The sequence below is a fragment of the Hemitrygon akajei genome, chromosome 27, assembly GCF_048418815.1.
Source record: "Hemitrygon akajei chromosome 27, sHemAka1.3, whole genome shotgun sequence".
In the NCBI taxonomy this organism is placed as follows: Eukaryota; Metazoa; Chordata; class Chondrichthyes; order Myliobatiformes; family Dasyatidae; genus Hemitrygon; species Hemitrygon akajei.
This window is the reverse complement of record NC_133150.1, coordinates 19,965,702-20,109,880: the sequence shown is the minus strand read 5'-3', so window position 1 is coordinate 20,109,880 and position 144,179 is coordinate 19,965,702. Positions and strand designations below refer to the sequence as shown.

At 40.7% G+C, this 144,179-nt stretch overlaps 1 protein-coding gene across 6 annotated transcripts; it reads left to right on the top strand.

Moving 5' to 3' along the window:
• The first annotated feature begins 58,197 nt into the window (after window positions 1–58,197).
• LOC140717162 (high mobility group protein HMG-I/HMG-Y-like) lies at window positions 58,198–131,130 on the top strand. 6 transcript variants are annotated; one of them, XM_073030451.1, is made up of 6 exons: window positions 58,198–58,237; window positions 58,836–58,947; window positions 60,736–60,822; window positions 85,878–85,931; window positions 94,653–94,703; window positions 125,516–131,130. In XM_073030451.1, exons 2-6 carry the CDS (start codon window positions 58,846–58,848, stop codon window positions 125,570–125,572), a joined length of 351 nt encoding a protein of 116 aa, XP_072886552.1. In that variant the 5' UTR covers window positions 58,198–58,237; window positions 58,836–58,845; the 3' UTR covers window positions 125,573–131,130. The 6 variants fall into 6 exon arrangements, with proteins under 6 accessions (XP_072886552.1, XP_072886551.1, XP_072886550.1 ...); XM_073030450.1 differs by lacking the exon at window positions 58,198–58,237 and adding an exon at window positions 58,298–58,534; XM_073030449.1 differs by lacking the exon at window positions 58,198–58,237 and adding an exon at window positions 58,298–58,534 and having other exon boundaries at window positions 58,817–58,947.
• The last annotated feature ends 13,049 nt before the right edge of the window (window positions 131,131–144,179 follow it).

The following is a 144,179-nucleotide window of genomic DNA, read 5'->3' as shown; positions in this document are numbered from 1 at the left end:
CTTTTATTGACTGGAAGAAGGAACAAGCAGTGGTTGACCACCATACTACATCCTGGAGACAGAGAGGCCGGGCTCAGACCTCAAACACCTTTATACCGGGGTCTGTGGGAGGAGCCACAGGAGCAGTCAGCAGGGGGCGTGTCCAGACAGGTATATGTAGTTCACCACAACTCCCTTTTCCCTTTCTCTTCCCACTAATGCTCCCTCGCCCCTTTACACTAAATCACCCCCTCTCATCTCCCTTCTCACACTCTCCCTCTCCCCTCTCTCTCCCCACTTCCTGTTCCTAACCCCCACACAAGGACTCTTAAGAATTGCAGGAGACTAGGGAGGAGTCTTTAACTAGGCTCTTGAACTCAATCCCACAGTTGATGAAAGCCAACATGCTGTAGACCTTCTTAACAACACTGTCAACCTGCGCAGCAGCTTTGAGTGTCCTATCGACATGCCCCAAGATCCCTGATCCACATTTCCAAGAGTCTTACCATTAATATTATATTCTGGCTTCAAATCTGACCTACTGAAGTGAACCACTTCACACATATCTGGGTTGAACTCCATCTGCCACTTCTCAGCCCAGTTCTGCATCCTATCAATGTCACACTGTGACCTCTGACAGCTCTCCACACTATCCAAAAGGGGGAGGCGGTCCCAAAACAGATCCCTGCGGAACACCACTGCCCCCCTACCTCCATGTAGAGTACAAGCCTTCCACACCCACTCTTTGCCTTCTGTGGTCAAGCAAATTCTGGATCCACAAAGCAAGATCTCCTTGGTTCCCATGCCTCATTACCTTCTGAATAAGCCTCGTATGGGGAACCTTATCAAATGCCTTACTGAAATCCATATCCACTACATCCACTGCTCTACCTTCATCAATGTGTTTTGTTACATCCTCAAAACATTCAATCAGGTTCGTAAGGCATGACCTGCCCTTGACAAAGCCATGTTGAATATCCCTAAACAGATTATGTCTCCAAATGCTCATAAACCCTACCTCTCAGGATCTTCTCTAACATCTTGCCCACTACTGAAGTAAGACTCACTGGTCTATAATTTCCTGGGTTATCTTTATTCCCTTTCTTGAACAAGGGAACAATGTCTGCAATCCTCCAATCCTCTGGTACTTCTGTATAACATTAACAGAGGTAATGTTACAGCTATGTAAGACCTTAGATAGACCCCACTTGGAGTACTGTGTTCAGTATCTTGTCTGCCCCTGCTGACCTATCTAACTTTAATGCCTTTCAAAAGCTCCAGCATGTCTTCTTTCTTAATGTCTATACACTCAAACATTTCAGACCAGTGTAAGTCATCCCCACAGTTACCAAGGTCCTTTTCACTTGTGAATACTGAAGCAAAGTATTCATTAAGTTCCTCCGCTACCTCCTCTGACACCACGCACACATTTCCACTAGGAGCAGAGTTGGGCCATTCAGCCCATCGAGTCTGTTCCACCATTCCATCAAGGCTGATTCCGGATCCCACTCAACCCCATACACCTGCCTTCTTGCCATATCCTTTGAAACCCTGACTGATCAGGAAACTGTCAGTTCCGCCTTAAATGTATGCATGGACTTGGCCTCCATCGCAGTCTGTGGCAGAGTTTTCCACAGATTTACTACTCTTTGCCTAAAAAATTCCTCCTTGCCTCGATTCTAAAGGGTCACCCCTCAATTTTGGATTGAGTTCTGGATACCCCCACCATAGGAATCATCCTCTACACATCCACCCTATCTAGTCCTTTCCACATTCGGTAGGTTTCAATGAGATTCCCCCCCCCCCCTCAACATTCTTCAAAATTCCAGTGAGTACAGTCCCAAAGTTGACAAACACTTCTTATATGTTAACCCCTTCGTTCCCAGAATCATCCTCGTGAACCTCCTCTGGAGTCCTGGACTCTTTCCAATGACAACACATCCTTTCTGAGATATGGGGCCCAAAGCCCAAGTGTGGCCTGACTAGAGTCTCTCCCCCTCATGGATTTTGGATTAGGGCCAGAATTTTTATTTCTCAATTTTATTGTTGTTCAGCTGGATACATGTCCCAGGGACCATGTTGCTAAACTCCGGTACAAAATCACAGAGCATTTAAACAATATTAACATAATAATATTAACTGAAAAAACAAGTTGTACAAGTTGAAATAAAGTGTATATGCGACATGTGCTTAAATATAAAAGAGTATTACTGCTGCCGACGCTGTCATAAATAACGTACATTGCGTGGTACCAAGGTGTTCAGGAGTCTCATTGCCTGAGTACAAAAGCAATTATCTAGCTTAACAATCTTTGTTCTTATACTGTGATATTTTCTGCCTGACAGTAGGAGCTCAGTGAGAGTGAGGGATGGATGGGAGAGATGCTGAGGACACTGCAAGTGCGATGCCTCTGGTGTAGGTCCTGGGCGGGGCAGGAGAGAGATCCCCGCGATTCTCTCAGCAGCCCTCACAATCCACTGCTGGGTCTTGCGATCAGACACCTTGCAGTTCCCGTCCCAGACTGCGATACATTGGGTCAGGACACTCTTCGTGGCGCCCCGATGGAATGGCAACCTCGCTCACCTCAATCTCCTCAGGAAGCGGAGGCACTGCTGTGCTTTCCTGACTGAAGAAGTGATGTTGAGGGTCCAGATGATTCCATCGGTGATGTGCACTCCAAGAAACTTGGAGCCATTGATGTGCAATAGGACGTGGCCAGTTGGGACCTTGCTGCAGTCCACAATTATCTCTTTGGTCTTGCCCACAAGCCGCTCTACCTCCTCTCTTTATGCCTTGGTGGTAAACTATGTGTATACCTGTCTGGACACGCCCCTCTGCTGACTGCTCCTGTGGCTCCTCCCACAGACCCCTGTATAAAGGCGATTGGAGGCACTGCTCCTCCCTCAGTCTCCAAGATGTTGTGGTCAAGTTTGCAGCTAATAAAAGCCTATCTTTTGCCTCCCATCTCCGAGAGTTATTGATGGTGCATCGGCCTTGTATGTGTTTTTCCCTTTATAGATTTAACTATTTGTATGCTTGTTTATAATTACCCATTTATCTGTAAGCTTCTGGTAAACTGAAGTGCATTTATTTTGATTCTTCTTTTCTTTCTTGGTTTGCAAAGCTCAAGTGTGACTCAGTCAGTCAGTTCACAGGTTGCTTATCTAAACTAGTCCAGACCAGTTTGCCACATGAAAGGAAATCGGGTTCCTAAATTACTTGCTCGCTCTTGCTGATACAGTCTGATCCTGTCTAACCTGCACAATGATGAACATCTAACAAAGTGGTTCTACCATAAGATCTATGCCTCATTCATGATTTCAGAGGACCTTCTGCATAACATCATCTCCAGGCCTAACAACTTGATGTCACGTACAGGATGTCTGAGAGATTAAAGGATAGGAAGGCTCTCAGACAAGGAGGAGAGTTCCAGTCTGCACATACAGCAGGAGGTAAGACCTTCCTCCGTTCCTAATCGTCGAAGAAAAGAAGTCTAAGAATTAAGTTAAAACTTGACAATCCTCTTCCCTGCTATGTTTTATGTGAGGTTAAACTGTACTTTTCCATTGTGCTTGGTCTATTAACTTGAAGATTAGGCATAATCTATCAGCTGTGTGTGGTTCATTTGAATTTCCATTGCACATTTGGGCTATGGGCACCCATTAAGTAAACAATTAATCTACATCTACACATGTAGTAAGAGGAAAATCAAAGCCAATGCCAAATAAAAGAGGAAACCTACTTTAGGAAAATGAAGAATCAATCCTGCAGCAATTATGTGTGAACAGATGACTGAGGGTTTGAGTTTATATCTAAACTCAGCACATTCTCGGCTGCAGGAGTACGTGCTGAGGGACACACTCAAACTCGGTGTAGCCACCGCAAGGGCCCGGTGGGGAAGGACCACAGTCTAGGGTTCTTCTCCCGGGGGAGTTGAAGGGAAAGAACAAAGTGCCACGTGGGTGGCAAAACTTTTGAACTTTGAAAATGTAAAGACAGTAATGGTACCAACTGTAAAGAATTGAAAGTCTTTGAATGGTTATTGTATATAATTTTATTTTTGAATAAAGTATATTTTGTTTAATAAAAAAAACTCAGACTAAATGTACCATCAGTGCTGAGTCTAATGGAACTTGGCTCATTGTGCAGCTAGATCCTCCATTTCTTCACTTGCAGGCCCCAGTCAGTACGGATTGGCAACAGCTTGGTAACGTAGCACTTGGCACGACACTGTTATAGTTTAGAGTTTGTACGATCTCTCTGTGACTGCATGGATTTCCTCCAGTTTCCCACTGACGCATTGGTTGATAGGTAAATTGGTTATTGTAAATTGTCCTGTGATTAGGCTAGGGTTAAATAGGTGTGTTGCTGGGTAGTGCCTTAGGAACAATTACGAGAATATACCAGGGAAAACATAGAGTGTGTGCACTCAGTGCAGAATGACAAGGGGTGTGTGTGTGTGTGTGTGTGTGTGTGTGTGTGTGTGTGTGTGTGTGTGTGTGTGTGTGTGTGTGTGTGTGTGTGTGTGTGTGTGTGAGAGACCGTGCGTGTGTGTGTGTGTGAGAGAGAGAGAGACATGAGCGCGTGTGTGTGTGACTGTGTGTGTGTGAGAGAGAGAGACATGAGCGCGTGTGTGTGTGACTGTGTGTGTGTGACTCTGTGTGTGTGTGACTGTGCGCATGTGTGTGACTGCGCACGCATGTGTGTGTATGTGACTGTGTGTGTGTGTGTGACTGTGCGTGCGTGTGTGTGAGAGACTTGTGTGTGTGTGTGTGTGTGTGACTGCGTGTGTGTGTGACTGTGCGCGCATGTGTGTGTGTGACTGACTGTGTGTGTGTGTGACTGTGTGCATGTGTGTGACTGCGCGCGCATGTTTGTGTATGTGACTGTGTGTGTGTGTGTGTGACTGTGCGTGTGTGTGTGTGAGAGACTGTGTGTGTGTGTGTGTGACTGCGTGTGCGTGTGACTGTGCGCGCATGTGTGTGTGTGACTGTGTGTGTGTGTGACTGTGCGCGCATGTGTGTGTGTGACTGTGTGTGTGTGTGTGTGTGAGAGAGAGAGAGACATGAGCGCGTGTGTGTGTGACTGACTGTGTGTGTGACTCTGTGTGTGTGTGTGACTGTGTGTGTGTGTGACTGTGCGCGCATGTGTGTGTGTGACTGTGTGTGTGTGTGACTGCGCGCGCATGTGTGTGTGTGACTGCGTGTGTGTGACTGCATGTGTGTGTGTGACTGTGTGTGTGTGTGTGTGTGTGAGAGAGAGAGAGAGACATGAGCGCGTGTGTGTGTGACTGACTGTGTGTGTGACTCTGTGTGTGTGTGTGACTGTGCGCGCATGTGTGTGTGACTGCGTGTGTGTGACTGCATGTGTGTGTGTGTGACTTTGTGTGTGTGTGAAAGAGGCGTGTGTGTGTGAGACTGTGTGTGTGTGTGTGTGTGTGTGTGTGTGTGTGTGTGTGTGTGTGTGTGTGTGTGTGTGCGTGTTTGTGTGTGTAAGGAGTGCATTTACCGAGTGCTCTCTGTCACTGTGTGTCTGGGGGAGGGAGGGGGAGGGGGCACCACACATCAATGAGACAAATTCATTTGAAGAGCTTCTGCAGCCTCAGGACTGCTCACCTCTCCTGTAATGGGATCTCCCTGTGCATGGTTTCATCCACACCCTGGAGCAGCCTTCTCTGTCCATTGGTCACATTGACACACAATGGTTGTTGGACACTATGAAAGCAGAGCAGCCTCAACAACTTGTGGGCTCCCTCTGCTCGGCAGTGGTTGTGGGTTATTACTGCAAGATATCAAATGACTTCTGTCCAATTGGCTTCGAACTATGAGGGGCGGAATGAAATCATTACCAGAGCTAAAAAGAAAAATCTGCACAGGTTGCAAATACAATCTCCAGTCAAAGCCTTTCTCCCAAGCTGAGGAGGTGAGGTTAGTCAACGGGTCTGAAACCCTTGGTGAGATAGGAATTTGCTCATCCCAGCAGGCGAAAACTGCTTCAGTGGATCAGGCGGAGCAAACCCGGGGGTTCAACGGCTGAGATGGCTTTGCAGCAGCGCATTGTGGAGTGCTTAGGGCGCGACAGGGCACTTAAGAAGACGCGGCCATCCAATGTAGCCAAGGAAGTTGCCAGACGTAACCATTCTTCGTGCCTCTAGATCCTGAGTTCTGAGGCCGAGAGAGTGGGATCGTCTCTGTGCAAGGCTTTTCCACTTTAATATCTTTCAAGCACTGGTTACATTGTGCAAAACCCTGCTCAATGTAGTCTTTCTCAGACTCCGAGAGACAACCAAAAAAAAAGTTGAAAAGCAAGTGCAGTAACAGGAAACATCCCCTCTCACGCTGACCTCCAGTCTTTACAGTGACCTGGGGCCAAGATGAGTTAAATTCATACAGGCATCGTTGCACCATCTTCCTTCAAAGCATTCCTTTGGCCTAAATGAACAATTTCCTTGACCAGAGACACTGGTGTCATTCTTTGTAACTAGGACAAAGCTTACCCACAAATCCTCCACTAATCATTAAAGTTTGTCTGAACCAACCTTTTCTGATGCCTTTTCACGCTCATTCACCTAAGTAGGGGCACAATCCTTTGCTTGTCAGAAAAGAAACACAACATATTCCCTTCAAAGATTGATGCAAAGTGTCAGGGAATCTAGGGGAGGCCGCACCCAGAAGCTGAGCAGTGGAGACGATTTAGTAGAAAATTATATTTTACTAATACACTGCAAAATCACAAGCCATGAGAGGCCACAGCACAAGACAGAACACGACAAGATGACAAGGCAACTGAAAGTTAGGAACAATTGGCTGAGGCTGGCCAGCTCGATGGGTGAACAAGGGCTGCGGATGAGAGTCGGGTTTAAATGGGCTACAGGTGATGTGTTAGAAATGAAAGGTAGGTATCTTCTGTTTGCTGTGTGGAGACTTGAGGTGCCTGCCTGTGCCGACCGTCCCCCTGCTTGAAGGCCCAGGATGATATGGATGGTTCTGGTGGAACTCCTGGATGAGCAAAGGATCCAAGTTGAAACTGGACCCTCTCCCAGGTCGTGCCCTTCCCAGTCGGCCAGATACTACACACCCCACCCACGATGGACTGAATGCATCAGCCAGTGAACTATGTACACTAGACCACCTCCCACCACTCTTGGTTCCAGAACTGCTGACCCAGGTGGGTTGAGAGGTCCATTGGCAACGTGATTAAGGCAGGACACTTGGAAGGTAAGTGAAGTCCTGAGGGATAGTGGCAACTGGAGACGGTCAGTGACTGGATTGATGCGATGGGTGATCTTTAAGGACCAATGAACCAAGGAAAGAGCTTGAGGGAGTCGGTGCGCGGGTTAGAGTAGTCTGGCTGGATGCCAGTGGTGGTTAGCCTGTTGGCAGTAGTTGTAGCTGGGAGCCAGGATGGCCCTCTGTGCCCTCTTCCCAACATTCAGGCATTGGTGAAGTAGGGCCCTGGTGAACGGGTCCTCCACCCTCAGCTTGTCCAAGGGAGTTTGATGGCCATGAAGCACTTCAAAGGGTGACGCACCCATGGTAGAGGAGGTGCGCAGATTGGGGGATAGTATGGCTCACAGTAAGTACTTCTTCCATGTGAAAGGGTTAGAGGCAGTGAAACATCACTGAAACGTCTCCACTTGCTGGTTGGCTCTTTCTGTTTGACCATTGGTTTGTGGATGACAGCCAGAGGATAAACTCACTGAGGTGCGGAGGAGGGAGCAGAAGGCTTGTCAGAAGCGGGACCCTAACAGTAAAATTAACACAAATGCTAGAAGTCTAAACCAAGCAAAGCCATCTGACAAAGTGTTTTTGGCCTGGATTGTAACCGTTTCTCTTTCCATAAACGCTACCTGACTTGCTGAGTGTTTCCAGCATGTTTTTTGTTACAGATTCTTTTTAGATTTTTAGTACTAGTTGGCTCATGCATAGGAGTAAAAAAAAACACAGGTCAACAACTAAACACTGCAACCTTTCTCAAGATTAGCAGAGTCGAGTTATGAGTAATGCCAATAGCAATCTTCTCATTCTAAAAAAAAATCTCCAAGTGTGAGTATTGAGTTCCACATTTCCAAACTTCAGGAACACTAACCCTAAACACGCATCTCCTGAAGCATCATCAAACCTGCATATGATTTCATTTCGAAGCTATACTTTACTTTAAGATCTTGAATAGCGGATTTATTAAGTTCTGGCACCAGCAACCTCTAAATCATTTCTTGTTTGGAAAGTAGGAAATGTGTAATGTTGTTGTAGTAATCTCATGCACCGCTAAAAATTACTGTCACAGCAGATTGGATAGGAAGTGGTAACTTCGGAAAAACTATCATGATCTTTATGGATCAGGCCGGTGAAATAAAACCTTTCATTATTTTTATTAAAATTTAGTCTTATTTTTCTGCAATGTTTTCATATGATCTTATAGCATTGCTTCAAATTTTGTGTGCATATGAATCCAGCAAAATTAAAGGAATTGCTGTTCAATTGATTTTCATTTAATCTGGCTGTATTTATACATAGATAGTTAATGTTTTGGGGTTTGGGATGTCCAGGAAGGGGTAGCACTCCTGATGAGTGGGCTGGTCGGGTCCTGGGGCAGCTCACTCACCTTTGGTTCCCAGCAGGTACCTAGCTCTCACCTGTGGCTCCAAGTAGCTGTTTGCTACTACCCCAGGCAGGCTGAACTGGGTGAAGGTAGCTGGTGGCCTCCTACATCAGTGAGATAGGGACGCGCCTGCTCCAGCATGCGACATTAGCTCCGGTAGACTGGGCAGATGAGACCTACAGTGAGCAACAACGGCCAGAAAGGCGGTACTGCAACGCTCTGTAGAGAGCAAAGGGCATGACAAGGCACAGAAGATGTCATGGTCATCAGTTTGTGATGCTTGTTCAACCCACTGGACCCGGACATCTGAGATTGAGAGAGTGGCACTGCCTCCACTGCTGATCCACTTTAAAAACTCTCCCGCACAGGTTTTCTGTCATCATCGGGCTCGATGGACAACCACCATTTATTGGTGATCTTGAGGGCTTGGTTGGCATTAAAGGAAAGATTTTCAGATCCTAACTCCGTCCTGTTTCCCAATAAAAAGATGTTTGAAACACTATTAGGGTGGTTTACACTCTGGAACATGCTTCAAACCAAACCTGGATATTCCTAGACCAGAGTTTGTCCAATTTAACGGGGCTGTCTGGAGTTTACTGAATGTAATTAACCTTAAGAGGATCACTCCCCATGAAAGCCACATATCTGCAACATTAGAATCAGAATCAGGTTTATTGTTACTGTCAGAAGTCACGGAATTTGATGCTTTGTGGCATCAGGTCAGTGCAGGTATAATAAATTACTACAAGATACTCTCAATAAATAAGCCAATCAATCAATCATGCAGAAGAGGATCAGCGATGTAGTGTTCATGAGTTCATGGACCATTCAGAAATCTAATGGCAGAAGGGGAGAAACTTTCCTCAAAAGTAGAGCACGTGTCTTCCGGCACTTGTATCTCCTCCCTGATGGTATCGATGAGCGGAGGACATGTTCCAGATGGTGAGGATCCTTCCTGATGATGTCATCTTCTTGAGGCGTCGCCTTTTGAAGATGCCCTTGATGGTGGCAAGGCTTATGCCCATGGTGGAGCTGGCGGAGTGAACTTGGAAAAACGTAGGCTACTGTTGAAAAGAGAGGCTGCAAGGGAAAGTGATAGAATTCCACTTTTTTACCCAAGAAGGTGTGAATGCTTGTATATAAGGTCTGGGAACTGAGAATACTCAGTGGGTCATATTGAATGCTAGGGAGGGGGTGGCCAGCGATAGGTAGTTCAGGCCTAAGCACAATGAAGTAATTGGAAAAAAGCCATATGACCATTTTGAATTCTACATAAACATAAATACATAGAAACTGCATTTCCACGTTCTCATTTAACACAGTGAAGGGGGTGTGGTGGAGAGTGCATATTATTAATAGCACAAACTGTTCTTCAGGCACCTATCCACACCCCCTTCGTCCATAACGTTCTGTCACAACCTGTGCCTCCGAAGGGATACAAATGAAAAGCCACTACCAGAAAGGGGGATGGGGTGGGGGTTTGAGACCATACACACATGAGAGAACACTTTCAACTTCAGTAACTCACACCGATGCAGTAGACCTTCTGTCATTGATTGACCGAGGGCCACTCACTGCCAGACCATCTTCATTGTGTGTTGGCCACAGTCTCATGGGTCCATTCACTTGTTGCGATTATTACATCTCCTTTGATTTGAGCACTTTTACATGCAACAAATGCCAGTAGAATTTGTCTCCTGTTAATCAAATCAAAGACGATGCATTAATCACAGGAACAGTTAATTAGAGAATTCAACCGGAGGATTGTAAGTAGCACTTTAGTTAAGACTTGGGGTTTTGTGGCCACTTTCAGCATGACACAGATGCCGAGCAGCTGTTGAAAAAAAGATAGCTCTATCGGCAGATTGATGCGATTCATGATGTTATAGTTGTCCAAGTTGGATATTGGTCAAAAAGTGTTAAGATTATTGAGTTAAGGAATCATTCACCCATGGTGTGCTACTCAAGGCAAATAGACTTACACAGTCGGGTTTGAGGAATTAATATGTGCCACATGGGATCTTTTGCTGATTGGTGTTGAAGTATGCTGATGTTAAGGATGGTATGGACTAAAGTTTGGAAAGAGCCACTTTGTCAGGATTGGTACAATGATTTTGCAAGTTCCCCATTAAAGGTGTTTTTGGTATAATTCTACATTTGTTATTGCTTCTGAAGCCAAAGATGCTCTGCTAGGTAATGATGTTGGTGAAGGATGCTCCCAGCATTGTGCAAGGACCTGAATCAGATTGTCAAAAGGTAAAATACTTTTCTACACATGCATCTGTGTAGCGTTTGTGGTAGGACTGTGAATTAGTGTCAGAACCTGGGAAATTGTGACTGTTGCTCAGATCAATCCTTCCATGCTGGCCACAGATTTCTGGCAGTTTGCTCTTCCTGAGTGTGAGCACTTCCTGGATCTATGACCATTTGCACCGAGAGGAAATGGAAACCCTTTCTAACTTGGAAAAACGTCTGTGTGAGTAATGGGACCTATTCTGGCCATGTGTTGCAACAAATAGTTTCATGCGGTCAAGAAGGCAGTAATACTGTAATGGCAAAGCTAGCTCATTGCTCAGAATGTTAATGACTCCGCATTGAATATGAAGTCGATTTAATCACCTCAGTGCAAATACAGTGGCTGGGTGAATCTCTGATGTGGCAGTGAGCCGCAAATTGTGAGATATGACAGAGTTCTGCCATAGCTGTTTGCAACCTGGAAGCAGCAAAGTTCTGAGTTAAGATGACCACGGGGACTGCAGTCCAGGCATGTGATTGTAGCTCAAGATAATTGTGCAGTATTTTTCATATATCAATATTCACAGACTTCGAAAACTCAAGCATGCACCTTTGCCCCTTGCTTAATGTCACCATCCACTCTGTATGGCCATTACTATGCATCTAATAATATAGTTCAGCCTGGCCTTGTCACCACTGGCACCCATTGAATGAACATGTCAGCAGGTCAGTGTTTGAGAAAGCACTGCGGGGACTTCAGAAGGTGCTGAAACAGTTTGCAGTTCATTCTGTAGCTGCCCAGACAAGGCTCCCAATGTCAGTGGTCAGCCCTTTTAAATAACACTAAAAAGGAACGTGGAATTTCCAAGTCATAATGCCACTGTTTTAACAACAGCTGTAATGGCACACAAGCGATCCATTACTTTCAAAAGGAACAGAAATGAGCATTGTGCAAATAGTGATGTCATTTAGTATGCATCTAATGTAGAAGAAACATCAGATATGCCAACGTGAGTTGTGTTAGAAAAGCCTGGTCCACTTTCCCAATGCATGCTGCTTCACGTGCAACTAATCAATTAGGCGATCTTACTCTGTGTTAACACAATTTATGCACAATGAGATTAAAAGTGCTGCAAGCTCATCCAATTTTAAAGCGGCTGTGTTTCAGCTTTATAGCTAAACTTTGCGGTATTCATTTGCGTTGAGTGTCCAAGGGTCATGCGACGTGAGTTTGGTCTTTCATTTTCAACATTCATGTGGAATTTTACTACAGATGATTCTTGCTTTCCTCAGAATGTTACCTAGCTGTAAGTTATCCAGTAACTGCAACCTGTACAGGAAGTAACTACTCCAAGGAAGCCAACTACATATTACTTTAAACTTATAGTTAATTGTAATATGTAGTATATCTGCATGGGTAACATGATATTGAACAGCTTGCTATGAGTTAATGATCTGGGAAAAAACTAAGATCCACAATTTAAGACACTAATATAGTTGAAAGATGCATAAAAGAAGACACAGGAGAAATAATGGGAATGAAATTCAACTTCCTTGATTTGTTGCCAGAATTTCTTTAATCTATTCACATGCACTTTAAAGATTTCAACTAAAATGTAATAAACACTTGCAAATTAAGCGAAACACACAAAATGCTAGAGGAACTCAGCAGGCCAGGCGACATCCTGTGGGAAAGACTACAGTCGACGTTTCAGGCCGAAACCCTTCAGCGGGGCATGCAAATTAATCTTTCTTTGGAAGATAGAGGATTATGACTGGTTGGTAAACTCACTCTTATAAAAAGATAGTAACAGAAGAAATTGAGCCAGCATTCGAGACTCAAGACTGCTCTAAAAATCCAATTTGATCTAATCCTCACCTTAAAATCCACTTTTCTCCACTCTCCCTGTTCCCTTGTTTATATATGTGATGCAGACGTGAGATCTGCAAATGCCTCTGAATTAGAAACTAACTCAGGCTGAAGCAATGAAGATTTATTTTCAAACATCAATATTTCAAATTTGACAACAATTTGTACAAATGTTCATTTCATTCACAAAAATATAAATGTGGCTATTGTTGAAGATGTAAGTATTGACCTCGGAATGGGTATTTTCAATAGAAAAGGGGATTAACCATGATTTAAACATTCTCATCGGGCTTTGTCTCATTACCAGAGGATGTATAGGCTATATACATCAGGATTCATTTGAAAAAGGTACAAGCACACAGCCAATATAACAGTGCTTCTGTTTCATATGCTAACTTTCTAGTGGGAAGGTTTGCTATTGCTGCATGGGGGTGGGGGTTATAAGCGAGTTGTGGGTGGATGGGAACCGGAGCACCAGAACAGATAGTGAAGTGATTGTGGAGAAAGATGTTGTTAAACCTCCTTATAAAATCAGGAATCAAAAGGTCGAGCATGGCTCTGAACTGCATATATTTCAATGAAAGGAGTATTGTCGGAAAGGCGGATGAGCTTAGGGCCTGGATCTGCATGTGGAATTATGACATTGTAGCCATCAGTGAGACTTGGTTGCAGGAGTAACAGAACTGGCAACTCAGTGTTCCGGGGTTCCATCGTTTTAGACGTGATAGAGTGGGAGGGATTAAAGGGAGAGGGGTGGCATTGCTAGTCAGGGCAGAGCTCAGTCAGGACAGACTGGAGAACTTGTCCAGTGAGGCATCGTGACTGGAACTGAGGAATAAGAAAGGTATCACAAACAGGAGCAATTCTGTAGATGCTGGAAACCTAGAGCAACACATTCAAAATGCTGGAGGAACTCAGCAGGTCAGGCAGCATCAATGGAAAAGAGTCCTGATGAAGGGTCTCAGCCTGAAATGTTGGTTGTTTGCTCATTTCCATAGTTGCTGCTTGGCCTGCTGAGTTCTTCCAGCATTTTGTGTGGGTTAATAAGAAAGGTATGACCACATTAATGGGATTTTATTATAGACCACCCAACAGTCCACAGGATTTCCAGGAGCAAATTTGTAGAGAGATTGCAAGAAACATAAGGTTGTGATAGTAGGTGATTGTTAACTTTCCACATATTGACTGGGACTCCCATACTGTTAAGATGTCTGAATGAGAAAGAGCTTGTCAAATGTGTTCAGGAAAGTTTCCTGAATTAGTACATAGAAGTCCCAACTAGAGTGAGTGCAATACTAGATCTCCTATTAGGGAATGAGTCAGGGCAGACGGGGGAACACTTTGCATCCAGTGATCATAATGTACAGAGATTGTATGTTCCTGTCAGAATAAAAGGGAAGGATAACAGGTTTAGGGAACTTTGGTTTACAGGAGATATTGAGCCCAGGTTAAACAAAAGAAGGAGATGCCTGGCAGGTATTGGCAGGCAGGAACAAATGAGGTATATGAGGGCTATAAGAATTGCAAGAGAATACTTAAGAAGGAAATCAGGAGGGCTAAGAGAAGACATGAGGTTGCCCTAGCAGACGAGGTGAAGGACAATCCTAAGGGTTTCTACAGATATATTAAAAGCAAAAATATAGCAGGGGACTAACTTGATCCTCTGCAAGGTCAGAATATAATCTACGTGTGGAGCCAAAAGAGATGGAGGAAATCTTAAAAGGATTTTTAGCATCTGTATTTACTTGGGAGATTGACACAAAGTCTATAGTGGACAGGCACCTGGATGGTAGAGGGATGGAGGGCTATGGTCCCGGTGCAGGTCAATGGGAGCAGGCAGTTTTAACAGTTTAGCATGGACTAGATGGGCCCAAGGTCCTGTTGCTGTGCTATACTTTTCTATGACTCTATGTGAGGAAACGCAACAGTGAAGTCATGGACATAATGCAGATTACAGAGGAGGAGGTGCTTCTGTCTTGAGGCAAATTAGGGTGGATAAATCCACAGAAACTGACAATATGTTTCCTCAGACCCTGTGGGAGGTTATAGCAGAAATTGCTGGGGCCCTGATGGAGATATTTAAAACATCTTTGAGCATGGGTGAGGTGCTGGAGGATTGGAGGATAGCTGATGTTGTTCTGTTGTTTAAGAGAGGGTCTAAGAATAAGCCAGAAAATTATAGACCAGTGAGCCTGACATCAGTAGTGGGAAAGTTATTCTAAGTAAGTGGAGACATAAATACTCAAATATAAATATTTGGATAGACAGAGACTGAGTATGGATAGTCAATGTGACTTTGTGTGTGGTAAGTCATGTCTAACCATGGAGTCTTTCAAAGAAGTTATCAGGGAAGTTGATGAAAGCAAAGCAGTGGATATTGTCTACAAGGACTTTAACAAAGCCTTTGACAAGGTTTCGCGTGAGAGGTCGGTTAAGCAGGTTCAATGGCTCTGCATTCAAGATGAGGTAGTAAATTGGATTAAACATTGGCTTTGTGGAAGAAAGTAGTAGATAGTAGTCTGTGACTAGTGATGTGCCCCAGGGATCGGTGCTGGGTCCGTTGTTGTTTGTCATCTATATCAATGATCTGGATGGTAATGTGATAAACTGCATCAGCAAATTTCCAGATGACCACAAGATTGAGTATGTAGTGGACAGCGAGGAAGACGATCAAAGCTTGCACCAGGATCCGCACCAGCTGGAAAATTGGACAGAAAAATAGCAGATGGAATTTAATGCAGACAAGTGTGAGGTGTTGCACTTTGGGAGGACCAACCAGGATAGATCTCACATGGTGAATGGCAGGACACTGAGGGGTGTGGTGGAACAGAGAGATCTGGGAATATAGATCCATAATCCCTTGAAAGTTGTGTTACAGGTAGATAGGGTTGTAAAGAAAGCTTTTGGTACATTGGCCTTCATAAATCAATGTATTGATGACGGGAGTTGGGGCGTTATGTTGAAATTGTATAAAAAGTAGCGAGGCCTAATTTGGAGTTTTGTACTCAGTTTTCTTTCAGAAAAGATGTAAAAAAAGGTTGAAAGAGTACAGAGAAATTTTACAAGGATGTTACCAGGACTTGAAGACCTGAGTTAAAGGAAAAGTTTGAACAGGTTAGGGCCTTATTCTCTAGAACATGGAAGATTGAGTGGAGATTTGTCAGAGGTATATAAAAATAAGAGGGGTATAGAAAGGATAGATGCAAGCAGGCTTTTTCCAGTGAGGTTGGGTGAAGCTACAACTAGAGGTCATGGGTTAAGGGCAAAAACTGAAATGTTTAAGAGGAACATGAAGGGGAACTGATTCGCTCAAAGGGCGGTGAGAGTGTGGAATGAGCTGCCAGTGCAAGTGGCAGATGTGGGCTCGATTTCAAAATTTAAGAAAAATTTGGATAGGTACATGGGTGAGAGAGGTGTGGAGGGCTACGTGAAGGTCGATGGGACTAGGCATATCAACGGTTCGGCACAGAGAGCCTGTTTCTGCGCTTTATGACTCTAGGCAAATTCAGTTTTGTCTCTAGTGTATTTTAAGACACAAATGAGGAGGTAATGAGATAAATGTTGCTGGCTATATTGAAATGAAATCCTCTGAAGAGTTCAAAGTAATTGTGCTCAGAGCTCAAAATACATCGCAAGTATTGGTTAATGAGAGATAAAACAGCAGCTAGATGAAAAATACAGGCAGCTTGATTTCCCCACAGCCATCACATAGAGTTTCAGGAAGGGTGGAAGTAAAGGGGCCTCATTGTATGAAGGGATGATATTTATCAAATATAAGTGTGTAATTAAGTGTGGAATGTATATTTTTAGCATTTCCTGCCTGCTATGATTTTGGAATGACCATAAAATGATAATGCCTCATTAGTTCAATCTTCCAGTTGCACGTCTCACATTGCAGATCTTGCATCTGTAGAACACATGTAAAGACTAGAGAAATTAGACTATGCTCAGTCTGGAAATTGTCAATAACTTGTACTCTTTCAGTCTGCTTTATTTGTATCCTGGTGCATGTATTTGCATTGATCTGAATGATTCCTACCTGCAGGTACCAGAGAGTCCACGGAAACATGGGAAATAAGAGCAGGAGCAGGCCATCTGCCCATTGACCCTGCTCCACCATTCAGTAAGGTCATAGCTGATCTGGCCATGGACTCAATTCTACTTGCTTGTCATATTCCCCAAACCCTTAATTTCTTTACAACACAAAAAACAACCATGTCTTCAGTATATTTAATGAGGTGGCCTCTCCTGCTTCCCTGGACAAAAAATTCCACATATTCACTATTTTTGGTGAAAAGCAGTTCCTTCTCTATCATAAATCTACTCCGTTGATCTTGATGTTATGTCCACCAGTTCCAGTCTTATTGCGATAGAATTGTAGAATTATGGTATGCATTTTGTTCACCTATTTCCTGTCAACAGAAAAAGAAGTCCTGGATGCAGAGAAGGTGACAGAGTAACTTCTACTAAATATACATGTAAATATAAATATTACTGTAGTGCTATTTTTACTTGTGCTTTCTTTCTCTCCACACAAACACCGATTTTCTTGACATTAACATGTGCAAGTAATGTAAAAACAACAATTTTTTTTGTTGCAGAATCACAGAGACTTTATGTAACTTGAAACATGTGCGAGTTCAAAAGATCAATAAAATGGTAAGAAAATACACATGAAAGGGATTATTAAATTATCAATTTTATCCCAGCTGAATAATAAACTATATGCAACCTCTGATGGAATACTTACAACAAGTCATTTGCACCCTTTCTTATAATATGAAAAAATCTACAAGACTTACATTTATAAAGTACCTTTCAAAACCATGGAATGTGCCATTGGCTTACAGCCAATGATATTCAGTCAATCTTTTAAATTTAGACAAAGGGGAAGCAATTTTCACATAGTAATTTCCCACTGTAATAATGTACAAATATCTAATTTTCACTAATGAAGATGGAGAAGCAGGAGAATGGCATGGTTTGAAATCATTGCCATTGGGGTGGGGAACCTTATTAAGAGCATGTGCCCAAATTGCTGTTAATCTGCAAAAATTATTCTCTTGCAAGAAAAGGCAATTTTGGGCAGTGATTATCATTGATTAATCAATTAAATAATTATGGACTTTTTAAGGAAAAAGCATGAGGTCGGTTGCTTATTTATGCATATTCATTATTTCCTATTAATAAAAGTATAACAGAGACAGATTGAAATAAATCAAGCATTTTAAAAAAGTCTAATAATTATATAACGACAATTGAAAAATAACATCCTTTCTGAATAATGTTGTTGTTATAACCATTTACTATTGAAATGCTGATATGTACATCAGATCTGTGAGGATTTCGCAATGTATGTATCATCCAATGTCACTTGTTCACGCAACCATCTCGCTGGCGCCAAGTTGGCATGGCACATTTCCTCTGAAAACAGGAAATTGCTCTCAGGTTGTAAACAAATCATTTACTGCTTTATTTGGCAGTAAAGAGAATCATTGCGTATCTTTTAATTATGAGTGGGGTTTAAGGGATTGAGAATAGCACTGCATGCCGTGTGTCAACTGAACTTTTACTCATGCCATCTGAAGCACACATGCCACAGGTTTGCCACCCCTGCATAGATGCTGTTATGTACAGTATATCGAGGAGAGTAGGTATAACCTCTGTCAGACTATGATCCAACAAACGTAGCTGCTGACTGTGTCACTCTCCACTGAGTGCTGCATTGAAGTGTCAGCCAGGATGTTTTGCTTTGGAGTGTGATGAATTCTTAAAAATAATGCCAACTGATAAGATTCAGAATCAGGTTTAATATCACCAGCATGTGCAGTGAAATTTGCTGTCTTTGTGGCAGCAGTACAATGCAATAAATAATAGAGGGAAAAACGTGAATTACAGTAAGTATATATATAAAATAATTAAATTGAATAATTAGTGCAAAAATAGAAATAAAAAATGTAGTGAGGTAGTGTTCATAGATATCTGTGCTCTGCCTAAATGATAACTCACATCAATATAATGGGAGCATTATCTCATTTGTTTGACTGTCTTTAAGTGCCTCACATGATCATTTATTATAAGTCTCTTGTTGTATGCCTTCCCAACACATGACTTATAAAGGATATTGGTGTTTGTAAGTGTAGATCACATTTGGGTTAATGTAGTGTAGGTGTCAGGGTTTAATTGCAAACCCATCAAACAAATTAATTGGGTTACTGAAACTAACATTTCAGTGGCAAACAAAACTAAAACATTTACAAGACGTGTTGGAGCCTAAAATGTTTTCTTCTCTGTTTTCTCAGCATTGCTCTATCATGAGCTCCACCATCATGATCCATTGCTCACTGTTTGAAATTCATGACACCATAGACATTGAGGCCAACGTCAAAATGATTTGGTTATCTCGCATAAATGTATTATATGAATCGTACAGTACTAGAATTCCCAACTTCAGAATTTTAATTTCTTAAATTCTTACAATATTCAGTTTTGTGTCAACATGGGAGAAGCCCAATTTTGACAATATATTTTGATCCGGTAGCTCCACGTGCATGAAAGGTGAGGTGAGTAATGGCTATCATGCAATATATGGACGTTTCAGTGTCCACATAGCTGGACCGTTTTGTCTGCCTTAAGCACAGCCTTTAGTTATATGACACACATTGGTCATTTTTCGGAGGTAGACTATTTTGTTCCAGTTTATCCAGTTCTTTCACAATGTGATATTGTGGAGCAGTGGCTCTCAACTTTTTTCTGCTCATGGCCCACTTGCGACTTTCATTTATCTCTGTGGCCCCCACCCTCCCTAATATCCGTGAGTTGGTAAAGTATTTTTCGTCAACTGTACTAATTCTAATATACAGTCAATATTTACATTTTAACAGGTTATAGGTATTATCATTGTTAAATATAATGTTACGGGTGTAAATGAAAAATAAAATTATTTAGTAATATTATTTCTAATATCAATAATATTCTTCCAACTAGCAATGAAAAAGCATTTAATATTGTTAAAGCAAACACGAGGAAATCTGCAGATGCTGGAAATTCAAGCAACACACACAAAAATGCTGGTGGAACACAGCAGGCCAGGCAGCATCTATAAGGAGAAGCACTGTCGATGTTTCAGGCTGAGACCCTTCGTCAGGACTAACTGAAAGGAAAGATAGCAAGAGATTTGAAAGTAGTTGGGGAGGGGAAAATGCGAAATGATAGGAGAAGACCAGAGGGGGTGGGGTGAAGCTGAGAGCCGGAAAGCTGATTGGCAAAAGGGATACAGAGCTGGAGAAGGGAAAGGATCATGGGATGGGAGGCCGCGGGAGAAAGAAAGGGGGAGGGGAGCACCAGAGTGAGATGGAGAACAGGCAGAGTGATGGGCAAAAAGAGAGAGGAAAAAAAGGAGGAGGGGGGAAAAAAACTAAATATATCAGGGATGGGGTAAGAAGGGGAGGAGGGGCATTAACAGAAGTTAGAGAAGTCAATGTTCATGCCATCAGGTTGGAGGCTACCCAGCCGGTATATAAGGTGTTGTTCCTCCAACCTGAGTGTGGCTTCATCTTGACAGTAGAGGAGGCCATGGATAGACATATCAGAATGGGAATAGGACGTGGAATTAAAATGTGTGGCCACTGGGAGATCCTGCTTTCTCTGGCGTACAGAGCATAGGTGTTCAGCGAAACGGTCTTCCAGTCTACGTATTTTTAATGAGATCCTTGTGATTGATGCAAATTGTTATACCAATTCCACAATAATCCCACTATATTCTCCTTGCACTGTCACCAAATTCCTCAGTTTGCACCTACCAACTAGGGATTGTTTACAGTGCTCAATTAACCCATCGATCTGCATGTCTTTAGGATGTGGTGAGAGATGGGAACAAGCCTAAGAAAGCCCCAGAGACAGCAGCAGTAGTCAGGATTGAACCCCTGTTGCCGGAATCATGAGGCTACAACTGTACAAACTCACTGTATCATCTGAATCTTTCAATGCCTGTAATAAATTCCAAATAGTGAAATTCTTCATACTGTTGCCTTGTTACTCATCACTGAAATAATATTTTGTTGCTGTCTTAGCCTTGGCTGCAGGCTGTAAATGTGAGATATCATTACTGTCATTACAGTGACATATCATTTCTTAAGTGAGGCTTCATTTGGCAACTGTGACACTTGGCTGTTCAGAACTAACAAGAGTGTGAAGGCCAATGGGCATTTTAGTGATAAATGACTGAAATTCGTAGCTTTTGGACTTTATTGTAGGCCCCTGACTGTGGATTGCAGCTCTAGTTTCATGTATAATACATGCAGTTCTCCTGCAATCTTGGATGCCATATGCATTGACACGTAAATTTTACATGTAGGATTTTAATGTTAGATTTTAAATGTGTAATGGCTTTTACTTCAAGGAGCAACCCATACATAACCGCTCTGCATAAGGCATGATTTAAAATTATAGTGTAATGAAGTTGTTTAATAAAGTAATATACTCCACAGTGATTTGTTCTGCTTCTGGCTCTTTATCCATCATATATACTTTCCAAGATTTAGTAATAATAATTACTAATAATAGCTTTTAATAAAGGTAATTTCTGTCTATCTTTTATCAGTGAAAGAATGACATAGAAGGTTGGACATTTTCAGTAGTTTTAACAATATCTGTGGAGAGAGAAAGATTAAATGTTTCAACTTAAAGACTTTCAATCTGAATCATGTAATTTTTTTTCCCCATAAATACTCCATGACTTCTTATGTACTTTTAGCAAACTTTATATTTTTGTTTCATGTTTCCAGCATCTGCAGTTTTTGCTTTATACTCTTTAAACAAAACACCTTTCACTTTGAGTAATACCTCATTCGATGTACTGCCTTTTAACATTCATTGATAGTTCTGAGTTCTCACTGTGTAGCTTCCCTTAGACAGTTCAAAGGTCATGTCAGCTGATTTTTTTTCCTCCGAATTAGTGATGCATGTTGAGGCTGCCTGTATTTGCAGAAGAAGGGTCTCAACTGTTCATTTCCCTCCACAGATGCCGCCTGATCTGCTGAGCTCATTTTTTTTTTTGTTCCAGATTCCAGCATCTGCAGTCTCTTGTGTCTCCATGATATGGACATAGTTGTACCAAGAGACCGCTCCGTTGAGATCAATGTGTGATGAGTGATACTGAAATCATTAGATCAATGCATCCTGTTTGAGAAACATCACATACAGGTGAAAAGATCAGTATCAGCCCAGTCCATTTCCCTTGCGGATATTATCTCTCCCAAAACGATTGCTAGCAAGACTTGCCCAAGGTTAAATCAATTCTCCATCATTTGTACATGGATGGCATCCGAACCTTTTTATAGGCGCTAAAAAGTTTACAGAGCAAGAAATAAAGATTAGAAAGTGCATATAACATTAAGTTAAAAGCTAAGATATTGAAATTAATATATTTTTGAAAAGCGAGAACGTTTTTGGAGACACGTGATTTGCATATTTTGGCCTTTATTTCTCTTATAGCCAGGAGGGCGCTCTGCCTACAAGATTTTTTAACATTGTGGGGACCGTTTTTGAATTAATTTCAAAATCTTTGATTTGCTATTAAGCACAGATGTTGACTAATAATATCTTTTACTATATATTAAGGATTTTTTTCCTTTTCTTTCTTTTTTAGTGAAACAGCTGTTTTTCTTCTGGTAGTGGGTTTAGATTTTTTTGTATAATAAAATTATTTCTTTTCTATTTTATGTTTAAATTTAATTTATACAGATATGGGGTAATTACACTTCATCTGTGATTTCAATATATTGTAATCAATATATTATATATCTTACTGTACTCTGTATTCTTTTATGCAAGAAATTAATAAAAATATTGAAAAAAAGAAAAGTGACAATATAATTTTGATATTCTAATGTATTTTGAAATGTGTATCAGAGTGAGTTAAAACCCTCTTGTATTGAATTAGTTTAATCAGAGACAGAATTTGCTAAAAAGACGAGGAATGTGACAAAGAAAAAGACATCATGTGTTGCCTTTATTTACCTCATGCAACAATTTATGTATTTTACAGATATAATTTGCAATGGTTATTTTGGAACTAATTGAGCTTCTTTTTTTTCATGCAAAAAGTAAATGCAATGTTTAATAATCAAAGTTTATGCCTATAGGTCCAGCCATCTATGCCATCTATGTCATTCTGATGATTTTAAGAGACAATATATAGGTCACAGTCTGTCATGGGAATTTGATCATATTAATTAGTCTCAGATATCGTCTTTTTCTTTGTCACAGTTTTTGTCACGTTTTTCTAACTTTGTTTTATTTTCTTAGCAAAGCTTCAACTAAACTTTGAGTATTTTCATTGAACTTTTGGAAGGGTCTAAATACATTATGTTTGGGGTGTTTAATCAAAGATTATTAATGGTTTCGAGAAGAAACTGAATAGGTTCTGCTCCACAAATAAAATGTCCATGATTTTCCCCAAGTTTAAAATTTTTTGTCATAGGCATACACACACATGGTCTAAATGCCATGAAAATTAGTTTTTTTTTTTCGCAGTAGCAGCACTGTAAAGTTTTATTGAAAAAGCATGTGTGAAGGTTTTAAACTTCTCACCAAAAATATGAAAATTCCTTAGCAGCAAAGTAGGGAAAATAGATCTGGTGTGGCAATAGGAATATTGCAAATTCTGAAGGAAAATATTGAACAGGAAACCCCTGCATCAATATTTGTGTTCATTGGTTGAGAACAATTTTTCCGATGCTTTGGGTTTGCAGAAACTAAACAACAAACTCAACATGAAAGTCAAAGACTGGAGCAGCTAGAAATCTGATTATAAAAACAAAATGCTGGAAATACTCAGCAGGTTAGTCAGCATCTGTGGAAAGAGAAATGGAGTTAATGTTTAAAATTCAGTATGTGTTGCCTAGAAATTTAATTAACTATTGCCATATTTTTCAAGACACTGGAGCTTAAAATTATTGTTGTTTCTAAAATGAAATGCAGTGTTGACTATTTTCAGGTTGTTCAGCTTCACTACAAAAATTTGACCTTGTTCTTCTAATCATAAGATATCATTTTGATCCTGACACGCATGTGACTTCATTTCAAATATGATGTTCATTTGGAACATTACACAGAGCTTGAACTTTGGTGTAAAGAGATGCGTGGCATTCCTAAGACAAGCAAGCTTCCCAATGCAACAGACCTTGGAGCCACATTGGGTAAATACTTAACCACATGCCCCCACACTACCATGCCAGGAACTAACGTGACCAGCCCTCCCCCCCCGCCACTTACCTCCAGGCCACTCCCTGTTCCTAAACCCTGATTCAATGATTTTCTACTCCTTATCCCATGAATATACACAATGTTGATCCTAAACCCTTGATTTTACAGCTGCTCTCTCCCTCGCTCCACTTATGCTGTTACCTATTATCTTACCCCATCCTGACCACACACTCTTCCGTGTTAATACCTCAATCCCATCTGTATTGGGGTACATACTACCCTAAAATTACTCCATTTTAATTACATTTTTGTTGCAAACTTTCTATTGTCCTTGTGGTATTTAAGGGGCACTTTGACAGGCACATGAAATGCGTGGAACGGAAAGATATGGATCATATACATGCAGGTGGGTTTACTTTAACTTAGCATTATGCCTGGCATAGACAATGTGGGCTGAAGGGCCTATTTCAGTGCTGCACTATCCTATATTGTATGAAATACACTTTGTTAAGAAACTAGAACTGCAACAATTAAATAGAACTCATGGAGCACACTCTTGTAAAGCGGAAAAGCGTAAAATTCTTGTTAGGTATTTGTTAGGCACAAATTTCTTTTTTTGGCAGATGTTAAGCACAATTATAGGACACCAGGGGAATTGGTTTTCCTTCTCCAATATTTTAGCCCCATAAATAACATTATGGCCTATTTCTCACCTTTCCCTTTTATGTAAACCCTAAGCCATTCAAAATCACCAGAATGCAGATAATGTTAATCTGAAATAAAACAAAACGGTTTTCAGATCTTCCATTCACTCTGAACAATTACCTCTGGAGCCTCTTCAGAGACACTGCTCACTCAGCTGAACAGTTCCAGAAACTTCCGTTCGATTTCCTGATGATGGGTGAAGTTAGTAAAGAGTGCCAGTTGTTGGTATGTTTCACATCCTTGTGTTGTATCATCTGTCTCCAACGCCCCCTATAGGGTAAAGGGATGCTAAGCTTTAGGGAAACTTTCTGGAAAAATCTGACTTCAGAGGCCTCACTCATCTGGCTTGAGAAGCAGTCGCCCCAGCCCACTCTGTCTGCAGTAAGCAGGGGTTTCTCCAGCAGTCTCACTTCAAAGCTCACGCCTGACTACAATTGCACCCTGCTATTTTTCCTAACCGTGTCTCCCACACTCCCTCCTTTTTGTCCTGCAGAGGACACCTGAAATCTTACTGAATTTCGATAGCACAGAATCTCTGAGGCTCTGTGACAATTTTCACCAGGGGCGATTGGCTATTGTATCACGATGGAGATGGCTTCTGAGGGCTACATTCCACAGAGTAATCTCAGATCAAATACTAAAAGGAATATAACAACCAACACAAGTACAGCTCCCATTGCTCACTGTTCAGTGGAGCTATCCCAGTCCCTGAGTAAAGAGTGAAGCCCGACTTACTGGCGTTTGAAGCAGCAGTGAAGATTGTCTGTCTCCTTCTGCCCCTACATAGATTTAGAAGGTTTCTTCATTGCAGTTTCCATAACAATTTTTTGTTGACCAGTCAGGGTTAGCCCTGAGCTGAACCTGGAGGACAAATGGACCACTATTAGCCTGTCCTCTACCCTTTTACCGGTTTGACATGGGTGACCCTACCAAGAGCCAAATCACAAGGCCCTGACTCCAGCCAACTTAGCTCTCTGGGTCAATGAGGCACGCAAGCCTCCAAAGCCTACGACAAGGTTGTGGTCCTCTTGGAGGGAAGCCAGCTAAAAAGTCCCCGAAGTGAGAACTGAGTCTTATGCAGCTCTTTCTCAATTGTCCTAACCTCATTAGCTTCTACAGTTAAATTGGTGACGTTCTCGGCCATATCAGGGATGTACGTGCGTGAGTGCCTCCCTCTGCGGCCAGTAAAAAGTCCACTGTTAATGGACGTTGAAGGGCCACAGTGTGGTTGCCACTACTTCAGCGTCAATGACATTGCTAGCTTGACTCATCTCATATAGCGCTAAGCCAACCTCTCCAGTGCTGATGCTCTTATGAGTGAATCTGGCAGATCACCAGAACAGGATGCGATTATCCAGAGAGGCTCTGTAGTCCTCCTTTGATGGCAGCCCAGCACAGGGAGTGTGAGCAGGTGGTACATGTATGTCTTGAGTGAGTTCCTCCGGCACCTAGCACGTGTTGCTTGGATTTCCAGCATCTGCAGATTTTCTCTTGTTTGTGATTGGTACATATATGGAGCCACGGAGGCCCCCACAACAACAACCCCTCTACGTCTTTGTTTCAGGCCAAAGATCCCTTTTTTTTGGGTCCTCCCAGCAGCTGCACACCCAATAAGTGCCATTAAAAGGATTCAGAGAGTCACCAGTGGGATAACTGTTGCTTGTACCCTTACCTAAGTCTAGTGCTATCCCTTACTGGTTACAGTAACATATATCACCCCTATTCCTGAACAACCTGTTTCCTCTATAAATTTAAAGCTAAGTTACTTACTGGTTGCAAATGCCTAATTTACAGACATACGAGCTATGTTCCCTCTAAGCTGTGAGCGTGTGCGCACACACACACGTTTTTCAACCACCGCACAAAGGAAATTAAAGTGCGCACAAAAGGTTAGTTACCTAAAATAGTGTAGTGAGTCATAATTGTACTTAGTAAAAATACTGTAATCTTTTATCTAAATGTTTCTGTTAACTAGTTAGTCGGTTTTTCAAATACCACAATGCACGTCACTAATTTACGTCACCTCACCTTTCCTGTTCCGGTTTGTACAGCTGCATCACGGCGGCAGCCATCTTTGGCAGACAGTGTTCATATCGTAAAGTTTACAAAGATCTGTTTCAAATCCTGTAGATAGCTTACTAAGTTTTTAATTGAAAAAAATATTGATTCACTGTGTTGAATTCACAAGAAGCGAAGGGTGTGAAGCGCAAAAGAACTGCAAATTTGTTTAAAGTTGAATGGCTTAACAAAATTGTAGAAACTACTACACCGAAAGCTCATGAGGTCATGAACAGTCAGCTACGAGAAATATTTATGTATGATTCGGAAACTGGACTTACCTGTTTGTATTGTCATGATGCGAAAGTTGCTGGAGAATTTGCAAGTCGAAAGGAGTGGGATGGTCTTTGGAAACTTGACTTTTTGAAATGTCATTTGACACATTTGGGCAATCTACATAACTCTTTACATTCAGTTCAACACATTAATGAACATATGGAAAAGTATGTTCAACTCCCAGACAGCTGGTGAAGCTGACTTCACATTTGGCCATGATCAAGTTAATGCCTTATGTCTAAAATATCATGATTTTCTACATGAAAATGCTGTAATAGTTAGACAGTTTAATGATTTCAAATATTCAGTGCAAGAAAAAATTAAATCCAAACTGATTTCAAACTTTGCTCAAATGGTGGCATTTGTACTTCAAAATGAACAGTTTTGTGACCTTGCACAGTTGATGGACATTGGGAAAACCTTTCTTGTGTCTAGTGCGAATGAACTCAAAAACAAGCTGAGAAACTGTTTAGGTGAAGATTATTTGGATATGTTAATGAGAATCAAAAGCTATCAATTGGATTGAATTTCTATTACTCTAGATAGAGTTTACAAAGTATGGGTAAATGCCAAAGACAGGAGAGAGAAAAAATAACTGAGTGACTTAAACATGTATGTTATTTTGTTGTTATTCTGTGCAGTTTTATGTCAAGTATTCTGTAAACCTACATAAACTGTGTCATGTGTGCATTCAGTGCGCACATACCTTTGTCACAGGAAAAAATTTGCACAACATAAGATTTTTGCGCACACTGACTACTAAAAATTAGAAGTAACATTGCATACGAGCAAGTGTTTGGGAGATGGGCTGGATGGATTTGTTGGTTTAGTAACACAAGCGATTCTACAGATGCAGGAAATACAGGGTAACACACACACACACACACACACACACACACACACACACACACACACACACACACACACACACACACACACACACACACACACACACACACACACACACACACACACACACTTGACTTGTAACTTGACTTGTAACTCTGATATAAGGTTAGGAATCACAGTACACACTCAACCTGCATATAATATGAATGAAACACATCAGAGTTCAAATATTATTGACTATGGATAATTGGTTTCATATGTTAATTATATCATTACCTCTTGCAGAGAAATATGACTGGTTGGGTTAAATACCTACACATCAGTTGGCTTTTTATTAAAATTATTTAATTTTTAAAAAATAAATGTATTTAAATTTTATTTAAATTTTTATTTAATTATGTTGCCTGGTGGCTGTGTTTCTCTCTTGCGAGCTGTTTAGGTTACTATATGAATGGAATCATGTATTACCTGGGGAGGACTTGGACTAAGGTAAGTGCTCAGTAGTAAAGGAATTATTGGCTTCTCTGTTATAAATTACTTTTACCATGAACACAGAAATAAAGCATTATATTGTACAGTATGTTTCTAATTGTTTGGTTTGTTGTTAAGGAAAGAAAGTTGTAAAAAGTCCTGCAATTTAACAACGTAGGATTTCAATTACAAAATGCCTGATAATCGTATTTTTGTGAAAATTCCCTAGGCAATGTTTGCCCTGTTTTTGTTTGTATTTCCTTAGCCCATAAATTTTTTAGGTGTTTGAGTGAGTCATGCATTGCTCACAACTTCTGAATCAGCGCAGACAGCTGCCTTTTACATTCCGAGCTTCCGAAAGTTTCCTGTGAGAGGATGTGGACTACAAAAAGCTAATCATAACCTGTCAGTTAGATATGCAGGAGGGACTACTGAGTCAGAGATTTGAAAACATAACATAGACAATGACATACTTGGTTAACACAGTTATGTGCATAAGGATCCATTCTCACAGTCAGCTGAAAGGGATCATTGCCAGAAAAGATTTTGCAAATATGGAGGAGTTTGAATAGGAATTGAAAAAGCCAAGACTTCAGTCTTCAAACATAAAATGTGAAGCAAAGTGGTTGTATTACTGAAGTAAATCACCCAAAGGAAATTCCTCTGCTGGTTTTCTCAACTTAGCAGAGAAAAAAGCTACTTTACAGAAAACACACCTCCATATAGAAACAACAAGGATTTGAAATGCCTGGAACCAGAAGTATCTGTTATCATTAAAAAGTAATGTTTTGTGATGCAGTTGTCACACTGAGAAACTTTGTGCTTCCTGTTTGTGCTGAGTTATCTGATCTCAGCCTGAATGGCAGAAAATGGGTTACAATCAGTCCTGGGTGGGTGAAGTAAAACAATAGCCAAATTACTTTGTCGCTTTCAACCTTCACAACTTCACATGGGCATCAATGTCTGGGAACCTAGTTAGTATTTTGTTGTTTCTTCATACATCAGCACTCCCAGAGCTACCAAGTTGAATAGACAAAAAAAAATTTACACATGCCTGTCCTTGACTCACTTCTTCCTTTTTCCCATGGTCATGGTCTGGAATGACATATCTGCACCGATGGGAACAGAGGCCATATTCCCCGTGGATGTCATTGGAAACCGCAAGGTGTCAGAGCAGGACTGAGGCTGGTTGGAAAAAGTGGGAGCAAGTAGATGCAGAGAATGTTTGGCAAGGAGAGAAATGGAAAGGGTGTGGTGAGCTACATATACCTTTCTGGACACGCCCCCCCCCTGCTGACTGCTCCTGTGGCTCCTCCCACAGACTCCGGTATAAAGGCGATTGGAGACACAGACCCTTCCTCAGTCTCCAGGATGTTGTGTGATGGTCACTTGCTGCTTGTGCTTTCTTCCAGCCAATAGAAGCCTACCTTAACCCACGTCTCAGAGTTATTGATGGTGCATTAAAGGGGAAAGTCAAATGTTGTGACTGTGAGAGACGCTGAAGATGGTGGATGTAGAACTCTATTCAGCAAAGCAAGCAGGCATCATATTCAAGACACTCTTGGAAGAGACCTGCCTGGCCCAACATTACATGACATTTTTACATGCTTGTGATCGAAGGTAACAGCAGGACAATTCTATAGTTACAATGTGTCCACAATGCTTCCTTTGAAATGCATATAATTTTCAAACAGCTCCATCTTCACACCACCGCTCCAACACACAAAATGGATGTTTAAACCCATCATCTCTCTAGCTACATTCATGCATATGCTGACATCTCAGGTGACCCACCCCAGTCTGTATCTCCAGGAAGACCATTGTTCAGAGCTGCATTTTAAATTCAATCTGCAATCCACATTCAAATCTGAAGGCTGGCTGTTGTTGAAATTAATACTTGCTATATACCCTAACTCCAGAAAATGCCCCAAAAGTTGGAACAATTGAGAGCAACTAGGTTCCACTTCAATGCAGAAAATGTTTGGCAAGGGGAGACAACAGAGAGGGAAAAGAGACAAGACTAGAATAATTATTTATTGGACTAGCAATTGAAAGACATAGTCAAATGCTCCAGAAATAAAAGCTGTTAGGTTATGCTTCCGTTATAATAGGTGCAGATGAGACTGCATCAAGAGGTTTTGTGTAGGCCATGTGATGTGTGTATGCCTCGCTTAAAGTAAACTCGAAGTTAGACCCCCATTTTGGACTCCTGTGCCTTCCTTTGAATTAGTTTAGTGTTTAGAAGTTACAAAACATAACACAGCTGTTGCATGATATGCAAGCCAGGACAGCAGAGCAAGCTGTTGCCGATGTAGCAGGCTCTCCCTCTCCATGCAGCTGATGAATCCAAAAGAACAGCTGACACCGATACAGTTTAGCGCCAGCAGCGTCACAGTAGTTGGCGGTCAGCGTTGAATTCAGCATTGGACTCCAGTTCCAGAATTTTCCTCGGGATTTACTCCCAAAGCTTTCCCCATGAGTGGGTAGAGCTGCAAGTCAGGGGAGATTTGAGATCAGAGTTTTCCTTCTCCTAGATGAGCTGCCAACCACAGCTGACAAACCCTATCTGTCGGAAGCAACTCTTTTAAAGGCCCCCCAGTAACCTGTCTTTGCCTCTTCTCCCGTCAGTTGAAATGGTTCCGTCAGGCTTAGTAGCTAAGCTACATGAGAAGGCCAAGAGCTGGACTTGGGTGTCAGAGGCTATTTGAGATGCATGTCGCCAGGAGTATTTGATAGGAATTAGGAACTTACCCCCACTACTGACTGTAACAACCTTAAGGAACCTGCATCTGGAATATTATTTATTGTATTGGTCTCTTTATTTAAGGAAGGATTCTACTGCATTAGAAGCTACAGAGAGGTTGATTGGATTGGTACGTGGAACACTTAATTAAATTGGAGTTCAGGTCGCCTTACGAAGAAAGGCTGGACAGCTTAAGCATATATCTTCTGAACTTTATAAGACTGAGGGAGATGTTGATTGAAATATAAAGTGCTGAGAGACCCTGACATTAAATGTGGTGAAGATGTTTGAGGGCTAAAGGTCTCAGTATAAAAATAAGGGGGTTACCCATTTAAGACAGAAATAAGGCACCTCTTTTTCTCTCAAAGATTTGTGAGTCTTGGGAGCTTGCTTCCTGTGAAGAAGAATGAATACTGCTCACTACCAGACCGTCTTGCTGAAATCAAATTGTTAAAGGATTTGATAGACTACATGTAGGAAGGATGGTTCCCTTAACTGAGAAGACGAGGCCCAGGGAAACGGTTTGAGGGTAAGAGAAAGGATATTTGGGACTGAAATGAGGAGAAACTTCAGTCAAAGTGAGAACCTTCACCATGTTTAAATTCTCAGTGGCTGTGGAAGTTGAGCCATGATATTTATTTAAAACAGGCAGATTTCTAGGCATTAAGGGAATCAAGGATCTGGGGATAACGATGGAAAATAGCACTGCGTCAGAAGATAGGCCTTGATCTGAATGTCAAAGCAGTCCTAGTGGGAGGCATGGCCTATTCCTGTTCTTGCTCCTGCTCCTTATATTTGAGTGAAAAAATATCATTATAATATTTCCAAAGTAGCCTTACGATATCAGAACCCTTTATGGAATTTGATGTGTTTTAATCAACTTCATAAATACATCTTCAAGTAGTTTGAATGCAAGCAATATTACATATTGTTACTGAGTTAAATGTGCAAAACACAAGTGGTCACAAGAAAGACTAGCACAGCTATCAGAGGGCACGTTGTACGAAGACACTAAACTAGTTGCTGTGTTTCAGTTGAAACAATGCTAAAACACCCTCATTGGAGATGTAATTGTCCCTCTGAACACTGGAGTAAAATCTCCAGGGAACAGTACTGATTAAATCAGCAGATTAGTAATCCTGAGGTTTGAGCGAGTAATGAATGAATTCAGATCAGATCATATAAAGAAGGAAGGTGTACATGGGGGGGTCAGTCCCTCTGGTGAGTCTATCCTGTCAGTGCAACATCTACAGATAGTGATAGGTGTACTTAGCTGTCAGTGTGGCTTCCACAAACAATATCATCATTGACCAAACTTCGGCCGGTGCAGCCATATAAACTCCATGAGTGCAAATGTAAGTCAGGAGATGAACATTCCATACCGGATGCACTTGCCTCTCGTCTCTTGTCTGCCCACCCACGTCATTGAATTTTCCATTCAGGACTTGCTTGGCTTTCCATTCTGTGGCTCCGGGAGGCTGTCTGAAATCAGCTGACTCTGCACGGGGGAGATAGGTATTTTCACCCCCTTTCCCACACCCTTCCTCTAGCGCTACCATCACTCATTTTTGACCCGCTGGCCCTCCCAATTCCATCCACCTCCTATGCGCGCGTTTTATTTTGCTGGCTCTACCAGCCCCAGCAAAAGCTACTGTGAGCCACTACAGTAATGAATCCGTATAAATTCAACAGACAAAGCAGAGAAATTGCCTGTATGTAGTCGACCTTTGCCATTGGTTTTGGGGGGGGGGGGGTACAATTCATTGTTTTTCTTTGCAGAATTACACTTCTCATAGGTCGTGTTTGATTTGAAACCATTAAAATGCTGGGTCATTGTGGCCTGTTGGAATTTGCAAAAATAAATGTCTGGGTTCCTTTCTCCCTTTCACCTCTCCCCTAATGGCACCAGTTACGTTATTTTACTTCAGAGGCCAGCAGTGATAGCCTTCGCATTCCTGTTTATGCCCCTCCAGCAGGTTCACCAGCTTCACCTACCCCTACCCCTTCTGCCACCATCTTACTTACTCGTTTGGTCTGCCCCTATCTAACATGTCTCCCAGTGCTACCCCCTCCCTCCCTTACCTGGCTCATTTTACATCGTCCTTCAACACCCACTCCTCCCCTTCGTCCATTAATCACCTCTGGCCCCTGTCTCACCTGTCCTGCCTGGGTGGGCGAGCGGTTTGGGATGTTACACATGTATTCTGCTGTTTGTGCATAGTCTCCTGATGTTTGAGGTCCTCAGTGACTTTCAAGGTGCTCTTCTTCACTTTGAGCGGTCACAGGTGAGAGATTCCCATGGAGGCACAGGAGACAGCAGACAATGAAACTGTAACCAAGCATCTGCTGGAGGAACTCAGCAGGACAAGCATGAAAGAGTTAATGAGGATGTTGCAAGTTTTCAAGGTAACTTTCAGAATATTCTTAAAACTTTTTCTATGTCATCTTAAAAATCATTTACTTTGACGGAAGTGTACTGGTTTATGGATAGCTTTTGGACAATGTAGACCATCCACTAGAGCTGGTTTAGTGTGACTGAGGTTGAGGATTAAAACAGAAAATGCCGGAAATACTTTGCTAGTCCATCAGTATGCACAGGAAGAGAAACAGAATTAATGTTTCAGCTCCAAGACTCCTCATTGGAAGCTTGACCTGAAATAAAGAGACACAAGGAGCTTGTTAAAACTGCGAGGAGGGTGGTGGAGGGGGATGTATCTGATAAGAATAACACCTGAACATGGAGTTAAGCTGTGGACAAGACATATGACCTTCATAGAGCATAGTGCTAAGCCATATAGTGGTAGTGTCCTCAAACTGTAGCCTGAGAGCAACATTAAATGCAGGAATGTGTTCTTCTTGGGCGGAGTTAAAATGGCGCCAATTGGCTTCCAACTCATCTGCGGAAATAGCCTAAATTCCTCTGTTTAATGTCTTTTTCCCTTTTCAAGGTGGCTGGGTTCTATCAAGGTCCTGATCTGCAACAGCACTCAAACTGGGTTTTATTTTATGGCGGATGAGTTCCCGCTCCTGGAGCTCACCGGCTGACCACTTCCCAATATCCTCCAGGCTTTGCTTGGAAAATGGCATCTCCAGGGTGCAGCCCTATGGGCGCCTGATTCCAGACGTTTATTGCCGATTGATGCACTGCGGGAGAAGAACCTGAGGCTTTCACTGCGGTGGATGTACAGATGGAGGTAGTCTGTAGTCGAGTAATCGCACTCTCTCTCTCTCTCTCTCTCCTCCTCTTGATGTGGGGAGAGTTTGCTGCCAGTTCTCGAGTCAGAGAATCTCTGAGAAAAAAAGTGACGCAGTAGACTGTAATATTGGAACAGTGACTGTCAGCCTCCCCTTTTGCTGTGAAAATGGGTGACATCTCTCTGTGCCTTGTTAGTGAGAGAGAGAGCCAGTGGCATGTCGAAATGTTGGGTAAACAATGGTTTTTGTTGACTGCAGATCATGGTCTCTCTTTGGGGGCTTTGCTGTTGCTTGATCGGTAGAGGGTGCTGACGTTTTTTTGCCGAAACGGGGGGAGCGGGGAGGTTGATACGTTGATTCTTGCTGCTTGCATGGGGTGGGGGGGACGAGGGGGCTTCGGGACTCTAACATTTTTTTGTCGTTCATTCTTTCCGGGTTCTGTTTCTCATGGATGTCTGTGAAGACAAGTATTTCAGGTTGTATACTGTATACATTCACTGATAATAAACGGAGCCATTTGGAGAGCTTCTGGTTGATGGCAATCACTGTAGGCAAGTAACGTAGGTGTGATGAACTTGTGAACACCTTGGTCACCTCTGGGAGATCACTGAATTTATCTGTCAATAAACCCAGCTCTTGGTATTGACATTAGGATATCTCTGTTTTTTCCTCCAAGATCTCCAATAATCAAGAATCAAGGATTGACTTTAATTATCATATACACTTACATGTATTGGCAATTTGCTGTGGTACGTCGGCATGGCATGCAACAAAAATGACAACGCTTGACAATTATAAAGAATAAACTATATAAAATAAAAATAGTGAATCTCCAAGTCCTTGGTACCCACTTTCTTCTACAATGCACAATTTTGCATGATCAGATTTGCCCATGTATGTCACAGCTTGATGCTGCTTCAGTATAGCTCCCTTTAAGTACCATAGGCTAATTTTCATTAACACTACCAAGTTTCAGTATTTAGAATCAGAATCAGGATCAGGATCAGGTTTATTATCACCGGCATGTGTAGTGAAAATTGTAAACTTAGCAGCAACAATTCAATGCAATACATAATATAGAATAAGAAGAAAAAAAGATAAATAATAATAACATTAAATTCAATAGGTAGTGTTCATTGGTTCAATGTTCATTTAGCAAGCAGATGGCAGAGGGGAAGAAGCTGTTACTGAATTGCTGAGTGTGTGTGCCTTCAGGGTTCTGTACCTCCTATGAGAAAAGGGCATGCCCTGGGTGCTGGAGGTCCTTAATAATGGACGCTGCCTTTCTGAGACACCGCTCCTTGAAGATGTCCTGGATACTTTGTAGGCTAGCACCAAGATGGAATCAGCTAAATTTACAACCCTCTGCAGCTTCTTTCGGTCCTGTGCAGTAGCCCTCCCATACCAGACAGTGATACGGCCCATCAGAATGCTCTCCACGGTACATCTATAGAAGTTTTTGAGTGTATTTTTTGACATACCAAATTTTTTCAAACTCCTAATGAAGTATAGTCACTGTCTTGCCTTCTTTATGACTGCATCGATATGTTGGGACCAGGTTAGATCCTCAGAGATACTGACACCCAGGAACTTGAAACTACTCACTCTCTCCACCTCTGATCCCCTTTGTGGATTGGTAAGTTTTCCTTCATCTTACCCTTCCTGAAGTCCACAATCAACTCTTTTGTCTTTCTAATGTTGAATGCAAGGTTGTAGCCGTGACACCACTCCACTAGTTGGCATATCTCGCTCCTGTACGCCCTCTCTCCATCTGAGATTCTACCAACAATGGTTGTATCATAATGAACATTGTTAGTTTGTGCTGGCTACATATATGAATGAAGCTTGCACGTTGCCTATTTTCTGATTAATGGATGGGGATTATTCCATATCACAATCCTTGAAACCAATATTAGGCGTCTCTTCAATGTTACCTTTTTCCTCAAGTAAATGAGCTGATTAGGTTTTGTGCTAAATTATTGATTTTACAATGAGTAGAGGAGATGAAACGGTGGTAGGAAAACAAAACTGAAACTTCTGTCTAAAACACAATGTTTTTGACATTGCTGAAAACCTAGAGAGTTGCTCTAGGCGAATACTGAATATCAACAAGATGTTATTGGACAAGATATTCCATAGAAAATTAGAAACATAGAAAATAGGTGCAGGAGTAGGCCATTCGGCCCTTCGAGCCTGTACCGCCATTCAGTATGATCAGGGCTGATCATCCAACCCAGAACTCTGTACCTGCTTTCTTTCCATACCCCCTGATCCCTTTAGTCACAAGGGCCATATCTAACTTACTCTTAAATATAGCCAATGAACGGGCCTCAACTGTTTCCTGTGGCAGAGAATTCCACAGATCCACAGATTCTGTGTGAAGAAGTTTTTCCTCATCTCGGTCCTAAAAGGCTTCCCCTTTATCCTTAAACTGTGACCCCTCGTTCTGGACTTCCCCAACATCGGAAACAAACTTCCTGCATCTAGCCTGTCCAATCCCTTTAGAATTTTATACGTTTCAATAAGATCCCCCCTCAATCTTCTAAGTTCCAGTGAGTATTAGCCTAATCGATCCAATCTTTCTTCATATGAAAGTCCTGCCATCCCAAGAATCAATCTGAATTCCAAGTGAAGAATAAGTTGTAACTTGTCTTTTTAAAGCGTATTGTAAGGCAATAGAATGGATGACTTTATGCATAACCAAGATAAATACATGGGGCAAAGATCAAGTACTCTTCATCAGATAATACACTCGTTGGCCACTTTATTAGATACATCTGCTTGCTAATGGAAATACCTAAGCCAATCATGTGGCAGCAACTCAATACATAAAGCATGCAGATTTAGTCAAGAGATTCGGTTGTTGTTCCGACTAAACAGAATGGGGAAGAAATGTGATCGAAGTGACTTTGACATGAAATGGTGCCAGGTGGAGTCGTCTGAGTATCTCAAAAATCGCTGATGTCCTGGGATTTTCACACAAAACGCTCTCTAGAGTTTATTCTGAATGGTGCAAGAAACAAAAAAAAACATCCAGTGAGAGCCTGTTCTGTGGGTTAATATAGGCATCCGTTAGTCTCACGAGACCATGGATTTGTGCCTCGGAAGGTTTCCAGGGCCCAGGCCTGGGCAAGGTTGTATGGGAGACCGGCAGTTGCCCAAGCTGCAGGCCTTCCCCTCTCCACGCCACCGATGTTGTCCAGGGGAAGGGCACTAGGACCCAAGCAGCTTGGCACCGGTGTCATCACAGAGCCTTAAGTTGCCTTAGCTGAGGTTTTCAGATCACTAGCGACCTTCAGATCACTAGTCCAACATCTTAACCACTTGGCCATGCGCCAAGTGGGTTAAAGCACCTTGTTAATGAGAGAGGTCATAGGCGCCATGATAGTGTGACTCTTTTACAGCTCTGGGTGTTCCCGAGTTCAGAGTTCAATTCCAGCACTGTCCTGCAAGGAGTCTCCCTCCGTATGTCCTCCCCATGGAATGCATGGGTTTTCCCCAGGTGCTCCGGTTTTGCCCCCAGTCCGAAGACGCATCGGGTAGGTTAATGGGTCATTGTAAATTGTCCCGTGGTTAGTCAGAACCGGGCAGCATGGCTCTAAGGACGGGAAGGGTCTGCTCTGCATTGTATTGCTAAGTTAAATAAATAAATAAAATGTCCAGACAGGTTTCAGTTGACAAAAAGACAACAGTATCTCAAATAACCACGCATTACAACAGAGGAGCATTTCTGAATGAACAACACATCGAATCTTATCCTGCAGCAGAAGACCACACTGGGTTCCATTCCTGTACCTAGAACATAGGCCACTGTGTGTAGATAATAATAGGTTTTATTGATAGTATTAGATAAAGAAAAGAAGACAAGGTTATTATGTAGCAAAAAAAATGGTGTGAACCAATTGTCCCAAATCATTTGTTCCAGCTTTACCAATTCTATAGAATTTTATGCACATTAGAAAGAATAAAAGGACCTGAAAATTTATATCAACTTTCTGGTACTACCTAGTCTCATATATTGAATGTTCTTTTTGTAGCTTGAATTAACAATACAGCCAGAACTTGTCAAGTGACGGGACATCATTGGGTTAAATCTTCAAAATAGCTATACGTAAATTGCATGTAAAGTATTTGCATCCTTTGTACATGTATCTGCGAGTTCTGTTTTAAGTGGTAACTTGGAGATTCAGTTTAAAATACCACAGTTAAAACCGCTTTGGAATGAGGTCAGGATTCCTGCACCAGCTGGCCTGCATTTTCAGTGCAATACTCACAGAAGAACATCTGGCTGTATTTCAAAACTGAAATATGGAAAGAGCGTTGAAAAAAAAACCCTGGTCTAGAGTAACATACATGAGGAGAGCACAATCCAAGAATAACATGCAGAGCAGAAAATGGAATCCATTATATGGTTTTGAATTTGGACTAATATGACTGAAGCGATTTCTTTTCTGTTCTGAACGTGTGTCAAAAAGGGTTGGGAAGGGCAGGGCAAGGTGAATTTAAAGAAACAATACCTCTATTGTTGCAGCATTTTAAGACCATATTAAGTGAAACCGAGCCTATATTGAAATCATTTATGTATTTGCTTCTGTTATACAAAAACAGCGCTTAGAGAATTCAGGATTCAAGATTCAAGATTGTTTAATGTCATTTCCAGTATACAAGTGTAAAGGAGAACGAAACAATGATTACACAGGATCGGATGCAGCATGAGAAGAAAACAATAAGATAAAGAACATAATAATAAAAAAACACTAAAATATAAGTACATAAGATAGCTTATATACATAGATAGATTGATAGCTTATATACATAGATTGATTGTATGCCCAAGAAATGACGCAAGGCATAGAGTGTCCTTATATAGGGTGACCCCGACGGGAAATGATAAAGTAGTGGTTGTGTGGGTGTGGAGAGGTGGGTCAGTGGGTTGCGCGATGGGAGTGGGACAAACAGTTCATGAGCAGGTTGGGTAGGATCTTTTATGATGTTACTGACCCTTTCCCAGCACCTTTGTGTATATATGTCCTTGACGGCAGGTAGGTTGATGCCGGTGATGTGTTGGACAGTTCAGACCATGTGTTGTAGAACCTTCCTGTCCGCTGCGGTGCTGTTTCCATATGTATGCTTGGTAGAAAAACATATGAAATAATTAGGTTTTGGAAGTTAAATTTGTCTTTGAATAGTAACCATCGTCTTCTGATTCACTTTGCTCACATTTTACTGTGGAAATCTCTCATTAGGAACAATCCTGTTGCAAATCAAAAACCTTTCCTTTACTCAACTGTTCCTACTTAACAAAGGCTGTTGAATGCATGGGAAGTGAGTCAGTGCCTGAGTAAGTATTTCCAGTGGCAGGGCACCCATTAGCTGGTACATACTGTTTCATGGAATATCATTACGACAAATGGTGGTGATGATAAATGAAATTGTGGCTTGAAAAATGATCACTTTAATCAAATTTAGATGACAAATTTGGTAAGAGATATTTCCGAAACTTAGGATCATGGAAGTCGCGTAGACTGTTGATTTCTGAATGGACACTCAACCCACGAACACAACCTCAATGCTTTCTTTAAAATTTCTGTTTTTTGAACTGCTTCAGTATTTAATTACTCGGCCTCGTAAAAACAAGAAGAGCTTGCTACAGAAACACTGTCATAACGGTGCCCCGATAACTCCACTGCTGAGTTAAAGGCTATTCTTCTTCTTCAATACTTAATATACAAATATGTAATTACTATGCTCCAGTTTTTTCCCCATATTTATCATGTATTGCATTGTACTGGTGTCCCAAAGATAACAAATTTCAAAACGTGTGCTGGTCATATTAAACCTGATTCTGATTAGATCCATGTATGCATAAGAAAAGCTCATTTAATTATCAAATTGTATGATATTTAACTTTAATTTTCCTTACTCACATAGGAATATTACATTATGATCGTCTAATATTATATCAAGTTTAGTTTTAATTATTTGTGTAAAAGTGGGAGATTTCTATTGCACCAAATAGAATTGAATCAGAATTGGAATCAGGTTTATTATCACTGGACGTGACGTGAAATTTGCTAACTTAGCAGCAGCAGTTCAATGCAATACATAATCTAGCAGGGAGAGAGAGAAAAAAATAATAAATAGAATAAAACATAATAATAAATAAATAGGTAAATCAATTACATATATTGAATAGATTATTAAAAATGTGCAAAAACAGAAATACTGTATATTAAAAAAAAGTGAGGTAGTGTCCAAAGCTTCAATGTCCATTTAGGAATCAGGTGGCAGAGGGGAAGAAGCCCTCTGAAATGAAAAGCCCTCACCCTGAAATGAAGGAAAAAACACATTTCTTGCTGATCGAAGTTTTGAGGAAGATTGAAACATTGAGGCAAATGCGGAGGAGGCCTGGGGTCGGGAGGCAGCTCCCTGACAGGTGAGATCCCCGTGGAAGGACTGAGTTCAAGCTGTTGCTGATGGAAGGTGTTTTTGAAATTCTGGGACATATGTGTGGACTGTAGTTTATATTGGTCTCCTTCAGTTTTTCTGCTTTTTCTTTCTTGCTGCCAGTGGGCAGGTGGGTGATAAGTTTGGTGAGGGAGGGGCTGGGGGTTTGATTGCTGTTTATTGTGTGGGAGGCTTGCGGTTTAGGGGTTTCAGCTGCCGTGTCCAGGCTGACGATCTGTTAGCTTTTCTGGAGAGGTTGGGTAGGTTTGGGGTTTGTGAGTTTTGTTCCTTTTTCTTTTTCATGCGGGAGGGGAGCTCCAACGATTTTCTGCATTTTACAGCTAACTGGAGAAGCCATATCTCAGAGTCGTATTCTTCATACATACTTTGATAATAAAGTGAACCTTTGAATGCCTTCCATGTGGTTTCCTCCAGCCCCACCAGAGTTTCTTCGAATTGCCTGTCATTGATGAACTATTTGATTTGTGGACCAACAAAAATGCCTTCCTTAATCTTGGCATCAGTCATTCTGAGAAACGTCTGTCTCAATTATCAAAATACTTCACAGAAATGTTTGTGGCTGGTGACAGCAGATTCCATCCTTGCAGTCTTCACCCAGAAACTCTGCTTTTGCTTTTGGCAAACCTAAGCCTCACTTAACTCAGATCGAGTTAGCTGATGATGCTCACTCAACATAAAGGGTTCAAAATCTCTATCAGTGTCAGTGTCATTTTCCATTCCTGGCTCACTCATCATGGTATCTTCGTCTGCCTCCTCTAGACTCCATGTCTCTGGTGGCTTTGGTACTGGATGACTATCATCATGTGGTACAGGTTTCATGGCTGAAGGGATATTGGGGTATTCAGCAGATTCCTTGTTTGTAGCAGAGAAACCAGACACACTGGTCAGACAGAGGTAGCAGTCTGTCTCTTGATCTTCCTGCTCTCACCAAACCATCGGGCCAGTGAACAGCATTGATTTCCGAGTACCTCTGAGCCAAGCTCTAAGATCGACAGTGCACGTTGCTCAACTAATGTGAGGTTTTGTCTTGGTCAACCAAAATATAGCTCATGAGATTTCTTGGTAAGAGGAGCCTTGCCCCACCTTTGAAATCTAAGCATATACTCACCACAAATATAACAGAAAGTATCGTGGCTGTTGCAATATTGGCAAAATATTTTGCTATCACAAATATTTCTGAAAATACAATTACTTTATTATAATGAGTACACACAATATGCTATGCGTGTAGAGCACGTGCATCAATGTGATCATAAAGTGATATACATGTAAAGGCAATGCATAGAATGGTGTGTGAGTGATGCTTTTACAGCCTTTCTAAAACCTGTCCTGCCATGTAGCATCTGTCCTGTCTAAGCATACCCAGACATGCCTGGACAAGAATGAAAACTTTTCAGTGTACATTGTGGGCAACATTTTAATTGAAATAACAAATATAGATAATTTAACAGAATGGTGCGTGATAGGGAAATTTCATGGTGGTTTTTGCGATCAGCAGCCCCAAATCCGTAAGATGCACCCAAAAGTATTCAGGAAGCAAAACCTTTGTTGTTCAGTGTTATTGAATCTACTGTAACCCTAACCTGCAACATTTCCATTCTGTTTATCTACCCTATAGTCTTTCTCTTTAACTTTGCGAGAATCAAGAATATTGCACTTATTAGCTGCTTCTACATATTTCTCCCTTGACTATCCCTATCTTGGTGCCTGAATGTCACTTTCTCACTTTTGCTGCTTAAAGCTGAGGGAGCAACAGCACCTGCAGAAAATTGACCAGCCATTCCTAAATCTTGCCATATTTGCTCTCCAGTCGGTACATAACCTGCTCTGGTGATGTGATTTCTAGCTTTCATTTTTTCACTTTAATTCCAGATGGTATAGATATCTGTTACAGTATCTTGATTTGACTAAGTAATCAGGTTTACCTTGATTTCTGATTAATGGTGATTTTTTTTGTTTGTTTTAGCTATGGAATCATAGTGAATGAGAGCCCTCTGATCAAGCAAGTCTGCTCCAGCTATCATTAATTCACCTAAACCAATCCTGCTCTAATCCCATTTTATTCTCACCACATTCCTTTTAAGAACCTGAGATGAAGAGTCCTTGAAAGTGAGTCCACAGGTTGTGGGTATAGTTCAGTAATAGGGTGAGAAAAGTTGATTGGGGTTATCCCCCACTGGTCCAAGAGCCCAATGGTTGAGGAGTCTTGGCCTGAAAAGTCAGTTTTTATTCCCCTCCATGGATGGTGCCTGACTTGTTGAGTTTCTCCAGCATTTTGTGTATGTTACTCAAGATTTCCAGTTTCTGAAGAATTTCCTGTTTCCCTTATCCCCTAATCTTTTCAGTGTCATGGACTGGAGTTCGGGCCTTTCAAAATGTTGATTGGAATCTGAACAGCACAACCCTTTGTCCTCCAGTGACCCATCACGTTCCCTGTATATTTGGCCAGAGTAAGAAATCCGCTTGGTCATTTCACGTATCTACACATTTGTGCATGTTGGGAAATCAATCACTGTGTGTGCAAATACCATGGTTAGTTTCCAGGATCACGTGTCAAGTGGCTGCCTGCTACATGATATCACAGCTCTGTCTTGTGATATCAAAACCAATCATGGCTTGTAAGTATCAATAGAAGATTTAGTTCTCGAGATTGTCTCTGTGGAAGAGGTTGTTCAAACTCCTCTGACTTTGTCTGCTTCCTACCAATTGGAAAATATATGAGACCTTCCACTTTGATGCTGGTAAAAGGCCATGACACAAATCGAGCCAGTTGTTCATCTCTCATTTCTACAAGTATAATAGAAGTACACCAATGTTATAATGTGATGCATCACAGAGAATGGCAAACAGCTTTAATGGATCATAATGATCAAAGGACTACAAATTCATCAACAATTGCTTTAAGTCTTGGAATGCAGATCCCTTTTCTCAAGTGCCTTTCTGTTTCTGACTTGTTGTCTTAAAGGAGGGAAGAAATGTTATGGGGTATGAAATTGAGTGGAAGAATTCCGAAGCTTGATATTTTGTGGACCGAAGGGCAAGGGCATGAACGGTGGAGCAATTACGCCTAGAGATAATTAGGAGGATGGAATTAGAGGCGCAGCGATAGAGAAAAGGATTCAGAGTGATGATCATCAGGGAGATTGGCATGAATATAAGCATGAAAGGTTTTAAATAACTAGGATGCTCATCTGAGATCTGATGTAGAGGGCTCTGAGTTGAAAAGAATCTCATGTAAGTTAGGCCACTTTTGTGTTGGCAGATTTATTCACAGCAGAAGTATGGGGGTCAGGAGTGCTTTAGAATTGAAACATCTAGAGATAACAAAGGCGTAGATTTGAATTAGAACACAAGTGTGGAGATGGGCGATGTTACACATTTAGTCACATTTATTGGTGGTGGCTATATGTGATCCAACTCTCATCTCAGTACGTTTTAGTGCTGACTAGTTCAGACAGCTGCTAAGAAGAGAGAAAAGGAGTCACATCTGAGGAAAAGAACTTCAACCTTTGTACTCATTGAGACCTGGGCTCAGATAAGCAGTCTGACAAGTTAATGATGTCATTGGAGAGATCAAGTGAGGTGGTGATGAATTAAAGTTGAGTGCAATCAGCTTACCCAATTTTATGTTTTGGATAATATTGCTGAGGAAAAGTACATGGGTGAGAAATAGGAGTGGCTTAAGAATAGATCACAGAGTGCAGACAAAGTCAAGTATTAATTACCAAAATATTGTACCTGAAATGGATGCTTGCTAGTGCTGCTTGGGGAATGGCGGAGGTGGGGGGAGGGTGAAGGGTTAAACTAGAGTTGCAAGGGGATGGGAACCAGTGTGGCAGAACAGATAGAGGAGGGGTTATGGAGAGAGATGTTGTCTGAGAGACCTCAGACAAAGTCAGGAATGAAAAGCTTGAGCATTGTGTTCTGAGCTGTGTATAGCTCAATCCAAGATGGATTGCAGGAAAGACAGATGAGCTCAGGGCAAGGATCAACACATGGAATTATGATGTGAGACTTGTTCGTGGGAGGGGCAAGACTGACAGATCAGTAAACTGGGGTTGCACTGTTTTAGATGTGACAGAGAGGGAGGGATTAAAAGGGATGGCATGGTGTTACTACTCAGGGAAAATGTCATGGCAGTGCTCAGTCAGAACTCGTCCAGTGACGCATTATGGGTGTGGATGGGGAACTAATAAAGGTGTGACCAAGTTACTGTGGTTATATTATAGACCACCCATCAGTCTGCAGGAATTAAGAGGAACAAATCAGTAGAGAGATTGCAGACTGTTACAAGAAACATAAGGTTGTTATAATGAGTGATTTTAACTTTCCACATGTTGACTGGGACTCCCATACTGTAAAAGGACTAGATGGGATAGAGTTTGTCAAAGAGAATTCCCAATGAGAGAGAATCAGAATCAGGTTTAATATCACTGGCATATGTCATGAAATTTGTTAACTTAGCGGCAGTAGCACAATGCAATACATGATAATGTAGAAAAAAACTAAGTAAATCAGCAAGTATGTGTGTGTGTGTGTGTGTGTGTGTGTGTGTGTGTGTATATATATATATATATATATATATACATAATAGTTAAATTAAAAATAGTACAAAAAATAAATAATATTTAAAAAAGTGATGTAGTGTTCATGGGTTCAATGCCCATTTTGGAATCGGATGGCAGAGGGGAAGAAGTTGTTCCTGAATCGCTGAGGCACCACTCCTTGATGTCTTGAAAACTATGGAGGCTAGTGCCCAAGATGGAGCTGATTAATTTTGCAACTTTCTTTAGTTTCCCTTGATTCTGTACTGTAGTCCCCTCCATATCAGACAGTGATGCAGCCTGTCAGAATGCTCTGTAGAAGTTTTCAAGGGTTTTAGGTGACAAAGAAAATCTCCTCAAGCTCCTAATGAAATACAGCCACTGTCTTGCCTTCTTTATATATCGATATGTTGGGACCAGGTTACATCCTCAGAGATCCTGACACTCAGGAACTTCACATTGCTCACTCTCTCCACTTCTGATCCATCTATGAGGATTGGTTCCTGTTCCCTCATCTTACCCTTCCTCAAGTCCATAATTAGCTCTTTGGTTTTACTGACTTTGAGTGCAAGGTTGTTGCTGTAACACCACTTAACTAGCTGGTATATCTCGCTCCTGTATGCCTTCTCATCTCCATCTGAGATTCTGCCAACAATGGTTGTATCATCAGCAAGTTTATAGATGGTATTTGAGCTAAACTTAGCCACTCAGTCACGGGTATAGAGAGAGTAGAGCAGTGGGCTAAGCACACATCCTGAAAGTTCCCCAGTGTTGATCATCAACGAGGAAAAGATATTATTACGGATCCGTGAAAATCGTAGTCTTATGGTTAGGAAGTCAAGGATCCAATTGCAGAGGGAGGTACAGAGGCCCAGGTTCTGTAGCTTATCAATCAAAACTGTAGGAATGATGGTGTTAAATGCTGATCTATAGTCAACAAACAGCATCCTGATATAGGTGTTTGTACTGTCCTGGTGATCTAAGGCCGTGTAAGGACCTGTTGAGATTGCATCTGCCGTAGACCTATTGTGGGTCCAGGTCCTTGCTGAGGCAGGAGTTGATTCTAGCCATGACCAACCTCTCAAAGCATTTTATCACCATAGATGAGAGCGCTACTGGATGATGGTCGTTAAGGCAGCTCACACTACTCTCCTTGGGTACTGGTATAATTGTTTCTCTTTTTGAAGCAGGTGGGAACTTCTGAGTGTAGCAGTAAGAGGTTGAAAATAAGCAGGCAGAAACAAATGAGGTACTAATGGAGTATAAGAAATACAAGAGAACATTTAAGGAAGAAATCAGGAGGGCTAAAAGAAGACTTGAGATTGCTCTAGCAGACAAGGTGAAGGAGAATCCTAAGGGATTCTACAGATATGTTAAGAGCAAAAGGATTGCAAGGGACAAAATTGGTCCTCTGGAAGATCAAAAGAGATGGAGGTGATCTTGAGTGCATTTTTTGTATTTGTATTTACCAGGGAGTGGGATACAGAGTCTATAGAAGTGAGGCAGTGAGGTCATGGACCCTATAGAGGTTACAGAGCAAGCGATGTTTGCTGTCTTCAGGCAAATTATGGTAGATAAATCCAGAGGAGCTGACAAAGCATTCCCTCAGACCCTGTGGGAGGCAAGTGCAGGAACTGCAGAGGGGCTAGCAGAGGTATTGAAATCACCTTTAGTGATAGGTGGGGTACCAGAGGATTGGAGGATAGCCAGTATTGTTCCACTGTTTAAAAAGAAACCAGAAAATTATAGTCCAGTGAAATTGACATCAGCAATGGGAAATTTATTGGAAGGTATTCTAAGGGATTGTATATATAAGCATTTGGATAGACATGGATTGATAAGCGATAGCATGGCTTTGTGCATAATTGGTTGTGTCTAACCAATCTTATAGAGTAATTTGAGCAAGTAACTAGGTATAATGTTGTAAATGAACTATAGTATGGCCATTGACAAGATTCCACATGAGAAGTTGGTCAAGAAGTGCCGCTTGGCATTTAAGATGAGGTAGTAAATTGGATTAGACATTGGCTTTGTGGGAGAAGCCAGGGAGTGGTAGTAGATGGTTGCCTCTCGGACTGAAGTTCTGTGACTAGTGCTGTGCTGCAGGGATCAGTGTTGGGCCCACTGTTGTTTGTCTTCTCTATCAATGATCTGGATAATAATGTGGTTAACTGGATTAGCAAATTTGTGGATGACTGGGGTGTAGAGGACAGCAAAGAAAACTATCAGAGCTTGCAGTGGGAAAAATGGGCTGAAAAATGGCAGATGGAGTTTAATGCAGACGACTGCAAAGTGTTGCATTTTGGTAGGACCAACCAGGGTAGGTCTTATACAGTGAACAGTAGGGACTGAGGAATGCTGCAGAACAAAGGAATCTGTGAATACAGGTCCATAATTTATGAAAAATGGCATTACAGGTTGATAGGGATGTAAAGAAAGTTTTTGGCACATTGGTCTTCATAAATCAAAGTGTTGAGTACAGGAGATGGAATGGTATGTTGAAGTTGTATAAGACACTAGTGAGGCTTAATTTGGAGTATTGGGTGCAGTTTTGGTCACCTACCTACAGGGAAGATGTAAATAAGATTGAAAGAGCTTAAGAGGACGGTGGCGCCTAACGATGACTCCTTTGCTTGCATCTTCGGAAACAGCGCTATTCCTATCTTTGATATCTCTTTTTTTTTCCTTTTCAATGTTCTTTTGAAGACCCTGATCTGGAGTTACATGCTGACTTTGGTTCTTTGCAGAAACGGGACCCGCTCTTGGGGCCTCATGAGTGGCCGCTTTTCAATATGCATGGCAAAGAGCATTGGTGCCAAACACGGCCTGGTTTCGTGCCAGTACTGAAACTAGGCAGTGTTTTGGCACCAATGCCCTTTGCTATCTTTTTCAGCACGATGCTATGGGAAACGAAAGAGACAACCTCAGACAGCATCTACATTTGGTTCCACACTGACAGAAATATTTTCAACCTCCGCCTCCTTCTCACCTGAACAAAAATCAGGCAAGAGCCCATTCTTGAGCTACTGTGTGCGGACAACCGTGCTCTTCTCACCAGGTTCAGGAACAGTTGTTACCTTTCAACCTCACTTCACTTCACTCATCTCAACACTGAACTGTTCCCCAACCATTGGACTCACTTTCAAGGGCTCTACTACTTGTGTTCTTATTATTTACTATTTATTTATATACTTATTTATTATTATTGTTATTTGTTTTCTTTGTCATTGCACAGGTTGTCTTCTTATGCAGATTGGGTGTCCATATGTGTGTGTAGTTTTTCACTGATTCTATTGTGTTTTTTGTATATACTGAAAATGTCTACAAGAAAATGGACCTCAGGTATATATGTTGATATATACATAATTTGATAAGAGACTTACTTTGAACTTTAAACTTGGTGAATACTCTTCTGGCTGACTCTAGCATTTTGGGGAGAAAGGTCTTTGGGATTATTCATTTAAAACGTTGGAATATAAGTTACTAGTCCTCAAAAACACATGAGATGAAAATGCATATTTAACTCTCATATATCAGATGATGCAGGCATCACACAACATTTATGCTGTGTTCCCTTTGTAATAATATCACAATCCAGCCAATATTTACCATGGTGCTAAGTACCTATTGCCTCACCAGGAGTTCCATTTTCTTGTACATCTTGCACCAATTAACATGAGACCACACTACTTAAAACACACCTTATTTTCTTAAAGTGAAGAGTCAGTACGTTTTCAGCAGGCAATTAATGCTATGGTTGAAGGATTTGTGACTTGGAGAAAGCTTTTTGCCCAAAAAAGAGACATAAAAAACTTATGTACACAACGTAGTTTTCTTCTGGCACACTGACAGTGGAGATGAGGACAGACGCTGTTTCCAGAGAGAGTCAGAGACCAGTCAAAAGGCACTCATAGGAGATATGTCCCCTGGATGGATAGCCACAACCTCACAGAAGAACCCAAGGTCAGTTGAAACACATCAGCATCTGACATGCAAGTGATTAATGACACCTTTGAACATCGCACATGGAAACGGTAGGTTGGTTTTTTGGCCAAGTTTGCAGATCACATAAAGACAGGTGGAACAGTAGCTAGTTTTTGAGAAAGCAGTGAGACTGCAGAAAGACTTGGACAGATTAGGAGAATGAGCAAAGAATTGACAGATAGAATACAGTGCAGGGAAGAGCATAGCCATGTACTTTGGTTGAAAGAATAAAGGCATGGACTATTTTCTAAACAGGGAAAAACGTCAGATATTGCAGGTGTAAAGGGACTTGGGAGCTCTAGTGCAGGATTCTATGAAGGTTAACTTGTAGGTAGAGTTGGTAGTGAGGAATGCAAATGCAATGTTAGCATTTTAAGCCCGATATCTAAGAAAGAATCTGCTGATATTGGAGAAGGTCCAGAGGAGGTTTACAACAATGATCTTAGGCCTGTGATTCAGTTAGAAGAATGAAGGGGGATCTCATTGAAACCTACCTAGTATTGAAAGACCTAGATAGATTGGATGTAGAGAGGATGTTTCCAGCAGTGGAGGAGTCTAGGACCAGAGTGCACAGACTCAGGATATAAGGCTGAGATGAACAGAGATGAGAATGAATTTCTTTCGCCAGAGTTTGGTGGATCTGTGGAATTGTTTGCCACAGATAGCGATGGAGGACATTTCAATTTAAAATGGAGGGTGATAGGTGCTTGATTAGTAAAAGAATCAAAAACCAGAGGGAGAAGAAGTTGAGAGGGAAAAGGAATCAGCCACGATTGAATAAGAAACCAGACTCAGTGGCCTAATTCTGGTGTGTCTTATGGAAAATAGAATGAAGAATCTGGCATGAGGCAAGATAGGGAAAACCTTCAAATGTGGTTTTCTGCTGGTGATTAAGAGAATAACTAAAGCCGTCATGATTAAACATGTGTAATGCACATTTACTTTGCTGTAGGTTTTGTTTTGAAATTTTACATTTATTTCACATGGTTACATTTATTATCAGAGAATGTATACAGTATGCAACCAGAAATACTTGTCTTTGCAGACATCGACAAAAAACTTATGATTTATAATTGGGGATTTTTCAAATACAGAAGTACTAGTGATTTTGAGAAAGTATTGCCAGTCAAATGAGTATAGATCTGCTGAAAAAAGATCTTAAACTTTAAAATAAAGCAGTAAAATAAAACTGGCAAAGCATCTTATAGCATACCCTGTTGTGTGATTTAATCCAGGTAAAACCTGCATCAACGTTGATATAAGCATTTGATCATTTATGGCTGATGTCTATAAATTGGACAGGATTTTACATGTTTTTCTTGACGTGCTTTTCATTCACTTGTACTTTGTTCTTTTGCAATTCATGTATGAAATGTTCCTAGTGAATATGTTTTTCCCCTCAGACGGTTAAATGCATTGATTTTCAGACATTAAGATCAAATAAGTGCCTTTAAATTATGAAAATCTCTTGTTTTAATCAGTTGTTTTCTTTATGATGATCTGCTGTGTCGTAAAGTTCATTTTAAAAGAATAAATCTTGTTTTTGTATCATGCCCTGACACACACACAATCAAGTGTAGTTATTCCTGTGTTGCTGGAAATTTAATGCTGAATTTGTACATAAGGTTCCTAAGCATTAAGGTGGGAAATAACACAAATACTGAACCATATCAGATTGATTGCGAGAATGTGTTGGGTGCATATGCAGCTGATTGATCCATTGAGCCTATATCCACTCCTTTTTGGTGCAGGCTTTTGTTTCAGCTGCTCGGTTCATAGCTCCCACACTGTAAGATGCCAAGTGTGTACCATTACTAACACGACTCAGTAAAAACATTTAATCATACTACTCCGTACATATTTACGCATATGTAACAAATACCTCGGAATTTTTTGGATGATAAACATTACTTTGATGTCTGAATCTCATTCACTTCTGCTGAATGCAAAATGAAAAATCATTTTAACATATTATCCAAAGAATAAAACCTCTTTGAAGAATTTCATGAGAATTACATTTTAGGACATCTCCTATGAGATCTATGGGTCACCAAGATGAAACTTAATATTCTGTATATTGAGATATCCATTAAACCACAGGACTCATTTATTGATTGTCAGTTGCATCCAGAAGATAATTACATATGGACAATTAATCAGCTGATATCCCAGTATACATCCAGCTTGTATAACCTATCTGATACAAGCTCATCCTCAATCAATATATATATTCAACTCTTTTGCCGGTGGTTGGACCAAAGCTGCATAATGATCTGGAGTCAAAACCCAGACTGGGCATTGGTGAGCAGGTGAAGAATTGGTGAAGAATTCCATTTAATAATGACACCTTCAATCACTAATGATGGAGACTAATAATTAGCCAGTTTGGATTTGTCCAATTCTGCTAATTACCTTGGTGATTTTCACATTTTGGGGTAAATGCTAGAATTGAAGCTGCATTGGAACAGGTTGGCAGGAAGCATACCTGGCTTTCGAGGACCAATTTTTATTGCAATAGCTGGTATGTTGTCTGCTCCGAGAGCCTTTGATCTATGCAAGTACTGTCAGCTGTTTCTTGACATCACATGGAGTGAATCAAATTTACCAAACACATTTTTCTGCGCAGATCTCAGGAAGAAGCGTGCTTTATTTTACAGCACAGCACACAACCTGTTTTATCATTTTCTGTTGATATAGTCTTTATGGTGAAGGTATTCCCAAAATTTCATTGAAGAAAGTGTTCTAGGATTTTGAGCCAGCAAAGAATTCATGTGTAGTGAGATACTGCTAGACTAGTCCAGGCTAGTAACTGCAGTCGAGTTTCTGGATAGTACCCATGATGAATAAGCTCTCTGATGCATGCAATAAGTTTGATATGGTGATTGGCATCAAAAATATTGTTGTTATGTCACGGGGTACATCCCACCACGATTTACATAAAGTATGAAGCTCTGGACAATGTGGATCACCTCTGCCACTTCAGCTCAATTCTTCTTAGTTTGTTTAACCTTGACAGATAATGATGCTAATATCACATTTGCCAAAGTTACTTCATATACCTACTGCAACAGATTGCTAACTCCAAATATGAAGGCATTTATTTATTAGATTTATGCCCTTAGTACAGCTCTGAATAGTGGGCCACATGTTACAAGAACGTCAGTGCCTCAAACATCTTTTGTTTATAACATATTTACATAAATATGTTATATATTTATACACAAATATGAAATTAAACATAAATATAAAATAAATCTTCCATTTATGGTGACTCAAAAGAATATCTGAAATCACCTGACAAAGAGATTCTTTGGAGGGCTGGCCTGTAGACAATGTCACCACACTGGATTCTCCAGGACTTGTGATCTGGAACATCAGGATGGCATGCCTCAAGATTGTCTGTCAAATGCTGGGTCCTATGGACAATTCTGTAACCATTCAAGGTTAATCAAGATCTCAAGAAATTCTACATTCCTACTGTCAATTATGATAATTCTACCCGTGATTACCAAACTTGGAGAAGTTGGTTAAAGGCCATTATTGTCACCATGGAGAGCCAAAATTTACCTTTACTAAAGCCCACAAAAAAGCTAAGAATCAAAATGTGCTCTAGCCTCCATCTATGGAGTGAACCAGTAGGAACTCTAGCAGTATCTCACTACGCATGAATTCTTTGCTGGCTCAAGATCCTGGAACAGTATCCTCAATGGAATGAAAATACTTGCCGTTCATCCTTCATCACGGAGCTGTCAAACGCCATTGACAGACCTTGCTGTGCCAGTTTCACTTGACAACATGGTGGACATCCTCATCAGCACGTGACTTTCTAATTGAGTTTTTGTGAAGTTAACAGTTTAAATTCTTATTTCATTCATTCAGCTAAGTTAGCTTTTTTTGGGAAAAAATAACAAGGTTCTAATGTTTCCTTTGACCATCATCTTTTATGGAAATTGCGTGCACCAGTCCAATTTAGTGCATTAGGTCGCAGTGCAATTTATTCGAGCTATGGAAAGATACTCCAATGCAAAGCAACACAACAGGAACAAAACTAAATGCTTTCTTTAATTTATTTAGGAAGCTAATTGGAAAAGTCCAATCATCTATAGCAAGTGAGTAATAAATCAGATATTTATGTTATATTTCAGTCTTAAACTTTTTTTTTTGTTAAAATCTGCTCCAAAAAGGTGTTCTGTGAATGCATGAAATTTTGAGCAACACCCACAAAAGGTTGAAGGAACTCAGTAAGTCAGGCAGCTTCTATGGAAGGGAAGAAACAGTCAGTGTTTCAGGCCAAAACCTTTCATCAGGACTGGAAAGGAAGGGTGCAGAAGGCAGAATGACAAGGTGGGGGGAGGTGAAGTAGTACAGGCTGGCAGGCGATAGGTGAGACCGGGTGAGGGGGGCCTGAAGTAAGAAGCTGGGAGGGGATAAATGGAAGAGGTAAATAGCTGAAGAAGAAGGAATCTAATAGGAGAGGACATGGAAGGAAGGAAGGAGGAAGAGAACCAGAGGGAGGTGATGAGAAGAGGAAGGTTAAGAGTGTAAACAGTCTAAAGATTCCCCTCTCGAGATGCTGCTGGATTTGCTGAATTCCTCCAGCAATCTCTGTGTATTATTAATGGCTGCTGTACAATTTGTTATATCACCCAGAATAGTAGGAATTGAACTTAAATTTATTAGGATTGGAAATAAGCTTAAATGTGAAGTCCATATTAAAGACCTTATTACAGTGAGATAAATGCTATGTTCTGTAACGTCAAAAACTTTAAACTAATTCAAAGGAAAACGAGAGAGTTGAGAAATGCGAGTGTTATGTTTGTTCTTTACTTTAAGCGAGGCATTCTCTTGGTTTTCTTCAAATTAATTTAAAGTTTTGAAATTACAAAATGGGACAGGTACATATGCTACTCAGTTATTAATTCTACATGCGCACCAACAAAACCTGGGAACGTGTGCACACGATGTGCACTTATGAAGGACCATAGATATAAAAGAAGACATTCCACATGTGTAGCCGTGAAATACTAGAGTGAAACTATGGAAATCAGCATTGAAGGAGATTTATTAAGTTGTTTGTGTTGTTCTTATAAACTTTTTATTGGCTAGATGAAGAATTCCATTGACAGAGATGAGATACTACTCATTCTCCTGTTGCTAATCATAGCTCTTACTACCCTGGTTAGACCTCACGGAGTGTTTTGTTAAGTTCTGGTCATCTCATTATAGGAAGGATGTGGAAGCTTTGGAGAGAATGAAGAGGAGATTAACTAGGATAACACCCGGATTAGAAAGCATATTTTATGAGGATAAGTTGAGTGAGCTAGAGCTTTTCTCTATGGAGAGATGGAGGGTGAAAGGTGACTTGATAGAAGTGTATGGAATGATGTGAGGCAGAGATCGAGATCGAGTGGATAGCCGAAGAGCTTTTCCAGGGCAGAAGTGGCTAATACAAGAGGGCATAACTTTAAGGAATTGGGAAGAAAGTATTAGTGGGGGAGGGGATATTAGAGGCAGTTTTTTATACAGGGTGTGGTAGGTGCATGGAACACAGGGCTGATGATAGAGGCAGATATACTAAGAAAATTTAAGAGATAAGCACAAGGATGAATGGAAAATGGAAGGCTATATGAGAAGGAAGGGTTAGATTGATCATGATGTAGGTTACATTGTAGGCACAACATCGTGAGCTGAAGGGGCTGACTGTTCTACGTTCTATGTAATTTTCTCTGGATTAATCACAGACGCGAATGGAATGGAGAAAAGAAAGTACTTTGTGCATTTCCTACTGTGGAAAATAAGCAATCATGAACACACTTGTCACATCCACACAATTAGAAGTCCTCCCCTATTAATAAATTAAACAAAGTCTGTTTTGTTTCCTATTGAACTATTACTTTAAAAAAAATTTAAATCACTGATATTCAAATGCATAATAATATTAACAGTTCTATTTTGCAAAATAACTTTAAAATAGGACAAAAAGAACACCACAGTGAAATGGTAGTATTAAACGATAGCTTTGATTTTACTTATCTAAATAATATGGAAAACATATGATTTCCTCTGAGCTGAAAACAAAGACCGATAAAGATTCCTGCTTGAGGGCCACTTTACATTTAATTGTTTACATATGTTCAGCTGTCTGCTGTGGCTGAGAAGTCTTTTCATAGTTACTTGTTTACATAAGCGTTTAGTGCTGTGAAGTAGCTTCCTGTTCTCTCTATATGTCTGAAACATTGTACTCAATGTTTCCGCTGTTTCCCTTCAAATTCTTCCCATTACTTGAAAATGAAGGCACTTGAGAGAAGAGTTTTATTACTGAACTTGCTAGATTGTCATTAACGAACACATATTTTAATCATATCCAAAGTTAAAATTCCTATGCTTCCAGTTTACCACAGGGACTTTACCAGTACAGGCATGACTCAATTATCTGACCACACTTCCTGTAGAAACAGTGGAGTAGGATTAGGAAGTCTATCCTAAACAAAATTGCAAAACTTTCTGCGTGGTGTGCTGCATAAGGCAGAGTTGCTGTTCTATTTGAGAAAAAGTGAGTTTTTTTTGGTTGGAGCAATATTTCACAAAAATCATTCATAACTGTATCTGGGGCATTGCCAATACGTTTGTATTCTCAGAGGGAACTGACTTTTATGTGTTTTTTTTGTCGTGAGCATCCCTTTAAAATAGGTTGCATTAATACCGAATAATACCATGGACAGCAGCATTCTGCAACTGTAAACTTCTTTGAAACCTTTAACTACTTATTTCTAAGAGCAGTTTAAACCCGAGTCTATTTTATCAAGGAGGTCCTAGCATCGAATTTTTTGAAAATATATGCAATGTAGGACATAGCAATTAATTAGGAGAGTATGTTCTTGAGGTTATTTTGTGGTTTTTTGGATGTAACAAAGCTCTTGCTTTGCAAGTTCCAGAGAAGTATTCATGTGAAAGAATAGTAAACAAGATGCTGCCCATGTTCCACGGTTCTTCCATCAGCTTCATGAAAATTATACTTTGCTACTTGTTTTACTGTTTACAAACTTCAAATTAGGAGAAATTGCTTATCTGATCGGTGCACATCATTTAAGCTTACTGTAAAAAGCTAACTCTTGTCACTACAAGTCCCGGTCACTTTTCACTATCTGTTAAATATTAATTATTTTCAAATATTTAAGCCACTGTTAAAGGTATGAAGTTTAATTCCTCCCATTGTTTATTGGCAACGGCCATTTTAGAAAGGTTGATTTTTTTCCCCCTTTTCTTTTGATCTATTTTTCTGTTCTATCACATAATTAACCTGCCTTTAAATTCAATATAATTTGAAATCAAGTTCACCCACGTTTCTACTTCTTTCTCTATTGCTTAAGTCTTAATATTAGAATCCCTGGATAGATTGGGATCAATACACACTAGGAGTCCCTACACATTTAGATACACATGCCTCACTTCCCTCTGCAATGTTTTCAGCGGCATGCAAGAGCAAGTGTAATTAACATTTGGTACCCCTAGATGACTTCTATAGTAAATCTGGTCATTCTAGATATGGGTTGTTACTAAGCAGCACGGAGAAATACATCTTGTTATTTCCACTCCAACATTCTAACTTATCTAATGCATTCCATTGCTCTGTTTAATTTTGTTTGTGTAATGGAACAACTGAAACCGTCTGTAGCTTATATCAAAATCTAATCTTATAAGCAATGGATATTTCATTCAAAAACTCAAATTTCAAGTCATTACTAATACTTTAGTAAACATCAACAAAATATATATATATTAAAAAACAGAATGCTGCAAAATCTGAATTAAAATAGAAATTAATAAAAAATTGAAGCAGCAGTGATATAAAGAACAACAAAGTGATTATGAATTTGTGTAAAGGTATGACTTACTAATTCCCAGTGAAAAGGCCTTTCAAGGCATTCAGTTGTGCCAAGGTATAAGATCTGACCTGGAAACCTATCAATAAATTGAAATTACTGGAATCCCCTACCAGAAGGTAACCTCCACCCACATGGTTGTAATTTTTCAAGACCCACAAGTATGTTACCAAGGGCAATAAATGTGTCTTGCCAGTGATACCAGGTCTTCTGAACTTTAAAAAATCTAGCAGAAATATTTAGTTATCACGTGAAAACAGATAGTATATTGTTTGAAGCAGCGACTTTAAATTTATCGGACTTTCAAAGCAATCTTTTCAGTAACAACACTTTAAGCATTTCTAGACAATTCAAGTCTTATTCGCTGCGTCTGTTTTGAAGATTTTATGTCCTAAGGTTATCAAAACTAGCATTTTTAATAAATATTTTATGGAATCAATGGTCCACGTTGTCATCATCTGCACATCAGATGGGATCACCTGAAATTTAAAATAGAAGCTTTATGAATGTGTTCCAATGATAAGGTGAAGTCACAATCTTAGCAAGGTGTTGTTCAGCTAGTTAATCCTCTTCAGTGGGTGTGTAGAAATTCTGTGGACTAAATCATGAAGGAAGTAACTGTCAGCCCGAGAAAGTATAGCTCAGAAAGAACATTACTCCTGCCCACTTAAGTGAAAAATATATGTGAAAAGAAATTCAGGTATTAAGAGGAAGTTAATTAAGGTATAAAGGTAATCAGATTTCCATCTTTTTATACTACAGTATATTTTAGCATAAATATATATAGTTTTTAAAAGCTCCTGACATAAAGACGTTTTGTCACCAAGCAGCAGGGGTAAACAATTAAATAATGAAATTGAGAGCGTCAGCTGAAAAATTTCACCACAGACACTTGGATGTAGTTTTTACATCTGCCTAAGAGATAGTAAAGTCAGTGTAGTTGTTGCTGATTTTGGAAGCCGGGAAAAGCCGTAGGCAGGGAGCAGATAGGTAGTGTGCGCTATCCTGATCAAAGTCTCGCCGCCTGGTGGGGAGGGAACAAAGTGAGGGCATGTGATAGTGCAAAGCACAAACCTCTGCACGTTGGCATGCGTAATAGGATCACTGCAACATGTTTTACATATTGATAATTTGTCCAAAAAAAGATCCTCCTTTGCAAACAATAACAGTGAGTGCACATATTTGAGTGGGTAGATCATCCCTTAGGAGTATTCTGTTTAATAACCTGCTGGATGGGATCCAATCAGAACTTGGTTTGCTGCTATGTAACTCTGTGCAGGCTGTGGAAAGTGCTTTGATATTGTTTAGGTTTTATTTAAATTACTTTTTATATACTGTATAAAAATATCATCACTGTGCAGAGTATTGCCCGCCTTTGGATCTGAGCCAAGAGTGTTTTTTTTTTCATTTTCATTCTCCGTTTCCTTCCACCCGCCGTATTAGAGCAGCGTGATCATCATTCAGGGTACGAATTGACTCTAGAGGCAGGCCTAGTGTGTGTTATATGTGGGCTCTGCATCTGTACCAGCTTTTGTTTTATTTTGATCAAGGAGGGAAAGAGATTTCTATTGCACATTGGACGTTGCTTTCCTGTGAGTGTTTATTTTTTAAATTTAATTTGCCTTTTGAGCACAGCAATGCAAGCTTTTATTTGCATCGATTGTACGGCAATGTTTACTGTGGGAAGTTTCAATTTCTCTTTGCTGCATTGAAGCAATTTAATCCTCTGTCCTTTTCGCTTAAATAGGCGACTTACTCTTTTGCAGAAAAATAACGATGAGTGACACAGGTGCAAAATCCAGCCAACCTTTAGCAGTAAAGCAGGAGAAGGATGTAACACCAAAGAGAGGACGCGGCAGACCCAGAAAGCAAACCCAAGTATGAAATGTGTAAATTCTAAAATACTTAATATATATGTATATATATATATATATATATTTAGAACTGGATGTGGAATAATTTCTTTCCAAATGGCAAGACACGCGTAAAGCAATTTCAGCTGAACGTCTATATTTTTTCTTATTACTTTTTATCTGACCGACTATAGAAAATAGTATTTTAATGCAAGTTTTTACTGCTTTAAATATGCAAATAGCATCTTCCGAATGCTAACACGTCTCCATAAAACACGCATGTTGGAGTCGGTTGTAGTTTTAATTCGATTTTAAGTACAGAATGCAGAAAGAATTTTTTTTGGAATAATTTATCGATTTCAAAACTACGAATTGCGCAGCACCTTCGGGCTGTAAAGGAGCAAGCAGGTGTACATTTTCTTTGCTGGATTTTTATTTGCACGACCCTCGAGGTACACTTTCGGGGTTGCAAGCAGCAGTTGCTGTGGTTTTTATTTTGCAGCACGTTGCATTCTCTCCTTTTTGCTGAGGTTTTGCCTTTGTTACAACGTTGCTTTCAGCACCAGCTCATAGCGAGACCTTTAAACCACGGTGAACCGGTAGTCCCGGCCCCTTCCCTCTGCTGATTGGTCGGGCGGCGGAGGTCGCCACGCTGCTGCTGGCTGGGAGGGCTGCCAATCAGCGGGGAATCGCCAACTGTTTGGCTGCGTTTACTTTTCACTGGGTGACGTCACCGTGTTGCTCATGGCCGCAAGCCAAACAGAACTTTGGTAGATGGTTTGCAACTAGCATGGCAGGAAGGCTTTTAATACTTTAATTGTGATTTCTGTTCCCTCTGCCTGCTGATTAAGATCATGTTATACTAATGTCATTTGGAAGTTAAATTGAAAAGTCATTTTCCTCACTGAAGGACAAAAGGTAAGATTTCAGACACACCAAACATGTACTATTTCAAAACAGGGTTGTGTGGTAATGAAATCACTTTTGCCTCCCATTCATTCCCTCGTGTGGAAATTACAGACGGTGTTTTTGAACATTTTGTAAGGAATTTGGTCCTCTGATTATTTCCTGGCAAGTTTTGTCGTTTTACTGCTGCACTGCAAGTTTATCAGTTTCCTGTGTTTTACTTGAATAGTGCTTGAAGCCCTGTAATGAGGAGTTCTGATTGGATTGGAGACAAAGGAGAAGGTTATTATTTTAATGAGCTAGAAAATGTTATTTGATAAAGTATCAACGGAAGAGTAACGCAAAATGCAGGCGGAACTCAGCAGGCCACGTAGTGTGCATGGAGGGAAATTGACAGTCGACATTTTGGATCGTGACCCTTCATCTAGACTTCATTGGATTCAGCCCCAAATGTCAATTATCCTTCTTCCCTTCATAGATGCTACCTGACCCACTGAATTCCTGCAGCATCTTGTGTGTCACTGCAGATTCCAGCATTTGCAGTCTCTTATGTATCATCGAAGAGATTGCCTTGTCTGTTTCCAAAGCAGCTCCCTTAAGTGGCCCCAAGCAGTGAATTGATAGCCTGCGATCTTAGTCCTGGATGATCTAGTTTGGTTCTTTGTATGTTTTGTGCGTAAAACCTATGAGAGCACATTTCTATTCAATATCTCTTTGTTTTTGGTAGTGGTATATGATTTCTATAAAGATGAATTTTTGTTATGTGAACTGGAGTTACATGGAGTTACATTGTACTGGGGAGAAAACAACGGTGTAAATGAGTTTAAATAGGGTCGACTTGAAGCAAATATTTTACTTTACCATGATTGAGCCAGTAATTCTGATTAAAACCTTTTTATTTTTAAAGGAACCAACAGGGGCTCCTGTTCCAAAGCGTTCACGAGGAAGACCAAGAGGAAGTAAAAATAAGGTTTCTTCTTCTAAATCTGGCAGTGTAAGTGCATGCATTTGCAAGAACACCAGGGTCTCAGTAAATGTTCGTCTTTGTTATTGAAGGTATTTGTAAGTCTTCCCCTCCCCCTTCCTTTCCATTCTGGTGTCCCCCCCCCCCACCTTCCTTTCCAGTCCTGAAGAAAGGTTTCAGCCTGAAACGTTGACTGTTTATTCATTTCCATAGATGCTGCCTAACTTGCTGAGTTCCTCCAGCATTTGATGTGCATTGCTTTGGATTTCCAGCTTCTGCAGACTTTCTCGTGTTTGTAAATCTTCATTTGATATTCCTCATCTTTTTGAGTAACTTGGGTTAAACTCATTTTCAGACATAAGTTTGCACAGAAGTGAAATGTGCAGTGGTTTGATCTTTCAGAGTTGTGTGTATGCTGGTAATTTCTGTATTTTTTTTGTGATGTATTTGTGCCCAGTGAGTAAAGATGTATTTCTTCATGATAAAGCATTTATTGATGTTAATAGTTAATTAGTGGAGACTTTTATTTGGAAAATTTTTGACTGACATGTGGAATAGTTATTTGAACTTACAGCAGAAGGTATAGCAGATCGCTTGTCAGCCTCAACCTCGACCTGTTTTTCATTGTGTCCCACTGCCAAGCATGGCCGTTGAAACACTCCATTGATAGATAAAATAGAAATTTCTATTGAATATATGTAGAAATAGTGTTCCCTTAAGAACAGAAGCAATGTTACTTAATACTAAAGTAAAAGTTGAATTTGTTATATGCACAAATACATGTAAGTACAGATCTAATGAAAAATTTACTTGCAGCAGTAGCATAGGTACATAGCTTGAAGTAAATTTATTATCCAAGTACATATATGTCACCATATACAACCCTGAGATTCATTTTCTTGTGAGCATAATCAATTGGTAATAGAATAATAACCATTATAGGATCAATGAAAGACTGCACCAATTTGGGTGTTCATCCAGTGTGCAAAAGACAACAAACGGCTTATATAAACAAAAAACAATAATAATAAATAAAGTGATAAATATGAGAAAATGAGATGAGGAGTCTTTTGGTTGTGGGAGCATTTCATCGATGGGCAAGTGAAGCCGAATGAAGTTATCCCCTTTGGTTCAAGAGCCTGATGGCTGAAGGGTAATAACTTTTCATGAACCTGGTGGTCTGAGTCATGAGGCTCTGGTATCTTCTTCCTGGTGGCAGCAGTGGGAATAGAACAGTGGAGTCCTGTTGATGAACGCTGCTTTCCTGTGACAACGTTTTCTGTAGATGTACTCAATGGTGGGGACGGCTTTACTCATGATGGACTGGTCCTTATCCTTAACTCAGCAGGCCAGGCAGCATCTATGGAAAAGAGTACAGTCGACTTTGCGGGCCAAGACTCTTCAGCAGGCCAGGGTCTGGCCTGCTGAGTTCCTCCAGATTTTGTGTATGCTGCTTGGATTTCCAGCATCTGCAGATTTTCTCTTGTCCATATACACAACTTGTAGGATTTTCCATTCAAGGGCATTGGTGTTTCCATACCAGGCTGGGATGCAACTAGTCCTCTCCTCTACAGTTTCTTTGACAGAAATTTGTCAAAGTTTTAGATGTCATTCCAAATCAAGAAGTAGAGTAGAAGCATTGCTGTGCTTTCTTCATAATTGCACTTATGTGCTGGGCCCAGGAAAATCTTGAATCAGCAAATTTGAATGTGGCATTAGAGACAGTATTCATGAGAAAAGCATAAATTATACAGGGAAAAACAGGATTAGAACAGAAAAACTGGGTCTATTGGAGTGAAATGTGGTCATGTTTGTTGCTTTAGTGAAGTAGGGCTGTGAAATTTGACTAATCTCCTTTAATAAACCTTTTATGAAATACTTCTTGTAGGTTAAACACATGAGCTTCTTATAATTACAAATGGTTCACTTTTTTAAAAAACTGTCTGCCACAGTTACTACTGTGGGAAAGGTGGGGCCACCTTTGCAAAATTTTTTTCTTATCTAGGAACATCTGTTTTTCACACTTCTGCTTTAGTGAAACCTTAATACCAACCTTTACTGTGATTTCCTCACGTTTTTAAATTGTTATGTGTAAATGGATGAACGTCCTGGCAGTTCTAGAGTGGTTGCAATGATATCTTGCATATTGCATTGAACATGATGGACTGGATCATGTGGCAGGCATTATAAAATGGATAACTACCTGAAGCACCATATTTATAATGGACCAAGAGCTGAGAAATGGGGTTAACCTAAAATCCATCTTTTGGCTAGCATGAACAATGGCTGAATGATATTTTTTGTGCTGTAAATCTCTCTGATTCTGCAGTGCATTAGTAGGTACTGAGATGCAGGATACTTGGATAATGCTTTTAACCATATCAATTAAGGGGAAAAAAGTAAAGTTTGCATGTAATTGGTGAATGATCAATTTCCCAAGTCCATAGTCTGTATTTTGTTTTAGAACAGACGAGGCTCTCCATTGGTCAGGATCGACCATGGATATTGTGTCCAAGCTGTCTACATGATACGCAAGCCAGGGTAGTACAGTATGGAGAGCAGCTGTTGCCCATGTAACGGGCTCCCCCTCTCCACATAGCTGATGAATCCAAAGGAATGAGAGAGACTGATACAGTTTGGTACCAGTGGCATCTCTGGAGCTGCCAGTCAGCATTGAGGTAAACATGGGTCTGCCTTTGCTCCAGAGTTTTCCTCAGGGCTTACTCCCGAAGCCTTCCCCGTGAGTGGGTATAGCTGCAAGGCAGCAGAGGTTTGAGATCAGAGTTTTCCTTGTACTAGATGAGCTGTCAACCATTGCTGATGGGCCCCATCTGCCCGATGCAGCTTGCTTTAAGGCTTTAAGGGGCCTTTGCCCCTTCTCCTGTCAGTGGAAATGGTTCCACTGGCCTTGGTAGCTAAGCCGTACATGAAGGCCAGGAGCTGGGCTTGGTTCTCAGAGGATATTTGAGAGGCACACCATTAGGAGTATTTAATAGGTAGGAGAGTTTATCCCACTACCTACCACAGCTATGACAACCTTAAGGAGCCAAAAGACATTGGACACTGTTTTAAAGAAATAGATGTCTTGTATGTAAAGTTATTATCTTCGTTGTACTGGTAAGAATACTTCATGATTTAATTGCTCTGATTGATGTAGTAAGAACTTGTATTTAATGTCTCCAGAGATCCCAAAGATTTTTAAATAATCCTTGGAATTGTAATTTATACTATAGGGAATGTGGCTGTCAGTTGTGTAGTGCAATGTGGCGTAACCAACAATGGTCAATACTCGCTCTGATTAGTGCCTTTTTATCTTTCATACTTAAGAGCGGATTTAAAGTGCATCCAAAAAATGTCAAGACAATATTACTCCCCTGGGCTAAAATGTCAGCCTAATTTATAAACTAACATTTTTGGAATGGAACTGTGAACCTGTGTTCTGAATTTTAAAATAACACGTGTCAGCTTGGGTTTATAGCACTGTTGCCTCTCTTGCTAGGCTACATGACCGAGAGGCAGTATAACACTTTTTCTTTGGGTGCTACCTCTGCATGATGTTAAACTGAAGCCCTGTCTACTCTCTCATGTGGACCTAAATATACTATTTCAAATAACAGTGAGGAGTTATTTATAGGTCTTGGTTAGGCGATCAACTATTACTGAATCAAAAAAAGCACTGCTGGAAGAATTCAACCAGTCAGGCAGTGCCGATGGAAGTGAGGGAGTAGCTGATGCTTTTGGCTCAAGACCTGAGAATGGAAAGGAGAGCAAGTCAATGTAATGAGAAATGAGGGAAAGAGGTGAGGCTGGAGCTGGTAAGCAATAGGTGGATCAAGGATAGCAGGGGTTGATTGGAAGATGGAGCCAGTGGGAGGAGGGATAGCTAAAGATTATGTTGGACACCACAGAGGGATAGGGTCTCGCAACTGTTGCAGAGAGGAAAAAAAACTTCTACAAAGGAACACCACTTATTCATGATGTCTTATTGTCAGGTCTCTCTGTGGGAGATTGCTGTGTGCAAATTGGCTGATGTGTTGCAAATAATAAGATCTTTTTAAAATGATAATATTTCAATAGCTGTAAAATGATAAATGCTGTGATCAAAAAGCACATTGGTTGCTATTGTTGTGCTGAAAATAGAGGGTTCATTGTGTCACGCAGATAATTAGTACTTTGCAACACAAATAGAGCTGCTGTATTTAAAATCCAATATCATTTGCTGTAATATGACTGGTATATTTTTACAAAAAGTAAACAAAACTCTAGTTACAATCATATTACTGTTGGGTGACAATGCAGGAAAGGATGTAAATAGTAGTAAATAGAATACGTATAAAGACATATTTGTTGAGTATTAAAATGTTTGTATCGACCCATTATAATTGTATACTTATTGGTTGTAGGATATTTTGAGGTACTAATGCTGAAATATTATTATTTCAGCTTGCAATTGAATTCATTTTTCACAACTTTAAATATTCAGTTGAATATTGCAAAGAAAATATTGGTTCTTTGCCTTCTATGTAGGGAAACGTGGATACAGGTGGTTTTAGTGCAGTGACCTCGCCAAAGGGTCTATTGAAGAGCTATTCAAGATAAATGCTTTTTCACAAAATGTACACAATAATTTCTAAGCTTCTGTATCTTGATGTATCTAATGTGTATTTCACAGAACAGACACAAAATGCAGGAGGAACTCAGCAGGCCAGGCAGTATCTGTGGAAAAGAGTACAGTTGATGTTTTGGGCAGATAAAGGGTTTTGGCCTGAAACATCAACTGTACTCTTTTCCATGGATGCTGCCTGGCTGCTGAGTTCCTCCAGCATTTTATGTGTGTTACTTGGATCTCCAGCATCTGCAGATTTTTTCCTGTTTGTGAGTGTATTTCACACATTTGTTTCAGTATAACTTATTTCTTAAGTGCTAAAACAATTCTATGCAATAGAAACAAGCTTAACTTCATAAAACTTTTATTAACATCAGGGCATAGCAAAAAAATTACAGCTGCTTTATAAATAAAATATTTACTTCATTAGTTTTCAGGTGAAGAAACCTGGTGCTTTCTTAATTATCTGGCAAAGGCATAGAAATGGTTCGTGCAAGTGAATCACTGTGCTGTTTTGCCTGCCACAATTTATTAAAATGCTGGCATGCTGTATAATTAGCCGGCTGTTGGTGTAGTGGCATTTGCACTGGATTTTGAGATGAGTGGTCATGGGTTCAGATCCAGCTGACTCCTTGCACACTTTCTATCCATGCTGGGTTGAGTGTTGAGCTAGTTTTTAAAAAAAAAAGACAAAAAGTGCTGAAGAGGACTTCCGGTTGGCAGCCGCATGGAGTAGTCGCAGAGAACAGGCGCTCCGTCCTACTTTTTATCTACACACTCCTCTTTCCCCCTTTCCTCACATCAAACTGTTGGACTTTTTGCTCTTCCCCCTGCCTGCGACTGTGTTTGCTTTACAATGACCTCAAAGAGTACTAAATCGGGAAAAAAGACAATTTGGTGGCTGGCTTGACAGTGGAGGCTATCTCCATGCTACTAGACCAACACCATGAGGCGTTAGCGGCCAAATTTAAATCTTCTTTCAGCCTGCTGGAAACGAAACTTGACCAAATTCAATGCAAAGTGGAGGACCATGGCCAACGTCTACACTCTCTCGAGCTCGCTACGGACAACCTGAGCCAGCGCGTCAGTGAGCTGGAAAGCATCTACTCTAGTTTACATGAAAACAATACCAAGCTAATGGCTAATGTCACTGACCGGGAGGGCCAGCCAGATGGCAGAACCTACGCATCCTGGGCCTGCCGGAATCTGTTGAAGGCGGGCGTCCTACTGAATTTTTTTCCAGTCTGCTTTGTGAGATCTTCAGGAAGGAGACGCTCCCATCTCCGCCGGAGATATGATAGAGCCCACCGTTCACTAGTAGCTGAACCAGCCCCAGGACAGAGACCGCGCCCAGTCATTCTTCGCCTACACGTGGAAATTGTTTTATCTCCCACAAAGCACAATGTCAGTTTAAGAGTGTTGAATGCTTACTGTTGCCTTTAAATAACAATAACGGAGTTGAAGATGATGCTACGAGTGACAGGAAGTTGTACTGTTGGATGATTATTGTTCTTAAGAGCTTGCTGTAGGTGCTCTGGCAGCTGTCTTGTGGGTTGGGGGGTGGGGGGGGGCGAGGGTACTCCAATGCCAGTTTTGTTTTAAGAACCCTTAGAAGTCCTTGTTATACAGGATCTGCCCTGTTTCTCTTTGTTTTACACTTTTGCCTCAGAGCGGATACCTGAAATCTGGGCACCGCTGCCTGATCTGAGTTTGTACTCTCTCAATACTAGTTGGAGACTTCAATTGTTGGTTAGGTCTAGTGTTGGATGGATCATCTCCTATTCCCAGAGTACTAAGCAAATCTGCCTCATTAATTCAGTCCTTCCTCTCCAACTATGGCATCTCTGATGTATGGTGCTTTCTCCACCCAAATAAGAGAGAAATTCTTTCTTCTGACACGTCCATCACACCTTTTCCAGAATTGACTACTTTCTAATTGGTAATCAGCTGATTCCATCAGTCCGTTCTTGTGTTTATCAGAGCATAGTGATATCAGACCATGCTCCGGTTGTCCTGTCTATAATGCTTCCTGGCATTCCTCAAATAAATAAGCATTGGCGTTTTAATTCGACCTTGCTGTCAGATAATGATTTTGTAAAATTTATGGAGGACCAGATAATCTTTTTCCTTGATACCAATACGTCACCTGAAACCTCAAGCCTGGTTGTTTGGGATGCTTTGAGAGCATACCTTGGGTCAAATAATTTCCTTCACTGTGAATTTGAAAAGAAAGACCCATAAAGAATGACTAATTCTGGCCAATCAACTTAAAGAAATAGACCAATAATATGCTCAAATTAAAAATCCGGAGCTGTACAAAAATTGAGTGGAACTCCAAACTAAATTTGACCTTATTTCCACTCACCCAATTGAACGCCAACTTTTGAAGAGCAAGAGCAGGTTCTATATCCATGGTGACAAATCTGGTAAACTTTTAGCCAACCAATTAAGGGGTCTCATAGCCAAACAACATATCACAATAATTTGAATGGAAAATGGAAGTATCACCTGGAATCACTCTGCAATCAACGACACATTCAGGAGATTTTACTCCCAACTTTACACTTCTGAATTCCCAAATGATAACATTTCGGTCGAGAATTTTTTAAACAGCTTAAATATCCCCACCCTCTCTCCTGATCTCAAAATGAGACTGAATGAGTCAATATCATTAGAGGAAATATCCTCAGCCATCCCATTACAGCAGACTGGTAAATCTCCAGGACCTGACGGGTTCCCTATGGAAATCTTTAAATCATTTTTGTCACTGATCTCACCTCAACTAACCTTGGTTCTATCTGACTCGTTTAAGCAATGTAAACTGCCAGCATCATTTAATGAGGCATGCATCATTCTGCTAGCGAAGAGAGGCAAAGATCCAACAGAGTGCTTCTCATACAGGCCAATCTGTCTGTTAAATGTCGATGTCAAAATTTTAGCTAAAGTTCTGGCTGGTAGACTGGAGAATTCCTACACGCAATTAATTCTGAAGACAAACCAGGCTTTGTTAAAAAACCGCCTCCCCTTTTTTTAACATGCTCTGTCTATTACATATTTTATACTCATCTTCAGTTGGGATTCCTGAATGTGTCATCTCCTTAGACGCAGAGAAAGTGTTCGACTGTGTGGAATGGAATTACCTCTTTGCTGTTTTAGAAAAATTTGATTTTGGACCAAGTTTTATCACGTGGATTAAACTTAGAGGCGGTGTGACGCAAATATGTTTTGACAACTCTCAGCAATCCCAACCTTTCAACCTCATGTGGAACCTGCCAAGGGTGCCCTTTAAGCCCTTTACTTTTCGATCTGGCCATAGAGCCACTGGCAATTACGTTCCGCAGTTGTACGGACCTGACAGGGATTTGGAGGGAGGGAGTTGAACACAAAGTCTCCCTTTATGCTGGTAATATTTTACTTTTTATATCAAACCCGATCACCTCATTACCCCCCATGTTCTCACTCTTTAACAAATTCAGCCAGTTTTCAGGATACAAACTTAATTTATACAAGAGCAAACTTTTTCCAATGAATGGAGAAGCACAGGCATCAGAGTTCCATAACCTCCATTTTAAGGTAGTGAATAACCAACTTACTTACCTTGGTGTCACAGTAACAAGGAAACATAAGTGTCTTTTTGGAGAAAATTTCATTAATTTGTTAAATCATACAAAACAGAGCTTAGCACAGTGGTCACCCCGTCCATGTCCCTGATGGGCCAAATTAATGTTGTCAAAATGAACATCCTTCCTAAATTCTTATACCTTTTTCAATCCATACCAACTTTCATTCCTAAAGCCTTCTTTGACTCACTAGACTCAGTCATATCATCCTACTTGTAGAAGGGCAAGCGTCCCTGACTGCATAAAGTCCATCTTCAAAAATCTAAAAGTGTTGGGGGCATGGCTCTGCCCAGTTTCTGCTTATATTACTGGGAAGCTAACGTACGCTGTCTCATCTTCTGGTCAACCAATCTGACTGCCCAATATGGGTGGCAATGGAGCTGAACTCTTAGTAAGAATTTCTCCATCTCCACACTTCTTGGATCCGCACTCCCTTTTCTTATGCCTAGACCAATTATTATCAGGCACACCCTGAGAGTATGGGCTCAGTTCAGAAAGCATAGTGGACTCTATGGCTTCTCTCTTTCAAGTCCTATTCTATATAATCATCTCTTCCAGCCTTCTATACATGATCCAACATTTCAAGACTGGTACAGAAAGGGCATCAGGCTCTTTAAAGATCTTTTTATAGACAACAGCTTTGCTTCATTTGAACAACTGTCTGCAAAGTTAACCTACCCAACACTCAGTTCTTCAGATATTTTGCAAATTAGACATTTTATCAGTACTTTGATATCAAACTTCCCTGAGGCACCCGATACAAACATCGTTGATGTGTTTCTCTGCATGAATCCATTGCGCGAAGGTCTAATATCTACTATTTGCTAGCGGTTTTGAGGCGAGAACCCTTTGACAAAATTAAAACTGCCTGGGAGCAAGATCTAAGTTTCTTACTGTCAGACAATGTATGGGATTCAGTTCTCAAGTTCGTTAACTCAACCTCTTTATGTGCCCGCCATTGCCTGTTACAGTTCAAGGTCATACACAGGGCCCATATGTCAAACTAAATTATCTCGCATTTACCCAGATGTTAATCCCTGCTGCGACAAATGCAAAAGGGGCGAGGCTTCCCTTATCCACATGTACTGGACATGCCCTAGCTTGGAAAAATACTGGAAAGATGTTTTCCAAACTCTTATCCCAAATAATTAATTACAGTTTGGAACCTTTGCTCTTTTCGGCACCTCCGGAGAGGGGGGCACGCACCTAAGTCCAGTCAAACGTCGCACACTGACTTTTGCCTCTCTTTTGGCCAGGCGTGCAGTCTTGCTCAGGTGGAGGGATGCTGCCCTGCCCACCTACGCTCAGTGGCTCAGGGACATCATGTCCAGTCTATCGCTTGAGAAGATCCATTATTCAATTCTCAACTCGGACATAAAGTTCCAAAAGGTGTGGGGACCCTTTCTTGAATATTTTCAGAATTCCCAGCCAAACTAAAGGTCCATCCTTTCTTCCTTTCCTCTGCACATAAATCCCTGACCTCCAGCATTTTCCGGTAAAATTCTACGGACGCAGATTTGTAAACACACAACAGTTTATGTATTAGAAAAATGCACCTTCTCTATACAAATGCAGCTCTGTGGGGACAAAGGTTCTGTTTAACCCTTTTTGCTAATGCAGTGATGGCTTGGAGATGGGGATTGGGAGGGGTGGGTCGGGGCAGGGAGGTAACCAAAGCATGATTGTACTATGGGTGCATCTCTTTCATAGATGTGAATTGTACATTTGATACATTTGTTATGCACTACACAAACCTCCTTTATACTATGCTGTCTTTATTTTAAAAAACAATAAAAATATTGTTGAGAAAAAAACTGCTAAAGAAATGTCAAAGTTGATACCCGATCTACCACTTGGTTATACAACAATGCTGTATAATTAATGCAAGCACATATTTAACACTGATTTTTGGGTGGATGTTATAATCCATTGTTCATATTCAGCTTTTACAGAATTAGAATCAGGTTTAATATCACTGACATATGTGTAAACTTTGTTTTGCAGTAGCAGTACAGTGCAGTACATAAAATCAAACTAAATTATAATAAGAAATGCACTATATATACATGTATTCTGTATATTTAATTTTATATAGTAAAATTAATTTAAGTAAGGAGTGCAAAATTAGTAAGGTAGTGTTCATAGTTTGTTTCATTGTCTGTTCAAAAATCTGATGGTAGAGGGGAGGGGGGAGGAAGAGGAGTGGTTTCTAAAATGTTGAGTGTACGTTTTCAGGCATCTGTACCTCCTTCCTAATGGTAGCAATGTTGAGTGTATGTCTTCAGGCTTCTGTACCTCCTTCCTAATGGTAGCAATGTTGAGTGTATGTCTTCAGGCATCTGTACCTCCTTCCTAATGGTAGCAATGTTGAGTGTATGTCTTCAGGCTCCTGTACCTCCTTCCTAATGGTAGCAATGTGGAGTGTATGTCTTCAGGCTGCTGTACCTCCTTCCTAATGGTAGCAATGTGGAGTGTATGTCTCCAGGCTCCTGTACCTCCTTCCTAATGGTAGCAATGTGGAGTGTATGTCTCCAGGCTCCTGTACCTCCTTCCTAATGGTAGCAATGTGGAGTGTATGTCTTCAGGCATCTGTACCTCCTTCCTAATGGTAGCAATGTGGAGTGTATGTCTTCAGGCATCTGTACCTCCTTCCTAATGGTAGCAATGTGGAGTGTATGTCTTCAGGCATCTGTACCTCCTTCCTAATGGTAGCAATGTGGAGTGTATGTCTTCAGGCTTCTGTACCTCCTTCCTAATGGTAGCAATGTGGAGTGTATGTCTCCAGGCTCCTGTACCTCCTTCCTAATGGTAGCAATGTGGAGTGTATGTCTCCAGGCTCCTGTACCTCCTTCCTAATGGTAGCAATGTGGAGTGTATGTCTCCAGGCTCCTGTACCTCCTTCCTAATGGTAGCAATGTGGAGTGTATGTCTCCAGGCTCCTGTACCTCCTTCCTAATGGTAGGAATGTGGAGTGTATGTCTTCAGGCATCTGTACCTCCTTCCTAATGGTAGCAATGTGGAGTGTATGTCTCCAGGCATCTGTACCTCCTTCCTAATGGTAGCAATGTGGAGTGTATGTCTTCGGGCATCTGTACCTCCTTCCTAATGGTAGCAATGTGGAGTGTATGTCTTCAGGCATCTGTACCTCCTTCCTAATGGTAGCAATGTGGAGTGTATGTCTCCAGGCTCCTGTACCTCCTTCCTAATGGTAGCAATGTGGAGTGTATGTCTCCAGGCTCCTGTACCTCCTTCCTAATGGTAGGAATGTGGAGTGTATGTCTTCGGGCATCTGTACCTCCTTCCTAATGGTAGCAATGTGGAGTGTATGTCTTCAGGCTTCTGTACCTCCTTCCTAATGGTAGCAATGTGGAGTGTATGTCTCCAGGCTCCTGTACCTCCTTCCTAATGGTAGCAATGTGGAGTGTATGTCTCCAGGCTCCTGTACCTCCTTCCTAATGGTAGCAATGTGGAGTGTATGTCTCCAGGCTCCTGTACCTCCTTCCTAATGGTAGCAATGTGGAGTGTATGTCTTCAGGCATCTGTACCTCCTTCCTAATGGTAGCAATGTGGAGTGTATGTCTTCAGGCATCTGTACCTCCTTCCTAATGGTAGCAATGTGGAGTGTATGTCTTCAGGCATCTGTACCTCCTTCCTAATGGTAGCAATGTGGAGTGTATGTCTTCAGGCTTCTGTACCTCCTTCCTAATGGTAGCAATGTGGAGTGTATGTCTCCAGGCTCCTGTACCTCCTTCCTAATGGTAGCAATGTGGAGTGTATGTCTCCAGGCTCCTGTACCTCCTTCCTAATGGTAGCAATGTGGAGTGTATGTCTTCAGGCTCCTGTACCTCCTTCCTAATGGTAGCAATGTGGAGTGTATGTCTCCAGGCTCCTGTACCTCCTTCCTAATGGTAGCAATGTGGAGTGTATGTCTTCAGGCATCTGTACCTCCTTCCTAATGGTAGCAATGTGGAGTGTATGTCTTCAGGCATCTGTACCTCCTTCCTAATGGTAGCAATGTGGAGTGTATGTCTTCAGGCATCTGTACCTCCTTCCTAATGATAGCAATGTGGAGTGTATGTCTTCAGGCATCTGTACCTCCTTCCTAATGGTAGCAATGTGGAGTGTATGTCTTCAGGCATCTGTACCTCCTTCCTAATGGTAGCAATGTGGAGTGTATGTCTTCAGGCTCCTGTACCTCCTTCCTAATGGTAGCAATGTGGAGTGTATGTCTTCAGGCATCTGTACCTCCTTCCTAATGGTAGCAATGTGGAGTGTATGTCTTCAGGCTCCTGTACCTCCTTCCTAATGGTAGCAATGTGGAGTGTATGTCTTCAGGCATCTGTACCTCCTTCCTAAGAAGAAAGACAAGTCTGGTGTAGGTGGAGAAAAAAATGCATTGAGGTGCCAAAAGCTTCTTATCTAAACGTGTAGCATTTAGAAGAAATGTTTGTGTTTGTTAGTGCAAGATTATCAGCTACTTGTTTTGCTCATTACAAGTACATTTGATTCTGCTCAAGAATCTCCACCCTCTCCTATCAATATTTGTTCAGGCAAAACAGGAGGAGGGATATACAGTATGTGGCTAAGTCTACCACCAGATAAGTGTAGCTTTTCCAAAGCAGCAGAGTAACAAAGCTGCTGTTTTCTCAATTGTTGCCTTAGTAACAAATATTATTATTGATATTCATTAATCTTTCAATTTAAAGGATAAGTTTTGAAGTAAAGAAGTTAAGAATTAATTAGCCTTCCAATAGTCCCAATACTCCTGGATCTATCTAGCCAACAGCAACATCGCAACACTACCAGGCACAAGCGTAAAAATCTGATGCTGTTTGAAAAATTATGAATCTCACTGATGCTAAGTCTTCATGTATCATGGGTAGTTATTTATTTTCTTTTGGCCAGTGAGATACCCATCATTCAAATAAGAGTAGATTTAAAAAAAAACTATTGACCACCTACATAAAATAAATTTAACTTAAATGCTTTGTGTAGGCTCACATCCTGCATGGAGCGAAGATTGCCTGCTGAGCAATATAATTCATGCCATTTGTCATTCTATTGCTCATTGATATATAAAAAACACTGGATTAAATATTATGAATAAAGCATTCAAAGTAATATTCATTCATTGATTCCAAGCCAAGAGAGGAAGTAAGAATTCTCTTTGGCAAAGAGACTTTTTTCTCTGCTCCTCTGAAATCCCACGGAAAACGAGCCTCTATACACATTTCAGATTTCACTTAATGTCCACTTCCTGTACAGAGGGAAAAAAATATTATTGTTTGTGTCATAAAACATTCAGTGTTGAAATGAAATAATTTTTGTCTGAGTGACACAATCTGAAGTCCTGTTGCATCAGTCATTAGCTTTGGAAAGTTTTGATAACCTGGATGTGGTCTTGTGCATTTAAATTTATCCAGAGGTACTTCAATAATGTGATTACAAGAGAAGTTAAAGGTGGTGTTAGATCAAACAAGTATTTTTTTGTGTTGTGAAAGAAATGGATTGAGGTTTGACATATCTGGGAAGCAAAGGATGTCCAATATATTGATAAGAAATGAGAAGCACTGATGATAGACATTAAAAAAGAAGCTTCTATGTGTATGCAGATAGAGACACTGAAATCAGTTTGAACTCTGTATATTGAGACAGGCAAAATTGTATTGGGGAATAAGGAGATGCCACAGAAATGGAACTAATTTTTTTTGTCTCTGGCTGTATTGAAGAAAGCATAAAATATCCGATGAACAATAGATTTTGTAGGAGGAGCTGTAGGAAATTGCCATTAGTACCAAAATAATATTATAGAAATGAACGACTCAAACTGCCACTAAATCCCAGAACCTGCAGAGGAGGCTTTAGGGGTAGTGACTCTATTGTCTGACTCTTTACAGAACTTTAGAGCCCAGAGAAGTTTTCGCAGATTGGAAGACAGCAAATGTAACCTCACTTTTTAAGAAAGGGGAAGAGGGAAAATTGGAAGCTACAGAATTGTGAGCTTGGCATTAACAATAGAGGAAGTACATGAGGTATTGTTGGCAGGGATCTTAATCTGTTTAGTAAGAGTCGACATGGATGTATGGAAGGGAAATCTCGTGGCAAATCCTTATTTATTTTAGGTTCTATCTGTTGGCGCGTGGCCTAGTGGGCAAGGCATCAGACTAGTAACCTGAAGGTCACTGGTTCGAGCCTCAGCTGAGGCAGCGTGTTTGTGTCCTTGAGCAAGGCACTTAACCACACATTGCTCTGCGACGTCACCGGTGCCAAGCTGCTTGGGTCCTAGTGCCCTTCCCTTGGACAACATCGGTGGCATGGAGAGGGGAAGGCCTGCAGCTTGGGCAACTGCCGGTCTCCCATACAACCCTGCCCAGGCCTGCGCCCTGGAAATTCCAGGCGCAGATCCATGGTCTCTCGAGACCGACGGATGCCACCAACCTGTACTAGAAGAGTGGGAGAACCAGCAGATGTGCTGAATTTGTACTTCCTGAGGACTTTCAAGGAGATGCTACAAAAGTGACATTAAAGAAAATTAGAGGACAAAGAATTGGGGGTACGGTGCTGGTGTGGATGGAGGATTGCCTAATGTTTAGAAAGGAGTGTAGGGATAAATGGATCACTTTGGGTTAGGAGAGTGTGACTAGGGGAATATAGGAGGCATTGGAATTGAGCCCCAGATTTTTACAATCTATATTAATAATTTGGATGATGAGACAAAATGTAATAAATCTGTACTTGCTGATGAATCGAAGCTCACTGAGAACCCAACAGACTGCTGATGCTGGAATATCGAGCAACAACCAGGACGCTTGTGTTTAGCTGTGTTGATTGGTGTGAGGCTTCCAGGGAATAATATATAGGTTATGTGAATAGGTGATGCAAATGAATGGCAATGTTGAAAAATGCCGGGATATCCACTATGGTAAAAAAAATGTAAGTGTGGAGTCCCTTTTAAATGATGGGAGATTAGTTTTGGGTGTGGTACCTGAATTGCTGAAAGTTAATGTAAGTTTATGGTAAATGATTAGAAATGCAATAAAATACTGAGGTAATAGTAAGGAGTATTGGTTGCAAGATTTAAAAACATTATCTGTATAATTTGACTTAAATTTCTCTGTGAAATTGACAGCTATCTCTGGGTGTTTGCATATTTGTAGCTTAATGCAGAAACCCTGAAGATGCTAAAGTGATTGACACTGACTTCACAGGCAACTCTTTTTCTTTACTGTATAGCCATCTCCTGTCTGATGCAATCCCAGAAATCACTCGCTACGGTGAAAGTCAAGTATTTGCAAACTAGGTCTGTTTAAAAACAGGCTGAAAATCTTCAGTTTAATTGCCTGGATTTCTCCAGTCTTTATAATATGCTAGGCCATGACTTATGCTCATCAAGCTTTATGGCTTTAAAAAGCAACTACCGTAGATGTCGGATTATAAGCCGCTACTTTTTTCCCACATTTTGAACAGCTTTGAACACTGCGGCCTTTAATACGGAGCGGCTAATACATGATTTTTTTCATGCCGCCAAAAACATTTTGCCTCGTAACAGTAGACCAATAAAATTGATGAGTAGTTCACAGAGGTCCAATGAAATTGTACGATAAATCAAGCGCACTTTCACAATTAAATTATTGTAAATCAGTCATTTGTACTCACCCTCATCAACATGGAAAACACTCGAAGAAAAGCATTGTGCTGCCTTTATGGCAGTTATTTAGTTTATAATATTTTCGCTTAGTAATTCATTTTCTAGTTAAAGTTAGAAGTGTTTTAACTATATTTGTTTTCTGTACTACATCGCGGGATGCTATGATGTCACACCCGGTTTCGCCGCGTCTTGTGGGAAAAATGCCGTTTGCGATAAACGGGACGGCGGGGGGCGAGCGCATTACGCGAGCGGCATTGGATCTGAGCGAACGCTGCTTTTAAGTTAAAGGCGATCAATAACTTTTCCTGGTAGGCTGCAGTATATATATTTTTTACCAGTCGTTAGGAGATATTGGAATGTTGTTCAGTAAAAAAGTATACGCAACGTATATTTAAAAGTAGCCGCGTTACAGGCACGGTTCGAAAAAAAGCATTTGCAATATGTATTTGTTTATGTTACCATATGGATTTAATTAAAAGTTAAAAAATCCTCATGTGTAATATCTTTCTGTGTAAATATCTCATATTACAACGTGGGACACCTGCGGCCGAAAATCCGGTGCGGCCTGTACAAGTAAAAAATTGATTTTCTTTCTAAAATTAGAGCCAGCGGCTTTTAATCAGGTGCGCTCTGTAGTCCGGAATCCTATATCTAATGTGTACAGGCAGTCCCCAGGTTACGAGCAAGTTCCGTTCCTGAGCCCGTCTTTAAGTTGGATTTGTACATGTCGGAATAGGTACATCTGGTATTATTTAGCGTCGGTTAGTCAAATGTTTGTCTTAGTATATAGTATATATTTTACCTTTCTATGCATATAAAAAAACTTAAACATATGTACTGTATTTCAATAATTAAACCACTGTGTTGCTTAGTAATAATTGTAGCTTTCATCGGGGCAGGGCCTTTCACATGCTCCGTTATTCTCTCTTTATCCTTTAAAATTGCTCTGATCGTTGACCGACTGTAGCCTAACACTTTTCCAATGACCGATGGCGTTTCACCTATTTCCACCTTATTTTCAACCGTGATCGTTTTCCTTTTCTTTGATGCATCACCAGCACTTGCATCGGATTTACGCTTTGGAGACATGGTTACAAGGGTAAATAACAGAAAAATTTAAGCCAGATACAAAGTTACGCCCTCAGCCCAGTGTTAACGGCAAATGGCGGACGGCGTTCTCCTTCCACGAGGCGATGAACCGCTGAAGCCGTGCAATGTTTTCATGAGCATCACAACGTAGTGCGTGCGTTCGTTACCATGAACCATTGTATTTAACTCAGATTTTCAATATAATAGGCCTTATGGCAGTCCGTTCGTAACTTGGGGACTGCCTGTCTGTGTTTCCATCTTCTATACATATTATCATCTTAAGGAATTTTAAACTGTTCCAGAGATTTATAAGATTCTACTGGAGGTTGGAAGAAAATGGATATGGAAAACTGTTGCATATCTAAATGCTTAAATATAGTTTAATAACAGTTTGTTCCTGGTTTCCTGTCTGTACTCTTCATCCTGCATGGTTGCTTAGCCATCTTGATGACAGCACACTGCTGTGCACCAAAAAAACACTTTGAGTTAATGCTTCAACATTGGTGAAGCACTTTCCACAGGTTGGTATATCCTTGAGACGAATGCAGTGAAAATTGCACTGATACAGGATTTTTTTCTGCGTACCTAAGACCCTTAGTTACATTCATTCCCATGTATATAATGTCCATACCAAGGTTGACATTGCTGAATTGTATTTTTTTTTGCTAATTCTGAAACAAAGTTAATGTCTTATTGTTAGGTTGCCTGCCCTCAAGGTTTTTACTAATAATAGGTGGGAGGTGATATGGAAGCTCACAAAAAATGTTACACATGTTCAACAGGTCAGAAAACGTGTGTATGTAGAGCAAATTTTAATGTTTCAGGTTGGTTTCTTTTGTCTCTAAACTGATGTCTTGTATTTCATATTGACTTGCCACGCATGTCAAGGAAGCTCGGTGGAGGATATGAGTGAGCGAAGCGTGTTGTAGTATATGTAACAAAGCAATAAGTTTGGTGGTTATAAGTAGTCTTCTGTCATTCAGGAAGAACTTAACAAGAAGGGCATTCTCATAGGGTGGCACCAATTGTTGAAGACTCTTAATTGAAGCTAGTCTTTGGAAGAACGTTGATCAGTAACAGTAGTAAGTGAATTTGTTTTTATATTGCAGGTAAAGACATTTACAACATTGTGCGCACACATACAGCTGTAATAATGAGTCATTGAATGTTCTCCAGGAAGTGCGCAAGTGTCTTAAACAGTTTCCTTTTGTGTACGATTAATTCATTTCAACTTATCTATTTTGATAATGTGAGGGCATTACGGTCCAATTTTCTCCGTAGGATATGTAGGCATATTACTACATAAAACTTTTAACAGAATAGGTTGTCACTCCTTTAATTGTTTTGGATTTTGTAAACCATTTCTCTGGGTCCAAAAGACACTTCATTTTCAGTTATTTTTATGGATTTCATGTCCACCAATGTTGATTATACTCGTACATGCTTAATAAGCAAGGACAGAACTAATTTTAGTTTAAAAAATTATAAGTAATTGTGCAGGGAAATATCCATTCTTATTTTATGCAGAAAATGTTACTGCTCTTCAAATATATTTGATATATTATACAGTATAAAGTATATATTTTATGTGTCAGATAGCAGAAGTCTGTTGTATCATCTTGCAGCTACCTTGTTTATGTTGTGTCACTAATAGGTGTACTGAGGTCCAGATGAGGAACAGTGCACCGTTTATATTTTCAGTGGAAAGTTCCTGATGAGAGAGGATGACATTTTATAATAATTTTGTTAAGGAATCTATAGCATTGGGTGTGATTTCTGTTTGATTTGAGAACACGTGCTTTTCTGCTAATGATACCCATTGGCAGATAAGGATTGATTTTTTTCCATTGGTGATTTCAGCCATCTTGAGAGTAGCTTATGTAATTCCATTTTAAAACACAATTGATAACTATAACGGAAAAAGAATCACATATATCACTATATTTTATCAGGGAAAATACTACATAAGAAGCCATTCTTATTTGGAAAAATTTGTGATTCTGAAGAGTTTTGCTTCAATTACATGAATCTGTTGCATATGTGAACTTCTGGTAATGTTATTTATACATCTAAAAAGTTAAATGATGGCATGCTTTGTATAAGAACGTATTGTCAAAGACATTTATGTACACTTAGAAATTCGATAGGTTAGTGCGTTCCTTTAACACTCAAATCATACAAAGGTTTTTAATCTAAGTAGGTATTGTCAGCTGAAATTGGACCTGCTACTTATGTTTATATTAACAAGTCTGATCTTGTGTCAGACTTAGTCCTAATGTTCCCAGTTTTTTTTCCCAACATCTGAGGTCCCTTGTCTCCCTTACACCTAGTGTTATTGCTATTTGTACAATGCTTTTATGCCCTTGCAGGTTTAAACAGGTACTTTTGGATGCAAGCTACAACTTTCATTGAACAGTCAAAGTGCAATTAGCATTAAATCTTGAACGATAGTGCCTCTCTCAAGGAGCCTGTAAAATCATTGTTCCCAATCCAGGCAAAGTGACCCTCTCCACTCACCATTCAAAGTTTACATGCACTCAGTGGCTGCTTTATAGTTAATGCTTGTACCTAACAAAATGGCCACAGAGTGTAGGTTCATGGTCTTCTGCTTCTGTAGCCCATCCACTTTAAGGTTTGACACTGTTTCACTGCTGTAACGCCTGGCTGTTTGAGTTACAGTTGGCTTGAAACAGTTCAGCCATTCTCCTCTAACCCCTCTCATCAACAAGGCATTTTCACCCATAGAACTGCTGCTCACTGGATTATTTTTGGTTCTTTGCACCATTCCCTGTAAAGACATTTATGCATGAAAATCCCAGGAGATCAGCAGTTTCTGAGATACTCAAACCCCCGTCTGGCATCATCAATCATTCTACAGTCAAAGTCACTTAAATCACCTTTCTTCCCCATTCTGATGTTTGTTCTTAACAATTACAAAGCCTTTTGGTTTTTACAAAACCATACAAAACCTGCATGGTTTTATGCACTGGGTTGATGCTGCATGATTGCCTGATTAGACATTTACATTAACGTGTAGTGTACCTAATGCCCTTCCCTTGGACAACATCGGTGGCGTGGAGAAGGGAGACTTGCAGCTTGGGCAACTGCCGGTCTTCCATTAAAAAAAACCTTTCCCAGGCTTGCGCCCTGGAAACTTTCCAAGGCGCAAATCCATGGTCTATCGAGACTAACAGAGGCCTACCAATGTACAGGTGTACCTAATAAAGTGACCACAGAGTGTAGTTATCAGTAATGAGGCGAAAAAGCCCACACAGCGTGCAAAAATCCCTCACATCATGTTTTACAGCACCATCTGCACCACACATAACACATCCTGAATGAATTCCTGACTAGTTACTGAAGTAGCTTGTTTAGTTATTGTCAGCAGTATGTACCTTACACTCATGAATCTGGTGAGGGCGTGAAATTTATTCCTTTGTTCCTCATGCGAGTGGCATTTTGGAACAGACAGCTGAAGCCCCTATCTCCACCATGATAACCATGGAGTTTGCTGCCATGGAGAATGTTCACCTATCTCAGATCAGCAGATAGCAACATGTCTGTAGCTGCACTAAGTTGGGTGAAGTCCTGGCGGGGGGCTATTTATTTTTGAGTGTAAACCCACCATAGTTTGTAAAGTCTTTTTGGCCAATCTCATGATACTCTAAGGGAAAACCAATTAGCTATTGTGCTTTATGCAGTACCTAAAACGCATGGACCAATTTTGAGATCATAGTTTGTTTTGTGAAAACACATTTGTAAATAGTAAATGAACCATTTCTGCTGGAACCATTTTTTAAAATAATATTTGGTTTGTTTTTGTTTTGTTATAGAGAGGGCCAACTGATGCATACCTTTGGAATTTCATGGCTGTTTGCCTGACACCTCCAGTTTGATATCTGGCAAAGATTAGCATTCCAAATCTCTGACCAGCAAGAGTGATTAACTTCTTTGTTCGTTCCTACATTAAGCCAGTTGGTAAAACTGCTCTTCCTGATCCACCATCTCTTACTTTGTTTGCTTGTGCATAAACCACAAGCCACAGTGGAATCTGTGACCTTGGTGACTAATGTCAGGCTGAGAACAGAGTTGAATTTGAATTTATCTTATTCCAAGCATTTGAAAGATCTTGAAGAGTAAAGTTGCCAGTTACAAACTCCATGATGAGGAAGACTGTTCTTTTTATTTGAATAATGTCCTTTCTATTATATTTGCACAGCTTTAAAATATGATGGAACGATGAGGCATTTTAAAAATTCCTCTTTATAATCTCTAACTCCTCAGGAAAAATTATTTCGCTTCACAGAAAATAAAATTGCTGCATATTTAAAATTCATTTTTAGGATCGGAGTATCACTAGTAAACCCAGCATTTTTGCCCATCCCTAATTGCCATGAGACAGTAATGGTGAATGACTGCCTTGAAATGCTTCAGTCCTTCTGATCAGAATCAGAATCCAGTTTAATATCACCGGCATATATCGTGGAATTTGTTGTCTTTGTAGCAACAGTACAATGCAATAAGTATAATAGAAAAAAATCTGTGAATTACAATATGTGTGTGTGTGAATGTATATCAATATATATTAAAGTAGTGCAAAAATAGAAATTAAAAAAAAAAGTGAAGTAGTGATTTTAAAAAGCAAACACGAGGAAATCTGCAGATATTGGAAATTCAAGCAACACACTCAAAATGCTGGTGGAACGCAGCAGGCCAGGCAGCATCTATAGGGAGAAGCACTGTCGATATTTCGGGCTGAAACCCTTCTCCCTATAGATGCTGCCTGGCCTGCTGCGTTCCACCAGCATTTTGTGTGTGTTGAATGAAGTAGTGTTCATGAGTTCACTGTCCATTTAGAAATCTGATGGCAGAGGGGAAGACACTGTTCCTGAGTCAGTCTGTCATTTGCCTTTCTTGGATCTTGCCCCCCCGGACACAGGTCATCGGGTTTGTGGGGGTGTAGCCAGGGTTAACTAGGGTGTGCCTAGGTTTAGTGGGGATGTGCCTTAGTAGAAGTGGAAGTGCCTTATTGGACCTTAGTGGAAGTTCCCACTTGTTTCAAAAAGGCAACCAGTGCCGAAGAAGAATAATGTGGGCTGCCTTTATGACTATTGCCCAATAGCACTCACATTGACAGTGATGAAAGCTTTGAGAGGTTGGTCATGACTAGACTGAACTCCTGCCTGAGCAAGAACCTGGACCCATTGCAATTTGCCTGTCGTCACAATAGGTCAACGGCAGATGCAATCTCAATGGCACTTCACACAGCTTTAGATCACCTGGACAACACAAACACCTATGTCAAGTGTTCATCGACTATAGCTCAGCATTTAATACCGTCATTCCCACAAGTTGCAGAACCTGAGCCTCTGTACCTCCCTCTGCAATTGGATCTTCGACTTCCTAACTGGAAGACCACAATCTCTGCGGATTAGTGATATCATATCCTCCTCGCTGACGATCAACACTGGTGCATCTCAGGGGTGTGTGCTTGGTCCACTGCTCTACTCTCTATATACACATGACTGTGTGGCTAGGCATAGCTCCAATACCATCTATAAATTTGTTGATGATACAACCATTGTTGGTAGAATCACAGATGGTGTGATGAGAAGGTGTACAGGAGTGAGCTATGACAACTAGTGGAGTGGTGTCACAGCAATAACCTGGCACTCACTGTCAGTAAGACAAGAGAGCTGATTGTGGACTTCAGGAAGGGTAAGACATACCAATCCTTATAGAGGAATCAGAAATGGAGAGAGTTAACAGTTTCAGGTTCCTGTGTGTCAAGACCTCTGAGGATCTAACCTGATCCCAACATATCAATGCAGTTATAAAGAAGGTAAGACAGTGGCTATACTTCATTAAGAGTTTGAAGAGATTTGGTATGTCACTGCATCCGCAAAGCAAGCAGCATTATGAAGGACCCCACACACCCCTCATACAATCTCTTCTCCCTCCTGCAGTCTGGGAAAAGGCACCGAAGTATTCGGGCTCTCGCAACCAGACTATGTAACAGTTTCTTCCCCCAGGCTATCAGACTCCTCAATACCCAGAGCCTGGACTGACACCAATCTACTACCCTCTACTGTGTCTATTGTCTTGTTTATTATTTATTGTAATGGCTGCACTGTTTTGTACACTTTATGCAGTCCTGGGTAGGTCTGTAGTCTAGTGTAGTTTTTTGTGTTGTTTTTACGTAGTTCAGTGTAGTTTTTGTATTGTTTCATGTAGCACCATGGTCCTGAAAAACGTTGTCTTGTTTTTACTGTGTGCTGTACCAGCAGTTATGGTCGAAATGAAAATAAAAAGTGACTTGACTTGACTTGGAAAAACTTCTATAGATATACCGTGGAGAGCATTCTGACAGGCTGCATCACTGTCTGGTATTTGGTTGGGGGGGGTGGGGTGATGGGGCGGGGCTACTGCACAGGACTGAAAGAAGCTGCAGAGGATTGTAAATTTAGTTGGCTCCATCTTGGGTACTAGCCTACAAAGTATCCAGGATATCTTCAAGGAGCAGTGTCTCAGAAAGGCAGCGTCCATTAATAAGGACCTCCAGCACCCAGGGCATGCCCTTTTCTCACTGTTATCATCAGGTAGGAGGTGCAGAAGCTTGAAGGCACACACTCAGCGATTCAGGAACAGCTTCTTCCCCTCTGCTATCCGACTCCTAAATGGATGTTGAACCCTTGGACGTTACCTCACTTTTAAAATTTATATATTCTCTTTTTTGCATGATTTTTAATTTATTCAATATGCATATAAGTGATTTATTTATTATTATTTTTGTTTTTCTATATTATGTATTGCATTGAAATGCTGCTAAGTTAACAAATTTCATGTCACATGCTGGTGATAATAAACCTGATTCTGATTCTTTAACTCACCATATTCAAGTACATGTTGATGAATTAAAGGGACAGTTTACACTGATCTTCATCCAATACTCATCCCATTTTAATTTCCCCCCACATTTCCATCAATTCCCTATAGATTCTACCACTCACTCCCCTCTAAGGGCAATTTACAGTTGTCAGTTAACCTACCAACTTGGACGTCTTTTGAAATACGAGGGAAAGCTGAAGTACCCCCAGTAAACCCACGTGTTCACAGGGTGGACATCTATGCTCCATACAGAACACAGAGTACATCTAATGGGAAGAGGTTCACTGACCTTGAAGCATCTAATGCTCTTCTGGTTCCGCTGAGCATTTGGCAGATTTATTCAAATGAGATTATACGCCTGGGTTTACCATTGCTTCAGAGTACTTTCAAAATTGAGACCTGATGAGGGGCTTGGTTCAAAACATCAGCTATGCATTCCCCTCTGACTTGATGATGCAGACTCTCTGATTATGCAAGAAGTTTGGAGTTAATAACTCATCTCCTTCTACCCTGGGCCACAAACTTATCAATCACCCCGATGAGTTACTAACTTCAAACTTTCTGCGTAATCACTCAAAGAGTTGAATTGCATGTGCATGTAACGAGAGCCGTGTAACTCATCTTTTACCTTGGGCCACAAACTTATCTATCACCCCTGCTGTGGACATTTTCTGGAGGTCCAAGATCTGTATGCTCCACGACTGCTGGACTAAGTGTGTAACTGTAGGAGGGGACTATGTTGAGAAATAAATGTGCTAGCTTTTCTAAAATTGACTCCTTCTACCTTAGGCCACAAACTTAGCAATCAGCCCTTGTAAATAATGAAAGATTCATTTTATTCTTCCCTTTTCAATTTTTCTTTCAGATATAAACTTTCCATTTAAATGAATGGATTGTGGAGACACTTTTATCCTGGTGCAGAATTTGGGAGCAGTGTAAATTCGGCAAGTCTGTGCTCTCATGCTGCAGTGTCTTGCGATGGAGAGAGGTGGTAGATTTGTTGACAAGAATACGCCAGTGTGCTTTAACTTGCAAATACCTGTTTGATGTGGAGCTGGTGCCATTTACCAGCGTGTTCTGGGTCTTTGGTAGAGTTTTCCATTGTCCGCAAGGCTGCTAGTCATTTAGTCTTATCATGACTCCCAATTTTTACTTGAATGAATGTAGAATGCACTTTAAAAAGACGATTAATTTATTGGTGCATGTTTGATTTTTGCATTTAATTCTTTTCCAGAAATCTGGTGGTGATGAAGAAGGAACAAAGCCCAGAGGTAGACCTAAAAAACTGGTAAGCAAACATTTCTGATACTGCATCTAAACCTGATTAGACCATGTCTATATATTAGAATCTGTGAGTTAGGGGAATTGGCAACAGTTTCTACTAGAACAAATGTACAGTCACATCAAATATTTCACAACATTTTACATTATTGGTTTTTCACTAACATGATACCGCAGTGGTGTTATTACAGCTCGGGGGAGTCTGGAGTTCAGAGTTCAATGCCAGTGCTGGTCTGTAAGGAGTTTGCACGGGTATTCCCCAGAGGCTCCGGCTTCCTCTACAGTCCTCAGATGTACCGGGTTAGTAGGTTAATTGACCACTATAAATTGACCCATGGTTATGTTACGAATAATCAAGTTTGATGGGGATTGCTGTGACAGTGTGGTTAAAGGACCAGAAGGGCCTACTCTGCTCTGTATCACAAAATAAATAATAAATTTGTATGACAGTGGCACTCTCAAATTTTATTTGGCAAACAGTGAATGCAGTTAACTCAAATTTAGTGAATTTTTTTCTTTAATGTCTCGTATATTATTTTGGTGAGATAATTTTCAGATGTGATACTGAAAAACTAATTGGCCTGTCTTGCAATTCATTGGACATTCTGAGATCTATATTTACATTTGGGGAATGGAACAAGCCATCAAGTTGTGTTAAAACATTTATTTATACTCCTAAATTGCCTATGCATATAAAGCAATTCCAATTCTACAAGTATTCTGATACTAGAAATTGCATTAATATTAAAAGTACTGAAGTTCTGTAACATTACAGGATGTTTTTACTATTGTAATAATAATTATAAAGTCTAACACAAATTAACAGTGCCTTATTCTCATTTTTTATTTTGTGTTACTTTTCGTAAATGACCTCGTGTCTTGATATTTTTTCGAATTTGTTTAAGAAAATGCTTAAATTTCCTTTCTTCCTTCCCATTTTAAAAAAAATCTTGCTTCTGTTAATCATTTAAAAAATATGTGTAAATTGCCATTAAGATGTTACAGGGCCAGATTACAAAATTAAATGAATGGCTTTTAGTAAGTCTAAAACTGTGTGAAGCTGAAATGATTACACGGTGTGAACAATTGGATCTTGTTATCCCAGTGTTTTATCAAATTTCTCTCCTTTTGTGTAGTGTTGACTGTTTAGTTGAAATAAAAAGGAACCTTTAGCACGAGTTTTCATTTTCCAAAGTTTTAAAATGTTCTTTGTAGTGGAGGTTGAGGGTTGGGACCACCTTGTGTCTATATGCTCATCCAGCAACGGTTACTGGATAATGACTAAGAGTAGTAATTCAACTTGTCCCTGAGACTCTGAAGCCAGTTGTTTCAAAGCTGCTGCAATCTGGCTGGAAATGGGCTTATTTGACTTAGTATGTAAATTAAAAACTTTAATAGTTTTAATAGTTTATTAGGGGAATTTGCTGAGCCACTGCGCAAATCCCTGCAACAAACTTATTTTCATACCTAGGATAGGATCATTGGACAAGCATATTTGTGATAGATTTTCCAGTTGTCTTCATGAGGAAATTTATCTGCAATACTAGACAGATAAAAAGTGCTTTGGTTGCCTCTTTATAGACTGTGCCTACATTGTGTTTTTGTGACTTTGTATTTGAATTGTTTTCATCAATATGCAGACTTTGAAGAGTTTAAATATATTGAAATAGAGGTTTGCATTTTTAAAATGTCCAGATAGCAATCTCCTGGAAACAGAAACATGATGTTGATCAGGTCATTTGTTTTTTTAGTAGTATTGGTTCAGGGGTGATTATGTTGGGCAGGACTCTTAAGATAACTCCAGTAGATGTCTTGCATCCAAGTGGGAACAGATGGTATAATACTGGTTTCACATCTCACCTGAAAAGCCGTATCTCCAAAAGTTAAAATCTCGACTTGGTGCTTGAATTTCTATTGTGGGATTTGAATCTTACCATCTGACAGCTTGCTGAGATACTGATTACAACAGCTGTTTTTGTTTTATATATATATATAAAATCATACTGCTTAGGAAAACAAAGGAATTAATAACGTTCATTTCTAAAATGTTGAGGTGTTTGCTGTACTTAGACAAGGAAATAGTTTTTTTCATACATTTTCTTTCATTGTTGTAGTTCTTCATATTTTTTTGTAGATTATAATGTTCACTTGCAGATTTCAGGAAACTTTTTAACCAGTCTGCTCTGTGGATGATTGTTAATCCAGTATTCTAGTTCTTCAGTATATTTCTTTCCCCACTAACTTAATGTTTCCAAAGATTGATTTCAGGAGCAGAATTAGGTTACTCGGCCATCAAGTCTGCTCTATTATCCCTGTGTACTGCTGCCTTGTCCCCATAACCATTGACACCCTGATCAACCAAGAACCTATCCACCTCTGTTTAAAAATACTGAATGACTTGGCCTCCATGGCTGTCTGTGGCAATGGTTAAAGAAATTCCTTCTCATCTCTGTTCTAAATGGACGTCCCTGTATTCTGAGGCTGTGCCCTCTGCGCAGGCTTTCACCCACGATAGGAAATGTCCTCTCTGCATCCATTCTATCTAGACCTTTCAATAATTGGTATGTTTCAATGAGATCCCCCTCATTCTTCTAAATTCCAGCAAGTACAGGCACAGAGCCATTAAACAGTCCTCATACATTAATCCTTTTATTCCTGGAATCTTTCTTGTGAACCTCATTCAGACACTCTGCAATGCCAGCACATTGTTTCTTAGATAAGGGGCTCAAATCTGCTCATTATACTGCAAGTGTGGGCTGACCAATGCCTTCTAAAGCCTCAGCATTACATCCTTCCTTTTATAGCCTGGTCCTCTCAAAATGAATGCTATCATTGCATTTGCCTTTCTCACCACTGACTCAACCTTCAAGTTAAGCTTTACGGAATCCTGCACAAGTCCCAAGTCCCTTTGCATCTCTGATTTTTGAATGTTCTTCCTGCTTGGAAAATAGTGATACTCCTTCTGAACGCTCTGCTCTCCACTCCCTCCGCACCAATCCCAACCTCACTATAAAACCTGCTGATAGGGGGGCGGGGGGGCGCTGTTGTGGTCTGGCGTACTGACCTCTACCTTGCCGAGGCACAGCAACAACTCGCTGATACCTCTTATTACCCCTCGATCATGTCCCCACTAAGGAGCACCAGGCCACTGTCTCCCACACCATCACCAACCTTATCAGCTCTGGGGATTGCCCATCCACTGCCACCAACCTCATAGTTCCCACACCCCGCACTTCCCGTTTCTACCTCCTACCCAAGATCCACAAACCTGCCTGTCCAGGTAGACCCATTGTCTCAGCTTGCTCCTGCCCCACCGAACTCATTTCTGCATACCTTGACACTGTTTTATCCCCCCTCGTTCAATCCCTTCCCACCTATGTTCGTGACACTTCTCATGCTTTGAATTTTTTCAATTATTTTAAGTTCCCTGGCTCCCACCATCTTATTTTCACCATGGATGTCCAGTCCCTATATACCTCCATCCCCCACCAGGAAGGTCTCAAAGCTCTCCGCTTCTTTTTGGATTCCAGACCTAACCTGTGCCCCTCTACCACCACTCTCCTCCGTCTAGCAGAATTAGTTCTTACTTTCAATAATTTCTCTTTTGGCTCCTCCCACTTCCTCCAAACCAAAGGTGTAGTTATGGGCACCCGCATGGGTCCCAGCTATGCCTGCCTTTTTGTTGGCTTTGTTGCCCCTCTTTTCCTTCGCTACACCGACGACTGCATTGGCGCTGCCTCCTGCACGCATGCTGAGCTCATTGACTTCATTAACTTTGCTTCCAACTTTCACCCTGTCATCAAATTTAACTGGTCCACTTCTGACACCTCCCTCCCCTTTCTTGATCTTTCTGTCTCCATTTCTGCAGACAACTTATCTACTGATATCTACTATAAGCCTACTGACTCTCACTGACCTGGACTATTCCTCTTCCTACCCGGTCTCTTGCAAAAATGCCATCCCCTTCTCACAATTCTTCCATCTCTGCCGCATCTGCTCTCAGGATGAGGCTTTTCGTTCCAGGACGAAGGAGATGTCTTCCTTTTTTAAACAAAGAGGCTTCCCTTCCTTCACCATCAACTCTGCTCTCAAACGCATCTCTCCCATTTCACGCACATCTGCCCTCACCCCATCCGCCCACCACCCCACTCGGGATAGGGTTCCCTTTGTCCTCACCTACCACCCCACCAGCCTCCGGGTCCAACGTATAATTCTCCGTAACTTCCCTCACCTCCAATGGGATCACACTACCAAGCACATCTTTCCCTCCCCCCCCTTTCTGCTTTCCGCAGGGATTGCTCCCTACGAGACTCCCTTGTCCATTTGTCCCCCCCATCCTTTCCCACCGATCTCGCTCCTGGCACTTATCCTTGTAAGTGGAACAAATGCTACACCTGCCCTTACACTTCCTCCCTCGCCACCATTCAGGGCCCCAGACAGTCCTTCCAGGTGAGGTGACACTTCACCTGTGAGTCGGCTAGTGTGGTATACTGCGTCCAGTGCTCCTGGTGTATGTGCATGACCATTACTTTCCTACACTATATTCCATCTGCCACTTCTTTGCCCATACTCCCAATCTGTCCAAGTCCTTGCATCAATAAGCTTATTAGTCCTTTTGTTAAACACATCACACAGACAACAGATTATATTGAAAACACAAGAGATTTTGCAGATGCTGGAAATCCAGAGTAACACATACAAAATGCTGGAGGAACTCAGCAGGTCATGCAGCATCTATGGAAGTCGGTGTTTCAGGCCAAGACACTTCATCAGGACCTTCTAGAGGCAGAATCACTGACATATGTTATGAAATTGGTTGTTTTGCAGCTGCAGTGCAGTGCGATAAATATAAGAAAATGTGCTATAGGTTACAATAAGAAATATATACATTTCAACCCAGGGGAAATGATCCAGGATGAACTGCAAGCTTGGATTTCAAGCTAGCTTGTTCAGAGATGATGGAAGGATATTATTCTGGAAAGGAATAGAGTTCTGTGTCCAGTGATGTGTCCAGCTACCAAGAATGGAATTGTGGACAGCATAAAGGACAATGTAAGTGGAATATAGATCACTTACAGATATCAGCAGAGAACTGTCAAGTGCGAGGTGTTGCACTTTGGGAGGTCAAATGACAGGACAAATGATAGAGTTCAAAGGAAAATTTATTATCAGAGTACATTCATGTCACTACGTACAACCCTGAGATTATTTTTCCTGCCGGCTTACCCAGCAAATCTATAGAAAAGTAACTGTAAACAGGATCATCGGAAGAGCCGAATTCACTACCTTTTGTATGATTTTCTGCTCAAAACCATTGGTGTTCCCATACCAGGCCGTAATGCAGCCAGTGAATACATGTTCCACTATACGTATATAGAAGTTTATCAAGATTTCTGGTGACATCCCAAATCTCCATGTACTCTTAAGGAAGTAGAGGCATTGTTGTGCTTTCTTTGCAATTACATTTATATGATGGGTCCAGGACAGATCCTTTGAGCTAGTGACACAGCAGTGAACTCTCTGCAACTTCTTAACTTGAAGAGCACCATCTGTACGGATTTGAAATAACATCTCCATCTCACTGACAGTCAACACTGGCATACCTCAGGGATGTGTGCTTAGCCCACTGCTCTACTCTCTCTACACCCATGAATGCATGGTTAGACATAGTTCAAATACCATACCATCTATAAATTTGCTAACGATGCAACGATAGTTGGCAGAATTTCAGATGATGACGAGGGCATACAGGAGCGGGATATACCAGCTAGTTGTGTGGTGTCACAGCAAAAACCTTGCACTCAGTGTCAGTAAGACCAAAGAACAGATTGTGGAATTCAGGAAGGATAAGATGAGGGAACACAAACCAATCCTTATAGAGAGATCAGAAGTGGAGAGAGTGAGCAGTTTTAAGTTCCTGGATGTCAATATCTCTGCGGACCTAACCTTGACCCAACATATCAATGCAGCCATAAAGAAGGCAAGGGAACAACTATATTTCATTTGGAGTCTGAGGAGATTTGGTATGTCACCAAAAGCATTCGCAAATTTCTACTGATGTACTGTGGGGAGCATTCTAACTGGCTGCGTCACCATCTGGTATGGGAGTGTAGGGGGCTATTGCACTGGATCGAAGTAAGCTGCAGAGAGTTGTAAAATTAATCAGCTCCATCATGGGCACCAGCCTCCATAGTATCCAGGGCATCTTCAAGGAGCGGTGCCTCAAAAAAGTGGGGTCCATATGCGCATCACCTAGGACATGTCTTCCTCTCATTGTTACCATCAGGAGGTACAGGAGCCTGAAGCAACACACTGAATGATTGAGGAACTGCTTCTTCCCCTCTGCCATCTGATTTCTGAATGGACACTGAACACATGATCACTATCTCACTACGTTTTATTTCTATTGTTTGCACTACTGATTTAATTTAACTTTTAATATGTAATGGTTACTGTAATTCACTTTTGGTTCTCTTCGTTATTATGTATTGCACTGCACTGCTGCCACTAAGTTAACAAATTTACAACATATGCCAGTGATATTAAACTTGATTCTAGTTTGACTGCTGGCCTGAGCCAGGCGACTCTGAATCCCACTTGGAGTGTGTAAGAAAATGAAAGCTTATACAGTGATTGATTCAAGAAATAAAGTAGCTGCACTTTCATTGTTTCAGGATCTATAGTGTTCATTTTCTGATTTGTTTTCCCCTTAGCCTGCCTAGTTCGTTCATAAATCCCTTGGATCCGGAAGAAATTGCAACCAGCACATCATACTAGATCATTTCTAACTGTCTTACTGTTTGCCCCTTCAGCACTGTTAATGTCAGTCCACCTGGGACAACTTCCATAAAAGGAGCAGATCATCATTGAAATGAATGATAATGTAAATTATCAAAACTTTTTGACCTAGTATGAAATGTAAGAGCTTTAGCACCAGTGACATTGGTAAGGAAACTTGCAGAATATGAAGGCTTATCTACTATAATGAAATTGGCAATTTCTGAAGGGAAATTGTAGACATATTATTATCTGAGATCAATTTGAGGGGTGAGCAACCTTTTTTTGAAATGTTGGACACTTGGCAACATCAGAATGTTAAATAAATGCCTTCTGAAACTGTGGGTGAGCATTGATTCTGCTTGTTGGATTTTAAATAATCCATGTAATGATTATAATTAAGTAAGATAATGGCTAATAACTCATCCAACTTTTAACTTCAAAGGCCAAGAACTCTATTAAATCATTAGCAATTAACTGTTTAGAGACCCACAATGATTGCATGATAGGCATTGTGGTCAAGATGTCTGATAATTTTGTTTTTGTGCAGGATGTATTGTTTAATGACTAGTTTGTTATCTTAATCCTGTCAGTGACCCAAAATGATAACCCACAGAAAGTTGCCCTGTGCATTGATTTTTCTGCTTGTGGTTTTCAGTGTGGGTTTCTGTACCACACACATTCAGAATTAAAGGAACTCTTGACCATTTGAAGATCAAACAATGTTTGCATTTTATAATTGGTTTGAAGCAGGATTATTGTAATTTTCATTGAAATTTAAACTGAACCCACATGCAGTATGTTCAATGGTTGAAAGGTTTGAACTGAGTCATAGGAAAATTTGGAAGACTTTATCAAATAATGAATATAGGCCCAATGGTGACTCCTTACTGTAGAATTCAGTGATTCTTTTTTATTGTTGATGTCCAATATAATTTTATTTTCAAAGTTAACTTTCATTTTCAGCTCAGAATCGGGCCGTTTGGCCCTTATAGTCTCTGCCAGCCTGTCTGTGCCTAGTCCCATCTCCCTCACTTGGACATAGCCTTCCATAACTCTCATCCATGTACCTATGCAATCTTCTCTTAAATGTTACGGTGGAACTCTGTACCATCTGCCATTTCCACTGGCAGCTTATTCTTCCCACCACCCTCTGTGTGAACAAGCTCCCCCCTCAGATTCGCCTTAAGTATTTAACCTTTCGCCCTAAACCTATGACTTCTAGTTTAAGTCTCAACCAACTTGATGGGGGAGAAACATGCAAGTGTTCACCCTGTCTACTGGCCTCATAATTTTCTCTACCTCTATTAAGATCTCCCTTCATTCTCCTGCACTCCAGCCTTCCTCCAGAGGAAACTAATTTTCATCTTTACATTTAACAGTCTCTATTTTCTCCCGTCATAAATGTTCTAATTAAAATCTTTGTTTAGAAGCCTCTTTACTACCTTACTACATTCTATATCATGGCACTGTATTACTTTCAAACTTACTTGCTCAATTCTCCTCTCCATTTACTGCTGCTTGGTACCAGTGCCTTCCTATTATGTATTTGCATCAGCACCGATTTCCTAAACCACCAGCACATCTTTCCCACATTTTCAACATCTCCTGAAGACACAGCCATTTAACAGCAACTTCTTCTCTAGCCCATCACCCCTGCTAGGGCAAAGGCCACTGACAGATCCTTCCTCTCCCGGGGGGTGGGGTGTTTGGAGGTTTTGTTGGTGTTTCTGCGTAGCCCTGTGCTTGTACTGGATAGGCTTGCTCGCCCTGTGCCAATCATCCTCTTTTGGCAGCTGGTTTTGCGACCATCCGTGGCGGAGTTATCTTTCAACGACCAGGTTTATTACTGGGATCGCTACATTAAAGCTGCCATATAATTTTACGCTGTCTTTGTAGTGAATCTATGAAAAATGATTGCATGTTAACTCTATTTTCCATGGAATTCCAGAAAGCTGAACCTACAGGAACAAAAAAGCCCAGAGGTAGACCAAGCAAAAGGGTAAGGATTTTTAAAATGCAGGAGCACTCCTACGCTAACAGCATCTTTTTGTCTGTTTTTTAAAAAAATGTTTTAACTCACTTGGGTACTGTAGTTTTTTTAAAACATGTAAATTTGTGCTGTAACTCCAAAAACTTAATATTGCATGTAGAACAACTCTCACTACAGTCACCTGTCACACCAGAGCTGATTGTTTATGAATGAAGTTATTTATTTACATATCATGTTCTCTGCTTATCACATATCTGCCACTTAAGGAAAAAGTAAATGCAGATGTGAGAATGCTTTGCTTGATTTAACAGAGCGAAGTTCTACCACTGGCTGGCAATGAATAGTTGCTTAGTACTTCTGGCTCATCCTGTTTTTATCTTGCCTACTAATTAACTTGAATTTTCATCATCTTAAAAGTTCCTTTACTTTCTGAACTTGCTGATTACTTTTTTTGCTAAGAAATCATTGGATGGAACATTTGGTTCCATCATGGGCACAGTTTGGGTATAATGAATGTCGTTTCTGTTCCAAAATGGCATAAGTATGCATATACAAAGATAAATAAAAATAGACTGGAGGTGTTGAAGGGTAAGATAGAAAGAGCCACATATTTGCATTATCTGCAACTTGTAATTTAGAAGAGAAATCAGAGTTAAGTGGCATGGAAGAAGATTTATCAATGACAATTTCACCTTTCTGCGGCTTCAGCTTCACAATTGGCCATGGCTGCTCCAGTGTTGGCGAGTATAACGTCCTCCATAATGAGCGGATAGCTTCCATCTAAGTTAACTGCTTATCTTACCAACTGTAGCACTGCACTTTGTTCTCAAGTGTGTTCATTGGGTTTTATGCAGTATGGTTGACATACCTTTTTTAATAATGCTGTCATTCTGTGCAAAGTAATTTGTGGGTGGCTTTTCTTAGCATTATATTTGAGGTTGGGGGTAAAGCTATTTCAGTTGGTTCAATTTGACGTTAGAGAAATGTATAGAATATACATCCTGAAATTCTTTTTCTTTGCAAACATACATGAAAACAGAGGAGTGCCCCAAAGAATGAATGACAGTTAAATGTTAGAAGTCTGAAGCCCACCCCCAGCTCCCCCTCCCATGCATAAATAGAAGCAAAGTGATGACCCCCCCCACTAACAAAAAAGCATCGGCACCCCCTACCAAACACTCAAGCTGCAGCAAAGCATCAATAAAGTCACAGACTTTCTGTACCCTAAAGACTACTTGTTCACCCAGTAATTCGACATACCATGGGTTCTCCCTAATAAGGGAAAAAGAGGTGTCCTCGTTTCACAGCGAGAGGGGAGACATACAAAACAACTCGACGATTTGTGGTGTTAAATGTCTGTTGTGTTGCTTTTTCCAATCTCTGTGCCAAAGGTCTTGGGTCTCTGGTCACACAGCCAGCAGCGAGCTCACTGCTTACAGTCTTCTGTCTCCCACGACACACTGGTTTTCTGCGGTGGCACCGACCTCAAGTCTGCCTGCCCCCAGAGCCACGAAAATCCAGCACCTTGAAGGCGCACTGGTCTTCTAGGCCGTGTCCTTAGCATATTGAAAAGCGGCCAGTTGTGAGGCCCTGAGAGTGGGTCCCATTCCCGCAAAGAACCGAGTCAACCTGTAACAAAAGAACCCTGAAAAGGAAAAGAAAATTGATGTTAGCTTAAATGCTGATTAATGGAGGCTGTTGGTGGATAAACGATGGTGGTGCTGCTGTATTGAGTGTTGCAGGTAACGTTGATGTTGGGCTTTATAATTTGACAAAGTATTTTGGTTCTTCATCACATATCTTGAATTAGTGGGAAGATGATGAGGTCATCTTTCTGTCTCCTCCACCAAGACCTATAGAAAAACTTTGAAGTTCTAACCTTGTATTTCCTCTGTGAATTAAACTTTTTGTAGTGCTGAAAGCTTGAAGTTAGAAATGATAATGGAAGTGAAACTGATTTTATTGGTAAGTTGCTTTTGGGGATGAGTGGGTGGTGGAAGACACCTCTCCCTCATGAAGAACTGAATCGATGACATTACTGATCTCTGATCAGTTGTTAAACTTGCAACTGATTATCAGCACTTTCTTCCTTGTTTTAAGCAGTGGCTGCTTTACCAGGTGTAATGTTATAGCTATACCTTCACACTTTAACCACCCACCACTTATGCCGATATAAGTTGGATGAGGATAAATGCTTCGATGATATAATGAGAGAAATGTAAATGCATGTTTAATTACTGAATGGATGGTAATGCATCATGGAAAATTAACACCCCCAAATATTTTAAAATAAATGTTTCATAGCCTACTTCTGTGTTCGGCTGCTAACTAAACACTTTGGTGCAGATCAAATTTGTAATCAGAAGATCTGCCACTCATTCTGGTGGGTGGAGCAGTAACCTCTGACTTGTATATTGCATGAGGTAATTGTTGAAGTGGCTGAATTTTTTAATGGCTTATGTAGGCTCAAAACAAAAATCTTTACAGTTGAGAATAAACCATACATAGAGTAGGATGGTGAATCCTGTGATCTATGGTGCAAAGCTTCAGCAATGACGTGTCACGAAACTTTGATATTTAGCTAATCTACTTACTTCCCTGATTACCCATTTATTGAAATTGTATAATGCTTTAAATATAACAACTGTTCATGTTGTTTTAAAGATATTTTAAAATTATTGTTTATAAGCAAAAGCATTTAGAAACCCAATCTATTTAAATAAACTCAAGCATTTAAAAACTGTTTAGTACTACCTATGCTTAACTTTTCAGTTAAGCGTGGGAACTACCATTGAAATTAATGAAAAATTTTCTGTGCCTAATTCGGCCTTGTTTCTGAATGTTGGATGTCTCAGCATCTGTTATTAAGCCCCTCATTTTTGCATCATATCCTGTTCTGCCATGCAACAATATATATCTTTCCCCAAAGACGGATGTTATTTGTAATGGTTTATTATTCCCTCAATCCTCCATTCCACATGTAATCCTCTTGCAGATCAACGAGCCTCTAGACCTTTGAAGTCAGAGCCAGCAGTTTCAGTCAGGTATATATTGAATGGCTACAACTCACCTGGCATCTCTTGGAAAGACTCAGATTTGGCCATTATCTCATTTTGTGGAAGGTCGCTCAAACTCTGAGGCTTTGAGGATCTCTTCCAGCATCTAACTAGTAGGCTTGGTGTAGCACCTGGTTTCTTCAGGTGCTCCGGTTTCCTCCCACGGTTCAAAGATGTACTGTTTGGAAAGTGAATTGGTCATTGTAAATTGTCCTGTGACTAGGCTAGAGTTAAATTGAGGGTTGCTGGGTGGTGCAGCTTTGAAGAGCCAGAAGGGCCTATTCTGCACTGTATCTCAATAAATAAGTAAGTGCTATGAAAATGGAAGAGCTTGATTTGGTTGCCTTAGAGGCAATAGGACAACTTATCATGAATATGTTTGATATCCTGTGTTCCAGTGTTTTCTCTATGGAATTAAGTTTATTGTTACCTGTAGTTCCATCTCCCACAATTTCTTCTATTGCCTCTGGGGGGGGGGGGGGGGGGGAGTCAATGCTGTTGATGTTGAAATCCCCACGGGCCAGTTAAGAAGTTAACAAATGACAGAATGGATGTAAGAAATAGAGGAGCTGAGGGTTAAGATATAAGACACATTAGCCTTGTAGTTCAATGACCTAATACTCTGATAGAAATAAAAATTGTTTTTCTCTGAATGAAATATCTACCATTTCCCTTCTGTTTTGTGTCATTCTGGATATTTGACTGGGCATTTCCTGCCATGAATCATACTTGCCTAGTGTTACATTTATGGTATTGGACATAACAATGATGTTAATTGTGCAATGCTTTTTTTCCTAGTATTGATGGATAAATTCCAATGACAGTGTATGAGCCCTGGAGGAAGAATCAGGATGTTCATTGTCTTACAGCAGATTTCAGATTAATTTATTCATCACATGTATATCAAAACATACAGTGAAACGTGTTCTTTGCGTTAAGAACCAACACAAGCTTAAGATATACTAGGAGCAGTTCGCAAGTGTCACTGATGCCAACGTAGCATGCCCATGATGTTTAACAGGAAAACAGCAAAACATGCCCCTCTCCTTCCGCTGTCCACCCATCCACTCATTAACGGACAGTCTTCCAACCTCAGGACAGTTTGACTTCAGACCTGTAGCCTCCATTGGACTCGCAGACATAAGGCCTCCAAATTCACGGACTCACAGAACAGTCCTGTATCTCGGCTCCGGGGCTTCAGGTCGACCTGTGAACGTTGACCTTTGGTATCCACTCCAGGACGCGCTGATGGTGGGAGCTGAACTCCAGCGGTGTGGACTCGTGTACCTAGAAGGTCGCCAACCCTCATGCCTCCTGCCCACACAGATCTCAGTGAACTTGGGGGTGGGGGTTGGGTGGAGACCTGCCCTTGACTGGAAGCAGCATTGTTTGAAAGCAATCTCCTCCCTCAAATGCATCTTCTGAATTCTGTTGGCTAGAAGACTTGGATGTAGAAGACAGGATGATACAAGGACCAGAGCAAAGAGTATTATAATTTCTTCTGTCAGAGTCTATAGGGACCATTGTTTTTACCTTCTCTTTTTGAGACTCATTGTCTTGAGACGATAAAATAAAGGTGGTTGTCACGCTGACTGCAAACTCTGTGACTGTAACTCAGCTTGTGCCCATTTCTGGGTCTGGGTCAGGGTCATTGAATCATTCTGAGTATCTGTCGCTTGTGTCTGCCAGTTCTCGTAGTTTGCTATTCCCCATATATTCCTTCAGAAGAAATGAGACAGGATGGGAAGGAGGCTTTCGTGCAAGTTCAGATGGTAGGCAATGCTCATTTATTGTTTTGGTGTGCACTGTAGTACCCCAAAATACCTTTATCAATCACAAGGGTTTCCACATTAAGGCTTGTGATTAACAATGCAAGAAACAATATGGTTAATGCCTGTGGAATCCTGAGGGAGGACAGAAATAGTCCTCTACTGGATGAACATTGATACAACCAAGTGTCATGATTTGGAGTCTGCAAAGGAGGCATAAATTCTCCTTGCTCACAATGTCAATAGTGCACCTTCTGCATCACTTCCTCCCTTACTGGCTGATTGGCGGAATGCAAAGATTGGGAATAAAGGGAACCTTTTCTGTTTGGCTGCCAGTGACTAGTGGTCGGTGTTCAATATTTTGCATGTTGTATGTTAATGATCTGGATGACAAAATTGATCGCTACGTGGCCTATGTTTGTGGATGTTACAAAGATAAATAGAGGAGTACAGAGTCTATAGAAGGATTTCAACAGATTGGGACAATGGGCAAATAAGTGGCAGATGGAATACAGTGTAAGGAAGTGTATGGTTATGCACTTTGACAGAAGGAATAAAGACATAACCTTCGATGTTCTAAGTGGGGAGCAAATTCAAAATTTGTAAGTGCAAAGTGAATGGGAGACCAAGTACAGAGTTCCCTAGGAGGGTAACTTGCAGGTTAAGTCAGTGTAAGGAAGGCAAATTTAATTTAGCCTTCATTTCCAGAGGACCAGATTATAAAAGCAAGGACTACATAAGGCATTGGTCAGACCACATATGGGGTATTGTAAGTAGTTTTGGGCTTCATATCTAAGAAGTGATGTGCTGGTATAGGAGAGGGTCCAGATGAAGTTTACAAGGTTATGCCACCTGATCCTGGGAACGAAGGGTTAATATATGAGGAGTGATGGCTTGATGGCTTCAATAGGTTCAGTAGAAATGTATACAATATACAAACTTCTCAGGCTTGCTGAACTTTAGAAGATTGAAGGGGGATCTCATTGAAACCTAACGAATATTGAAAGGCCTAGATAGAGTGGATGTGGAGGGAGTGTTTCCAGTATTGGGAGATTCTGGGATCAGAGGCCTCAGACTCAGAATGTAAGGACATCCCTTTAGAACAGAGGTAAAGGGGAATTTCTTTAGCCAATGGGTGGTAGATCTGTTAAATTCATTGCTGAAGAAGGCTGTGAGGACCAAGTCTTTGGGTATATTTAAGGCAGAAGTTGATAGGTTTATGATTAGTAATTATGTCAAAGCTTGTGGAGAGAAGGCAGGAAAACGGGCCCGAGAGTGAAATCTAATCAGCTATGATGAAATGGCAAAACAGACTCGATGGACTGAATGGCCGAATTCTGCTGTTGTGTCATATGGTCTTATTGGAGTGGCCTGTGTAAAAGATTCTGCAGATAGACTTACCACTTTTCATGAAGGGATCTAACACAGTAAGGAAGGGAGTAAAAGGGTAGGGCTATAAGTCATGGAGACCTGATACCTGAATAGCCAACATTTCCGTTAAGGACTATGCAAGTTATAAACACATTCTATGGACATTTCTCTGCAGATGAATGAGCTTCCATAACAATCAAATTTTAAAGTCCAACATGTATGCACACGTTTGCTCTTATGAAGGGCAGAATTCATTTCCTCTACCTAATAATTTTTAGTAATTGTTTGTATTAGTCTTGTGTGGTTTTTGATGCTGTTCATTACAATATTGCGGAGGTGTGTTTACTGTATTTTCTGATTTGTGGACAGAATCGACTTCTGGACTTCTGTATAACTGGAACCTGTTTATTGCATGAGAAAAGCTCTGCATCTCAGTAAAACATTGTAGAGGCAAAGAGTAGATTAAAATGACCTTTCATCCACCAGAGCTCTTACTTTTATAAATCTTGTGAGCTCTGGATATTATTTTTATATTGATTCATATCTCAGATAAGGTGTTGCCTCCTGCCAAATACAGCTGAAGCCAGCCTTCCGACCACACAGTTCAATGGAAATTTTATTAGGCAATGCCACCTGGCGGAAAATATGCGTTTGGGAGGGAACAAAATATACCTACATTGTATTAATGTCATTAAAGTTTGTATTCCTTAGGTACATTTTTAAAATGGTCAGTGACAGCTGGAGCACTGTTAAGACACTTCTATTTGAGAGCAAGTGATCTTTTAGGCCACTATTTGATGGCTTTATACATAGTTTATTAATTTGTAAATTTTCTCCCTTAAGTGGAAACCTTTAATCATGTTCTCACTATTAATATTCAGGTTCTCAGGATTCAGTCTATTTTAGGTATTTATCGGTTATGTATTAACAAAACCCGTGTCTCTTTCTTCCCAATACCACACAAGTAGGAGAGGACATTGATGGTGATGGTGTTGAGGGAGGTAGAGTTGGGAAACTAGCATGTGTGAAAGTATCAAAAGGTGAAACATGGTCTCTTCCCATTGCACTTGTCCTTTCTTGCTTTAGAATTACCACAGGACAAATTATTATTGTACTTGAATATAGTTGCTACTGTCTAGATGATAGGAGATGGAAGCTCCAAGTGATGAATGCCCCTTCTTGAACTTTTTGTGGGCCTGGTACAGTAGGTTTCACCTATGGTTTGAAATAAAAACACTGCTGCTAGTCTGGGCAGTTTGTCTCTAAATGCAGTAGGCTTTGCAAAATGGATGTCAATGGGTTAACTGAAGTGTGGTAAAGTTCCTGCTAGTGTCAAGAAAGGCCCCCTGTAGAGTTACAGTAGCTGACAAATCTAACTTGCCAGTCTCCCAAATGTTTGTTCACATGTAAGGATTCATGTTGGGCACTTATAGCTTGGAGGGGATCTGCATATTATTAATGTGCGACAAGAGGCATGTGTATTTCAAACTAGTTCATCAATTTTGAAATGTATAACTTGAAAATTTCATCAGTACAGTTATACTGCCAAAACAGAGCATCTAGGACCTGTATTTCCCATATCATATGATGCAAGCTGAGAGAAAATCCAGAGCTTAGATGACTAGCAGTGTGAACTTACAGGTCATTGTTGCATTGGTTGTGTCCTAAGCATTTTTATAAAATATATTCTACAGTATAGTAAGGATCGTTTTCCTATTGTTAGAATTGGAATTTTGATTGCTGCTGTTCACTTTCTCATCAGGGATATTGGATTTTTGAGCTGGTAGTCAACATAGTGATGTGAGTCTGATCCTAATCAGAATTTCTTCCTGTTTCCTGTGCGAGTCAGCCTTTAGTCATAAGGGTTCCCATTTCCTCAAACTCACCACAAAATAAATAGGGTGTCTTACTCACACTGAAGCATGGGCGGTGATCCAGAGGTCCTTTGCTAGCTATTTATTGGTATTTTCATTTCTTATACTTGGCACAGAATATATATCCTTTTCTTAATTTGTTTTGATTAAAAGAAAAAATCCTTTGCAAAAATGACATGATACATATCTTCTCCCTTCTTGTGAATACTGTGTGTGTGTCTATATGTATATAGACACACACAAAAGGTAAAAGTTATATGAAGCAATAAATAACAGCTTTTATTATTTAAAAAATATATTTGGAGGAAACTCTTTTGCTTTCGTGCCAACTCAGAGAACTTGCAAAAGCTGAGTGCAATGGGACATGAACTTCTTATAAGTAAAGCCACATGTGAATCCTTTGTGACACCATTAGTATTAGAGGTAAAGCATACAAAAGTGGATTTATTTTTGAAATAGTAAATTAAGGAATGACTCAACTGAATATTAATACGGAACAAGGTAAGTACATTTCCTAGAGGAACCTGGATACACTAACCCAATAAATGAACTGAAAACTCTCAGTCATTCTGCTCAAATGGCATGGATTCTATGATAAATGATTGGAGTAGCAGCATTTTGTTATTGCAGCTTCTACATTTCTGGTGTTGCACTAACACAGCAACCTTTTCTGCCGTATGTCCTGTCTTTTCTTCTGCCTTTCTTTTTCTCTGCAAACCTACACACCATCAAGCCTGACGAATCCTTCAGCACTTAATTTTTCTGCTAACTTCCTAACATTAACACCTTGATGGATTATCCCTCAGCTTCTCTCTGTTCTGTTCTTGCCATTAATCTGTCTTCTGGTGTCGGTAGGCAGAGTTTTTTTTTGTATGCAATTCATTTTACTTGAACATCACTTACTGTATGTAAGCTGTATTTTTAAAGCATTTCCTGCGCGGGATAATCTGGATTTCAACTTGAACTACAAAGTGAAAAGACATCTATCTCCATTCTCACTTTATTTGCTCTTGAAGCAGCAATATTTATGAATCTTAAGTTTTGATAATATGTAAAGATTTAATAGATATATATAGAAGGAAGTATCGTTTGTCGTTATTAAGATGTTGCGCATAAATTTACTCTTGTCTACATGGCATAGTTGTGTGTTGCTTGTGTGTATCATCTTGGTTGACAATGATTACGAGAATAATTAATATTATTAATATATTCAGGCACCCGACAATTCTATATTGAATTTAATACAAATTTTACTTGGCTCTCTGCAGTTTCACAAGTAAGATCTTAGTAAAAACCCTGAAGGAAGCTTCTGTCTCAGGTGATTTTTAAAAAAGGTATTTAACTCACAACATAGTTTTGTACATCTGCACTGCGAGGACAGTATAGTGAAAAGATAACTCGTCCTCAAAGGAATGCTGTTCATTACAATGTCACCTTCCGATCAGAGCAACGTCGATCACTGAAACCTGGAAGTTAGGTCAAATGTGGCGCATTGAGCGTGTCATCGCGATGCTCGAACGAATCAACAATTGGCATTGCTGCAGTATGAGCTTGTGCCAAAGCTGAAGTGGCAGGAATAAGAGCAGCTTGTGCTAAACGCGAAGTTGAGATGCAAATAGGGAACAGCTCATATAGACACGGAGAGAGCATATGTAGAAGCCGCATTAAGGAAAAGCATGAAACAGACTGCTTACCAGAAGCAAAGGTGTATGAAGCAGCAGCTGACTTAAACAGTGGTCGGTCTACAACCAGGATCAGTCATGTTTTGCCATCACAACAGTCAGTGCAGCTTCCTAAAGAATATGTCCAAACACATTTTGGTTATTAAAAGACGTGCTCAAAGCTGTCCACACCATGAACCCTACATGCCTTTCACCTGACGGATGGAAAGTGCACAAGGAGCCAAATGGATTCGACCACAGAACCACTCACCTTGAAGTCCGGTGTGGATGCCACTGGGCCACCAGCAAGCAAATGAAAGAGCCAGTGAAAAATGAGAGCAAGTGTAGCTGAGTGCAAAGGGTGGAAAAACATACCGTTTGCTTAAAACTTAAACTGCTCCAACGATACCAGCCGAAATGAGCTTTGTGATATCGGGAACGTAATACAGGAACATTTAAAACCAAAGCTATTGTTGATTGCAGAACACATTATGTTTCATAAGTGGAATCAAAAGGAAAGGGAGACAATTTCAGCTTACGTGGCTGAATTGAAGAAATTGTCCTAGCATTGTCAGTTCAGTGATGGGTTTAATGATGCACTGAAAGTTTGTGGAGTCTTCTAAGAAAGTATTCAGAAATGCCTCCTAACTGAAGCACAGCTCACATTTAAAAGAGCAGTTGAAATTGCTGTATCAATGGAACCGGCTGCCAGAGACGCAAATGAGTTGCAGTCAAGAATGAAAATGAGTGTGAACAAAATTGCAATGTCCAAACAGAAACATGTCTGGCTGAACAAATTGTTACTGTTGTGACAGAGGCTCACATACTCTGGACTAATGCAGGTTAAAGCGAAAACGTGAAGAAAATGCAACAAAGTAGGACACACAAAGAGCATGTCAGGCAGACAGAAGTAAATGGACTACACAGGGTATAGAAAAAGCTAAAAAGTCAAGTTGCATTTTCAGAAGAGCACTAATCTGCATGCTGTTGATGAAAAATCTGATAATGATAAGAATCAACAATTGACATAGCTGTGGGACCAGCTAGCCTTGAGATTTACAATGTGAAATTAAAAGTCTCCCTACTGCAGCTGAGTCGATCCAAAAGGGAAACCAGAAAAGAAGCCCCACACTGCCATGGCAACCTAAAATGACTGACTGGAATGCGCAGCAGAAATTCCAGTTACCCCATTTTTATCAGCACTGGAATGAACTTGCCCTTAATGGGGGGGGGGGAGGTGCCTTATGTGGGGAATAAGAGTGTTGTATCATCCAAACTGAGAGCTGAATGTTGGTGAAGCTACATGCCGGTCATCTAGGCGTGGTCAAGATGAAAGCACTGGCTCGAAGCTGTGGTTGTCTGCGATAAATTGGCAGATTGAGCAGCTTGCCACGCACTGTTCGGGATGCTAACACATCCAGATGATGCCTAGAGCAGCACCTCTCCATCCCCGGGAATGGCCTGCATTGTCCTGGCAGAGGATTCATGTGGATTTCACGCAGCTACAAAGTGGCCAGAAGTATTCTCCGTAGCTTCCACCACAGCCTTGCACGCTGTTGATGTGGTGTGAAGCCTCTTCCCGGGACTGGTGGTCCAGAATACTTGGTGACAATGGACACAGCTAGCTGTGGAACAGTTTCAGTCATTCTGGAAAATAGATGGAATAAGATCTATCTGCGCTGAATTACCCAGCGAAAGATGGCCTGCCCAGAGTCTAAAGAGCAAGCTGCAAGCAATGTCGGCCACACACACTGCACTCAGCCAGAAACTTGCCAGCTTACTCTTTGCATATCATAATGTAGCATACTCCAGAACCAGCAGCTCGCCAGTTATCCCCTGCGCTCACGCTTGGAGCTCCTCGAACTCGGTCTCAGGAGGAATATGCGGGACGAATGGTTGAGACAAACTGAGGACTCCTCACATAAAAAGGTTTGATGTTTCACTCCTGGACAAGCAGTCCTGGGGAGTGACTAGAGAGAGGATCGGAAGTGGGTGTTTGCCAAAGATCAAGGACAGAAGTGGACCACTCTTGTACACAGTAGAGATTGCGTCCAATGTCATTTGGAGATGATACTTTGATCAGTTGAGGAGAGCAGAGTCAATTATTAAGAAAGGTGTCCGGAGCTGTCAGAACCACTTCTTGCAGTCCCAGACTCAACTCCTGCAGTCACCATGAGGAGGCCCCAGAACCTGAAATTGTTTCACAGCCACACGTCTCACCTGCCAGGCAGAGTGACCCCCCCCCCCCCCACCCCCTTGTTGGGAAAGACATTATTCCACAAGAGTTAGAAACCCTCCGGCTTGCTGAAACCTTTAGACCTGAATGGGACAATGTAAATATGTGTATATAAAAGACTAGAGAGCAATATGTTACATATTTGAGTTGAGATGCATTCTATATTGAGTTGTGAGTCTTAAGTTTTGTTAATATCAGTAAACATTTAGTAGATGTATTTTGAAGGAAGTATCACTTGTCATTATTAAGATATTGCTCCACGAGTTTACTCTTGTCTATACAGCATAGTAAAGGAGTGTTGCATGTGTGTCTTAGCTTGGTTAACACCAATTGCAGGAATAATCGATAGTATATTCAGATCTGCAACAATTCTGTTTTGAAATTAATTTTACTGAACTTTCTGCAGTTTCGCAAGTAAGATATCATTAAAAATCCTGAAGGAAGTTTCCTTCTTGGGTGTTTCGAGAAGGTTCTTAGCTCATTGTACATCCACATTGCGAAGGCAGTAGAGTCTAATAGGAACAGTGAAGCGTATCAGCACTTGATAGCAAGCAGCAATCCCAATTGTGCTGTTCCGTTTTGTCCTATCTCCAAACTGGTGCGCCTTCTGGGACCAAATCTTGCCGACCTCCACCACATTTCATTCACTGCTCCCATCTAGTGAACCAAACAGAGAATCACTGGTCAGCTCTGCATTTGGCTCCAGATTACACGTTCCTGGCACCCAGTACGCGGTGAAAATAAGTAAATTTATTATGTTCGTAGTCTTCCGCTGCTGTAGCCCATCCAGTTCAAGATTTGATGTGTTACGTGTAAAAAAGATGCTGTTCTGCACGCCACTGTTGTAACATGTGGTTATTTGAGTTACTGTCGCCTTCCTGTCAGCTTGAATCTGTGGCCATTCTCTGACTTCTCTCATTAACAAGGCGTTTTCACCCACAGAACTGCAGCTCACTGGATGCTTTTTGTTTTTTGCACCACTTGCTGTAAACTCAAGAGACTGTCGTGCGAAAAAATCCCCAGGAGATTAGCAATTTCTGAGAATTTGAAACCACTGCATCTGGCACCAACAATCATTTCACTTAGATCACATTTCTTCACCACTTTGATGTTTGGTCTGAACAGCAACTTTACCCCTTGACCATGTCTGCATGCTTGAATGCATTGAGCTGCAGCCACATGATTGGCTGATCAGGTATTTGCATTAACAAGCAGGTGTATAGGTGTACCTAATGAAGTGACCACTGGGTATAGTTACAGTACATAGATTACATAAAACCTGTCTCTGACATGTCTCCGAAACTTTCCTTCACTTACTGCCCTGGTGATTGGTCATCTTTGTCCCTCGCGGTCTTATACACCTCTGTTAAGTCACCTTTCATCCTCCATCGTTCTAGAGAGAAAAGCCTTCGCTCATGCAACCTTTCCTCGTTGGGACCAGCATCTTGGTCAGACTCCATTTAGAGCTTTTTACCCGCTTTAAAGCTTTTCCTCATCCTTCCTTTAATGAGGTGACCAGAACTGAACACAATACTCAGCGTTCTAACCAGTTGGCAAGATTGCACCAATGACTAACGGTAACATGTTGCAGATAGCTCACAAAACAACTAGATACTCTTCTTCTATATATATACGGAACTGTGCAAAAGTCTTAGAGATATTTATATAGCTAGGGTACTTTAAGACTTTTACACAGTACTGTATTTGTCAGTGTGGAGCAGGGAACGAGTTTGTAAATCTGGCGGGAGCAAGGTACGTTGGGAATGGGGAAGGTGGAGCATTGTGGGAGGGATGTGAGACAGGTGAGAGAGAAGGCGTGCCACGGAAGGGAGGGGTGGGGGTTGGTGTGGATGCAGACGCTCCGGGCCATGGGCCATCAGGCAAGGTGATTTGCTTCCAAGCAATTGGATTATTTGATCTCTCTGCTGCTTCCTTCTCCCTTCCCCTTTTCCCAAACGTAATTCTCCTCTCCCTGCCCCCATCCCACTTCCAGTCTACAATAGAGACCCATAGCAGAATCAGGTTTATCATCACTCACAAATTTATTTTTATTTTGTGACAGCAGTACAGTACAATACATAAAATGACTTCAGTACGGTGCAAAAGTCTTAGCCACCCTAGCATTGTACATGTGCCAAATACCGTTACACTGTCCTGTACTTCTGAACTATGAATGATTGCAGCCTGCAGTTTCGGCTTTGAGGATTTATTTTTCAGCCGACTAAATGATCTGTGATTTTGTGATGATCCAGGGGATTTGGCAAGGGCAAGAGGGAAGAGTGCAGGTATGTCATTGGTGCATATGCCTGTGTCGATTCCTGGTGGTGGAACATAAACCTGTGGTCAGCTCCCTTACTTTGTGCTGATTAAAGTGTGAGTAGGATTAAAATCGTTGAGGACGAGAGCAGCAAATAAACGGGTATTCAGTGCCATCTGCCTGCATTTGGCTGATCTCCCTCTCCTCATGATGCTGCCTTCAGGTGGTGGGGGGGGGGGTACGGGAGTGTTGGGTCCCATGTTGACATGTTTGGGAGGAGTTGTTGCCCTGTAGCCATTGGCTCCTGGACAGGCTTGCCTCAGCGCTGAATGGATTCACTTTTGGGGACTCTGCAGTTAATGTTCTGTGTCTTATTTGTGTGCTTTTTTATTGTTTGCAAGATTTGTTCTTTTTTTGTCCCCACACTTTGGGTCTGATGGCCTTTGTTGTATAGAGTTTTTAAAATGGGTTCTATTGTGTTTCTTCGTTTTGTGGCTGTCTGCAAGAAGAGGAATCTCAAGGTTGTACACAGTATACGTACTTTGATTGTAAATGTACTTCAAGTTTTTACAGAGTTACAGCATTGCTCTCGCTGCTCTTGAACTCAGTCCCTGACTAATGAAGGCATATTCATCCCATAAATTTGTGCGGTAGCTCTGAGAGATCCAAGAACAAGATCCTTCTGTTCCTCCACACTGCTAATAATCTACCGTTATCCTCATACTCTTCCCTCTGTTCCTCCACACTGCTAATAATCGACCATTATCCTCGTGCTTTTCCTTCTGTTCCTCCACACTGCTAATAATCGACCATTATCCTCGTACTCTTCCTTCTGTTCCTCCACACTGCTAATAATCGACCATTATCCTCGTACTCTTCCTTCTGTTCCTCCACACTGCTAATAATCGACCATTATCCTCGTACTCTTCCTTCTGTTCCTCCACACTGCTAATAATCGACCATTATCCTCGTACTCTTCCTTCTGTTCCTCCACACTGCTAATAATCGACCATTATCCTCGTACTCTTCCTTCTGTTCCTCCACACTGCTAATAATCGACCATTATCCTCGTACTCTTCCTTCTGTTCCTCCACACTGCTAATAATCGACCATTATCCTCGTACTCTTCCTTCTGTTCCTCCACACTGCTAATAATCGACCGTTATCCTCGTACTCTTCCTTCTGTTCCTCCACACTGCTAATAATCGACCGTTATCCTCGTACTCTTCCTTCTGTTCCTCCACACTGCTAATAATCGACCGTTATCCTCGTACTCTTCCTTCTGTTCCTCCACACTGCTAATAATCGACCGTTATCCTCGTACTCTTCCTTCTGTTCCTCCACACTGCTAATAATCGACCATTATCCTCGTACTCTTCCTTCTGTTCCTCCACACTGCTAATAATCGACCATTATCCTCGTACTCTTCCTTCTGTTCCTCCACACTGCTAATAATCTACCATTATCCTTGTACTCTTCCTTCTGTTCGACCATCCAAAGTGTACCACTTCACCTTTTTCCTGATCGAACTCCATATGCCACTTCTCTTCCCGGCTCTGTGTCTGTCTATATACCGAGCTTTCCTTGGCTGGTTGTAGCTTTATAAAACTCCTTGAATTTCATGAAACTTTCGTCGGCTGTGGTTTATCTTTATAAAATATTTATTTGGTGACAGAGTACTCTGTACAGTTCTGTTTGCCACAGTAAAAATAGGACGTGATGTTACTAGAGAGAGCAGGCCTCTTCTGGTAAGATGGTGATGCATTGGCTTCTACAGGTCTAACCAAAGTTGTTACTGTCCGAACTGAAAGATAAGATTGGTAGCTCGAGTTGGCTGCTTGTTCGAAGGGTTGTTCGCCGAGGGTGGAGGTTAGGTCGCAAACATTTCATCACCATTTGAGATGACATCATCAGTGCGCAACTGAGTGTTGTTTCTGCCAGTTGCTCACATTTATGTTTGTCAATCTTGTTGTTCTGATTGGTTGGCTGTCATGCCGGCCGCTTGTCTCCGCAGGATCTCGTCCAACTGGATAGCTGAGTGATCTCCACTAGCCCGTATCCCTGGTTTTCTGTTGTCGTGAGTGTTAATTCCTTGGGTGTCCATGGTTCACCGCTTGGCCCTGATCCCACAGACACATAGGTTCGTAAATTGCATCCAGTTCAATATGATTCTTAATAGCCTTCAGTTGAGAACCAATCTTCAAAGGATTTTCTTGATTTCTTGGTTTGTGCAACTGCCAAGATTTTTATAGTTTCCAGAGGAACTTGTGTCCTCCTTGTTCTTTATGAACTGCGATGAGTGACAGAGGATCGTGTCTTCATACGGCTAGTCTCTTGGATGGTTCGCCCCCTGTTTGTCCCAAATAGTGTTTGGGGCAATCTCCACACTGGATTTGGTATACTACGTTTGTTCTGTCCGTGTGGGCTGTTGGATCTTTGGGTTTTGAGATGAGCGTTCTGATGATGGTGCTGGGTTCGTGTGCTACCGTTATTCCATGTCGTTGGGGCAGTCTTGTAGGACTGCAGGACTACGCCATCAGCAAGTTGCTCACAAGCGGAGAAACTGAAGGAGATGGACTTGGTGTGGACCATGTTGCTGCTACCTGCTACAGAGAGGCGTTGGAGTCACTGCACAAAGGTGGTGTGCAGTTGGACAGCGAGTGATTCTCTCGGACGCTTTTCTTGTGATTGCAAGGCCCTGTTGGACATTGATGATGTGAAATACCGCAAGTGCAGTTAACTGACTTATTGGCAAACAATGGTGAAGTTGCGTGGCCTGAGTCATGAGCACTAGGCTTCAAGCCATGGCGTTGCCTGTTTGCACTGTCCAGGAGAGAGGTGTTGGGGTCAGTACTGGAGGTGTCGGTGCTGCGCTGTAGTGTTCACCTGCCATGAGATCAGTTGTTTCACGTTCGACTGCAGACTGCTGCGGCATTCGTAGACTCAGAGACTTGAACTATTTCTTTTGTTTGACTATTTTACAGCTTCCTTATATGTGCTGTGTGTGACTGACTGTTGGTATTGTGTTTTGTAGCTTGGCCCCGGAGTAATGCTGTTTCATTTGGCTATATTCATGGGTATTCATGTATGGTCAAATGACAGTTAAACCTAATTAAACTTACTCGGATAGGGGTTTCATTTTGGAGGAGAGACTGAAAAGTGGGTTTGCGTTCCTTGGAATGGAGAAGGCTGAAAGGGAAGCTGGTGCATGTACACAAAATTGGGAGGGGTGTATATAGTGGGAAACTTCTCTGCATAGCAGAGATCTCCATAACAAGAGGGTAACGCAAAAAAGTGCTGGATGAACTCAGCAGGTAAGGCAGCATCCGTGGAGGGGTAAAAAAGCTGTCACTGTTAAGGCTGAGATCCTTCATCAGGACTGGACGAGAGAATGAACCAGAACTGTGCTTGTGTCCCCTTGCTTTCTAGTCCTGATTAAGGGGCTCGGCCCATAATGTTGCCTGTTTATTTCCCTCTATGGATGCCGCGCGTGTGTTACTGTTCAAGATTTCCCATATCTATAATTTCTCTTGTGTCTATAACAAGAAGGAATAGTTTTAGAGTTAAGAGGTGGGAAGATTTGAGGGGAGCTGAGGAAGAATTTTTATGGTCCACAACGTGGCTGGAATTGAATCCTCAATGATTGGCATAGACCAGCTGGGCTGAAAGGCCATTTCTGTGCATCTTGTTTTGTGAAACTTGGAAGTAAAATTATAAACAGCTCTGTTGAAATAAAAATATTCTCAGGGGTTCAATTTTTTTCCCCCTCAGCTGTCCAGACTTACAGGCATGTACATCCTCACCCTGTGGAGTATTATCAGGGTCAATAATCCAAGAAGGCAAAGTGGTCTTAATCAGTGCACATTTGTTTGTTCAGTGTATTGTTTTCCTTGTGGAATCATGCATTGTTTGATTAAGTCATCACTAATCAGACTTGGTATATTCAATGAATTTCTGGATAATGACCCACTATCAAATTGTTTTAATTTCTGCAGAAAACAGAAATGTCTCAATCATACCAAACAATGGATCATAAATCTATTATGTAAAACTTGCCCTTCAAATGAGCAATGCCTATTAGGAGGTTAATATTTTGCTGTAATTCTGGCTGAGGAGACATTAGAGATTTGATGCAACCTGGTGCCTTGACTGAAAACAAAACAAAACTTTGCCTTTCAAGTTTCTACTTCTGTGCTTGCTGCCTTTATTGCTCAAGTGTGTGAGTGCCATTACTCGAAGCAGACAACTGTCACAGCCTTTAATGGAAACTACAATTGCTGCTCGAGGACAGTGTAATTGCTGTAAGATTCTATACTGCTGAGTGTAAGCCAAAAGCAACCTTGTTTTCAATAGTAATTTTTATATAATGTTTCTCTGCTTAAGGAAAACCATTTGACCCCTCTTGCAAACAAAATTGTTTTAATTGTCAGTTATTTGCATACACTATATTACAGTGCAAGCTTGATTAGAGAGCAGTGCTCCAATACAGTGCTTAATTGAGTTTCTCTTTCTATGGATATAGAAGGATATTTTCTCCATCACTTGTATTTTATACTGAGATTACACACAACACACACACCCTCTCTACTGTAGGGTGGTAGACATTTTTTATATTACTATAATCTCACATGAAGTTACCTGCAAAAGTAAACATAGGCACTTTGTTTCACCATATCCATGTCCATGTACCTGTCTATCATGTCAAAGCACTGGAGGAACTTAGCAGGTCAGGCAGCATCTTTGGAAAGGAATGGAGTTGACTTTTTGGGCCAAGACCCTTCCCGAAATTCTGACTCTTTATTCCTTTCCATAGATGCTACCTGATCTGTTGATTTCCACCAGCATTTCAGGTGTGTTGCTCTGGATTTCCACCATTTGCTGGATCTCTTGTGTCTGTCATGTCAGACAAGACTTAAAATCAGAGAAAAATTTTTTAATGAGTGAAGCAAGATTTCAGTTTTACATAAATGGTGAGGTAAGAAAATATAAATTTATAATAGCTTGTCACTGAATGAAACCACAATTTTTGGTGGTAAATTGCAAGGAGCACCTGTTCAGGTTCAGTCAATAATTTCCCAGTGAGTTACCTGGGAGTGTAGTTTCTATAAAATTATCCTTTTATTCAATGATGTTTTTATTAAACAACAGTAATGAGTTACTTAATAAAACAAAGGGCGTGTATTTAAGCAGCAGGGTTTCAATTTTGTGTTCAGTTTCAATGTACTTGAGTCCCTTGGGAATTACTTTAAATGTACATTCAGAATATATAAATTATTGAATATAACTCTAGGAGTGAGCAAAGCACTCCAAATGAGAGAGATTTTGGTCTGTAGAAATGAACAGAAATATGTGCAAATACTCAGTTAAATTCCTAATTCTCGTGGGAAGCTGGATTGCATGCATCTTATACTCGATTACTCACTATTTTCATATTTTATGATATTTCCTTTGTTGTCAAAATGACTTTGCAATGTTCGTAATAGTCACAAGGTTTTCAAATTATAGGACCATTTTATACATTATTTGTTATTTGAAAATACATTGATCTGGTTTGTTGGGTTTGGACATTGTACGTATCTGAAAAGTGCAGGGGATAGTGTCCTTGAAGGTATATTTTATTGACGTGTTAGTGTATTGAGAAAGCTTAGAGATTGCTGAATTTCTGTAACTGTGCTTCGTTGATATCTATAATAATGCACCGGAAAAATCACAGGGTTGGAATATTTGTAGTTGCTGATGGCTTCAGTCATAGCCTTACTGTAAAGTGTTCAGAAGTTATATGCACTAATTGTTGGGATGAAGCTGACAATTCTAATTGTTTACAAATGCTAATTGTAATGATTTTGCTAAGGGGTAATGCAGCTGCTGCTTAACTTGTTAGTTATGCTGTGATCCCCGAAAGACAAATAAGGTAAAAAATAAATATTATAAGTGTTGCAGTAAAGTAAACACGATGGTCTAGATCCTGCTGAGTGAATCCTACTGCCAGTGTTCACTGTTTAGATTCCCTCTTTGCTCTGTTCTTGCCCGGTTCAGTTCAAGGGAATGAATTTCCTGATTGACAGTGTCTTGGAACCCATTGTGCCAGAAGCTCAAGGTACATTGATATGTCCCAGAACATGGAATCCTGCAAAAAGATTGGCAGAGTCACTTCCCTAGCTCTGCTGTCCAGTTTATGAAATGCTTCTGAATATCCCTGAATGAATCGTCCAAAAACAATTAAATGATGTTTTCAGTTATTTAAAATCCTGTATTTTCCTTGCTTGTCTTCCTTCACAGCTGTACACTATCTATTGAAATAAATGGGCTGGGTGGTACTGTATCAGATTTCAGTTGGTGCACAATTCTAGAGCAGATTCTTCAGTATAAGTGCTGGAGAATCTCTGCGAAACCTCCTGGAGTTGACTTGGTGGAGCACGTTAACAGATTGGCTGCTGGAATGTACTCAGAGCTTCCAGCTTTGGGTGGGCTCGAGCTGAAGAACTGAACTTACTGGTCTTTTTGGAGAAACCGCATTCCTTTCCCAGCAGCTTCAAAGCTTTCAGATTCTTGTAGAGGAGCAAAGTCAAAACACTAGAAGAGGAAAAAGTCATATACTTACGATAATGGGGGAGAACTTTAAAATGCATATCAGTAAGGGAGCAAAATAAGCAGGTCATAAGACTGGGGCAAGTGAAAATTAAAATTAAACTTTGTGGTTTTATGTTAATTTCCTTGTGGTTAGTAGCATTTGAGCTTTGCTTCAGATGAATGGTGATCATGGTCTTCATTTATATAACTGGAGATAACTAGAGACTGGCTGCAGCATAGCCTAATTCTTGCACTGTTCTTATGCGATTTTGAAGATAAGATAGAATTCTGATAGGTCCTCAACACTTACAATTGTGTTATCAGAATCAGGTTTAATATCACTGGCATATGTTGTGAAATTTGTTGTTTTGCATCAGCAGTAAGATGCAATACACAATTTTAAAAAAACTGAAAATTACAATATAAATTAAGTAGTAGTGCAAAAAGAGAGAGGAAAAAATAGAGAGGTAGTGTACTTGAGTTCCTTGTCTGTACAAAAATCTAAATGGTGGACGGGATGAAGCTCTTTCTAAAACATTGAGTGTGTGTCTTCAGGCTCCTGCACCACCTCCTTGATGGAGGCAATGAGAAGAGGGCATGTCCTGGGTGATGGGTGCCACCTATTTGAGACTAGTGCCCATGATGGAGCTACACACACAAAATGCTGGAGGCCAGGCAGCATCTAGGAAAGTCGTACAGTCAATGTTATGGGCCAAAACCCTTCAGAAATTCCTCCAGCATTTGCTCGGATTTTCAGCATCTGCAGATTTTCTCTGCTTTGCCCATGATGGAGCTAGTTGAGTTTGCAGGTTTTTTTTATCATCTACTGTTGTAACCAATACTTCTGTCTCAGAAATAGAAACAGTAATTTTGAATCAGTGTTTTGTGATTCTAATAGTTTGAAATGTGTTTCTGTGTATATCTTGGGTGTTCATGAGATTATTGTTCAACTTGTCATGCATTTTGTACTTCAGTTTTCAATGTTATATCGTTCATTAACTCATAGTTTCTTGTCAATAGGTTGAACTTATTAAATAGAAGCATTGGGGTACTGTATGTAAGTTAGTTCCAGTTTGCAAAAAGCTGCCAATTAATTTGTACAGGGCCTTTCGGCTCAATAGCAGGTACTCAGTGCACTCCATACTTTCTAGTCTACATTGACACGTTCAATTCATAATTGATATTATATCTGCCACACTCTTCCTGACCTACTTCTGATCTACCGCCATCAATTCCCCAGGTGGCGAGGATCTCAATAACCTTCCTTGTGTCCTAAATAAAGTGCCTTTGCATCTTATGCTAGTTCAAGGACTTCCTTGACAGTCGTTCATCTTGCCTAACTGATTTTCCCCCGTGGTTTGCAATGCTGTCGCTCAGTGAAGTAAATTCACACGAATGTTACTGGCAATGGTGGGCTTGAGTTATAAGGAGAGACTGGAGCGGCTTGGACTATTTTGCTGAAGTGTAGGAGGTTGAGGGATGACCTTATAGAGCAGGGGTGTCAAACTCATTTTAGGTCACGGGCCGGATTGAGCAAAATGCAGCTTCATGCGGGCCGGATCAGTCGGATGCGTGCGAACGCAGCGTTCGTTGCCTCCGTTTTTTCAGCCTGCTCTCATGTGTCTCAGTCTCTGCTATAACTACAAAGTGTTTCACTTTACAAATTCCGTTTCTTATGAAGAAGACTGCCGAGCAAGACTGCCGAATAAACACTAAAAACCCTGAAAACCTGGTACCTGAATAAACTCAGCATTAGCCATATCATACGCCATAGGCACTTCGATTACTGGGGCCAGCTTTAATAGTAATTAGATATTATCTCGCGGGCCAAAGATAATTCCACCGTGGGCCGGATTTGGCCCGCGGGCCTTGAGTTTGACATGTATGTTATAGAGGATTACAAAGTCATGAAAGGAATAGACAGTGAACGGTCGGTCTCTTTCCCAGGGTAGAGGAGTTTAAAATCAGAGGATATAGATTAAAGGTAATAGGGGAATGATTTATAGAGAACCTGACGGACAAGTCTTTCCACACCGGATGGTGGGTGTATGGAATGAACAGTTGGAGGAAATGGGTGAGGCAGGTACAATTAGTGCTTCAAATCCATTTAGATAGGCACATTTGGAAAGGTTGAGAGGGGATATGAGCTAAACATGGGCAAATAGGGCTAGCTTAGTTCGGCAGTTTGGTCAGCATGGACAATTGGGCCGAAGGGCCTGTTTTTAAAACATAGAGGCAGCCTGATCTGTGTTACATGAAAGGAAAACCACTGATTTCTTGATTTCTTCTGATTTTATAGTTTTGAGTATTTTCTTAGCGGAAACTAGTACCTCTGTTTATTTTCTGAGTTATTCTTTTATTATCCAGACACATACAATTTTGACCTCGGTTCTGGAATTGGTTTCTCATTTTAAGACTCTGCAGTTGGTACCTTTTTAAAAAGCAGTCGTTTATATGGACCTTATTCTGTCACTGGTGACACGAGACTGCATTGCTGGAATCTGGAGCAACCAAGAGGATTCTGGAGGAAAAAGCAGGACAGGCAGAGTCTGTGGAGAGAAATGGACGCTCGGCATTTTGAGTCGCGACTGTTCATCCAGTCATCAGCCAAGATGAAGGGTCTCAGCCTGAAATGTCGATTGTTCATTTTCCTTCACAGCTACGGCCTGACCCGCTGAGTTCCAACAATTGTCATCTTGGAAAAGTTTCTGCAGAACTGGGTTTATTTTGCTTTTCCTGTTATTTAAAGGGACATTGATGACATTGACAGATCTGACCTAGCAGCCTCAGATACAGCCCTCAGAATACTCTACCACTCACATGGGGTGTATTTTCAAACTATAGCTTATGCGGAATGTGGGAGGGGCACTCAGATGGTCAAATACCCAAAACCAGGAACAAAACCATGCCTTCTGCAAAGTGCTTATTCCAAACTAATCTTCAGAAACACCTGCCTAGACCTGTCAGAAAAGTGGTGTATTTGCTGGTTTGGGTTTGCAGTGTCTGTCATCAGAAAGGTAGGCTCTATTTGGAGAGAAGACTTCTGTGTGTATTTTTGTGGCCATTTGCAGTTAAAGTAACATTACGCTTCCTTGCCACTGGGTTATCCCAGATGGGAACAGTTAATTTCTTCGTATCTCACAATTTCATGAGCAGATTCAAGTGAACTCAGGCTAGATGCATCTGAAGGTGGCATAGCAAGAGGTCTTTCTTTTGAGAAACATCACAGATGAGTTGTTGAGTTGCTGATTGATCTCATTCCAAATAAAGACACAGTCGGCTCTCCTCAGCCACGAGGCTCCGGGACCTTCCACGGATACCAAAAAACGCGGATGCTCAAGTCCCTTATATAAAATGGCGTAGTATTTGCATATAACCTACGCACATCCTCCTGGATACTTTAACTCATCTCTAGATTACTTATAATACCTAATACAACGGAAATGCTGTGTAAGTAGTTGTTGCACTGTCTTGCTAAGGGAATATTGACAAGAAAAAAGACTGTACATGTTCCTCTTGCTCACAACACAAGCAGCGAACGAACGAGACGTGAGGCGAACAATGATCAGACAACGAGTAAAACTTGTAATACCTGTACGGTAGTTGTTACACTGTCTTGTTCAGGGAATAAGGATGCTTTGGAGGAGGCTTAATAATAAAGTCAGGAACTGTGGAGGTTGAGGGCTGAGGACCTTCAAGCATTGAACGTCGAGACTTCAGAATTGTAGTATTGCAGCTCCTCTGGGAATGCTGCTGTGGCCTGTCTGACATGTCTGCTAGCCACACACTTAATGCTTTCTCAGTCTTCGCAAGCACTTTATCACGGACCAGAGAGACCATTTTTGCCGTCGTAGGGGCAACACCAACACTTGCATGAATTTCAGCTTCTTTCTGCTTTATTGTGCGAATGCTCGATTCGTTCTTACTGACCTTACGGCCCACTTCGGAAAGCGACACGCCACTTTTCAAAAGATCTAATGTTTCTACTTTCTCGGCGAGAGATAGCACTTTACGCTCCCTCTTAGCCTTTGAAGAATTGCTTTGACCACCTAATTGCTTTTTAGGAGCCAATTTTTCACAGGAACAAAGTAGCGAACGAATGAGACACGAGGCAAACAATGCTCGAACAACAAGTGCTGGAAGAGCACTTCCGGGTTTTCACGATTCACGGTTGGTTGAATTTGCGCATGCGGAATTCGCGGATAAGGAGGAGCTCTCTGACGGTGGTGTCGGAAAAGAGGATGCTGTCCAAGTTGCATGCCATCTTGGACAATGACTCCCATCCACTCCATAATGTACTGGTTAGGCACAGGAGTTCATTCAGCCAGAGACTCATCCCACCGAGATGTAACACTGAGCGTCATAGGAGGTCATTCCTGCCTGTGGCCATCAAACTTTACAACTCCTCCCTCGGAGAGTCAGACACCCTGAGCCAATAGGCTGGTCCTGGACTTATTTCCCCTTGGCATGATTAACTTATTTTTGTTTAATTATTTATGGTTTTATATTGCTATATTTCTACATTATTCTTGGTCGGTGCGACTGTAACGAAACCCAATTTCCCTCGGGATCAATGAAGTATGTCTGCCTGTCTGATGGTACTGTAAGTAATTGTGATTGTTAGGATAACATTTAAAAACTGGGAAAATGGACTTGGTTCCATGGTTGTTTGGCCTCTATGGAAATGCTAAGGTCACCTCTTGATACTGGAAAACATTCCCCCTGTGTTTGCTTCCTCTGAGTCTAGTTTTCTGTTTTTTCCTTCTTTTTGCCTCTTGGGGTTGGCTGATATTGAGAAAAACATGGGCTGGGTGGGCAGAAGCTGATGGTGGGATGGGTGTTGTGATTCTTTGGTGTGCCATAAGAGAGTAAAGTCTTTGGGACTTTGTTATATCCTGGGTGTGGGTATTACTTATTGGCAGTAGATTTCTAATTGGAGGAGTAGAGATGTGTTGGTTTTCAGATGCATCTTGAATATGTACACCCTATCCTTGTTATATGTGTCTTCAGACAATGCGGATTCACAGTTATGCGAGGAACCTATTTCTACTAACGTCTCCTTATATGCGTCCAAAACTCACAGTTATGCGAGGAGCACTGCTTTCCCGCCAATACAAGTCAGGTGTGCGCGCCTCACAGTCTCACTCCCGCCAGTCTCGCATTGGTTTTGGCAAGGTGTGGATGTGCGATCTTGCGCTCTTAAACTTCTGTTGGTTTTACCTATGGTGCAGCGATTTTGTGCTTGAAATATTTAACTATAACTCCTAAGCGTCCGATGTCATGTCCTGGGCCATCAGCTGAGCAGCAGAGAACCACTTTAACACTTGAAAAAAAGTTGGAAATTATAAACTGTGCGGCATCAGTTGAAGGTAACACAGCTCTGGGACGCTACTGCCGGGAACAGGATCTCGCCTTTAAAGTTCTTTTGTTGCTTGACAATGCGCTAGCCCATCCTAAGCATTTGGACAACATTCACCCTAACATAACAGTGCGTTTCTTGCCGCCTAACACAACATCGCTGATTCAACCACTCCACCAAGGTGTGATCCACATTCAAGGCGTTTTTTTTTTACGACAAACTATCTCTCAGATGCTGCAAGCAACAGACAATTTTGCAAATCCCGGGAGTTTACCAACGGTGAGGGAATGGTGGAAGTCGGAACACTTGGCACAAATGGTGATGGACATGGACCCAAGTTTAGAATGGAATCAGCATTTCTGTTGTTCCCTGCAGTCAACCCTTCTTCCCTACAAGCAAATTTATGCTGAAAAACAAAATGCTGCTAAGCAAACAACCCTCACCACTTTCTTCAAACCGGTGTCATCTCCTGCTGCCGGGAGTTCTGAGAGTTCTGTGAGTCTTCCTTCACCCCTTGCTGTGCTTGATATGATCCTGATGACCACAATCATCCACCTCATCCATGTAAAGCTGCCCGACACCACAACAACCACTCGTCTCCCGGAGCGAACACACCTGCCACTGTTGGTGAATACTGTAGACCCTAGAATGTTAACTTTCTATGATTTATTACATTGAATATTATCTTAAATTGATGAAATAGAATACGAATGTTGCCTTGTGGTACTGCTTTTGTGTTGTATTGGTATGAAAATGTGAATAAATTACAGATAAAACATATTTAGGAAGCCTTCTGGAACACATCCCTATTTTTCTCCATTTAAATAATTATTCACATTGTGTGATTTCACATTAGGCGTCAACTGTGAGGAACGTATCCCCTGTATATAACAAGGATAGGGTGTATTAGTACAGAGTCGTGCTGCTTTCTCAGATTCCTTGCTATTGTGAAAATTCTGTGTGTAGTTGGGTATATGACAAAAACAGCTCTGTGTTTTGGTGGAGAAACGTAAAATACCTCCATTCTTTCTAAGCATATTAAGTTTCATTGTTTTAATGTTTTGAAGACCGTGTTAATGGGAACAATTTTATAGAGACTTCAATTCTGGGAATTCACCATAGCGTCTTACTTTTGTTAATGCTAATATATAAAGACAGTTGAACAGGGCAGACACAAACGAATAGCAGAGGGATATGTGGCTAAATTTTAAAAACATGTTCGGTTTGTTTATTCACCAGTTTATTTTAAAATAAAAAGACAATGTAATAAGAAAAGGCAAGGGACTAAGAAATGTCTGTTTTGTTTGGCATAAACACATAGATTAGCAGCTGAAGCTTCCCTTCAGGCCAGGGTATATCAGTGAATACTTGACTGCTGACCTACTGTATGCTGTGTTTCACTCAGTAAATTTTCTGCATCCGATTCTCTCAATCATTTTGCCAAGGAGGAAGTGGCAGTGCTGACTCAGAGTCACATTTGAAATTGACTCATCTGTTTTCCACAATACTTCACTTTGAATCTGGCACTGATGTCAAGTATTGCAATGTTTTACTATAGGAATCTTCTTAATAAATCTTCCTGGCAGAATAAGCACTGTTAGGAGCCAATAATCACATATAGACTTCCCTTTAGTATAAGTGCCATGAACAGAAATCTGGAATTTCTAAATAATATCATCATATTGATGATATAGTGGAAGATTACATACAGATGCATACACTGTGCTCCCAAAGAGATGTAGAGAATTTGTAAACCTGGGTTACGGCTTTTTTTCAATCAGCATTTGATCAATGTGGGTGGGGAAATCCCTGCACATGAGCAATGCTGTTCCGATGCTATTTCCTGTGTTGCTGAAAGCCTGAAATTAATCACTAAGTGGACTTGAGGGAATGCTGAAAATAGCTGAAGTTGGATCTCGCAACAAATTAAAATAGCCACAGTACAGATTAGCTGCTCTGACTTCATTGTCCTGTTCGTACTGCACCAGTTCTTCTGCTTTACCTGGGGACAGGTCAGGAAACTGAGGACCATCATTCTCTTTTTTTGATGTCATCTCAGTCAGCTGCTCCATCCTGGGCCAAATAAGATCTGAGTGCACTTTTTCCTGTTTTCCATCAGCCCCACGTCAAGTCAGTTTTTCAGGTTTGTGGAACAGTCCCGAAGTTAGTTTTAAGAGCTCATAGCAGTTTCCAGGAAAGTGAAAGGTAGGGTGAGGAGAGGTGGAAGGCCGGAATGGGGAATAGAGGAAGAGGGAAGGGTAGGGAAAAACATTTACCGGAAGGGAAATTGATATTCATGCCATCTGTTTGGAAGCTACCCAGACTGAATATGAGGTGTTGCTCCTCCACCCTGAGAGTGGGGTCATCTTGGCTCAGACGAGGCTGTGGACTGACAGAGTAAATACATCCTAACCTTTTTTTGAATGAATGTGGAGCTTTTCCTCTGGTTTCATTGCCAGTGTCTGCTCATGACCTTGTAACTGTGAGAGTTTTATGTGGCACTAATGTCTTCTATTTCAGTTACTGAGATAACCAGTGGGAATTCCCCTCTGTCTGTGAACAACAGCAGAATGCCAGGTTTGATAGATAATAAATGCAGTAATATCAAGGGAATGGGATGACTCATCTCCAGAAGCTATAACCATTCTCCTTTGTGCATCAGTTGGAATATTTTTCCCTTTATGCCTACTGGTTTCTGGGCACCATAATGCCACACTGGATCAAGTGCTACCTTGATGTTAAGTGTTGTCATCGTTGCATCTGTTCGTGGTACATCAAGGTGATCATGATGTCTGGAGCTGAGTACATTGATGAACCACAAACTGGGTATCAGTGAGTAAATGCCACTCGAACGCGCAGCCAGCAAAGTCTTCCAGCACTTTGCTTAGGATCAGAGGAAGTTGGGCAGCGATTAACTAGGTTGGATCTCAAAAGGTTCAAAGGTACATTTAATGTCAGAGAAATGTATACAATATACATCCTGAAATGCTTTTTCTTCACAACCATCCACGAATACAGAGGGGTGCCCCAAGAGTGAACGACAGAAGTTAGAACCCCAAAGTCCCCCCCACCAGCTCCCCTCCCTCCCACGCATAAGCGCAACAATCCCCCTCCCCCACCAGCAAAAATAAAGCGCACCCACTACCAGCACTAGAGCGTGAGCAAAGCAATAACAGAGACTTGCAGTTACCCCAAAGACTACATTGTTCACTGGCTGATTTGTCCTGCTTTATGTGAATTGTACCTTCTGGTAACTTCCCACTTTATTGGATAAATATTAATTATGGAGCACAGGTCTTCATCATTACAGCCTGCGGTACTGTCTCTTCCCAGAACCTTTGCTGTATGTACTGCTGTCGATTGTTCCTTGGCTTTACATGGAATGAATTGGCTGAAGAAGGTGGTTCCTCTGAGGGTGGAATTCTCAAGAAGAAGCTGAGGTGCATCATATATCAGATGGTGAATTGCATAGTCATCTGTCTGAAGTTGTGGGAAGGCTGAGCTGGCATAAGTTAGCTTTATCAGAATAACATTGTAGGTGACCTAGATGATAGTTTGATTATTTGGGATGACATTGAGATTCCAGGAAGGATTTCCTGGTACAGTGGGTACAACTTTGGAAGGTTGCTTTTGAATTGCTTGGAGAGCAAGGGAAGGTGAGGAATAGGACGGATGCTTTCCAGGACTGTATAATTACAGAAGAGGGATAATGATGCCAGAGTTGAAGGCATATTACCCAAAAGGAGCCAAGGGATTTGAGTTGGCAAACTAAAGCAGCATTTACAAACTTGGAATAAATGAAATGAGAATTGATTATTTTAGTAGTTATGGATTTTTAAAAAGTTACTCAGTGGAAGAAATAATATCACTCACTTGCTTTTCAGGTCCAGTGGTAATTGCAGTGGTGCACATCGTTTAAACCCGTTATATCACATGAATAAGGCGCATCATTTTCATTCATTTATGCAGAGAGAAATGTCATAATCTTCAAACTCGGCCTTCCACTGTTTTAGCATTGTCCAGTTGGTGCCAGTCTTTCTCTATCGTGGACAGCCAGGGAGACCCTGCTCAGTGCCTATCAAAGCCTTCACTATTATGAATGTCTCTGAATTTGGTAATCATTCAGTACCCGAGGAGAAAATGAAGGACATTTAAAAAAAAATTAAATGACTGCACACAGTACAAAGACTACAAGAGTAGCCCTGTTAATTGGAATGGAAGGCTCAGTGAGGGTTCAGAGCTGCCTGGTTAACCCACAGCTGGCGTTCTGCTGAGTGAAGGTTTGTGCAATAACCCATTTAAAGGCTTATCTGCCGGTGAATCAGGGCAGCTCATTAAACTCTTTGGTAGTATATGTGAATAATTCAGTGTAGCTTTTACCTTCATTTCTGCAGTCACTGGATAATGGCTTCGGCATTGACATACAGTTTTCACCATTGTATCTCCACATGTAGTTAAACTGTGGACTTCTTTGCATAACCATTCCCGGCTGATAAATTTGTACCTGTGAGACTTGATTACGTTTTTATTTGTGAAGAGATTGCACTGCATACCACAGTGTAAAAGACAAATGTGAGGAAAGTCCACTTTGGAAGTCCAAATTAATTAGATTTATTGGAAAACCGTATTTGTAGTACTTCTGATTATAATTTTCATTTTTGTTTGTAGGAAAAGGTAGAGCAAGAAGAAGAGCATGCTTCTCAAGAATCTTCAGAAGAACAATAAATCTGTAAGATTTTCACTACCTCATTCAACAGTTGGCTCCTGTCAATACCTGGACCACAAACCCTATCACACTGATTTCATTATAGTCTTAACAGGGAACTACCAACAGCACTGGAACACTACACTACATTTTTAAATACAGATCAAGGTATTTCAAAGAAAATGACATTTAACGAAGGGCAGTGTAAACAATTGAATTCATGATGTCATGTTTTGTCATTCTGGTAAGTTTCTAAGCATTGGCCTTCAAGTTAAACCAGTTAAGAGGTTGATGCTAATGAACATTTTAGTGCCAAGAAATAAAATAAAACAAGCAAGGGCCTGTTCTGTTGTTGATTATTCGTGTAGAAAATGTATATCACATGTTGGAGGTGTTAACCCTTGGCAAACATGAAGATAGGTACAATGGTTGTCACAATAGACAGCAGAGAGCAGCTCTTCATGCCTGCATTTGTAGTAGAATGCCAGCCCAGCTGGATTATAGAACAGCTGTTTCCTACAAGTCAAAATGGCTAACACATTCATAGCTACATAACCATCCATTTTATGCATTTCTTTTGTGAGTCATTTTATTTTTGTTTTCAGCATGGCTTAGAATTGTGTAGATGAACCTATGAAATAGATTATGAATCATACTTTGTAGCCATCCTTCCAAGTGGAAGAGAATTCTTTAGGGTTTATAGTTAACTTTGCCTGGAGCTAATCATGTTTATACTTTATTATTAATAACTTTTGCATTATGTATACCATGCTTCATGTGACATGCAAATGCATTTTAAGTAATATGTGAAGCTAAGAGTGACATTTCATTTACATGAATCTTAGCCCTGTTATTCTTTCTGTATTCCAAATGCATACACTGCTTTCCATAAAATTAAGCAGAGAAACCTTTTTTTATTCAAGGAAAGACATTTGACTGTTTAATCTCTGAATTGGAGACTGCAACTTGGTTTGTTGGTGAACACAAACACAGGAGTGAAATTAACTATTGACAGTGAAGGAGCATTTTGTAACTAGGCAGAGATTATTTGTCCCCTGTTATATTGAACTTGAATCCAGAAGCAATTTTAGGTCAAATGAGGTAAAACGTTTCATTTCAATATGACAGTAAAAGTTTAAAGGCTCAGGAAATCCATAAGATTTGGAAAACCTGTCCATTTAATAAGAATTCTACTTCTGAACTATTATTTTAAAATTCTACATGGGCAATGTTACTTTGTACATTAAACTTATAGTAATTACATATGCAAAATAATTTTTTGTCCTCTTGGAGCATTTACACCAGCAGTTGTGCTTGTCATCTTGTAATTTAACTGAGTTCACTATGCCACTGATCAATAATGTGTTTAAATACACAAAATTAAACTAGGAACCATTGACCTGGTTAAATGAAAGACTACAATAGCTGAATTTATTTGAGTCCATTCAGTTGATTTTGCTAATATAGAGATTTATATTCTGGCAATACAGATTAATTATTTTTTATTGCTATTCGAGTAAGAGAGTATTCTTTAGCTGGACTATACCGACTAATTAACAAATTGCACATATATATGTACCAATGAAATCCTCTAAAATTCAGTGGATACTCAAGAGGAGAGATTTTTAAGATGCTGACAGTTAAGCCATGTTGAAACAGATATTGGATTAAGACTTGAGGGATAAAAGTGTACTGAAAGATAGAAATTATTCATTTTTACTTTTGCATGTTAAGTTCCTAGTTTATGACATGCTGAACTTTGAAAGTAACTATATAGAGAGTGATGATAAAATAACATTAATGACATTTAGAATATAATAATTGAGGTATTACTTGCAAATATAATGCTTCATATGATACCTTATTTAGATTGTAATACCTCTTACCAACTGCAAACATTTAATCAATACTGCTTTACTATAACAAACACCAAGTGCTAGAGTTAAGCTATAATTATAAGTTGCAGAGGCATTATTTGCTTGTTTAATCAATTTATTCAGATAATGCATAAGCATTGCTTAAAGTTGAATTTAGAAAGGACCAAGTTAACTAGTGTTTGTTAGTCTGTTTTCTGGATTTCATGTTCTGGGTAAAGCTTTAATCATCCACATTTTTTTAGGGAAGAGGACATTATAAATTTATAAGAGGAATAATTTTCATTTGCTGGGTTTTGAATATCATTGATTATTATTCTAATGCAGAATTGTGAGATCTATCAATTCTCGAGTGCCACTTTGTGCCACTTGAGAATCTGAAGCCCAACAATTTTGACTGAAGCTCTAGTGCATAACTGTAAGTTTGCTACACTGTCAGGGGATACTGTCTTTTCAGTGAGCCAGTAAACTGAAGCCCAGTCACAACACTTGGCTAGATGTTAAGATAATTCCATGGCCCTATTTTGAAGAGAATAGGGGAGGTTTCTTCCCTCAGTTGCCCAAAACTTTGCCCCATCAACATCAGTGAAGCAGATGAGGTGCGATTGTGGGATCTGACTGTGTACAAATTGACAGCTGAGTTTCCTGTATTATGATAATTGATCGCCTTTAAAGTTCATTTACAATGTGACATACTGAAAGGCATTATTAAATGTGTAACTTCTAATTTGGAATAGCACACATATGATTACTGAATCATTATACAGATAAATTCACTGGTTTTGCAGTTTCATTAACAGACTATTTAATACCCTGCCATTTTAATTTGTGTCTAATATTAAATGTTATTGAAATTTAGATTTAACCTGCTAGCTAATATGGACAAGATAAACGTTGTATAATAAAAGTGCTCTTTCACGGCCTCCTGTGACTTTAGGTATCAGAATTTTGAGTCTATGAAATCCTCTTTCACAAAGTGCTCAGGCTGCTCAACTAAACAAAATGAATTTTTATGTTGTTTGACCATGAACAAATACAGAAATCTTTTATGTATTGAACAAAATGGCTGCCAAATTATAGTATGCCTCTTTAATTGTTGTGTTTATCCTAGATATTTAATTGAAAACTGGCTTGAAGCAAATTTGAGTTGGAGAAAGGACAATTAAAAGACTGTTTAAAGTTATGAAATACCCAGTTTATGGATAAGTAAATGAGATATTTCTTCTTAAATGTCAATAGATATAATGAGGCAAAACTCAATAATGGTAACTTGTTAATCCATGTTCTTAAATATTTCTGTTGAAATACTGGTAAAGTACAACTTTCTTTACTACTTATGAATGAAATCTGCTTGTAAAGATTTTTCAGCAGGAGTCAGTTCATTACTCAGATTTCACATTATTTTGCAGTATTAGTACTGTGCTGAACAGATGCAACTTTGGTTTCCGTATTCATAACTACCTCTTTTTAGTTTCATATTTTCTCAGTTGCTGCTGTACACAAAATACAATTCATCTGTGCATCTCCTTAACCACTGATTAACTATGGTGAATAAAGTATCTGAATTTATTGCTGCAGGTTTCAGGTATAACTCGCATTGCGAGAAAAAAATGTAAAGATTTGAGTTTGCTGCTTATTACATTGCAAAAAAAAAACAGTAAGTTGGTAAAAAGGGAAGAAAGGAGGATTTGCATTGTTAATGTTACAGTTATTTAAGAAAACATTCAAGATATGGATTTGCAATCTCTTTGAAAGACTTTGAAGCCACAGAAAAGATTGTCACAAGACATGTTGAGAGCTTATAATGCTTGAATTTCATAACTGTAAATTCAAATTAATAGAATATAAAATGGCATCTGTTATGAAAACATTTAATGGTGTACCTGTGTTGTATCATTCCCAAAATTAATTTTTATGTAAAACTGATTGCTAGACAACCATCTTCATGTTAAACCCATCCCCCTCAAGTAGGCGGATCTTGGAGCCACTAAAAATAGTAATTTGAGCAGTGTTTCACAATATTTAGAATATATTTTAAACATTTTTTTCTAAATTTAATTCTTCACTAATAAATTTGGAAAAATGTTTGGAATATTTATTTTAAATTACAAATCATGAATGTAAATAATTGTGTCTGGGCTTCTTTCATAGTGTGTAATCTACATTTTATAGCTGCCAACTGCTCTTTAGTTCTACAGTATACTTTGTTGGATATGCTGCCTGTTTAAGCCGGATCTCATTATTCTGCTCATAGAGGCCATTCTTTGATCAGACACAATATTGTTATTTCAATGCTGCATAGTACAAGGAGAGGCACAAACCTGGATTCCAGTCACCATTTGGGGGTTCAGTGATGTTAAGGAAAGAAATACCAGACTGGAAATGGAAAAAATACTACCTATTGTGTAGATTTCTTTCTGTGGACATGAGTTCTTGTAAGCTACCCTATGTCCATGCCATTTTACCATATCCTTAATAGAAAGAGTACATCATCTTTTTTAATAATAATAATTGTCAATGAACACAAACCCAATTCCCACATTAATGGGAAAATACTTGCATTGTTTTGTATCCCTGATCATTGCTGTGATGCAAATGCATACAACCCATATAAGATAAATAGAACACTGCATTAAACACAAAGTACACTGCAGATGCTGTGGTCAAATCAACACATACATAAGCTGGATGAACTCGGCACGTTCCGAAACGTTGACTGCTCATTTCAACGGATGCTGCCAACCTGCTGAGTTCATCCAGCTTGTGTATGTGTTGAACACTGCATTAAGACTGTAGCTGTGGAGGAAAATGTTTTTGTGCAATCTGTGGAAGTAAATTGCAAACGTGTTTATACAGACTTTTATAATTTTGTTGCACCAAACATTAAGAGACTAATTCTCCTTCCTTCCAACACTGCCAAACCAATGAGTTCAGTGCCAAGATAGACAATCTCTGTTCTGGTGGGCACCTGGATTATACTGCAGCGTCACTGATCGTACATGTGTTTTATACTGCAAGGAACTGGACTGACAGATATCAGATATGTTTTACAATTTTACCAACTCACTGTTTAGAAATTGAAATTCATGATGTTAGCTGTTTTACAAATTGGTGGTAATTTGAATACAAGTGAAGAGCTGATTACTATATTGAAATAAAAGATGTTAATGAAACTACAGAAAAGAAAATCACTTGTTATGCAAAGGAGATGAAGCACAGATTTGGATTGTACCTCAGTTAAATAAAAATCCTGGTTATGTTCAAGGCAAATCACAGAATGCCTACCTCAGGACAAATGTTGGTGAACCTGCTGACTTAATACATGCATAGTTTAGAAAGTTTTACTGAAATCTCATATTTGCTAAACGATGTAAAGAGAAAATGTGGAAACATTTTATATTCATGATTGAAACTTGAAGCAGTGATTGTGAAAAATCTAAATAAATGTGTGTGATTAAGGGCACAACAGTTATACAATGTTATAGTTTAATATTTTCCCATCAGAAGTGTTTTGCATTCCAGCCATTTAAAAAAAATCTAATCTCTTGGCACTTTGGGAGTTTGGTACTTTAACATGTTTACTGATCAATAAAATGTGGCAGATGATTTGTACGTGAATGCCTTAGTTGTGTTTAATTGCTTACATTGAGATTTTATTTTTTGAATGATGTTTGGTGCAGCAATAAAAACAATGATTATTCAAACTTGTATTATTGTGTGCCCTTTTAAACCAAAATTGTGCTTCTGTGCCGCCATCTGCTGGATTCCTCATGACATTACATGCTCCTTTCAAAACACCTACAAAAATTCACTTAAAAAATTCGTAACTAATACATAATGTTACAGAACTGAGTACAGTTTTATGTGCTAAGTATTATCATGAAATAATCTTAGGGATGAAATAAAAGCATTTTGAATAATTGTTGGGGTGATTTTTTGATTAGTGAAATGTGCATTATTTCACAATAATATTAAATAAAACTCCAACAATCCAGTGCTCCTGGGACTTTGGAGCCAGATTTTCAGATTTTCTGGACTACTGGATTTTGTTCTTCTAGCTTGCTCTTTTTAGATGTTACACAGGTGCTATATAAATTTTCCAATGAATCTGGTAAACTCGTGCCATAACAGTGACCCTGGTGAGTTGAAAACGATCATGGTGACCAGTGAGGTAAAAGGTACTGTGGGAGCCAAGGCCTTGGAGATTTGACTGGCAGAAGCAGCAAACATCACTTGGTTAGCCATGTACCAAATCATCAGGATTTCTGAATAATTGGATAGTGGATGGGTGTCTTAACATCCTTCTCAGTTAAAATCCTCACAGTACCTTATGTTGCATTTGGGGGTACAAGATAGTGCAGAAAAAAAATTTGTGGTAATTCAATATACCTTGCCATAAAACTCAAATCATTTGCAGTGCAGTTTGCTCCCAACTATTAACACAAATATGTTACTTATTGATTAAATTCAAAGCATTATTAAATTCTAATTTATGCCTCAGAAGTAATCAAATCTTGAGCTGAAACCACAATAATGAGCGATGCTGTTTAAATTCAGTGCTTTTGTCAGATGTACAGAATTGGAAAGTTTTGTCAGCATTTGCAGTGTTACAGCTTATTGTGAAGCCAGATTCTCAGTACATTAGCAGGGATTGGGTTGTATCCAGTGCACAACTTCTTCCTGATTTCAAGATTTTTCAGTACCTGGGATTCTATGGAATACTTGGTACTTAGCCTTGCCTGAGTATTGTCCGTGTCTTTTTGCATGGGATGAGGGACTGCTTAAGTACTTGCTGATTTGTGAAGGGAATTGGACTAAGAGATTCAGAGCTGAATAGTCCCGATGAATCTCTAGTACTAGTGACCAGGTTACAAGTGAATTAATGCCAATTGTTGGCAAGACTTTCCATCACTTGCTGATTATTGAGAGTAAGTAGTTGTGGCAGGAATTCCCAGGTTTGATTTGCCTTAATTTTAGTGAACAAGGCAGAGTTGTACAATTTTCATTGCCACATAGAAGCCAATGTTTTGGTTGTCTTGAAGCTAATTGACCAAAGGCACAAATATTTCTGATTTCTGAATTTTCTCCGTTTAAAAAAAAATCTACATCTTTACTCTTTTTACCAAAATGCATGACCATGCACTACCCTGCACAATATTCCATCTGCCAGTCTTTGCCATTTCTCCTAATCTATCTTGTCCTTTTACAAACTCACTGCTTCCTCAACACTGTCTACCCTTCCACCTGCCTTTGTAACATCTGCAAACTTGGCCACAAGGCCATCAGTTCCATCATGTAATTCAATGTGAAAAGAAACAATGGACTCCAATACATTTCTCAAGGAAGATTTCCCCCTTAAGGCAACCATGCTGATTTCAACCTAGTTTATCATGTGCAATCAGGTACCCTGAAACCTCATACTCAACAATAGACTCCAGCATCTTACCAAGTATTGAAGTCAGGCTATCTGGCCTATAATTGTTTGCCTTTTGCCTCCTTCCTCAGAGTGAAATGACATTTGCAAGTTTCTAGTCCTCCAGAAAATACCCTTGCCTTTGTGACAGTTGACTCAATATGGCGGGCTTGGATTAAGCGGCTGACAATATTTCTATGGGACTTGTGGCTGCAAAGTCCTGTACTCTGCAGAGCCGTTCTCAGAGTTGCAACTTGGAAGATCCGTTGGTACGTGTGGCGTAACTGCCCCAATCTCACTGCTCCCAGCAAGATCCGAGAGAACAATTGTGAAACAGAAATGCCAGATGTCATTAGTATAATGCAAATGTTGAAGCATTTCTGTTTTTAATGTAGTTCAACTTTTGAAATTTCTTGTTAGGTAAATAATTTAGAATTCGTCATCCCTGTTATTTTTGTTGTTGTGCCACAAAGACTAAAGCAAATGTTATCAACAAACTTTGGCATAAAGTCGGTTGCTGACATTTTTAAAAATGATTTTCATATCAGAGCACACTGTGAATAATGTATTCAAGTGAAGCTGTTTTTTAATAAAAATACAATATTTTTGTATAAAATCAAAGGATTGTTTAACAATCTGTGCTTCTAGGTCTTTTATTAACGTTGTGCAATTGAGTTATATTACATCCTTCTGCAGAATGAATGATGTTTAAAATGTGGCACATTTCTGTAGCTATTCCTACTTTTGATATTACTGTAACCTCTAGCCTCTATTGGCAGTGCTTTGAAAAAGTATTCATCCCCTAACCCTTTGTTCACATAAATCAGTGTGACAATCGGGGATTCTGATCAATTTAATTGACAATATTTATTTGTGAATCAGATGCTCCTTTGTTCACAGCAGAGCCCCAAAAACGGGGAAAGTTGTAAAGCAAGAAAAACTAAAATTTCCGAAGCTGTAATGTCGGGAGTTCAAAAGTATTCATTCCCCCCTCCCCCTTTGCTCAGTACTTAGTTGAACCAACTCTGGCAGCCAGTAATCTTTTTGGATAACTCTGTTAGCTTAGCACAATGCGATGAAGCAAAATCGCTCAAGCTGTGCCAGGTTAGTTGGGGAGGGCGGTGGAACAATCTTGATTGGGGTCTTGTCAAAGATGTTCGATTGGGTTAAGGTTAGGACTCTTGACTGGACTACTCAAGGATATCAGTTGTCTTCATTTGAAGCCATTCCATGGTTGCTCTGGCAGTGTCCTTTGGGTTGTCCTATTGAAAGACGAACTTACTCTCCAGTTTAAGGTTTCTGGCAGAGGCCAGCAGGTTTTTCTCCAAGATCTCTTAGTGATCTTACCACCAAACATACAGTATCTTTACCCCCACCCCACTTCCCTTGGTGATCCCTTGTCCATTTGTCTTCCCCCCCCCCCACTAATCTCCCTCCCAGCACTTAACCCTGCAAGTGGCCAAAGTGCTACCCCTTCCCATTCACCTCCTCCCTCCCATTTAGGGCCCCAAGCTGTCCTTCCAGGTGAGGCAGCACTTCACCTGTGAGCCTGCTGGGATTGTCTGCTGTGTCCAATATCCCCGATGCTGTGTCCTTTATGTGGATGAGACCTGTCGTAAACTGGAAGACCATTTAATCGAACTCCTCTGCTCCATCTGCAAAAACTGAAACTTCCTGGTGTCCGAACATTTTAATTCCGATTCCCATTCCATTTCCAGTTCCAACATGTTGGTCCATGGCTTTCTCTTGTGCCATGATGAGGCCATCCTCAGGGTGGAGGAGCAACACCTTATATTCCGTCTGAGTAGCCTCCAACCTGATGGCATGAATATCGATTTCTCCTTCCAGTAAAAATATTTTTCCCTTCCTTCTCTTCTTCCATTCCTCACTTTGGCCTCTCACCTTTTCTCACCAGTCTGTCACCTCCACCCGTGTCCCCTCCTCCTCCTCCTCTTTCTCCACTCTCCTCTCGTATCAGATTCCTTCCTCTCCAGTCCTTTATCATCTGGCCTCACCTATCACCTACCAGCTATCCTCTTCCCCTTCCCCACACCTTTTTATTTTGGCATCTTCAGCCTTCATTTCCAGTCCTGAAGAAGTGTCTCGGCCCAAATCATCAACTGTTAGACGCTACCTGACCTGCTGAATTTCTCCAGCTCTTTGTGTGTGTCTCTGTATTTAGCAGCATTCATCTTCCCAGCAATCCTGACTGGATTTCCAGTCCCTGCTGCTGAAAAGCATCCCCATGGCGTGATGCTACCTCCACCATACTTGCTGGTAAGGATGGTGTTACCTGGCTGATCTGCAGTATTAGATTTATGCCACGTGTACTACTTAGTGTTGAGGCCAAACGGTCTCGCCTTCTTCCACTTCTTTACAGTATCTTCTAAGTGATGCTTTGTAAACTCTTTACATCAAGAATATGCTTTTTTTTTTAGCCAGGGGTTCTTTCTTACCACGCTTTCATAAATACCCTTTTTGTGCAAGGTCTAAGAGATTGTGGAGCCACGAACTTCATCTCCAGGTCCAGCCACTGACTGTTGGCGTCATAGTCACTGCTCTTACAAGTGCCATACTTCTCCGGGGCAACCTGAGATAGGCTGTGTGGTAATCATTTGATATTTTTTCCACTGATGAACTGCACTGAAGATATGAGGGTATCTTGAATGCTCTTTTGTCTTCATTTTGGTTTGGTCTGTTGAAAGTGTACCATGCTGTTGGATCTTACAGAGAGACGGTATTTATTCTTACGAATTTATTGAAAACAAGTGATACTCCAATTTTCTACATCAATAAATTGGGTGATTTGGTAAGGTCTTATACTGTAGCTGACTAAAGTTAGTGTAGTAATTACTGAAGTGATGAATACTTTTTCAGCCTCAAATTCTGGTTTTAAATTTTTAGTAAGTTGTTGACAGGTTTTGGAATTTTCCTTTTGAAATGCGATGCACAATCTTTTGTAGATTAGCTCAAAAATCGTACTCCAATATATTTTAAATTTAGAAAACGAGACAGTAAAATGTGGAAGTAGTTATGGGGGCTGAAGGCTTTCAAGGCGTTGTATGTGTTCTTTTGTGTTGTCTCTGCGAAAGAACTCGCCTTTTTTAGAGAACTTCTTTGCTGGGCAAGGAGAGATCTTTGAATTACGTACATGGCGTTGAGCAGAAAACCTGAGATGTGAAAGCAAGCTTTACTTCACCGCTGCTTTCTCCTCCTTTCGCAAATGTGGAAATCCGCTAAACATTGTGTTGCTTTTCCTTTTCCTCACACAAAACCTTTAGAATCTGAATCAAAATCAGGTTTAATATCACTGACATGTGTCGTGAACGTGTTGTTTTGTGGCAGCAGTACAGCACAATACATTAATAAGTAGTGCAAAAAAGGAACCAGAATTGTGAGGTAGTGTTCATGGGTTGGTTCAGTGTCCATTCAGGAATCAAAGAGCAGAGGGGAAGAAGCTGTTCCTAAAACGTTGGATATATTCAGGCTCCTGACCACCACCCTGATGGCGAAACTGAGAAAAGGGCATATCCTGGGAGGTGTGGGATTCTGCCTTCTTGAGACATCAGCTTGAACTAAAGGATCCAAATCCTTTTAAAATATCTATCAATAAAATTAGCAATCAGAATTTGGCATGGATCTAAAATTTATAATTACAGTTTGCATTCTTTAACTATTCATTTTTCAACAGTCTGTAAAATTGTGGCTTCCGGGTTTGATGAAAAGTGTAGTCAGTCTCTTATGTTAACCGCCTGATAATTTTTCATTGCTATGACAATGATGGTATTGCGGTGACGAATTCAAAGAATACATGCAACATACTTGCTGGTTTCAGACACAGTCTGGTTTCTCTCGGATGCGTTTGACATCTTTGGTGAGGAAAAAGAAACATTAAAGCTGTTCAGTTCACCAAGCTGGCTCCTTGCGCTAAACCTCCCCCTTGTGTTTACTTTCATCTTTTAAAAAAGAAAGAACTCTGCCGGCTTTGAAAGTGCATCCGCCTGTGCTGTCTGTGAATAAGGTTTTTGTGTGACTCTGTGATTGAAATGCATGATCATTGCTGTAAATCGAAGGTTAACTATAAACGTCTCAGCTCTGCAGCTTGTAATTCTGGTTTTAATTTTCAAACATTCCATCTATTATTCAGGCTGAAGGTTCATTAATACCAACCTAATTTAAGTAAGGAGATCTTTTAAGGCATTTTGGTATGTGCAGTTTCTACTCAAGGCTATTCTTTGAAAAGCAACGTGTTTTATGCATTGGAGGAATGTCAGAAATGTGGATTTCTAGATCAAGTATCACATGATTTAATAATAAAGTAGATATCTTTATGTTTTTGGAAGTAAAGGCCTGTTAGCATATACAGTATGTGCAGAAAGGTTTGGAAGTTGCAGCACAACGTTGAGAGAAACATTAAGCATAAAGAGGTACTGGACTTAATAAATAAAGGGGCAGGGAGGTTTACCTGCCTTAATGACCCGGAGAGCTACGTTAACTACTGTCCGGGCTTTATGCTTTGGCTCTTGGTAGATTTCACCCGTGTCAAACAGGTCAAAGGGTAGAGGCCAGGCTAGGAGTGGCCTACCCGTCTTCCAGGTTCAAGGGGTTCAGCTCAGGACTAACAATCCTGACTGGTCAAACAAAACTTCCGGAAAGAGCAATGATGAAACCTCCTCCATCTGTGTGGTCAAGGATAGAGAGAAATGGAGGACCTTCATTGCAGCCCTAAATGCCAGCAGCATAACGGGCAGTGGGTAAGTAAGTATAAAGCAAGGAAGGTATGTTAGGCCCCAGAAGGAAAGTTGCATCCATTTACTGTTATGCCGTTGGCCCCCTCCTTTGTGAAAATTGCAAGAACTCTAGTTAAGGGGGGTCAGCTGACCCAAAAGAGAGAGACGTGCGAAAGACCACGTTCTCCCAAGAAGCAGAATAAAAGTGACTTTGACTATTGTCTCATGGAGACCACCTGAAAAGCCCTCGGGCAAAGTGGGCTGGTTGAGAGAGAGATCGCATTTCCTGCAACTTGATTGACACCTGCGATCCCGTGAAGAAGTATAAAGGCGGGTCTGAGGGGAGGACCCTCAGACGCACCAAGGAGACACCAAGGAAGCATGATACCGATTCCTGTGGGAGCGGGAAGCCATTTTTTTTAGGAAGCCACGTGCGTCAGATTCCGGATCGGGAATCTGTGGCTGAAGCCAAAGGAAAATCGCTTTTAGCTAACAACTGATTCCAGGGAATTGTTTCGCAAAGACAACGGGCAAGTGTTCTTTCTCTCACCAGTCCTCTCTCTCTCCAACACGTGAAATGCCAGCGGTTCCCAAACGGAAAAGACTGCAGATTTCTAAGTGACTTTAATATTCAATTGGACTCAGTATTACCCCTAGACAACTATAGAGCTTATTTCTGATTAATTATTATTACACCGGTGTTTTAGATTGAGTATTGACGACGTATATGATCTGAATGTTTGTATTAACCTTACGTTTGTGCCCCTTTTTGAATAAAACGTTTGAAAATAGTAGCATCAGACTCAGCTGATCCATCTATCTTTGCTGGTAAGTTACCTGGTTACGGGGTTTTCGTAACATTACATACACTATCCTTGAGCAAGGGTGTGGATACCCTTGATACTGTGCTTTGGCCATAGAGTCACAGAAGACTACAGCACAGAAACAGGCCCTTTGGCCATCTGTCTAGTCCGATTAATCTGCACTGGACCATAGCCCTCCATACCCCTCCCATTCGGTACCCATCCAAATTCCTCTTACAAGCTGAAATTGACCCAGCATCCACCCCCTGCTCTGGCAGCTCGTTCTACACTCTCACCGTCCTCTGAGTAAAGAAGCTCCCCCTCATGTTCCCCTTAAGCATCTCACCCTTAACCCATGACCTCTAATTGTAGTCTCACCCAACCTGCCTGCTTGCATTTACCCTGTCTATACCCCTCATAATTTTGTGTATCTTTATCAAATATTCCCTCAGTCTTCTACATTCTAGGGAATAAAGTCCCAACCTATTCAATCTTTTTCTATAATTCAGGTTCTCAAGTCCCCAACAAAATACTTGTAAATTTTTTTGCTGAGCTCTTTCAATCTTATTTATACCTTTCCTGTAGGTTGGTGTCCAAATGGACACAATACAACAAATAAGGCCTCACCAATGTGTTATACAATTTCAACATACAAACCCCAGCACCTGTACACAATACATTGATTTATGAAAGCCAAAAAATTTCTTTACAACCATATCTACCTGTGACATTATTTTCAAGGAATGATGGATCTGTATTCCTAGATCCCTCTGTTCTACTGCTTTCCTCAGTGCCCTACTGCTCACCGTGTAAGATGTACACTGGTTGGTCCTCTCAAAGTGCAACACCTCACGCTTGTCTGCATTAAATTCCATTTTCCATTTTTTAGCCAATTTCATCAGCTGGTCCAAATCCTGCTGCAAGCTCTGACAGTCTTCCTCACTGTCCACTACACCCCTAATCTTGGTGTCATTCGCAAATTTGCTGAACCAGTTTACCACATTATCATTCAAATTGTTCATATAGATGACAAACAGCAACAGACCCAGCAGCGATCCCTGTGATCTGCCACTAGTCACAGTCCTCCAGTCAGCAAGGCAAACATCTCCTGCGAAGCCAATGTCTAATAGAATTTACTGCCTCATCTTGAATGCTGAGTGACTGAACCTTCTTGACTAACCTTCCATGCGGAATCTTGTTGAAGGTCTTGCTAAACTCCATGTAGACAACATCCACGGTCCTGAACTTTCCTGGTAGCTTCCTCAAAAAACTCTATAAGATTGGTATGACACGACTTACCAAACACAAAACCACGATGACCATCTCCAATCAGTCTCTGTCTATCCACGTATACCTTCCAATAACTTTCCCACTACTGATGTCAGGTGACTGGCCTATAATTTCCCAGCTTATTCTGAGAGCCTTTCTTAAACAACAAAACAACATTAGTTATTCTCCAATCCTCCAGCACCTCATCCGCGGCTAAGGGTGGTTTAAATATCTGTGCTAGGGACCCTGCATTTTCTGCACTAGTCTCCCACAGGGGTCAAGGGAACATACTTTTAGGACCCTGGGGTTTTATCCACCCTAACTTGCCTCACAAGAGCAAACACTTCCTCTGTAACTTGTACAGGGTCCATGATCTTGTAGCTGCATTGCCTCACTTCTATAGACTCCGTGTCCACCTCCCAACTAAATACAAATGCTAAAAACCCATTTTAGATTGCCACATCTTTTTTGGCTCCACTGATTGATTGCCACTCTGACCCTCCAAGGGACCAATTTTGTCCCTTGCTATCCTTTTGCATTTAATATATCCATAGAATCCCCTAGGATTCTGCATCACCTTGTCTGCTGGAGCGTCCTCATGTCTTCTTTTAGCCCTCCTGATTTCCTTCTGAAGTTTTCTCTTGCATTTTCTTACTCCGTAAATACCTCATTTGTTCCTACCTGCCTATTCCTGCTATGGACCTCGTTTTTCTTAACCAGGGTCTCAATTTCTCTTGAATACCAGGATTCCCTAAATCTGCCTTTTATTCTGGCAGGAACACTGTATACTCAAAATTTCACTCTATGAAGGCCTCCCATTTAGCAAGTACACCTTGGCCTGTGAACAACCTGTCCCAATCCACACTTGCTAGATTCTTTCTGATACATACAAAACTGCCCTTTCTCTAATTTAGAATATCATCCCAAGCACGTTCTATCCTCTTCTATAATTACTTTGAAACTAATGGCATTATAATGAATAGATGCAAAGTGTTCCCCTACACAAATTCAGTCATCTGCCCTGTCTCATTCCCTAATAAAAGATCTACTATCACAGTCTCTCTAGTTGGGACTTCTATGTACTGATTAAGGAAACTTTCATGAACACATTTGACAAACTCTTCAATTCTTTTAGAGTATCGGATTCCCAGTATGTGAAAAGTTATAATCACCTACTATCATAAGCTTATATTTCTTGCAACAGTCTGCGATCTGTCTACAAATTTGCTCCTCTATTGGGTGGTCTATAATCCCATTAATGGGGGTTATACCTTTTTTTATTCCTTATTTCTACCCATAAAACCTCCCTAGGTGAGCTCTTCGCTCTGTCCTGGCTGAGCACTGTTGTGACATTTTCCCTGACTAGTAATCCCATCCCTCCCGCTCTATCAAATCTAAAAGAACGGAACCCCAGAACACTGATCTACCAGTCCTGTTCCTCCTGCAACCAAGTCTCACTAATAGCTACAATGTCATAACTCCACGATCTGATCCATGTCCTAGGTTCATCCACCTTTCCTACGATACACCTTGCGTTGAAATATACACAGCTCAGAACATTGGTCCCATCCTTTTGGTTCCTGACTTTGCATGCAGGCTTAACCGCATCTCTCTCCACAACCAATGCACTATCTGTTCTGGTGTTCTAGTTCCCATCCGTCCTTTGCAGCACTAACACGGACAATCCCTTCTGTACAGGTCCCTCCTTCCCTGGAAGAGAGCCAAAAGATTCAAATATCTGAAACACCCCCTCCTGCACCATCTCCTTAGCCACATGTTAAACTGTATGATCTTCCTATTTTTGGTCTCACAAGTACATGGCATAGGTAGCAGTCCTGAGATCTCAACCCAGGAGGTTCTGTCCTTTAAACTAGCACATAACTCTCTGAACTCACTTTGCAGGACCTGGTCACTCCTCCTACCCATAACAGTGGTACCGAAGTGGACCATGACCTCCGGCTGCTCCCCTCCCACTTAAGAATATTGTGGACTCGATCTGAGATATCTCTGACTGGGAGGCAACAAACCATCCAGAAATTTCGGTCTCATCCACAGAACATCCTTTCTGTTTCCCTAACCAACAAATCCCCTGTTACTGCAGCTCGCCTCTTCCGCCTTTCCCTCTGAGCTGTAGAGCCAATCTCAATACCAGAGATCTGACCGCTGTGGCTTCCCTCTGCCAGGTCATTCACCCCAACCATATCTAAAGCAGTGTAGCTGTTGTTGAGGAGAATGTCCACAGGGGTACAATGCACTGGCTGCCGATCCCCTTTCCCCATCCTTATGGTCACTCAGTTACCTACATCCTCTCTGTATATCCTATCAACTCCTCAGCCTCCTGAACGATCCAGAGTCCATCCAGTTCCAGCTCTCATTCCTTCTGTTGGAAGCTGCAACTGGATGCAGTTCTTGGAGGTGCCATTGTCAGGATCACTGGAGGCCTCCCTGCTTTCCCATACACACAAGAGGAGCATTCCACTATCCTGCCTGGCATCCCCACTGCTCTAAACGTACACTAAGAATAAAGAAAGAATAAATAGCGACCTATTGCCTAGCCTCTCCTTGCAAAAGCCTCAACACCCCCACTCTAAGACTGGCCCGCTCACACAATAGCTGCTCCGCTTCTGTCTAATGGACCTTGCCAAGTACCTAATTATGCAAAAACAATTAACTGCTCGGGACTGTGGCATGCAAAATGCGTCGACTGCCCCACGTGCTTCTTTCAAGCTGTCCCCCTCCAAGCAATCCAGTGTTTCCTCAGGGTTGTGATTCCCCCAACTTTGCACCACAGTAGATTTATAATTATTTAGACGAGTTTGAATAGTTGTGACATTTAAAACATCTCTACGTGCAGAATGCCTTTTGGGTACTGAGAGCTTCATCCTGTCCCTTTGTCTGGGGAGTAAGTTCAGGTGGCTGGTAATATGGTGAGCCCAGCCAGAAGGCTGGGTCCTGCATCTTATCAATCTGATCATCAGTAGTTTCTTTGTAGAAAAGTATTTCATATTTCACTAAATTGTTTCATCTTTATTTTCATTAACCCGGGAAGGATTTAAATCAAGATTATAGTAGAGGTTGTTGTTAAATTTCATAGTCATTATGTGTGTCGGGGCTAAACGGAGATAGGTGAGCCCCGATTGACATCGATGGGACTGTAGCTGGGAGGGTGAGTAGTTTCAAGTTCCGTGGCGTACACATCACTGAGGATCTCACCTGGACTGTCCACACCGGCTGTGTGGTGCAAAAAGCACAACACGCCTCTTTCACCTCAGACTGCTGAAGAAGTTTGGCATGAGTCCCCAGATCCGCAGAACTTTTTACAGGGGTACCATCGAGAGCATCCTGATTGGCTGTGTCACCGCCTGGTATGGGAACTGTACTACCCTCAATCACGGGGCACTGTCGAGATTACTGCTCGGGGCACCTGTGGATGTGAACTTTCCTCTATTCAGGACAGTTACAGCAGCAGCTTCATAAAACTGGCCCAGAGGATCATTAGGGACTCCAGCCTCCCCAACCACAAACTGTTTCAGCTGCTTCTGTCTGGCAAATGGTGCCACAGTGTTAAAGCCAGGACCAACAGGCACCTTCTTTCACCAGGCCATCACATTTATCGATAAGTTTGATCTGATTCCCTATCTGTCTGTACATACATATATATACAAAACAATTATGTATACAATCTGAGTATACATGGCAGTATCCTCCCATATGCCCCTTCCTTTTTGCTTGTACATAGTGATGATAGATAGATAGATAGATTCTTTATTCATCCCCATGGGGAAATTCAACTTTTTTTCCAATGTCCCATACACTTGTTGTAGCAAAACTAATAACATACAATACTTAACTCAGTAAAAAAATATGATATGCATCTAAATCACTATCTCAAAAAGCATTAATAATAGCTTTTAAAAAAAGTTCTTAAGTCCTGGCGGTTGAATTGTAAAGCCTAATGGCATTGGAGAGTATTGACCTCTTCATCCTGTCTGAGGAGCATTGCATCGATAGTAACCTGTCGCTGAAACTGCTTCTCTGTCTCTGGATGGTGCTATGTAGAGGATGTTCAGAGTTTTCCATAATTGACCGTAGCCTACTCAGTGCCCTTCGCTCAGCTACCGATGTTAAACTCTCCAGTACTTTGCCCACGACAGAGCCCGCTTTCCTTACCAGCTTATTAAGACGTGAGGCGTCCCTCTTCTTAATGGACACACAATATAAAGATTTTTACTCCCTCGTGTTGTGAGATGGATGTAAGAAATAAAATTATAGTTTGAATGCATCAAAACAGGCCCTTTAGCCTACTGAGCCGAGACTGGCTATTAAACTTTCTTCTGCACTGATCTTCTATTATTCTTCCCACTGTCCCTTCAGGTCTTGTCAGGTTCCACCATTCACTCACTGAGGGTAATCTTCACAGTGGTCACTAGCTACCTGCCTGCATTTCTTTTGATCTGTAAGGAGTACAGAGAGTAAGGTTACAGGGAGAAAATGCAACCTCCATGCAGACAGCCAGGAAATCAGGACTGAACCCAGTC

Bases quoted from the DNA above. Each gene is read 5' to 3' on its own strand.
- LOC140717162 (XM_073030446.1), top strand. From the start codon at position 58,574: ATGTGGGCTCTGCATCTGTACCAGCTTTTGTTTTATTTTGATCAAGGA. The intron at 58,948-60,735 runs GTATGAAATGTG...TTATTTTTAAAG, and splicing joins GACCCAGAAAGCAAACCCAA to GAACCAACAGGGGCTCCTGT. The intron at 85,932-94,652 runs GTAAGCAAACAT...ATGGAATTCCAG, and splicing joins GAGGTAGACCTAAAAAACTG to AAAGCTGAACCTACAGGAAC.